This window comes from Carex rostrata, chromosome 23, assembly GCF_964058835.1.
Source record: "Carex rostrata chromosome 23, lpCarRost1.2, whole genome shotgun sequence".
In the NCBI taxonomy this organism is placed as follows: domain Eukaryota; kingdom Viridiplantae; phylum Streptophyta; class Magnoliopsida; order Poales; family Cyperaceae; genus Carex; species Carex rostrata.
Window position 1 is genome coordinate 6,709,611 of NC_135940.1, and position 121,166 is coordinate 6,830,776.

Below are 121,166 nucleotides of genomic sequence, written 5' to 3' on the forward strand. Positions count from 1 at the left end.
TTATTTATAAAAAAAGGTTGAAGAAGACCATAGGAAATCTCATGTCTTAAAAAAACAAAGAAGTAAATGTTGTACTTTATATCGCATATACGTACTAATGGTGCGACATACTGTTATATATGTTCGAATATGTTTGTCGGCATTTTGGACTAAAAAAAATACGGTATTGGCCTTTTTATTCAAACACAAAACACTCATAAATGGAGGAGACAAAATTATTACTTCAATCAAATAAATATAAGAATAAATGGCTTAATTCAAAGATATATATTGGATGAAAATTTACCATTGTTGTTGGATAGTTAAATTGCTAAGTGTTCACAACTAACATAAAAAAGATATAATATAGGGCTAGGCTACTATGACATTGGTGTTATTTGAAATTAAATAACACCAACTTTTAAACCCTTAAATCTGCCTTGAGATTCGTACAAAATAAAGTGCTTGAACAGTAAAAGCGGATATTACGAATCTCAAGGCAGATCTAAGGATTTAAAAGTTGGTGTTATTTAATTTCAAATAACACCAATGTCATAGTAGCCTAACTCTATAATATATATGCAACACAGCGTATGCAAGTACACTTATAATGACTTTTTTAGAATGCATGAAAATAATATTTTATGTACACGCGTCTATGAATGGAAGGTAATAATATTTAATATACAATAAAAAGATTATGGTTTTCTCGAAGTAGTTGTCAAAATATTGGAACTCAAAGTAAACATTAGTTTGTAATTTGCTCACTATTTTTCGAAGAAGATCATAAATGTATAGGTTTTTAATAAAAGATCAACACACAAATCTGGGCAATTAATATTTCTGGTAAAAATAACATATGTCATTCTTGTCACTAACAATGATAAGTGTAAATTCTATTAATAAATTCTTTTGTCACAAATTGGTCGCTTGTGATTTGTTTCTTTGTAGCCATTAAACTTTTCATTTGTTTTAATCAAATCATTTTGTTACTTTTTTTCGTCCAAAATACTAACAAAATATGCTCATTTATCTTCATCTCCGTGTCTTCTTTTTTTTATAAAGTCTTGTACGCTTTCATCCACATGTCATTTTATATTTTGGATGAAAAATGTAGTACAGTGCCTTAATTATAATAAATACAAAATTCAATAGCTACATAAGAACAAATTAAACTTAAATGAGAAATTCACAACAAAGAAAAAAAATACAGTGACATTCGGCAAAATTTACTCTGATAACAGCCATTCATAATATTTATATAATATTATTTAGCAATTACAAGGGCAAGGAAAATTCCGACAGGTAAAATGCGATCGGTATATTATACATGAAATTTTATGCAAATTTTTTCATTCATCACATGACGTGAATTTTACAGTGATCTGTATTAGCAACATATACCGAAACATCATATAATATTTAATAGGATAAATAACACACAAATACACAATCAATCCACGAAAAAAGCAACATCTCTAATTTTTTTTATTTATTAGATTATATTTTGACATGATTTGAGAAAATTGTTGTCAAAATTATACAGATAAGCCCCTACTATTAAATGATTCCCATCCATATATTATTTGTTTTAACATTATCTCGATACTTGTGTTGAACACGTCATCATGTATTTTAAAGATCATATCGTGAGGTACAAATTGTTCTTTCTAATTGGCCAACGGTGAGCAGCCCAAAAGTGTAAAAGAATTCAAGCGGTTACGTTTGCAGTGTTGCGGTGTATTCCGATGATATACTCCGAGTGTAAACTAAAATGTGTGTTCGTTTGGGAAAGGTTCGAGAGAGGCAGATGTGGGGATGAGTTGGACACCGGGATCCGCGCGCTGATTTGGATAACACGATATAATGGCTACACCTGGAGTGGAGACGTGCTCGAGTTGAATGAGATCCCAGTTAAAGGAATTAGGATTAATTGCAACGAATATGGATAATTTTAACCTACAGCGAGTTATGACATGGAACAAAGTCGACGTGTTTTAGTAACCTCTTACACCATTTTGAGACCTGGAGAGTTCATAGAAAATCTGAGAACAGTTTCGTCCGACAACGAGGATAAATCATCTGGTCTATCGTACGGACGTAAACCATCTGCAACCAATGATCTCTGCTCTCCAGGAAGTGGAGATAAATAGATAATGCAAGTTTTTTTTTTTTTTTTTTTATCTCGGTTAAAATTGGAAAAAATTTAGTGAGCCAATAAAAGGATGCTTTGGCGGGCGAGGGGCGACTGCGTCTGATTTCGCCCCGTCAGAATTTTTTTATTTTTTGGATTTTATTTTGTATGGAGATGATCATATAAGAAGTGGCTTTATAAATCACTACCTAAATGATCAGGGTGTTAATTTATTAATTTTATATATCTCTTGTCATAATAAAATTACATTTTATAAAGTAATGATAGGAAATTTTTGAAAATTCAGTGAGGTCAATTAATTTCACTGACTTTGTCATTGATTATAACTTTATATAACGAGCGAGGTTATCATGCATATTATGGATCAAGAGTTCAGCCAAAATATTTCACTGACTCTGTTGAAGTACTTACCTTGGTAGCTACTACCAAGTTTTCAAAAAAAGACTCTGTTGAAATACTTACGGATTAAATTTTAAAATTTTATATTTGAGATATCGTCTAATAAGTATCTTAATAAATTAGTTAAATAATAAATTTGTAGAATATTAATTTTTATTATTTAAAAAAATATTTTTTTTATGATATCTGAAAATTGATCTTCTTTGGACCTAAACATAAAAGAAAAGCACTTATATTTTAGAACACCATCAACCAAAAATAATAAAAAATAGTAAAAGAAATTAAAAAAAGTAAAAATCGGTACCATATAAGTTTATTTTATAACCAATTTATCGAGCCATTTAGGTCAACATTTCGAATATGAAATTTGACATGTAAGAACGTCAACCAAAGTGCTACTAGAAGAATTTTAGCAAGGTTCTAAATAGCGTTTATCGCGTCACAGCGGAAAGCCTACAAAAAAAGTTATAGCGAATAGCATCGCTGTAGCGAAAGTTGTGATGCATAGCGTTTTCTTATTTTTATAAAAATTATATCATATATTTGTACTAAATATCAACATTATCTAAGTCTCATAGAACAATAAATAATATCAAATTGATTAAAAAATTATAATATTCATATTGAACCAATACAAAGTCCAAATTGCGACTCAAAATATCCATAGTAATACTAATATCATAAACTATCAATATTTTTCTATTCAAAATATATTCAGCATCATGACATAATATATTTTTTTTCTATCTAAATTTCAAAATAACCTAAACATCATGGCATAATTAACTATCTTAATATATTCAAAATATTCAAACTATTGTATAGTAAATAATATTTTGTTACTTCGAGAAATATCTTAATATATTCAATCTAAGCCTTTATTTAAAACCCATATAAATTGAAAAAAAAAAATTCATGTTGCATAGCGCGTTATAGCTTCTTTATTTTGATTTCATTTGATGGATCTCTCATTAAATATTTAATAGTTTAATAGTTTAATATAAAGCTTAGTACGTCAATTGCAAACAAAAAATTACGGTTAAAATCCAATCTGAGCCTTTATTTAAAGCTCATATAAATTGAAAAAAAAACAGCAAATGTTGCATAGCGGGCGCTATTTGCGCTACACGCTATGCGCTATAGCGGACCGCTATTACCGCTATAGCGTCCGTAACTCAAACAGCGCGTTATTATGCCATAGCTTAGCGTTTAGGGTCCAAAAACGCTATAGCGCGCTATTTAGAACACTGCATTTTAGTCACTCTACGAATTGCCTCACGTTATGGACCTATATTCCTATATAAATTTTCAAAAGTCGATCCGAAACATCAAACATGACCTTCATATGAAGATATACTTGACGATCAAATTTTATATATTTTTTTAAACTTTTTTTTTTCATAGGTAGAAAATAACAACTTCTGAATGGTTAATAATATTAAAAAAAAGTGGTAATCTTCCTACTTAAAAATTATTAAAATTATAAAGCTATAATATTTGGTTTGCTAGTGCATTTTCATATAAAGATCATGTTGAATAGTTTAGATCGACAATTTCAACTTACAAAACAAAAGTATGACAATTTCAATTTGAATATGCAAATTATCATAGCCTCACTTTTATATAATTACTAGTATCATGCTCATGCGTTGCAAATGGGACATATTATACGAGAGAAAAAAATCTCATACAAAATGACATAGTTTCATAAAAAATTTAAACAAATGACAAGTAATATCTCTTATATGACATATTAAAGAATAATTATATTCATCCCACATTCCTATTCGGCCATCCCCCTCTATCTCCACAACTATAATTTAGAAAGGTTGTATTGTGATCCCCACTAAGTATTTAAACACTTCTAAAATTAGAGTCCACGTTAGATAAGAAAGGTGATAATTATTTAAAGGCTGTACTATGGTCTCCACTAATTATTTAAACACTTCTAAAATTAAAGGGTCCACTTCTAAAATTAGAGGTTGCACTATGGTCCCCACTAATTAATTATCCTTACAAAAAAATATTTATCACGATAAACATATACGAGGTGATTATTTATGAATACTCTAGTGTATAGGTATAAATACTTATAATACTTGATATTAGTACTGAGTCTGGCTAGTATGACATTGGTATGACATTAACTTCAAAATTGATTGAATATACTTCAAACGATTAATCCAAACAATTCAAACCGATTTACTTTATGAGTGATGCGTTTATATGCAAAAAAAAAAAATGTTCGAGTTATTTTAGTATCAAATCATGCGGTAAAAATGTTAAAAAATGAATGTATTAAAATTAACTTAAAAACCCGTTCATTTGACCGCTTGACTTGATACTAAATAAATTCAAAAATTTATAAATTTGCATGTAAACTCACAACTAATAAAGTAGATCAGTTTGAACGGTTTAGATTTACTGTTTAAAATCAATTTAATAGATTTTAAAGTTGGTGTTATATAAGCTTAAATGACACTCATGTTATACTAGTTGGACTCATTAATGCTTTCATATGTCAGTCAGTCTTGTATATAATAAATACTTGCACGACAAGGTATAAATACTTGTGTGACGATGAGTCCGAAAGTATGTCATCACCAATCTCATTTGAAAGAGAAAATTTCGTAGAAGACATTTGTGATTTTAGATTTGTAAAATTCCTCATAGATCGTCAGAAATGTGGACGAGATTGAATGAAAAAAAAATTACCTCTAAAAATACAATTATTTATGTATAAATACTTATTTATGTATAAATTATTCACCTTATAGGTATAAATACTTCCGTTTTTAGATATAAATATTTTTGTGCATGGAGATTAATACTTTAGAAAAAAAAATTAGTGCTGGAACTTTTGTGGTCCTCAAGGCAGTTATAGAAGTTAAATGCGGGGATAAATGAGAGGATAGAGGTGCGGGGACAATTATCATATTCCATATTAAATAACATATTAAATGACATAATTTTATAAAAAAAACTTCAAACAGAATGTCATATTAAATGACAAATAATATTCTTTCAATGATATAAAAAAAATGAAGATATAACTAATCAATTCAAAAATTTATAAAAATGACATTTAAAAATAGAAAGAAATCAAAACCAATGAATATATATAAAATTAAAAAATATTTGATTGAAAAAATAATATTCAATTCGAAAAGGACTTAAAAGAAACAATACCAAAGGACAAATATGGTACTTGATGTTCATAACTAAAAAAATGTCCCGCGTGTGATTATCCAAAATACAGAGGTTTCGCGGCCATTTTTATTAATATCCCTGAAAAAAAAGAAAATTTTAAAAATAACCCTGTTCCTCATTTTTTTTTAAATATGCCCTGACCGCCTGGACCAGGGGCGGCCCAAAACACCAAGTGAGGCGCCCTAGGGCCCGGCGGCCCATACCCCAAGTGAGGCGCCACCCCCTGGGGCGCCCCATTAGTAATTTGGTTTTTTTTTTTTTTTTTTTGAGAAATCTTAGTATTTTGATTTGAATAATTTTGTTGAAAAAAGTGTTGGGTTTATGTATATGTGTATGTCAAAAAATAAAATATTATGTATATGTGTATGTGTATGCCAAAAAATATAATATTTGATATATTTACGAAGTGATGTCGTAAATTTTTATAACTTTAATTTTTATTTTTATTTCTTTGGTGAACTATATGTATAATATACACACATACACATACACACATGCACATACACATACACATACACATATACACATACATATATACACATACACATACAAAAAAACTCACACATACACATACACATACACATACACATACACATACACATACACATACACATACACATACACATACACATACATATACATATACATACACACATACACATACACATACACATATACCAAATAAATCAATTCGCATAAGCAAAATAGCAAGTTTATCTGCCACCACGTCTGAATAAACCTAACAAACGACTAGTTCTTCTGGTACCAGTGGCAGGTGCGGCATTACTTGTAGAGGCTTGGCTACTAGATGATTGGCTTACAGGAGGAGGGGGTTGTGTTCTACCGGTTGCTTCAGCGACAACTCTGGCATTTTCTCTTTCGTTGTGTTCGTTTATTGCATCTAAATGTAACAATGCAATTCAGTTAGTAATATAATTAAAGCATAAATAAATTTTGTACAATTCTACGTACCTGCCCTGCGCCTGTCGGAAACAGAACGGCGAGCCCGATTTCCCGACGGTCGCCTACCACCCATCTCGTCCATGGTCATTACAATACGCTTGTGTCTCCTCCTTCCCTTTCTTATCCATCCTTCTGAAGGTAATATTCTATCTCCGACATATGTAGGCCACTCATGCTGATCAGGATAAGAATGGAAAGATCCACCCCAAGTGGAAGCAAGGTAATCGGTACGGTACATGTCAGCAACATAGTGATCCTCACAGTAGTTCCTCACTCGGCATACCGCCATCACGTGACTGCAGGGTATGTGACTTAGCTGGGGTCCTTGGCATGTACAGGTTACCGCCCTGGCATCTCCGAATTTAACCACGTACTTGCAAGCCCTCTTGACAAACGCCATAGTGCCGTCTGGTTTACGGGTGGTAGGAACGTACTCATTTGGATTTTGCACTTCGAATTCTGTTCCATCGTTACCCATCGGGATCACGGTCATGGTTGCACCTTTGTCTCTGTGTCGTCTTAGTTTCTCCTCCACCCTTGTTGAAAATGACTGGTTCATCCTTATTAATTCTGCGGCCTTAGCACGCCGTTCCTGAAACCAGGCATTTAACTTGTAGAATGTGTCCTCTACAACTGCAGCCACAGGCAACATCCGGCTCTGCTTGAATACTGCATTCAGCGACTCGGATCCGTTGGTGGTCATAATTCCCCAACGCCAACCTCCATCCCGGGATTGATATATTTTCTCGTATGCTGGATCTTCGTTGACATCTCGGGGATTATTTTTCCCCACCTTCATTAAGTAGAGATTTGCCTTTGGCATGTACTACATAGAAAATAAGGAAATAGAATAATGTAAGTAAACAATTGTAGTAAAAAAAAATTGTTTTCTTAAAGTACAATAATATATGTAAACAATTGAAATGCATGTACCCTTGCAAAACTGCTAGTCATCTCTACCACCCTTCTCGGCTTTTTCTTTCTGCAATTCCATCTAAATGTATCAGTAACCCACGTGTCGCCTCCGGTTGCCTTGGAAAGGTTCTCCGCAACGTGTTGCATACACAACCTGTGCACACACTGGCCAGTACGTGTTGACCAACCGTAATCTTCACGATCAAAAACATATTTTATTCCTTTGTGCTGGTCTGATATCACACAGAAAAACTTCCCTTCCCCAATCACCCGTCTTCTTAAAAACTGCATAAAGAATCCCCAGTTCTCGCCGTCCTCTTTACGAACAATTGCAAACGCCAAAGGCAACAGCTGGTTCTCAGCATCATATGCGCATGCTATGAGTAGTCTCCCCTCGTAACGGCCAGACATGAAGCATGCATCAATGCTGATAACAGGTCTGATGTATGGCACAGCCTGGATACAAGGACCAAAAGCCCATGCTATGCCCTTGAATTGTTTAGCTCCCTCTATTAGTACACCGTCTTTATCAAAAAAAGGGCCATGCCATCGCTCATATACGGTGCCGACATTTGTACTTGCCATGGCCTGGAGCAATGGTGCCAGATAGCCATATGAGTCCTTCCAACTACCAAATATCCTGCAAATCGCAAGTTCACGACCTCTCCACAGCCTGTTGTATTTTGGGATTACATATTTGTATTTGTGTCTGACGGTCATAGCCACCGCCTTGATGCTCATCGATGGATCCAACTTAATGTCCTCCTCAATTGCATCGGCAATTAGTGATGCTGTCAGATTTGAATGGTCTGTCCTTGTGGACGCAGACTTGCATGTATGAGGTGGTTCGCACTTCTTAATCATCCATGCTTCCCCTGAACCCGCAGGGGTTGCAAAAAGGCGGAACTCGCAGTGCGGGTGAGTTGAACAAAGCACAACTAACCTTGTTCGGTCCCTTTTGTGTATTATACATTCCCAGTTGCCGTGAACATGAGTCTCATATATTTTCTTTACAAGCTCGTCTACGCTGGTATAAACTTGCCCTGCGGCAAGTTCTTTGTTGTATACAACACGAGGACCAAAGAAACTAATGTCTGCCTCTTCGAAAGCTGTGGTGTCGTTGAATGTGGCAACCGGATGCTTATTCCCCCGACCTCTAATCGGGAATTTTTCTGCCCTGGACAACCCTGCTACATTTGCATCACCATCTGATAAGTCATCATCTTCCCAAACCCCTTGGTATTCATCCCCCGTTTCCATTTCTCTTTCTGGTACGGCATCAATAGCATCAACATCAACATCAACATCATTTCGATTAACGGGTACCGGTCCTGACTCTGGCATAGTTGGAAATCTAGGGATTATGGGTGTCTGTCTGGGTGGTAGTGGTAACTCTTCAGTATTTTCTGGGGAGTTGTGGTACCCCTGGTTGTCATTACCGGGGCTGTGATACTCCTGGTGGTACCCCTGGTTGTCATAAGGGGATTGCTGGTGGTACTCCTGGTGGTCATAAGGGGAGTGCTGATGGTACCCCTGGTTGTCATAACCTGAAGGTCCAGCCCCAGCCGAACTTGAAGGTCCAGCCCTCGTGCGGGGAACCCTCTTCGAATATATGTCCATTACCGGGACCCCACAAGCTACAAATTGAGTATACACAACTCTCCACAAATTGGCATCTGTTATTGGAAACTTAACAAAGTAAGGTCTACCCCCCCCCCCCACGTGAGTTGTCAATCCGTGTAGCCAACTCTATTTCATACCTGTTGGGGTTTACAGATGTCTTTTCGTATATTAGCTGCTTCAGTTCCTCAAATGTGGTATTTTCATTAATCTCGAAGCCAAATGCGACTTCTTTCGTGTAATGCACGCCATCTTCATCCCTTTCTAGCTTGCCGCCGACGTACAGTGCAACTAACATCTCTTCTTTAACAAACTACATTTTAAAAAAAAAATTTACAAGTATTACATGACATAATAATGGGTACATTAATAAATGACTAATTGAAAAATAAATAAACAAAATTAAAAAAAATTACAATTTTTCTACAGTAGGTGTACAGCAATTGCTACAGTAATTGTACAGTACGCTGCAGTAAATACCAACAATAATGTACAGTACGATACAGTACAGGTCAACAGTAAATGTACAGTACGCTACAGTAAATGTCAACAGTAATGTACAGTACGCTACAGTAAGTGCAACAGTAAATTTGGAACAGTAATTACTAATTATTATAATTATAATTACTAATTATTATAATTATAATTACTAATTATTATAATTAAGAAAACATACCTATTTTCCCCAGTTATCGCCTCCAGAGAAGGTCTGAGATCGGGAAGTGACAGAGGCAGAAAATGCGTTTAAATCACAGGACTAGTGGGGCGCCCCAGGGGGTGGCGCCTCACTTAAGGTATGGGCCGCCGGGCCCTGGGGCGCCTCACTAGCTGTTTTGGGCCGCCCCAGGCCCAGGCGGTCAGGGCATGTATGAAAAAAAATTAGAGAGAGGGGCATTTTTAAAATTTTCTATTTTTTTAAGAATATTAATAAAAATGGCCGGAGGTTTCGTATGTAGACATAGATCCTTCAAAAAATCACTATAGAGTTTAGATAGACAGTTACAACTGAAAAAAAAATGTCTTACCGTCACTATCCAAAATGGATAGCTGTCATCGATATACGAACCCCCCAAAATTGAACGACAGTTACAATTGATTAACAATCTGGTACTTTCTAGTAACGCGATTAATTAACTGGGGTCAAGTGAATAAACCAGTGAGGTCACCAAGACGCGATCCCGTCGTGTTTGCAACTACCGTAGAACGGTGAAAAGTAAATGCGACCGGTATCGGATCTTCTGGTGCAAAAAACTTCAAAACAGAATCGGTCATAGGTTACTGCACGGTGGGTCCCACATGTTCTTTTCAGCTGGTTCCACACTTCCACGTGGTTGACCCACCCGTCAGTCGATTAAAACAAATTCTTTGAAGGGAATCTCGAAACGGGAATTTCAATTTTGGATTTTACCCCGGAGAGGAGTGCATATCCTCTGAGATATCTCAACTTTTGCATGACCGACGTGTCCGGTTCTTATTCGGGGCTGATGTGGGGGTCAGTATTATGTATGCTTTGAGATTCGTGCAGAACGTATTTAAACCGTTCGGATTTTCCATAAAGTCACGCAAAGTTTGAGATATCTCAGAGGACACGAATTCCTTCCACAGTTGCACTTGTCTAACCCCACGATCCCACGCATGACGCACCATCGCATAATCCCATTCCCAATTCCTTCTCTGAGATGCTATCTCCAAACCGTCAAAGTCAAAATGGGGAGATGAGGTGAGACCTAAGAGCGAGAGCTAGCGATAGATACCTCGCACCTGCTCCATTACACCAGGGACACCATATGAGGCAGAGGCCTCGCCATCCCTCTCCTTCGCTTTCCACTTATCCTGCCAAGATGAAGTGAGCTTCTCTCTCTCTGTCCCTCTCACTAATTCTTTTTTACCAGTCGCTGTAGATTTCATTTGTGTAGCTAAAGCGCACGAATGGTTAAATTTTAAAGAGTGGTGCTTTGAATAGTAAGCTTCTGTTGTTCGCTAGTCACCCCTTGGCGCCTTTTCGTTATTTCCCTGTATGAATAAATAATTTCCTTTTAGCTGTAGTTGGACACTTCGTTTGGATTGGGAGATGATGAGGATCTCAACAATAGGATACTCGATGCTAAAGATTTGAAGGAGTCATTAATTTTTGGGAAAAAAAGGATGATTAGGGGAATTGCAAATTTAATTTTTTACCTTGTTAATTAGCTCATGGCTTGCAAGGTTCTATTTGATTGTTTGTGTGTAATAGATGAACATTTGGAGGAAGAAAAAACTGAAATTATTTTTGATAGCTATGGTTGAACCGATGGGATTTGATGAAAGTGTTCTTTTTCCATTTTAGACATGTACTCAGTGATGATCGAATTAATCTTTTTGGAGGCTATAAGAAAGATAAAACAAAGAAACTAATTATGCTGGTGGGCCAAAAAAAAAAATTGCATAATTTAATCCTGTAGTTGCCGGCACATAATGGAGCAATTTCATGAAAAAAATTGAAAATATCCTTATTTGTAAAAGGGATTGAAGCAGTAAAAATACCCATATGCACATTAAAATAGTTCCTTTCAACCACAGTAGAACTCCAAATTAAATTGAAAATTTTAGAAAAATGAAAATAATAAATGATGAATAGCTTTATTAAAAGATAGTAATATATAAATAATGGACAAATGCAAATGGAACCAGGTACAAGTTACTAGATATCTATCTTTGGCACATAAGCATTAATTTTGTTCTTAATTTTAAGTTTTCACCATGTGGTAGCTGTTAGTAGTAGACTAGTAGTTTTGATTCAATTTCAATTTTATGGAATACAAAAAATTCTTTATCTTAAATTTTTTCTTACAGAGCGAGGACGATATTCGGCTTTTCGATCTCTCTGATTCTAATAAACATGGCATCTATTTTGGAGAAAGCAGATGAGAATCTCCTTCCAGCAGTTTACAAAGAAGTTAGTGAGGCATTTAATGCGGGCCCAACTGAGCTTGGTTACCTCACTTTTATAATGAACTTTGTGCAATCGGCATCTTCTCCCCTTGCTGGTACAATGTCAAATTTGAGTCTGGTCTGGTTTTTAGTACGACAGCTATTTGATTAGCCAAATCTTTTTTTTTTTTTTGAAAGCTTCTCAGCGGCCGACAAGTTTGATTAGCCAAATCTAAAAACGATTAATGTAAATAATTAGAGAATTACTACTCTTTTGAACTATGCCTGGTGCTTTGCCTTACTTTTAATAATTGTCATAAGCAGCACTGTAGTTAATTAAAGCTAACACCTAACCTTTTTTTGGGCTAGATGCAAGCAAAGCTAAACAATTAAACAGGGTTAAATAAGCAAAATGACTGCCATTACCTATATTGACTTTACCAGGTGCGGAGTCACACTTTCAAGTTATGAGATCAAGGGATTACTTTCACAAAAAATATGGGGGTCAATTTTATAGTACCCATAGAATTTTTCTCTAAATTATATAACAAAATTAACTACTTTCGGAAAAGAATGGGGTCAATTGACCCCATTTCTTCTTATTATATGCACCCCTGGACTTTACCAAATATCTCAATATAAAGTTAAGACAATGTTTGAGGAAGTTGTACTTGAGGGAATTTCTTTTGTTGCATTTAGGGGAAAATTCATCCTCTGCACACGTAAATATTCTGATGTTGTTTGCAAAAGCCTCCAATAAATTTGGTTCAAGTGGCATAATCTGAGGAATTTAGGGTGTTAACTGCAACAACCCCCCCTTTTTTTAAATAATAAAAATAGAACCCATTAATTAATCATGTTCTGTTATTCATAAATTAAATATCTCCCAAGTTCTAATCAGATTAATCATTATAAAAAAAACAGGTTGATCCATTTTGACATATTTCAGTTTAGCTGCATTAATTTTTTTGTAGGTATTCTTTCACTCCACTATGACCGCCCGACAGTCCTTTCAATGGGGACTGTGTGTTGGGCCATCTCAACTGCTGCAGTCGGGGTGAGTCAGCATTTTCGACAGTTGGCATTCTGGAGAGCGATAAATGGGTTTGGACTCGCCATCGTCATCCCAGCACTTCAGTCTTTCATTGCCGACAGTTACAAGGATGGGTCCCGTGGCACGGGCTTCGGGATATTGAGCCTTGTTGGTGCGATAGGTGGAATAGGTGGAGGTATATTGGCAACTGTTATGGCCGGACAGGAGTTCTTTGGCATGCCAGGCTGGCGGTTTGCATTTCTCATGATGGCATCTGTTAGTTTAATTATTGGCCTTCTTGTGTACTTGTTTGTTGATGATCCAAAAAAAACCTCTCCAATGCATCTAGGGACTGATGTGGACTCTAACAAGTACAATTCTAACCTCAATAATAATTTTTTTTCAAAAATAAATTCTGTTTTTTTCAAAAAGAAGGAAAAATGTTCTTTTTTTGATGTCTACATTATTTAAAATTGATGTTTCGTTGTTAGTAAGCTCGAAATAAATTATTTGTAAATATGATGTTTTCTAGAGCTAGGTTGTACTGATTAAATGGCTGTGCTTAACTCTAGGTTTTACCAGCTAGGAGGGAAAGCAGGCCTACCTCAAATTTCTCTCTGGCGCGACTCATTTGTAGCAATGAAATCTGTGGTGAAAGTGAAAACATTTCAGATTATTGTGTTGCAAGGAATAATTGGATCTCTACCATGGACCGCCATTGTTTTCTTTACAATGTGGTTTCAACTGATTGGTATGTAAGTTCAAATTTGTTAAATTCAAAGCTACTGAGTACTGTAATGTGAACTCTAATATCGAACAATTTCTCTTACAGGTTTTGATCACAAGAGTTCAGCTGCTTTGAACAGCCTCTTTTCTATTGGATGTGCCACTGGTTCATTCATGGGTGGGTTCATAGCGGATCGATTGTCACGGGTTTACCCGGATTCAGCCCGTGTCATGTGTGCCCAATTCAGCGCCTTCATGGGCATTCCCTTTTCACTAATCCTCCTTACTGTGATACCGCAATCTGTAGATTACTGGTTCGCATATGCTGCAACACTTCTCTTGATGGGTTTGACCATCAGTTGGTGCGCCTCATGTGCAAACAACCCCATGTTTGCTGTGGTGGTGCCACGTAAGCACCGCACCATGATCTACGCCTTTGACCGTGCATTTGAAGGGTCATTTTCCTCCTTGGCTGCCCCGACCGTCGGCTTGGTCACCGAGAGGATTTATGGGTACGACTCGAAATCCATTAGTCTAGCAAATGGGTCTCCGCAAGGGGCATTGGCACTCTCAAGGGGGCTTCTGACGATGATGGTAATTCCCTTTGGTGTTTGTGTTTTGTTCTATAGTCCCTTGTACATTGTTTTTAAGAAGGACCGAGAAAATGCTAAGATGGCAAGTAGTAAGGAGCAGGATCTCGAGCTTACCTAACACCTGAATGGACAAATGGTGGCTTGGGGTACAGTATATTGATTCACTTGGTATTTTAGAAGTTTTGTTATTCTTTGTTTCTTTCTTTTCCAAATTTTTGCTTATTAGTTTCTTATAGGGAGTTTATTTTTTCTTTAAATTCGGTTTTGTTTAACACCTTCATTCTAGGCCATAGGTGCAGATACGATTTTGAGGGATTATTTATTTGATATTCAAGTTTTTTATATACAGTGGAACCGGGGTGTTCTTAAGCTCAAACGTATCAAATTGACTTTAAACAATGAATTTAAATTGTTGAAACCAATCTAGTTCACGAGAGGTGTGTTTATATGCAAAATTTACAAGTTTTCAAATTAGATTAGTAATTAAGCAGTAAAAATAGAAGAAGAACGTTTCATGCATTCATTTTTTTTAATCATATTTTGACTGGTTAACTTTATATTAAGTTAATTCAAAATTTATAAAATTTATATGTAAATGCATAATTTGTGAAAAAAAATCATTTTTAACAGTTTAGATTCGTCATTTGAAATACGATAAGATTTCATTTTTAACAGTTTATAGAATTTATGATTTTTTTATTGTAATTTTAAATATTTGCATGTTAATATATTATTTGTACTATAAAAATGTATTATTTCTGATTTGCATCATAGTCCGGAGTTTACATACCTAGATTATTCCTAAATGCAAGTTTGTTACTATTCCAAATACGTACACAAAGTGTGACATTTGCAAAACAAGCAGAAAAAAAACATAAAAAGGGTGAAATGTTTTTTTTTTTAAATAAAGAAAGGCAGAAACAGTACATCTATTTCTAGAAATGGCATAAGAAAATAATAATAATAAATAAACATAGGGTCCTTTTGAGAAATGTGCATATATGCTGATCCGGAGGACACCAACTCTGACCTGAATCTATGGCTAATCTTCATAGCCATTGAATTTGGATTTTTAGCTACTTAAAGGGACTGATTTCATGAATAAAATCAAAGTGTGAGGATTATGTGTAAAATTGTGAGAAGGCGGCATCAAAATAAGGTTAACATCCTGATTCATAAATAAATGTATTTGTGTCATGACCCTCTGACGAAAAATTCTGACTTGGACTCAAATCTGAATTCAAACTTGAATTTGAGTTCGGACTCACTCTGAGAAGCATGCTGCTGCTATTAAAGAGGAACCAACTTTAAGAATTGACCATTTGCCTTTCCTAGAAATATTAATAGAGTTTACATTTTCTAAACTAATATTTATGTTTTGTTTCTTTCTATATTTACATTTCTTAAGTAGCCATTTATATTTTGTTTATTTATATGTGCAAATTAATCCCTCCTTATGGTCTATAAAAGAGGTGCTCATGTAAGAAGAAAAAGACAATAACTTTTGATAATATATTTTTTTCTTGAGAGAGATTTAATCTCGCATTTACTATTTAGCATTTTCGTTGTTTCTAATTCCACTAAACCGAGTTCAAGACCTGTCACTAGCGGAGTCGAGATCCGAGACCGAGATTGAGTTTAAGTGGTATTAGAGTAAGTTCTTCTTTTATTGTTCAATATCTCACTAAACCAAACTCATCAAAATTTTGAGTCGCACAAGAAAACTTCTTTTATTTCAGTTGCACATGATGATCTCTTTTGATACTTTTCTTGTCAAAATTTAGAAATTCCGCTGTCTTAAGTACCATAGAACATCCAACAATAACAATCACACATTTTGTCATGTATGATAACCCCTGCTTGTATATTTCCACAAATTTCAACTTTCTTTGAACTTAGCATTACTTCAATATCACTGGAATACCATCTCTAAAACATGGCATGCTTAAGTAATATTCCATGCTTAAGTAAACATGGCACGCTTTATTCACAACTGCATATGCCTTAGCTAACTCATATTTCACATCTAATACCCATGATCTCCCATACTTCCTTCCAATACACCAGTGTCTACAGCACAATTATTGTAACTCATCGGCTATCTTCAACACTTTCACTCTCATCATCAACCATGAGTAAAAAACTCCCAACTTCTTTCTTCTACTTCGTGAGATGCATTTCGACATCATTACCCTGTATTCTTGTCATTTCTTTACTTCTTAGACCACACCAAAATATTACTCTCAAAATTGAACACCTTTACATAGTACAACACATTCATCTAGCTAATTACTACAGATATACCACAGATTGTCCCATACTACGGATCAATATGATCTTCATATTAAAGAACGTGCTTGGAGACCAAATTTTATATTTTATGAAAAATTTTACAATTTTTTTATAGATAGAAAATCACTGTTTTTTAGAAGATTCTGGATCATCCAAAAACAATAATTTTGTATAGATTTACCATTATAGAATTCACAGTGCGTTTGGATTGTCAAAAAAATAGGGGTTTAGGGTTTGTGGTGATTGGATGCTCTCAATTTATACATATTCTATAGGAGCTCCTAGTATGGATTCAATTTTAATTCACATAAAAAATCCACTAATAAATATCATCATTACAACATAGGCAACTCTAATGAAATCCAATATAAACATATTCCAATCAATATTACTAGAGTGTTGCAAACAATGCATTTAATACCAAAGTTATCTACAGTGCAACAATTGTAATTCTCATTTATTTACAACTGCTTCATTTTTCAGGAGAGACATTCCACAATATAAATAAGCCATTGAAGTCATAAAATCCCAACTGAACCATAAGGCCCATCAATTCAAGGTAAGCTCTAATAAGTCATCTCATTTTATTAGATAATACAAAATTTACAATACATTTCTCCAACTCCCCTTCTATCAGGCACTTGTCCCATTCAAAAATTACAAGTGCCACTTGTCAGCTTCATCACTCTAAGAACAAACATATGCCCCCCTACTCCACTATCTCCATCCACTACACCATCTAGTACAATAATTCCTTTCTCAATGTATCCCCCCTTACACCTATATAACTGAAAGCAATCTTAACGATATTCTAAAAACCTCCAACTATTCACCACTACATATAGAACATTCTCTTTGACATATATGTACACAAACCCTCCATCTCCAAACCAACAACAACAAAAATAACGTTAATGCCCTTAACATCCCGTCAATTGCTCACCAAACTTACCATAGACATGAAGATGTACCTCCCAACCTACCGACATGAAACCAACCTGCGAGGGGTTACCACTGTAATGGTCATTATACACGTCAGCCGTTCAAATAAATCAACCCTAGAAAAAACCTTCGCTCTATGCCGGAGGACAACTGCATTATTGCGGAAGATATCACGTCAAGAATGGTATTACGCTTTATCCAAGCATACTACATAGAAGAATCGTGTCTCTATCTATCTCAACTCTTACGTTTTCATCCAAACAAAACAAGCATGGAAGCGGCTGCTGACAGCTTGGCCCACCAACTCGATGTAGCAAGAGACACAATCAGACACCTCCATGACCAATTATACTCAACCATACTTAATTACAGTAACTTGTCGGAGAAAATGAACCACACCACATGTTAGAGACCCTACAAACAAACTCTCATATACAAGAATTGTATGACGAGACTGCCAAGCAACGATGTCAAATCATAATGCTAGAAAATCATGTACGTTATTTAGAAACACGAACACTCTGCTCTACACAAACCACCATAGCTTGCTCCAGCTACTAAGGTCGCAGGAGACACCGGCATCGATGAGCAACGTTCATGCCACAATCCATGGTAACACAGCAAAAAATGTTGCCCCCCTTGCTACTTCCTGCGCCAACCTTACTGGACTATGAAATGTTGACCATACAACTACCCTCTTGTATAAATACTATATATATTGTTAACTTTTCCTGCAAGTATACCCACCGATTTTATAATAATATTTTGTAACGAACTTTTGTAAACTGTACTATGTACAATGGGATATTAATATAAGGAAAAATTTCCAGTGTACCCATCTAAACTTTTGAAATAGCCAATTTACCCATGAAATCACCATAATAGCCAATATCCCCATCAAAATTTAATTTTCTTTCTTCTATCCCCTTTTATTTATTTTACTTTTTATTTAATTATTTTTAAATTCGTATTGACCATTATACCCCTTTATTTTTAAACAGAGATGTCCATTACTTTTTAAGTTTTAACCTTTTCTTCTAGTTACGTTCTTCGTATACTAGCGAGGCAGCGATCTCAGATTCTCAGTTTCACTCCCTACCGCAAATAACCAAAAGTGATGCGGATGAGTTCACATATTCCCACTGAATATTTGTGATTTGCGATTTATGAGTACAATTGCAAGTAATTGAATAGATTTTGAGTTACGTTAAGGCCTAAACTTTATGTTTTCTTGTAACGGGATTTTTCTTTAGAACTGGAACGTTGTACCAGTATTTTTCTATTCAATTGGAACTTTGTAATATTACTTGATATTATCAATTAAATGCCGGACAGGTTCTTCAAATGAATTAATTTTGATAGCAATAAAAAATAGCAAAAAAAGTAGAGCAGTGAATTATCTTGCTTCCCCTCATGGATATCTTTCTTGTCATTGTGCAGTAAACTATTATCCTTCTCCTTTTGCTAGGCGAAAACACCATTGTACATAAAAAAATATTGTTATTTTTCTTAAAGTCAAAAAGAATTTTCAATTCAAAACACAAAAGAGAATTGATAAAATAAAAAAGCTACATATTTTCTTCTTGAAATATGCTAGGTGGACACACTCTCTTCTTCGATCTTGTATTACCTTTACTTATAATCCTACAAAAGGCCACAAATTAGAGCAATTAAATAATATCAATGAAAGCTAATTCATTATGCTATGGTACAAGTAATGCTATTGTGTGACTCGAGCTCGAGTTATGGTTGATCCATTAAGTAGCAGTTACCTTCAACTTCTTTTTTGTTTTTAATTAGTCGCCTATTAACCGAGCTCCTGGGGAGATTTGCTGATCAACTAGTGTTAGTTTAAAGCAAATATTGGGAAGATCATATTGCATTTTCTTTTTCTCAAAAAATAAAAATATCAATGAAAACAAAATTTAAATACATGCAACTTAAACAGTATAGTTTACTGATGCAATTACATATCCTACATCTCCTTCTACATCCAAGTAAAATTTCATAATTCAAATTATATATTATTAAGGATCTTGATGGATTTCAACCATCACCTCCCTGAAAATTTAGGGACTCTGTCCAAGTGTTTGAGCTAAAGATCCATTTCACAAGACAAACAAAATTTGTACATGAGATACACATCGAAAAATATAGAAAACAAATGTCACAACTAAGTACTAAAGTCCAGTATTAACGTACCTGATTTTTTCATTGAATGAACTGAAATTATCCTTTTGCTTTGAGGGGTTCACGGTTCAACCTATAATTATCTAGTAACAGTTCACCAGCAGGCCAATTGACTCTGCTACCGAATTGGTATCAACATTTGGCACTGCATTATTAACCAATAGTGATGTTCATTGAGTGTTTATCAAATCATGTATATCTTTTAATTCCTTCTCATACATACAAAACAAGTACCCCCAAAAACAGGTAGATGCTCGTGGAAAAACTCAAATCATGTCCAATTTTCAAAAACAAATGTTGTACTGTAAAGTTTAACCAGCAATTATAATAACAATACCCTATGATTAGGAACTTCAATTTTACGACAGGTATCCAATGAACCATTTCCAGTTTCAGTTTTGCCAGTGGTAAAATCATCTTTCTGTATCTCCCTATTTGCTCCAAGTTATTATTAATATCATACTCTATATTCTGTCCCTCGAGGTTTCTTTTCAAGTGCTTCTCCACAATTCGCAATTTGATCTTATTCTCTAGCTTATTAGAGGATATTCGAATTCATTTCATATTAAGTCAAGTAGTTAAAAATCATGGACTGAGGAGTCCCTAAAATCAGGTATATTCAGTTGTAGCATTTGAAACCAGTCCCTAAAATCAGGTATCATGGACTGAGGAGTCCCTTCTCTTCACTTTCAAATTTATTCAGTCGCGGCATTTGAAGAAACTTGGAGTCCCCTTCATGCCGATCTTGTCATTTGAAGTTTTCCTTCATGCCAGCGTTGGAATTCATATTGGAATTATAAAATAAACAGAGCGTGGACCTGGCCGATCTTGTCATTTCATATAGAGAAGGAACTTGGAGTCCCCTTCATGCTACGACTTGAAGAAATCATTTTCTTCTTTGGTCCACTTGCACTCCCTGTGTGGTTTCCATGTACCAATGGAATCATGTATAGATAAGTTTCACGGTAAAGGAAGAAGATTAGAAGTAAGGGCAAATTTGTCAATTTAATTTTTAAAATAATTAAATAAAAGGTTAAATAAATAAATGGGGGTAGAGGAAAGAATGTCAAATTTTCATGGGGATATTGGATATTATGTGGTTTCTATGGGTAAATTGGCTATTTCAAAAATTTGTATGGGTACACTAGAAATTTTCCCTTAATATAACTTATTTTCTCCAGCATTGCTCTCATAAAATACAACATTCCAATAGTTACAACGCATACATCTTACTTCTACTTACAATTTTCAATTAACAATTCCTGCTATTGTACTTTCAAAAGTTCTTGATTTTCACTCAATTTTATATTTTCACAGTTTACATTTTTCTTCAATTATCTTATACACTCATTTATATTCCACTATTACATTCTTACTACCTTATGTACCTATTTATGTTAGAATTCTTCTTCTTCTTCTAATATATTAAAATAAAAAAAGAATTACTGACTTAACAAAAAGGTAAAAGACAATCATATACTCAATCAGTCAGTAAATGTTTGCCATAATGCATTCTGTCATATCAGAAATTTGTCACTTGTTACTTTACTTAGTATTCTATTTTAAGTATGTACAATAAATATACTAACTTAGAAACACACAACTCAGTAAAAATAAAATTACTCGCCGTTAATTGTACCAGTAAATGTATAGACTTCCACAAGTTGTACCTCAAACAGAACGAAATGAAATCCACCCATTTCAATCTACCTAGCCCCGGAACGTCACTACAATATTTCTATAATTCGTCAGACATTTCATATATTATTTATTGTATTTCCTCAGTATGTAAATTGACTTTTCTTTTATAGTTTTCTACATGTGCATCCGGAGGAAGTGAAAATCAACAATCAAACAACAAACTCTCCACCAAAAGAAATGACCTTAAATCTTACTGCCATTTTATTTTACATATTTTCTCCTAGATTTCTATAATTTCATACTATTATTTGGTATCAATCTTTACAAAATAAATTTACATAAATATATTTCATTCATATTTAAATACAAATTGAACCTTTATATTACAAAGGAAAACAACTTCAACAAAACTAATTTCTACATGTCAATAGGAAAATATAAAACAAGCAAGTTACTCAGATAAAAAAAAAATTTCCCCTTCTCAGTTTGCCAACATTTATCGGCCCTTTTCATTTTGTTGTATTGCGATTATGGACTATATCCTCTAGACGAAGAATGTTATATTATTCACTTTTATTAAGGTACATTTCTCCCTTTAACATATGTGTAAATTTAATCAAAATTTAACTGACACATAACCAGTATTGTACTACATCTGTGGCTATTCTGTTAACTGCGTGGTAGTTAGAGTGAAAAGAGTTGGATTTGATCTCCAGTTTGAAGATGAAAGGCTTTTGAAAATTTCCAAATTATCCTTCATCAAACAATACAGATGAAATCACACGAGAAATCATCCAAATGATGACCGATTGATTAAAAACATCCCAACAAAAAATTATCCTACAAAATAAAAATTTTCTTTAGTTTTGTTTAAAGAGCTGAAATGCTTTTCTTATTTTAATTATTTATTTGCTCATAATGCAGGTTTACCGTATGCACTGTCCAAGATTTCAAGGTCTCCCCTTCTCCAATTCTTTTGAGTACATTCAACTTTGTATTAGTCTTCACCTTCCAATTTTCCTTAGCGTTGTATAAACAGTCAACGAAAATTGAATCCATCAACATAAGCTGTCTGATAACCGAAAGAAAATACAGAGCTCAGTTGCTGCATGAACATTAGTAATTTAGTTAAATACCTTCGATATTTTTCCTATTATTCTTTGGGTTCTCTCATGCTACTGAAGCGTCAGTGATCTTTCCAAACATCAATAAGCTTGTAGTACAGTATCAAAAGGTTAATCAACACTATTCCACAATTCTTAAAGTCATATTTACTGGGATTGATCATCCCCTCCAAAAATGATATTATGACCTCACCCTCAATTCAGTTATATCATCTTTTTTATCATTTTTTTTATCTAATATAGTAATAGTATGGAGAATGAACATGATAATGCTCACAGAGGCTCCAGCGTGCTCACATCAAAAGGATCACCAGCGTCACTCGTCCTCGAGATGGCACCCAAATTCTTGCCACCTCTACCGATACTACCGGTATATGCTCATACAATTATTTCAAAGTACAGTACCTTACTCGTACGACGCATAATTTGTTCCAACAAGGTGAAATGCAACTTTCTTCATATCTTCATCTTAATGAATATTCTTTCCAGAAGAACAACTCCAGAACCACGACACCAAGGCAGATACAATGTTTTGATTGTTAAAGGTTATGAACCTTCATTGTTCTTATTTGTTTTCCCTTTTACTTAAAAAAAATAGAGGAATAATGTTTTGATTTTCTACCCAGGGATTAAAGAATATTTCGATGATTTCTAATTTTTGTGAGAATTTGGTTTTGTTTTGTCGAGTTTTGTGTCTTAGTGGGTAAGTTAGGCAATTATTCTCTAATCAAAATAAAATTGATGGTTTAAAATTATTTATGGATTCCATACAACCTCTTACATCCTGGGCTAAAAGTTCTATATAGAATATTCTTTGCTAATTTGTCTTCAGCACATTGCTAATTACAAAATTAGGAGATATTGATATGTTATTTGACTTTCTGGCCTTAGGCGCCACTTTAATAACGTCAAACTTTAATAATGTTGATAGACATATCGGTGGTACTTATCAGAGAATGTTTGTTTCACATGAAGCATTATTTGGTGCCAACAAAGTTTCATGAGCAGGCATCTCGAGAAGTTTGTACATTGTAATCTTCGTCTCATTGAGCTAATTCAACAATCCATTATTAGCTTCAACAAGTCTTTCTCTGAACACAAGCCCTTTTTTTTTTCAAAGAGGAGACAAATTCAACTCAATGTCCTTTAAATCATCCTTGCTTTCATCAAGCATCAACATTGTAAATTTTTTCCCCAATAACATCTATCGTGTACTTCATTGTAGTCAAACATATTTCACTCAATACATTTGGAACTAGCAAAAAAATATCCTCAATGTACACCAACATACCAAAGAAAAAAACGATTGCGACTACAGTTGTAGTGTAGCCGTAATGCACACACACCTAATTAACTACATATTCTTAGTAAGAAAACGTGAAATGATTGATTTGGGAGTTAGGAGAATATTTTGACTAGAAGAGCATTTAAGAAAAAGGCTTATCCGGATTTTAAGGTGTAAAACAGAGCCTTGTTTATTTATGTGGGTCCGGATCCCCTAAAGTAACTCAATTTTTGAGTTTTGGATTGGGACCGTCCGATTCGAATCTGTTGCTCAAGATATGTGCGCTTCACTTGGAGATGGATTGTCAAAATTCAAAAATTGAGTTACTTTAGTGGATCTGAATTTTGTTTCTGTGACGATCCATATGAAATGTAGGTTGTCGAATTTGATCCATTTACATGCAAAATTTATAACTTTTTGAATTTATTTAGTATTAAGTCAAGCGGTCAAATATGTGAATTTTTAAATTAATTCTAATACATTAATTTTTCAATATTTTTGCCGCTTAATTTGATACTAAAGTAACTCGAAAATATAAAAAATTTGTATGTAAACACATCACTCATAATGTAAATCGGTTTGAATTAGTCGTTCGAAGTCGATTTGATAGGTTTTAGAGTTGGTGTTATATAGACTAAAATGACACTAATGTTATATTAGCCAAACTCAAGATTATGTGCTTATGCTACTAAATCAAAATCAAAGGCTAATTTTTAAAAATAATTTATAGTTATGAAGTTCGAATTTACAATGCAATCATAATATATCTATATGGTACACATAAAAATATACATGTTATCGTTTATCAAATAACAACATGTCCATAATTTTTTATAAATTAAATTAAATATGAGTTAGGCTGGGGTGCTATGGATAACATAGTGGCCTCTATGCTACGGCTCAATATTTGAGTTTTCAAAATTCAAATGGTCGATCTGAACCGTTCATCTTATTCTCCATATTAATATCTGCTTGGAGACCAAATTTTATAATTTTCTGAATTTTTTTACTATTTATTAAGCCACTTTGAAAATCGCTAATCCAACGGTTTTACTGTTTTGTGCAGCCACCGTTGGATCAACAATTTTGTAAAATACTTAATAAATAGTAAAAAAATTCAGAAAAATGTAAAATTTGGTCTCCAAGCAGATATTAATATGGATAATAAGATGAACGGTTCGGATCGACCGTTTGAATTTTGAAAACTCGAATATTGAGCCGTAGCATAGAGACCACTATGCTATCCATAGCACCCAGCCTAACTCATTAAATATATATCATTAAAATGTCCAAGTATTGACTTTACTCAAGTTCTCTACAGTTTACGCAGAAGTGTATATCTTCTGAGCCGCTGTACGAGGCTGCACATACCCACCGTCTGATATGACGAGAGATTCGAGATGATTGAACAAAAGTTGTTCTCAAACGGATAAATCCGAAACATTAAACTACCCTGCACTGCACGCAAAGCTCCAAGCCAATAAAATATGTACAATTGGAGAGTACAATCCTGCCTGGAATTCAGATCCCTGAGATAACATAACTTTTGTGTTTGGATCTGGACCGTCCGATCTGAATCCGCACGATTTAAAGGGTACCGTGAATTTTAACCTGAGTCGGATTGACCCGATTCTGATCGAATTTTGAGTTATCTTAGAGGGTCCGGAGTCCGGACCCGTGGCGCCCAGGGCAGCAGAAATAAACATGAAGAATATTCCTAGCAACGTGATCGCGCGTGCATCCCGATTTTTCCTGTTTATTCTTCTATAAATCTCAACCGTTCATTTGTTACAAGATCCATGCAAAAGCGGATCCGAACACAGACAAAAAGCTCGATTTTCTCGGATACGTATTCTCCCAGGTACCTGATTGAGAAAAATTATCTCTGATTAAACATCAGCCGAGCGATTGAAATTCAGTGCCTATTTAAACATGGGATCTGTTTTAAGATTCGTGTGAAATTAATACTGACGACTTAGATCTAAAAGTACTCAGTCAGGTATTGCACTGGATACGAATCCGATTCCTCGGAGGTTGTCGCAGGTTAGTTTATAAACTCTGCAATCTTCCTCTGCACTTCCTTCCCGTCCGCAGGCGCAGCTCTCATCCCAAAAACTGATCCAATGAGAGCTCATTTTAAAAGTCAAGAGGGAAGATGAGAACATCATGCGAGAGAAATAAGTACTCACTATTCAGAGATCTGCGACTATATATGTGGCAGAGCGCTTGCCATTCATTCAATTTGTCTTTCGAGTTGCAATTCATCGAGTCAAAATGAGGTAAGCTTCTCTTTTCACCCTCGTCCCGTCTCCTCTCTTCTCTCTACAAATCGGGGAAGTTTTAATTTTATGGTTTTGTGGTTACGCTGATGTCATCTTGAGTTCAGATCTTCTACAGCGCTGCACATGTAGTCGTGTTCGGGTTTCTAGGATTTAAAGAAATTGCATTTATTTTAACCTTAGCAATCCTATGGTTATGTTCATTTGAAATAGAGTTATATTGTTGAAGACTCAGTTCTTTGGTTTTATTTAATAGACGTGGTAAGTGCTTTGAATTGATAAGTTTTGCTAACAAGGATTCCCTTTCACTTTTCAGATATGTACTAGTAAAGCAATACCACTATTGCAAAATCAGTTACAGTTGAACACTTTCAATCATCTGACTCAGTAGATAAATGAATGTGTAGATTAGTTTTGCATAGTCAAAGAATGCCAATAGCTTAATTCAATCCTGGTGGTTTAAAGCATTATATAAGATTATATGAATCCACTGAAGCACCTGATGCGTATGTAATTGCAGTAACCAGTTGACTGCAGTATATAAAATATCCATACTTGCTAGAAAAAAAAATATGATATAAGAGTGGACTAAAGTTTTTGGCACCTAAATTGAGCTAGAAAAATTTAAATGCAAGTAGAAAAATCATACCGGTGTAGAATTAGACAATTTAGCCAATGCTTTTGTCTAATGTGTTGTCAAATTTGGAAGGTATCTTATGCTTGATATTCTTTTTACAGAGGAAAGAAACTATGGGGCTTCTCAATTTCTCTTATACTAATCAACTTGGCATCTATACTGGAGAAAGCTGATGAGGCTCTTCTTCCTTCGGTTTACAAAGAAGTCAGTGAAGAATTCCATGCGGGCCCAACTGATCTTGGATACCTTACTTTCATAATGAATTTTGTGCAAGCTGTATTTTCTCCAATCGCAGGTGGGGCCATCATATGTGTCGAGTTGGGTTTGGTTTTAGTTTATTCAACTAAAAATGATCAAGCTTTTTTAATATGAATTAGACCTAAATTGACTATTGAGCAATAAACTTTTCTTGGGCTATCTGAAACTTACTTTGAATAAAATGCAAATGACCAATTTGCCCCTAACCTTTTATGTTGACATGACCTGATGTCCTGACATTCTGTTCTTATAAACTTTTATAACAAACATCTAAGCTCCCTGGAATAACCAAGCACAAATAAAATACTAGAATAAACCCAAATTGGAATATGAGTTAGAATATTAGAATATGAATTAATAAATCATCTTTGACAACTTGGCATAATCAAATCCAAATTGGATAATGAATGCAATGATCCAGTTCCAACCAATAAATTAATTTTTATTGTTATTCATAGGTGTACTTGCACTTCAGTACGACCGTCCAACGGTTCTCGCATCGGGTACCGCATTTTGGGCCATCTCAACAGCTGCAGTCGGCTTGAGCCAGCACTTCCAACAGGTTGCATTTTGGCGAGCAATAAATGGTTTGGGGCTTGCCATTGTAATCCCGGTGCTTCAATCACTCATTGCAGATAGTTATGCTGCAGGGTCCCGTGGTGCCGGTTTTGGCCTGTTTGGCCTTGTTGGTGCAATTGGTAGAGTAGGTGGTGGTACCCTGGCAACAATTATGGCTGGACATGACTACTGGGGGATGCCAGGTTGGCGGTTTGCATTTCTCAATATGGCATCGGTTAGTTTGCTTATCGGGGTTCTTGTGTACTTGTATGTGGTTGATCCGAGAAATTCCTCTCCAGTGCACATTGCTTCGGAAGTAGATTCTGAGAGGTATATATTGTTTCTTTTTATTATAAAAGAAAATTTTTATAAGCTTCTAGGATCATAGAAAATATACAGCAGGCTACTATACCAAGTTTATAAGAGGCTTTGGTAATAAAAAAAAAAAAAAACTGTTCTTTGTGTTGAAATTACTCTTCTATGTACCTCCTATGATTCTAGTTCTGCACACCGATACAAAGAAAGATTTAAATTTATTGTCTGGCTTTATATTTTGTAAGCTGGAACATATAAGCAGGGTTTTGACTTTGTTTTCCTATTTTGTAAAAAAAATGATAGCAAGTCTGATAATAGCTATGCTGAACTTCAGGTTGCATCTAGTAGGAGGAAAAGATAACCTACTTCCACCGTCACTTTGGCGTGATTCATGGATTGCAATGAGATCTGTTATGAAAGTGCGAACATTTCAGGTCATTGTTTTGCAAGGAATTGTGGGCTCTATACCTTGGACTGCCCTTGTTTTCTTTACTATGTGGTTTGAATTGATTGGTACGCAAAGTTCAATATAGTATCCTTTCCAGACTACTTAAAAATATGAAATCTCACAATATATTGAACCAATATTACATTTGTGTATGGTGTACATGATGGTCAAACAAATTAAACACCTTCAAAGGTAATTAGTTCAGCAGCAGTAAAAGACATTATTGAGAAACACATTTAAGAGATAAAAAAATAGCAAGGAACTCCCATGTAGAGAAGAAGGCTTATGTATTGTTATGAGGTACTTCATTTTTTTGCTTATAAGTGGTCACACAATGATTTATTAACATAATGTTTGGTTTTTTTCCGTGCCAGGTTTTGATAACAAAAGCTCAGCTGTTCTGAACAGCATATTTACGATTGGATGCTCTTGTGGGTCTCTTATCGGTGGCCTCATAGGCGATCGTTTTTCACGGTACTACCCAGATTCAGCCCGAATAATGTGTGCTCAATTTAGCACCTTAATGGCAATCCCATACACTATAATCCTACTAACAGTAATACCACAATCCGTAAACTACTTCTTCACATATGCCACGATTCTCTTGTTAATGGGTTTGACCGTAAGTTGGAACAACGCATGTGCAAACAGCCCAATGTTTGCAGAGGTGGTGCCACTTAAGCATCGGACCATGATTTATGCATTTGATCGTGCATTCGAAGGGTCATTCTCATCTTTTGCTGCCCCAGCTGTTGGAATGATCAGCGAGAGGATTTTTGGGTACGACTGGAAAGCTGTTAGTCTAGAGAATGGGTCTGCTCAAGGGGCACGTGCTCTCTCAAAGGGACTTTTGACGATGACTATTATTCCTTGGGGACTGTGTTGTTTGTTCTATAGCCCCTTGTATTTTGTTTTCAAAAGAGACCGGGAAAATGCGAGAATGGCAAACAGTAAAGAAGAGGAGCTTGAGCTTAACTGAGAATTCATATTGAGTTAGGTATGAAATGTAGATTGGTAAATTTCTTTGGAAATCATCAAATTATACCCCAATTTAAGGATTTTACACTCAAGTTTGATTTGATTCCGGGGATCCACTGAACTATCATTTTCTCTCCACTCTGTTTTCTTTTCCCTTCATACTTCTCTATTTATAAATGAACATGACTCTTATTTATAAATGGAGATCAGTGGAGTTGATCAGAGACCTAATTGGGATAAAAGTTCAGCGACTTCTCAGTGAAACTAAAGTTGAGAAACAGATTTTTGACTTGGGTTAGATCTTAGTGATGGCCATTAGGATTACCATGTGTACTTTTATTTGATCCATGTAGAACTTTTTATTTGAAAAAAGTAGAGATTTTTGTTTGATATAGCTTTAAAATAGAGAGAGACATGTCTGTATTATGTAAGAATATACCAGTTTATCAGATCCCAATTCATATTTCTTTTTGTTATCACTTTTGAGCAAAACTAGGATGTGATGTGCTCACCGAGAGAGATCGGTGAGCACACCTCCAAAAGACTATCGGTTTGACTTTGAATTACGAATCAAAACCATTAAAATCCATATACTTAGTGAGTGATGCATGTACATGCAAAAATTTTAAAGTTTCAAATTTATTTAACATATAGTCGAGTAGTCAAAACAATGAACATTTTATAAGTCATTTTTTAAATTGTTTTATGTATTCATTTTTTATCTTTTTTGACAAGCTTAACCATGTACTAAATGAATTCGAAACTTTAAAATTTTTGCATGTAAATGCAACATTCACAAAGTACATGAATTTCAACGATTTGAATTTGTGGTTCGTAGTCAATCTAATAGCCTTTTGAATATCATTTTTTGTTCATCACTTTTCAGTATCGTTGATGTTTTATTTTATTTTTCGGTTTAAGTATTAAATCTCATTTTAGAAAAACCCCCGATTTTTTTTATGGTAATTAAAAAATAGAAAGAATCTTGAGACCAGCCATGAAAAAAAAGAAAAACCACAAAACTGAAAATTACGCTAAATAGTATGGCGTCCTCTGGACGCTTACGAAAAGACGGCCTTTGGACGCCAAAATATCCAGCAACCCCTGGACAGTTGCTAATTGGGTGCTGAGCCCTGTATCTTTATGATAACTAAAAGGATGGAAATTGGTTTGGAAACCTCGTAAATAGTTCGTTTTATTTAAGTTCGAATTGAAAATGAGCTGGTTTGTTTTGGCTCAATCTTTTATATGGTGAGTTTGAACTTGGTTTAGCTCTACTCGTTCTAGCTCAGTACGTTAACGAGATAATTTAGATCATTGATTGTACTTTGATTTAATTTGAATATTTGATAAGTTAGATTGAAAGATCATTCCTTCTCAGTTACATTAGTTTATCATTTTCAATATTAGCACTGCAATATTATTATTTCTCCTTTTTTGCACTATTAAAATCTTCAGTTTTTTAATAGTAGAATAATACTATTCTATTACTCTTTCATGAGTAAAACTAGAGTGTTCTTAAGTTCACCAAGGTGTTTGATGAGCTTAACTTTCAAAATCTATTATATCGGTTTTAAACGACAAATCTAAGCCGTTGAAATCCATCTGCTTCACAAGTGATGAATTTACATGCAAAAATTTTAAGTTTTTGAATTATTTTAGTATAAAGTTAAGCGGTCAAAATTAGAAGGTTTATAAATTAATTTTAGTGCATTCATTTTTTTAACACTTTTTGACCATTTGACTTTATACAAAATTAAGTCAAAATTCTAAAAGTACATTTAATGAATAAATGATCAATGGATTTGTGTTCAGAACAAAAATGACAAGTTTGGTCTCCAACTCACTCTTTCAATGTAAGATTATCTTTGGTCAGAATTGTGTTATGGGATACTAACTACATAAAAAAAATTATTTTTGGTGGAACCGGTAATTTTCACCCGAACATTGATTCTTTAGGTTTAATTCCCCCAAAATTAAGAAGTGTGTAAATGGAGTGTGTTGAAAACTTCCTTGAAGCCTTCCATTTTCATTTAATGTAATCATGTGAAAGAGTGAAAGAAGTTGTGCTGATGATATGTAGTAGAGCTGTTCATTCTTAATAATCTATTCCTACTAATTCTATCCTAAATCTAACTACCTGTCCTTGTGAGTGGATGACATTAGCTAGCAAAACATCCTTGTTACTACATTTGGTGTAAAATATGTAAATTTTATAGCTAATGTACAATTTTGGCACCATTGATCAGTCCAGGATTTGAGTGGTGTATTTACACCTGGTGTGTATGAAACACTCATGTCACCTATGTGATTGACTTTCACTAAAGCAGACCAGAATGAGGAAAATACAATTGAATTGTGAGTAATATATTTATACACCACTAAGGTTTTTTAAGAACTATAATACTTATTATTCTTTAATTTCTACCATCATTTAAGTAAAAGAGAAATATTCATTTGTCTAAAGTTAAGTATGTCTAATCCTCCAAAAATTTTGGCTAAACAAGAGGTGTAGCAATATATGAGAATATATTTTTTTTTCTTTTTAGAATTATCTTGTCAGAGAAACCGTCTTCTAATTTTATCTATTTGTTTGACTACTGTAATTGACATTCTATAAACTGAGAGGGAGTATAAAGGAATGAAAGTAAGAACTGAATTTAAGAGAGTTAATCTACCTCCTATTCAATAGTATAGACCCTTTCCAATATTTTAGTCTACTTTCTATTTTATCTATTAGAAATGTTCAATCTGCCACTAATAATTTTTTATAATGAAGAGATAGTACTAAATATTTTATTGGTAATTGTCTTCTCTGGCATCTAAAAATTTGTTGTAACTCTATAGCCCTATGTGCGTCTACATGAATGGAGTAAAGTTAAGCTTTGTGAATTTAAATGACCTCAAATTACCGTTCCAAATTTTTTTAACAACAATGTTCTGGATCATCTGAGCTAACTCAAATTTGGAGTTTGGGTTCATACCGTCCGATCAGAATATGGACCAATCTGGTCCCCACTTGTAATGCACTGGACTCTTTAATATTCGTACGAATTTTAATCGGACAGTTCAGATTTAAAATCAAAATTTGAGTTAACTCAGAGCATACTAATTCCTGTATTCCGCCCATCATCTAGGTCAACATTTTAAGGTGACTATTGTATTTTTCCTGCATTCCTTTGTCAGAGAAGGACAAGAAAAAGGACATAGTTGACATGGAACTGTTACGGGTGACTATTGTATTCTCACTTGTACAATTTTGGATAAAATAATATATTGTATGTTCTTAATCTATTGTTAATTGTTGGATTCGACTTTGTATTTTCATTGTCAATTTCTTAAATGAGACTACAAGGTCTAAGTATTTTCTTCATACAGACTACAAGGTCTAAGTATTATCATTGTTAATTGTTAATTGTTGGATTCTCACTTTCATTCTTCATACAGACTACAAGGTCTAAGTATTTTCATTGTCAATTTCTTAAATGAGATTATATTTTTTTTGTTTGTTCTTCTTTGCTTTCAGATATCTTGATCAGAGCATAGTGGGCTTTCATTAAGGTACCAGTTCGATATAATGATATTTTACCACTGGTACCAGTTCGGTACCAGCCGGTTTGTCATATGGTAAGGTGACCAGTATCAGTTTTTGTCTTCAGTCATCTGTTACAAGCCACCAGTAAAGCAAAGTGCATACCAATACTGGTACACACTCGGTGTTGCATAAGGTAGACTCGATCTTTGATTTACTCATGAAGGTTGAATTCAGTTCCAGACCAGATGTGATCCTTGATGTAATATAGACAGATGTGCTTGATGTATATAATTGACCACCTTCTGATCCAGATGTAGTGCTTCTTAAAGAAATATGTATCTTTTTACTTCTTTCATATATCCATCTTTTAGTGATTCAACTATTGAATAGCCTTTTGGCAATAAAAAGTATTCTTCTTTGCTTGAGCAGTTAAGATACCGATGGCTGCTCATGACAGTACTGGAGGTATGGAAGCTAAAATTATAGAGGCTACTATAACTGCAAAGCTTGGATTTGATGTCTATATTACAAAGGCATGTATGCCCTTTTTTGCTTTAGTACATTCATTGCTATTTTAAGGAATAGTACAGAGAAAACATTGTATAGGTTAACTTGACAAAAATACCCCTATTTAGCAGTGAGTGTACAATTGTGCCAAAAATTTACAGTATCTAATAGTAACGAGTCCGGCTAGTATGACATCAGTTTCATATGACACAAACTCTCTAACTTATTGGATAGACTTCAAACGACTAATCTAAACCGTTCAAACTGATTTACTTACTGGATAGACTTCAAACTTCTATTTGGTTTGTCGATTTTATATGTTAAGTATAATTTCTGTGTTTAAATAGTGCCTGAACAGATTGCAATCTGCACCTCATAACTGGCAATTTGTACTCATTAATGCAACAATACATTTTTTATTCAGGTAGGTGATAATCAGTTAGGTGATAATATGCAGGCAGGTGATAGTATGTAGTATTTACAAAGAATAGTTAAACATTTTTTATTCTTTTCTCTATGTTGTGTTTCCTTTTTTATCTAGTTATATAATATGTACTATTTTTTTTATAGATTTTGGCTCTTCTATATTTTGTATGGGAGTTTTGGATGTTGTAAATTTAGCAACTTTTAGGGGGTTTCTGTAAAATTGGAAGTAATTTGCTCCAGCCACGTTGTCAGGCAGCTTCAATGGGTTTCTCTGGTACTGCTGTAAAAAACATACATAGGGTTGGTGTTAAATTTGTTAATTTTGGTTGTTATTTTTTTTAATAACCATTGAAGACTCTTGACTTGTCAAATTGAAAATTGAGTAATTTGTACTCTCAATGTGTATTTACTAGTACCGGGGATACAATTAGAGATTGGGATAGGAGTGGATTAGCGAATGTATTTACTGGTACTGGATGAACAAATTGGTACTTAAGTGTCACTTTGTTCTTTTAATATTTGTTAATTATATGTCTTAAGGGCATGAAAGTCATTTTTATTCGAATGAAATCATTTCTCTTTTATCATGTATATATTTCAATCAAAAAAAGAAAAGAATTGAATTCTTCTCTATTTTTATTCCGATCAACAAAGTTCAATTAGAAATCATTTCTATTGAACTCTATTGAATTGAAATCAATTAAACATGATTTTTCTGTTGGTAATTGCCAGTAGTAGTTAATTCCAATTTAATTGCACTGGTAGTTGCTTTTGTTATCGCAGCCACCATTAGAGAAGATATAACATCATTTCAGTACTTTCTAAGGACAGATCTAAGTTAGAAACTGATTTATTAACATCTCTTAATTTTTCTCAGGTTATTAATAGAGGTGGATGATGGCACAATGCATCTGGTCATGGAACTACACAAGATGACTTTGGATTATGAGAGATTATACAAAATTTGCTATTTATTAGATGTGACTGTATTATGGTAGTGTGAATCTCGACAACAAGGATTAGATCGTTGTGCAATTGTTCTATCATTGACCGAAATTCTCGTGTTGTTTTGCTTCTCTTTTTGTACAATTTGTTTTCTTCTTGTACTGATAAATAAATAAAATTTTGCTATGTTTCGTTTTTTTTTCCTATTATTTGTTTGATTTTTTCCTTAATTTGATTATCCAACTTTCCATATATGCTAAGTCTCAACTTAATAACACCGTGTTTTACAGATTATTAATTAAAATTTAAAGTATAAAATCTAAAATTTATTGAAATAAGGAAAAATATGCTATGTTTCATTTATTTTATTATTAATTTTTATTTTTCTATTCAATTAATTTTGTTATTATCTCTTTATTAATGTTGTGCTAGAGAAAGCATGCTACACCATAACCTAGATCCAATTTATGAAATATGATTTTTTTTTTTTTCATTTGAAGAAACATTTTATAGAAAAAGAAAATTGTAGAACAGTGGTACTAGACAGTGGTATCGAAAAAGAGATGAGTCTGAGGCATGGTTCTCAGTGTTGGTTTGATAGGTGTGAGTTTATTGGTATTGTTACTGGTATAAGACATATGGTGTAATATTAATTTTCTTGTATTGAGTTTTTATCGTAATATATTTGAATTGCTCTTTAAGGTGTAAAGGACAGTTTAGAGAATGCATAAAACTGAGTAAACTGAGTACACTTCATCACCATTGGTTTTATTGTTACATATTGTAAAGGACAGCGAGCTACTGGTGTAATATTGTTTCCGAGACCCAAGAAGCAACATAAGCACAAACATGGATCCCATGTGGGACTTGCTTCGGTCTCTCCCTCAAACCTCTTCCTCAATGCTCCTGCAAAAGTTAATTTATATCTTAGTAATGCTACCTTGCAATTGGTAAATTAAAATTTTAATCTTCTCAAATTTATACGATTGAAATGACAAACTTTCTAATTGTCAAGATATTTGATAAAATTTCAATCTAATAAGACTCTTTAACTAACAAATAAAAAAAGGCTAATTTAGAAGACTAAAATAGCAATATTTCTAATTGTAAGCAATAAACAAGGGCATATCGGTCAATTTCCCTTAACAGTAAACATAGCAAAATTTCATAGTAGACTGATAGTTAAGAATTGATCTGTTCATGGTTTAATTAGCTTGACTATAGCTTTTTAGATACCCATATCACATAGGGCCAATATGGTCATGTCTCATGTGAAAGTGTGAAAATTAGATGTATAGATGATCATTTGGATGTTAAAGAAAGAAATTACAAGGAATAACATCTATTCTTCCTGACACAACCACAAAAAAGGCATCAACAGAAAGACTTAGGGATTGGTAGGAAAATGCCAACAGTCACTTAGATTTGTTTGACGTGACATTATTTTGTGGGTGTTGTTTGCGGATAACAAAAAAAGATGCTAGCTAAACATTGGATACATGCAAACTGGCAGTGAGCATGGAAAAACAATTGGATCATTTCAAAAATCCCATTTTAAGTAAAACAAATAACAAAACAAGCATTATAACAGATCAATAATAATAAAAACTTTTGGAGGTATATTTATGTAGTTCGTGGAGTTAGCAAAAATTGCATAAATGAGAGAAACCTTATTTCAATAACTGAGAAGACATGGATTCATTTTGGAACAATCATGTTTGTGTGCGTCATTCTACAACTCCTTTTTGTTAGCAATCCCTGTATTTTTTGTTTAAAAATTTATGCTGGTTGGTGTGGCTTCTTTCTGAAAACTTTAACTTGCAATGGATAGGGATGAGCCCGCTCTATTTAGATAACATATGCTTTGACTTGTGTAATTTCAGTTGAGTTCATGGAGCAAGATTGAACGGGATAATGGAAATGTGTTCATGTTTGATCTATTTTTGTTTTTCTTATTTCGTGAATCTATAAAGTGGAAGATTTTCATGTAAATTGTCAGTCCAATTTATTATACAGATATTCAAGGTTCTAATTAGAAAAAAAAAACGTTGAATGCAAAAAAGAACAATGAAAAAAGTTTAGCACAAAAATCTTGTTTCCTATATTTATTTTTGCCTCGAATATCAAGTCAGCATGTAGTCAGTTTTGCACGTTTTTAGCGAAAATTCTTTTATTCAAGAGAAACTTTCTACTTCCATCAAGTCTGGTCCAAACAAGCCTCTTACTCATTTTATCTGGCCAAGTAAAAAACTCCTTTCAGACAAGGGTAAAGATATTGACAGAGCTACTTATGGCTCAGGTGCACGGCCAATAGAGACAAAAATGAAAAATGTATCACAGATGCGCTGCATGAAGCTAAAATAGCTCCGTCAAGATCTTTACCCTAATTACAAAGCTTAGACCTAATTACAGTTTCATAACATAACCCAGTGACATATCAAGAAGAAGCGTGATTTCAAGATCAGAATATGATCATGATCAGCTAGACCTAGATGCAAATCTACACCTTATTTCCTACAATCTCACAAGCAACTGGAGTGGCTTAGGCTCCTTACCATGAAGAACAAGGCACAAAAAGCTTGATGATATGCTGATGCCAATACCAAACCTTGAAATACCAGAATCAGCTGAACTGCTTTATTTTATGATGAAATTAAGACAATGCATGAATATACTGGTTACCAGAACAAGAAGATATTTATGAAAAATATTATTAAGAAAACTACACAGAACAATCTCGTATCATTGTATCATACTCAATTCAGAGTCCATGGTAAATTATCAGAGATCCATGGTTTGGTGGATATCAAAACAGAAACTACAATCATTATGACACTCCACAGGAACCACAAAACAAGGCAAATTAACATAGTAATGATTGTCAAACACTAAAACTGTTGCTTCAAACCCAGAGAAAAAATCAGTTACCTGCTTTGGCCTCCCTCTGATGAGGAATTCAGATCCAGTGAAGTAACTCAATCTTTGGGTTTTAAATTAGGACCGTCCAATTCGAATCCGTGATAAACCGAAGTAGAGCGCACACATTTTGACAGATGAATTCGAATCGTGAAGCAATCTCGAGCATCGGATTGGAATCGGACGGCCCCGATTCAAAACCCAAAGATTGAGTTACTTTAGGGGATCCGGACCCTCTGATGAGAGGGTCTTGTGTGTGCGTGAGAGAGAGACCGGCGAGAGGATACAAAGCGACAGGAGAGAACGAGGGAGTGGGAGTGGGAGATACGGAGCAAAGGGAGAAAGGGCGACCGACGGGAGGAGGAGATACGGAGCAAAGGAGATGGCGACCGACAGAAGGGAGAGATATCTATGCGATTCGGCCAAGGGAGAGAGCGATCCATGAGAGGAAAGAGACGACGGGAGGGAGAGATCGATGCGAATTCGCCGAGGAGAGGGAGACGGGAGCGTTTGGAAGATACACAAAAACACGTCAAAAGAAATAAACGGAAAGCTAACGGGAGCGTTTAGAAGAGACGGAAGCGTTAAAAACGAATTAAAGGAAAACTAACGGAGAAATTGATGCAAAATATAATACCGATTTTACCCTTCAAAGAATGAACGGCTATGATTCGTCCGTGCAAATTGAGCGCTGTATTTTTTGGTCCACGACTGACTCACTCTAATATTTAATCGTGAGTATTGACCATCCCAATGAAATGAAGTCAAACGAAAGATATTTCTCACCTGCTCGCAGAGATTTAGTACTCCACATGAGGCAGAGGGATTTCCATTCAACACCTTCCCCTTCGCCTTACTCTAGCAAGATGAAGTGAGCTTTATCTTCCCTTTTGCTCTACTTTTCCCCTCTTCTTTTTTACCGTTCGAACTGCTTTTCATTGTTTGAATTTAGAGGAAATGTCTTTCTTTGGATTCGATTTTAAAGTCTGGTGCTGTTCAGGTTTAGAGAACATATGCTTTGGCCTTATTAGTCTCGTGGTTTTCATTTTGATAATAATTTGGACCTCAATCCCTTTTACGACAGTGAGAAATGTTTTATTGAAATTTGAATTATTTTCTATGATCTAAGCAATTGATTTCGAGGGTCAAGGTATAGGAAGTGCTGTTCTGGCCTAAGAGTTTCCAGCATTAATTACAGTATAAAATGTAGTCGACATGCTGCCAAAAAATGAAGCTAAAAGAGCTTAAATATGTACCAATTTGGAACCTAAGTTGATGTCACAAAAATTGAAATTGAAATTATACTAATTATATGATCAGAAGATAACCATAATCAAGTACTTCTTTCCTACTTCATAGTTCATACCATTAGCAGAGAAATAATTAATATGTTTACCTTAACATAGGATAGCATAAGGATCCCATAATTTATTAATTTGCTTTTCTCAGAGCCAAGAAGATATTCGGCTTCTCAATTTCTCTTGTGCTAATAAACTTAGCATCGATACTGGAGCGAGCAGATGAGACTCTCCTTCCGGCTGTTTACAAAGAAGTTAGCGAGGAATTTAATGCCGGCCCAACTGAGCTTGGCTACCTCACTTTTGTAATGAGCTTTGTGCAATCTATTTCTTCTCCGATAGCAGGTACGAAAATTAGAAGTTACAAGGCAGGTTGGATTGATTTGTGTCACTTTGTTAACCAGACCAGATCATAGTTTGAAAACAGTTCAAATTAATTAAGGTTTTTGTGTAAAGCAACACAAATATTTTGCTGCAAAATGCTGTCAGGCTCTCAGCATTTATCTAATTTGGTGGAAGCATTTAAAATTTTGAAGTATTTCTTTTGGTTGTTTGTAATAAAGGACATATTCTCCAGACCCTATGTCAAATCAAGTAAAAATGGCAAGCCTTATGGTGTTATTTGCAAAACACATGAATTAACCAGCGGTCAAGTTTATAAGGTTCATCGGACACAATTATGAACTCAGTGTGTTGACAATTTGACATGACCCGAAACTTCACCTAAAAACCAGTTTGATCCATTTTGACCAATCTAAACCACTTTGTTTTCCGTAATTTTCTCCTTGTTTCAGGTGTGCTTGCTCTTCAATACGACCGTTCAACGGTGCTTGCAGTGGGTACCGCATCCTGGGCTGTCTCAACTGCAGCAGTCGGGATTAGCCAACATATCCAACAAATCGCATTCTGGCGAGCGGTAAATGGATTTGGCCTTGCTATTGTTATTCCGGTTCTGCAGTCATTCATTGCTGATAGCTACGGAGATGGGTCCCGCGGTGCTGGTTTTGGACTATTCAGCTTTGTTAGCATGATAGGTAGAATAGGTGGTGGCCCACTAGCAACAATTATGGCCGGAAAGGACTACTGGGGGATACCGGGGTGGCGGTTTGCATTTCTTATGATGGCGTCAATTAGTTTGCTTATTGCACTTCTTGTGCATTTATTTGTTGTTGATCCGAGAAAAAATTCACCCGTCTATCTTGGTTCTGATGTTGAGGCAGAAAGGTACATACTTGGTAAACAATGTTTTTTGGGTTATCATTTTTATCCTGTGAATATCATTTATTAATTGGTAGTTGATATCATTTTGATCTCTACTGATTAAGAGCATACATTTTTATCTAATTTGTTTTATTTATACAGTGAGGCTACGATACTTTGCAAAGTACGAAATGGTCCGTGCTATGGATCAATATCTTTGTTTACAAAGTTCAAACAATCAATCAGAACAGGTCAATAATGTACTTAGAGACCAAATTTTACATTTTTTAGAATTTTTTTACTGTTTTTTAAGATAGTAAAAAATTACCTGATCTAATGATTTTGATCCATCCAAAAGTAATGATTTTCTACCTATTTAAATAAAAATAATAAAAATATTCTAAAAAATGTAAAATTTGGTCTCCAAATATATTTTCATATGGAGATCATGTTGAGTGGTTTGGATCGACTGTTTGGACTTTGTAAATGGAGATATAGATCCATAGTATGGACCAATCCGTGCTATGCATAGTACCATAGCCTTGTAGTTGATATCATTTTGATCTCCTCTGATGAGGTACATTTTTATTTATAACTACCCGTCTGCATTCGGCAGGTCATCTCTGATTGGAGGAGGGAAAGATAGTCTATTGCCACCTTCTCTCTGGGGTGATTCATGGATAGCAATTAGATCAGTCGCGAAGGTGAAAACATTTCAGATCATTGTCTTGCAAGGAATAGTTGGCTCTCTACCTTGGGCATCCATTGTTTTCTTTACGATGTGGTTTGAACTGATAGGTACACAAGTTCGACTTAGATTAATTCACAACTTTCTTTACGGTGAAGTATTTATTGTCCTCATTTTTTCTTTATGGTGAAGATTTTTTTTTTTATTTAGAAATAAAATATTATTTTCTGCTGGAAAGTAGTCGGGTAGGTTTTCGCAAAATAGGTAACACCAGAAAATACATGGGCATATTGCATGCACCGTAGAATTTCTACGTTGCAACCAATATGCCCATGTTTACACCAAAAATAGGGTTTAATGTTGTGTGGTTAGGTGTGAAAAATTCCTTGCACCATGAGATTTTTTCTACGGTGTAACTGTGCGAGCATTATGCCCATGTTTACACCGTAACAATTTTCCGGTGTTACCTTTTTTCGAAAACCTACCCGACTACTTCTCTTTCCAGCAGAAAATAATTTCTATTTTCTAAATAAAAAGAAAAAAATTGGGACTCTAAACTGATACCCGACTGTACAATTTTAACAGTACTTAATTGCATAGTAGCCCAACACTGCAGTTCTGTTTCGCCTAACTACCAAAAATTCATACACCTTATTCCATATATTAATATTTTGCATTTTTGTCTCTCTTCTAGGTTTTGATCACAAGAGCGCAGCTGGCTTGATCAGCCTGTTTGCCATTGGATGTGCATTCGGGTCATTTGGCGGTGGGCTAATAGCGGATTGGCTATCACGATACTACCCTGATTCAGCCCGTGTAATGTGTGCTCAGTTCAGTGCCTTCATGGGCATTCCCTCCTCACTAATCCTTTTTGTAGTGATTCCGCAATCGGTAGACTACTGGTACACGTATGCCACAACTCTTTTTTTCATGGGTCTGACAATCAGTTGGTGTGGGACAAGTGCAAACCAACCCATGTTTGCCGTGGTGGTACCACTGAAGCACCGCACTATGATTTATGCTTTTGACCGTGCGCTCGAAGGGTCATTTGCGTCTTTTGCTACCCCAGCTGTTGGTATGGTTGCAGAGAGAATTTATGGGTACAACTCAAAATCTATTAATCTGGCAAATGGGTCAGTCCAAGGCGCACTGGCCCTCTCGAGAGGACTTCTGACAATGACAGTTGTTCCCTTTGGTATGTGCAGTCTGTTCTATAGCCCCTTGTATTTTGTTTTCAAGCGGGACCGAGACAGTGCTAGGATAGCTAGTAGTAAGGAACAGGAGCTGGAGTTTACCTAATTGGCCTTAGTGAGCTGTGTGATCACTGGATAGTATAGAAGCGATGAGGAATTTTTCTAAGATCCTCTTTTTCAGGTTCTTGATTTTTTGTTGCAAAGGGATCAGCTGCATTATTTTTTTTTTTCACTGCTGCTGCTTCGCAATGGGATGTTACTACCGAGTGATGCAAAATGGCATGTTATTTTTGCTTTGTTAAATTATCCTAGAATATATGTATTATTTGTAGATTTCTTTATTTCGTTTGTTCATGCTGTTGTTGTTTTAGTATTTATTTTGAAAAATGTAACTATCTGACAAGTTGGAAAACTCAACGAATGATGCTATTGATTTCAAGAAATTACTCTAAAATACTTTCGAGAGGAAAAGCTGTAGGCCAAAATTACTGTTTCCTAAGTTTGGAAATATATTAATCGCTGATATTAATTTTGTGACCTTTTTGGTGACCTCAATTATTCCTTTATATGTTGCTTTGTTCTTTGTTCCATTATCCACATATGCATATGATTCATATACAATTAACCTTCTTTTTTAACTGCCTTTTGCAGTGCAATCTAGTTTATGCTTTCTTGGTGAGATTTCGACTTCATCTGTAATAAAATATTGATCGTTTCAACAACACAAAATTGCCTCTCATGCATTTTTGTAGAGGGTAAGGTAGTCTAGCAGCGCAATTACAGGTAGACGTATCTATGATTTTTTTTGTTTTTTTGGTTAAATTCCATAGGCACTTCATTAACTCCAACAAGTAGCTTACAGGGTTTTTACAGAATTGCACCTATAATATATAAAAAAAAAAACACCTATAAGACCTGTTACAAGAGTGTCCTTAACAGCTGCTATATTCAGAGAATGGAGGGAGGGTGAAACCAGTATAAATGAACTGTTCAACGGGCGCTCTATAAGCCAGTAAGTGAGCCTTTGTGTTCTCTTCTCTTGGTATTAATCTGCAGCAAAAATTGGAGTGTGCTTTCAAAATTAAGGCGATCTTGCTCAACTCTGTGTAGCATCTCCAGTCCAGCACTTGTATTTCTTGCCACCTTCTTGTAGGGTCAAAAGTAACCACCAGCAGTTTTGAGTCAGTGAAGAACTGACTTTGTTCAATTTTTAGAGTGACCACTTGTTCCATTGCCATCAACAATGCTGTGACCTCCATTTGGAATGGTGAAATGGTGAGTGAGCATTTTGAAGACCTTGCACTTCATACACTACGAGTTGCCGATTGAGTTGGATCACATATGCCGCTCATCCTTTTCCTGACGCATCAAAGGAACCATCCGACCACACACAGTACCCCTCCTGACACTGAGACAGTTGTATTTCTATTGACGAGGGACCAGCAGTTCGGTCAGTTGTTGCACCCGCAGACTGATTGGGTTGATCACATGCCACCAAGGTTGTAGCAATGATGGTTGCTGGCACGGAAACTACATCTTGGAAAACCTGTTTGCACCTGGCTTTCCAGATATTCCAAGCTAGTGTCATGAAGAATGCAATCTGCCCTTCGGTCAGACAGTTCCAGAGCATGGCAAGGATTTGAAGCAAGTGTTCTTGAGGTAATTCCGTTGTTCTCAAGCCTAGAGGGGACATGAACCAAGATGCTCTTGAATGGGGGCAGTGAAGCATTGCATGAGCAGCATCCTCTGTTTGGAATTGGCACAATTTGCAGTGTGGTGGGATAGTGCGTATTCTTTTTGAAAGTGTACCAGCTGATGGCAGAGCACCACTTTTAGTTTCAAAATTTGTCTATTTTTTAAAACGGATGCGTTCACAACAACATTTAACATGTTTATGACTTTTAATCCCTCAAATATCTTTAATTTACTTTAGTTAGAAACTGAATATTTCTATGTATTTGTGTTATCTGAGAATTGGAATTTTTGCTCATGTGAGTTTGTACTCGTGTGTTCAGATATTTTCTATGAATAGACAAGGATCAAATTTTTTATTCTTACATATTTTCTATGAATGCATGTGTTCCACATCCTTCAATTGTGAACATGTGCATTTTAATTTTGTTGTAAATGTGTGTGCTCATAAGTATATATAGACATATAGTCATATAGAGTTGCCAACTATTTAAAACCGAAGATGATGATGATGATAATGATAATAATGATAATGATAATGATAATAATAATAACAATAATAATAATAATAAAAAATAACATTTGAACAAATTATATATTTTTTTCTAGTCCGGTTTTTAAATAATAATAATAATAATAATAATAATAATAATAATAATATTATTATTATTATTAATATTATTATTATTATTATTATTATTATTATTATTATTATTATTATTATTATTATTATTATTATTATTATTTAAAAACCGGACTAGGAAAAAAAATATAATTTGTTCAAATGTTATTTATATTTAGGGAAAATTTCTAGTGTACCCATATAAACTTTTGAAATATTCAATTTCTCCATCAAAACATCATAATATTCAAAATCTCTACAAAAACTTAACGTTCTTTCTTTCTATCCCCTTTTATTTTAATCTCTTATTTAATTATTTTTAAATTTGAATCGACAAATACGTCCTTTGATTTTAAATGGTGGTGTCCTTTACTTCTAATTGTCTTCTTCTTCCCCTATACTTCACTCATGATATTTCCTCCCCTATACTTCACAGATTAAAATTGATATAAGCCTTATAAGTTTTATTTAATGATGGATTCAGCCTTATAAGGTAGTTATATAATCTGGTTCGTATGATTTTATTTACTCAGTAGTTCAAGCCTTCAAGGTCTTACATGAACCTGTTGTTTGATAATGAATCGTGAGTATTATATTTTGAAAATGATATAAGATTAAACCGTATACTTTTTGAGTCGTCCATTTAAACTTTTTCGGATTTATAGGATTGACATACAATCTAGTTTACATTTTAACCTGATTCTGATACAATAAAGTCTTATATGATTTTGTTATTTAGTAACGAGTCGAAAACACTCCAGTTTCCCCTTTTTTTAATTTAATCTCTGTTATTTGTATGTTATGAAGATTAGATAAAGTCTTATATGTTAAATAATGATTCCTTAATCAAGACAACGGTAGAACACTTAACTTCATCTTTGTATAAAATGGGAATTACCAGGGTCTGTTTTGAAAGTTTTTCTTGGGTATCTTGTCAGTACCCCCTTTGCATATTGTAAGGTTCGAAACTGATTGAACTTTGCCTTTCACTTTTCTGAATTATTTTTGAAAGTACAGTTATGCATCTTGTTGAACAAATTAACTAAAAGAAGGTCAAGGTATAAGGATTGCTCGACATGAATTGCGTGCCAGGATGAGTTGGCAATAAACGAAATATAGCATCAAAGAAATATTCATGACCGGTACCAAAGGGTCTGGCTTGGACCAGATTGGATCTGACTGCGTTGTTAACTGAGATATCAATTGTTGGAAGGGAAGAGGAAAATATCACGTGTATAAGTATTGAGGAAGAAGATATTTTAGAAGTAAATCAGTAAATGAAACCTCCATTTAAAATTAAAAGATATATATGTCAATGTAAATTTTAAAATAATTCAATAAGAGGTTAAATAATTAAAAAGAGATGGAAGAAAGAATGTTAAGATTTTGTTAAAATTTTGGATATTATGGTATTTTGTCAGAGAAATTAGTTATTTCAAAAGTTTATAAGGGTGCCTTAGAAAATTTTCATATATATGTATACTATTTTATCGGGCCAGTTGTCAAAAAAATTAAAAGAGTTATTAACCCTTCAAAAATTCTTTGATTTCTTATTTACCCTTCAAATTTTCATTATATCTTATTAACCTCCAACTCTCACAATTATTTCCTATTTGCCTCCTGAGTTGTTTAGATTAAAATCAAACAATAAATAATTTGTTATTTCCGACTATGCCTCTCTGTCTCCAACTGTGTACTCTAATGGCTTCTTGTTCATTTCCGACTATGCTTCTTGTTCATTTCTCTTTCAACTTCTAATATCAAAGGACTACTCATTTATTTCTCTATCTACTTTCTAATTCCTTAACTAAATCTTTCAAAATGGACAATCAAAACAGTCGGATCAAGACTCCATTCAAGCCAAACGAATATGATACCGAGTACCAAATCCTAGTTACTTTTGGGGTACTCTGATAAGTTCTAACTGAGCAGTTTCGTTGGATTGTGCAGATTTGATTTGATGCCATCACTGGGCTGGACAATTATATGCATATAATCTAGATACTGAGGCTTAAACTCCAATACTCTGTGATAGATTTTGTGTATTATTTGTATAGGGCCTATGGGCTTTTGAAGCGAAAAAAAAAGAAAAGAAAGAAAAGAAACTTTGATTACAACCAAAGAAAATTGAGTTATAGTGTAATATAAAATCTGTTACCTTCCAAGTTGTTGCACATAGCTATGGAAATTTTAATTTTGTATTTCATTTGTCGTTTAAATCTAGCTAATTTGAATGTCATGTTTAGAGTTACCAAATAAATTGATTAGCTCACAAGTAATCATATGAATTGAAATTTCAAATAAATTTTATCTAGGGAGGGAGACAAGACCTCTTTGAATGATGTAGTTAAATAATTACAAAACACTAAATGAGAAGTTCTTTAATATTAGAAGTTGAAAGAAAATTGAACGAGGAGCCATTAGAGTACAGTCTTGAATTAATTTTTAAATTTGAAAAGGAACATAGTTGGAAATAGAGGGGCACAGTTGAAAATAATAAATTATTCATTGCTTGATTTTAATCCAAATAACTGAAATGACAAATTAGAAAGGAGAGTTGGAGGTTAAATAAGATATAATGAAAACTTGAATGGTAAATAATAAATCAAAGAGTTTTTAAAAGTTATATAGAAAATTAACCCAAAATAATAAGAAGAAGAAGAAAAAGTGAAAAACAGATTTGTTTGACCGTGCTCTTGTTGACTTGTGCGACCACCTCTTTTCCCTCTTGCCTATACGCTATACATCTCTCTCGCCTATACGCTATACATCTCTCTCATGGAACTTGTCAGACGAATACTATTGGCAGCGCCTGCCAATATTTCAAAAGAGAGAGAGCGAGCGAGCGAGAGAGACGTCGGGGAAGAAAAATGGAGGCTGAAAGAAATCTGAGCCAAGGAGGAGAAGAGGAGGAGGAGGAGGAGGAGGAGGAGGAGGAGGAAGATGAAGAAGAAGAAGAAGAAGAAGAAGAAGAAGAAGAAGATGATGAGGAGGAGGAGGAGGAGGAGGAGGAGGAGGAGGAGGACGAGGACGAGGACGAGGACGAGGAGGAGGTGTTCGTCACACCTCAATCGAGCATAGTTTCCAGATATTCATCGCGTGCCGAGAAGGTTCTTCTTCTCTCAATCCTTCCCAAGTATCTTGGTAACGGCGCCTGGACTGTACCGGGTAGTACTGTTCGGTATTACTGGTACCGCTCTGGGCTGGTACCCACATATTTGTCTGGTGCAATTCTTGATTCGTTACTGAGTTCATAGTGCAGTCAATTGAGCAGCTGCACCTTTGCATTTAGTCAATTTTGGTGTAATTGTTTCTCCATTTTGTGTGCCCGTCATGTCTCCACTTTTTAATTTTCTATTAACAAAATTTCTAAAATCTGTATGCCAAAATAAAACTGTTTGATGTGATATATATTATTTTCTCTACTTGCACATTAAAAATTATCACTTTTCAATTTTGATTTTATATGAATCCATAAGATTAACAATTAATGTCCAGAATTTATCCATGTTGGTGTTTTTTTTTACAAGCTCTTGATATAAATCAAAACAAAATTGAATTGTCATGGTCTTTTGTGTGTGCATAGAGAAAACAATGTAGATCATATCTAATGGTTTTATTTTGACATTTAAGTTATTGTAGCTCTAAAAATGGAGGCATCTAAACCCTCCTCTTTTTTCAGATACTACAATGTTTTTATAAATGCCTATTTTGAGTGTAGTTGTTCAGATTTGAGATTTTGCTTCACATGTCTTTTTATAACAGGAGATGAGGGAAGTTTGTTCAGAGCTTCTGAATTTAAAAGAGGCGGCTGTATCTCAGCTTTATAATACCAGATCATGCTACCAAGCTTTTCAAAGGTAATATCAGATAGATTTTTAATTATTTAATTACTTCTCAGAAGTTTCTCAACATATGTGACACGATATGTTATCGATTCTACAATTTAAGATAATTGAGGATGTCATATGTGACTTATTTTTGCTAAATTTACGTGCTGTAAAATATTTTATTTGAACAAATTTGGGCGGATAGTACCTGCACATTAAATATTTAATCTTATATTAATGTAGATTTTCTCATGAGGCTAAAAGAGTGAATGAAGTCGTAGTTGAACTGAAGAGCAACTGTTCAGTGCACAAAAGCCTAGTTCAAGATCTATCGTGTGGCATCACTAGTGAACTAAATACATGGGAAAAAATTTACAGAGAAGAAATTGTTGACCTTGAAAATTCTGATTTAGAAAATCTCTTAAATCTCGATAGCGACAATCCTCAAGTAGTCTTTTTACAAAATTTAGATATGCTCATTGCAGAGCGCAGAACCGAAGAAGCGTTATCTAAGCTTTTGGATTCAGTTGCAGTAAGTGAGATCAATTCCTTTGAAATTAGTAAAAGAAAAGACATGCTAATCGAGCAACTAGTTGCCATTTTCAATCAGCCATGCATTATATATTCAGATTTAAAGAAAGCTTTAGAAGCATTAATTAAACTCGGCAGAGAAGCCTTAGCCCAAGAATTGTTTTTGAAGGTATTTGCTTTGCGTCTCCAGAGAAACATTGACCTTTTTCTCCCATCCTGTCCAGTTCTTCCCATTACATACACAGCCACTCTTTCGCAACTTGTTTTCTCAACAATTTCCAAGGCAGCAAACGAATTTAACATGTTATTTGGAGAAAAAGAACCTCGTTCAAGTCTTTTGGTCAAATGGGCTGAGTCGGAGATAGAGCATTTTGTAAATCATGTCAAAGAGAATGCTCCTTTGCTTGAAACCACAGCTGCACTTTGTTCGGCTTGCATTTGTATTCATGCCAGCCTTAGTTACTGTGCTATTTTGGAGAGTAAAGGTCTGAAATTGTCAGATTTAGCACTGTTTCTATTGAGACAGTACATTGAAGAGGTAATTGGCGATAATTTCAGAAGAGCAAAGAGAATGGTTCTTGATCTTTCGAGCGAAAGTGGTACCTTGGATCAGTCCTGGCCAATAGGATTGCATTTCTCTGCTGATGCACTCACAAATATTTTGCTGACAAATATTGTAAAGAAGTTTATGTCAATTATTAAAGTAAGTCTCCTTTATTTAATGGTTACTTTATCAGAAATGAACACCTTCTCTTCTATGAGTTTGGGCCAATCATTTTTCTATTTTGGGGGTTCATTCATTTAATTAGAGCATGAATAATCTACTGGTTTGATGTTAACTTCTGATTTTTTTGTCATTTTTGTTTTTGTTTACACAACTGTAGGATTGCTAAAATGCAGTATTGCAATTCTGGATCTGATAGTATTAATTGCTTCTTTTGTTGGTCCAACTAAGCAAATATCAATGTTCAATGCAATTTTGTTTCATTGTTCCAGGATATTCTGGACCAGCTAACTCCGATGGCCATATTGCATTTTAGACCAATTATCATGAGAAAAATACACCAATTATTTGATAAGTATGTGAATGTAATGATCAAATCGATTCCGATTTTCTCTGAAGATGGCACCATCATTTACCCAAAAGAACCGATACATTTCAAGGCTGAAACTGAAAGGCAGCAACTAGCACTGTTGAGTTCTATTTCAGCAATTGCCGATGATCTCCTGCCTATGGCCATTTCAAAAATGTTGTCATCTCAAGGGAAATTGAAAGAGCTAGAGGACGGGATGGAAAAATTTGCCTCTATTAGTAAAGAGTATAGAAACTGGAGGCGCCACGTCCATCATTCATTAGATAAGATTAGAGTTCATTTTTGCCGGCAGCATGTCTTGAGCTTGATTTATTTACGCAAAGGAAAAGCAGAGTTGAGTGCACATGCATACTTGAAATTAGAAGGTGATTATCTTATTGGAGACTTAGAGCCGCTTCCATCATTGCCATTTCAGGTCCTTTATTCTATATTGTTTCCTTTTTCTCTTTTTTTCTTCAAACTGAGTAGGGTTAAAATGCCACATTGTTTTTGTGCCCCAATCATGCCTATATTCTTATCTTTGTTTTCAAAGTCCAAACAGCTTAACACGATCTCCATATTAAAATGTTTGTAGACCAAATTTTATATTTTTTGGAATCTTTTACTTTTTTTTTTTTAGATAGTTACAAAATTATTGTTTTCATAATATCCAAAAACAGTGATTTTGTACCTATCTAAAAAAGTCGAAACAGTTGATCTGAACCACTCCTCCCGCTTTTTTTTAAAAAAACCCTAATCAGACTTTTCTCTCTTTTTGAATTATGAAGCCAAAGACCAACATATACAAATCACATTACGACTATGGTATGGCATTAGGTGTTCTTTTATATATTCATGTTATCCCTGGTATCTAATGCCCAAATAAAATAGGCCACTTTATCTGTTCGCTGTAACTCAATTCCCAGTTTTTATCATTTACTGGTTATCAGAACCTGCATCAGTAGAAAATTTTGGGCATTCAATCATAAAAATGAATTCAACATAAAAAAATTTACACTAGGCATAATTTCTTGATGCTTATCGGGCAACATAAAATTATATTCTTATTTTTGAATTGTAGGCACTATTTGCAAAGTTGCAAAATCTTGCAAGCATAGTCAATGAGGCGCTCATTGGGAGAGAAGAGGCACAGAAAGCACTACTCTCAGGAATAATTGAAGCCTTGTTGACATGGTTATCAAATGATCAGGAATTCTGGGAGTTGATGGAAAACAAATCTCTGCAATTCAATCAAGTAGGATTGCAACAGGTACCTTCTTCCATTTTTTTTTTTTTTTGAGTGAGGATATGGTAATATGTATATTACACAACGGCTCGTGCTATGAACTCATATCTCCGTTTTTTAAGTCCAAACAGACAACCTGAACCATTCAATATGATTTTCAAATGTAAATGTACTTGCAGACTCAATTTTACATTTTTAGAATTATTGTACTCTATTTGTTTAGAAAGGTAGAAAATCACTTGATTTGAAAATTCTGGACCATTCAAAGAAGTGATTTTCTACTATCTAAAAAAATTAGTAAAAAAGTTATAAGAGATGTCAAATTTGCTCTTCAAGTACTTTTTAATATGAAGATCATCTTTATCTGATCGATTATTTGAACTTTGAAAATAGAGATGTGAATCCATAGCATGAGCCGATCCGTAATATGCACAGTACCATAGCCTCACTCAAGTATCTATACAGTATTGCAAACACATCCGATGTTTATGGCTTTCTGAAGTACATGAGCATTGTGGACTTAATTTACAAGAAAGGGTACAAATAGGATTTTATTTTTCTAGACCACAAACAGCATCATAATATATAGCTTGTATTTGTTTGCCCTTTTTTTGTCTTGTGTCCTTGTAACTCTACATCTGGTAATTTCTTGAATGGGGAAAAATAAACATAATAGTTATTTCACCTAGGGATACAGGGAATTTTTTTGGTCCAATAATATAAAAATAAAATAATATTTCATTGTTTTATTCCCTGTTGTTAAGAAATTATCTCTTTCGAAAAAAAAAAAACTCATGGATGGTTGCTGTGACTGCAGATAAATAAGAAATTCTATATGCAAAAATACTGCTCTTTGAGTTCCAAATTTCTATCACAGTATCATTTCTGGGCCAAGTTTGTTTTTTCTGGAATATGTATATTGAACATTTCATAGTTATATTTATAATTTTTCAGGGATATAATTATTTGATTGTGCCCTTATTTCAGTTTATTCTTGATATGCACTTCGTCATTGAGATTGCAATGTTTGTGGGGTACTCTTCTAGAAAGATCCATCAGCTTGTGTCAGCCATTGTCACTAGAGCAATTGGAGCCTTTGCTTCTAGAGGTGTTGATCCACAAAGGTAAATGAAAAAAGAAAAGAAAAAGAACATCAGTTCTGAAATTTTGATAATCTTTTGCAATGACCAGTATTGTACTTGGGATTGGTCAATCATTCTTTAACTGGATTTGACATGTATCTAATACTATCATCATGTCACAAAAAAGCTTACTAAATCAGTTTAAGAAAAAAAAATTTATAGGGGGGGATTTCATGTATGCCCCTCAAAAACCTCAAAATTGCGTATTCCCCGCTCTAAGATTCATAACCGGCCAATTATTGTGGTTGTCAGTTCAGCTACATATATTCATAAGCTATGTATTTGCCCTGTCTAAACATTTCTCTAAAACAAGCTACATATTTTTTTTAATAAAGCGTAAACTAGATATTTTATAAATTTTAAATTAGTTTTAATATAAAAGGCTATAAATTAGTATATTTGTGTGTTTTTGAAATTTAGAGGGGTCAATATGATATTATGAATTTTGGAGGGGGAGATACGTCATTTCGAGGTTTTTGAGGCGTGTACATGAAATTCTCCCAACTTTATCAAGTTTACTGGTAGAGTCCCTGTAATTACCTTTGTTGAATAGTCTTCATTAAACAATAACTGATACCGTTAAATATTAAAGAGTGCTTCACGAAGATGAATGGTTTTCTCATGCCGCAAAATCGGCAATAAGGAGGCTGTTGCTGGTTGTACCAGTTTTAAGGAAGTCGTTTCGATCATACGATCGCAACATCAATTTGCATGACAAGGTTTCGGACTCTGGTTACATGTCATCAAGCTCGTCAGATTTGGAATCTAATTCTGTAGATTCTTTTGCCTCATTAAACAGCGCTGAAACCCCTAATTACTTTAGTAGCAACGAGTGTTGAACAGATTACATTTTTTTTTTTGTTCAATTTTTCGTTTATTTGTTATCTGATACATTGTTTCTATTTTTGTAAAAAGAAAAGTGTGTGTATACATCATCAAATTTGTAAAATTAATTAGATCGTTTCTGCTGTACCTCGGATGTGCTCATGTGCATAAAGAAAAGTTCTCTCTTCTGTTTTTAACACATCACGGGTAATACAAAAGTTTAGCTGAAATTTGGAAAATTGAGAATTATAGAAGAACTAAAGTAACATGAATTTTGCTGAAATATAGTTAGGTCGGTGATTCAGATTAATAAAATAATGTCTCAAAAGATTTATAATGTACCAAAACTATCAGGAGAGCGTTGCGAGTCCAAATTGAAGCACTATATTCTCAAGAAAGTACCCGTTGCATGGGAGCAAGTGTTGAATTGGTAGGGAGAAGAAAATCAAGGAACTTCAAATTCATAGAATCTCAAATTCAAAATTCATATATTGGGCCAACTTCCAAATAAGTGCGCATCATGCAATAATTAAGGGAATTGGATTTTGTCCAATTGGCTTTGGAGAAAATCACATCCAATGTTGGACCTAACCGTCTAATTTGTATTAAGATTCGTGCAAAATCTAAACTGTTGGACTAAAACTGTTGATGAAAATCTTAAATCAAATTGGACGGTTTAAGACTGCTTTTGAATGAGACTTTGTCCCATAATTAAGAATGTAATTTAAGAAAGCTTTGGCACTTGGAAATGAGGTTTGCTCCCGGGTACCCCGGGCCAGGCACGGGTAAACCCGTGGCGGACAACGGGTAGATTGGGTACAGGTATAATGGGTACTCGGGTAGAACGGGTACGGATAGACGGGTTTTTTTTTTTCAAAAACTCTACCCTACCTGTTTTATACCCATACCCGTCTTGGGTTCTGGGGCCGGGCAGGCCGGGTAGGGGCGGTCCGGTCCGGTTTTTTTTTCTTTATTTTTTTTTACAATGTCATACGAATATTATTACGTGTTTATAATTCGACTTTTAAAATCTGAATAGTTCAATATCAAATAGTGTATATATATACATAAAATTATCAAGTCACATCTTTATAATTCCTAAATAAATAAAATTTGTAACTTATATATAAAGATTATTCGTGCGAAAATTTGTATATTTATTCGGCTAAGTACAAATCTATTTATTTATTTCTTTACACGAGTCATTTTATTTTATTTTCAAATTCTCATTCTAATTATATAGTTTCATAATTTATTTATATCTCGAAATTTTTAGTTTATATTTTAAATTGATAATATATTTTCTAAACATTAATTTTAAATTAATAATATATTTTCTAAACGTTTATTTATTTTTAATAGGTTAAATAAAATATAAATAAAAAATATCTTAAATCAATTACTTTAAAACAAAAAAATATAAATAAAAAATTTATTAAATCAATTACTTTAAAAATAATTATGAATTATTTTAAAACAATAGATTAAATAAAAGTTACCCTCCTTTTTTTTGGGCTTAGAACCGGCTATGTAAAATAATATAGGCGGAGTTCTAACTTTTTTTTTGTTAGTAATTATTCTTTACAATGAATAATTTTTAAACTAATTGAAATGTTTAAAAATTATAATTTAAAAAATAACCATAAAGATTAAAAAAGGATAGAAATTTATACCGACACTACCTATCTAGAAGTTTGAATTCATATACCATTGTTTACTCTCTTCCACACCGTCTGAATCCGAATTAGCCCCGGGCCGCGGCACGGTACCGCTTTCTTCAGTGTCGACTCCGGATGATGATTCTCGTTGATCTCGATGTTGATTGTGCTCTTCAGCATCAATCCAATCTTTCAATCACACAAGTCTCTCAAAAAAAAATTGTGGATAATTAGGTGGTGGCATTTGGGAGGAACTATCAAGATAATTTTGTGAATAATTTTGTGGTGGCATTTCGGGGCCAAAAAGATCGGCTGACATTCTCGCGATGTCGTCTTGCACCGAATCGCGATGCGATGACATTTTTTATACCTATATAAAAAACTAAATGTAAATTACTTAACATATTTTAAAAAATATATAATCTTATTATTTAACCTATTAAAAATAAAACCAAAATTAAAAAAATAAAATCTAACATATTAAAAAATAAATCTAACATATTACATTTGAATTCGGATAAAATAGCTAATATGTATTACACAATAATTAAGTTTGCATTATGAAATAGCCAAATGTGTGTTTTGAAGGTTTGGATTATAAAGTTCGAAAAATTATGGCAGTTCTAAAAACATGTTTTAATTTGGTAAAAGATGTATAACAACTATCAATAGTTGCTTCATATATACTCTGCAAGTCTGCATTACGGAATAAGCAATGTGCAGTTAGCAATAGTCAAATAATGCACAATATTAATTTAAGCATGTATTTTGAGAAGTATGGAGAAGGAGAACTAAGGAAAGAATGTAAGGAGTGAAATAATGACGGCTTATCATGTCCTTTTTTTTTTATAACTCATCTAATCTAAATTAATTAAACAACTGATAAAATTTGAGTGAAGTTATCAGAAAAAAAAAAAAAAAAACACTCAGATATGAAATTGTAAAGAATATGATCGAAAAGGTATTCGAACTACTCTAATAATTTTTTTTTTTGGTTTGGGACTGTTATGGTTGATAGCATCATGTCCTTTGAATTATTTTTTGTGGTTATTTCTTATGTTCAAAAGAAATGAAGATAACAAAATGAATCTTCTGTGTAACTGTAAATGCATATATATATATTTTTTTTTTTCAAATACTGAAAAGCTATTCAGAAAAGTAGCTGAAGTTTCAAGTTCGGCCCACTGAAACCCAAATTTGCTCGGAGAAAAAGAGCAGCCCAGTTATGAATTCCAACTATGTGCAATTGTCTAAATTTCAGACAATCAAACTGCCTTCGGAGTCTCCCCTCTCTCTCAGCCTCTCGTCGTCCTCTTTGTTCTCACTTCCAGGATCGCGCCAGTTGAGATCCAAAGCCCAAAACCCTATCGAGCTGCGTCAATGGCGAAGCAACGACCATCCTTCCTCCTCCTCTTCGCATTGATCAACCTCATCCTCTCCCCGCTCCCTGCCTTCTCCTTTTCCGGCGAGAACCCCACCGCTCGTCGACTCCTCGTGCTGCTCGACGATCTAGCTCTGCGCTCTTCCCATTCAATTTTCTTCAACTCCCTGATCTCGCGTGGCTATCAGCTCGAGTTCAAACTTGCCGATGATTCCTCCCTTTCTCTCCAGCGTTATGGCCAATCCCTCTACGATGGCCTCATTCTATTCGCTCCTTCAGTTTCTCGTATGTTACTGATACCTCTATCTGTCTGGGACTCTATTCGATCTGATTTTAGTTCATTGTGAAAATCGATCCAGGATTTTGTTGCTGATCTAAATTTGGGTTTTGCAATTCTGTAGGATTTGGCGGATCGTTGGATCAGAATAAGGTTCTTGAATTTGTTGATGCGGGACATGACCTGATATTAGCGGTTGATTCATCTGCATCCGATTTGATCCGTGGAATTGCCACTGACTGCGGGGCTGATTTTGACGAGGTAATAAAGATTAAGTTTTTTCAATATCTTTTTGCTATGATTTTGTTGTGTTAAGTTGTTTCATCTCATGTCTTCCCTGTTTTATTTTTATGTATTGAGTTGATTTCTTTGCTTGTGGCAGGATTCTGAAGCTGTGGTAATAGACCATCTCAGCTATGCGGTCTCTGATACCGAAGGGGATCACACTCTCATTGCTAGTGATAACTTTATTAAGTCGAGTGTTATTTTTGGCGACAAAGCTATTGAGGTCAAATCTTTACTAAACAATATTTGTGCCCCTTTTATGGAGTTTACTTCTGTTATTATTTTTAATTATTATCAACATCATTTTTTTTTAAATTCTACTGAGATCTTTTCACATTATGGGCAGAGATCATCCAATGTTTGTTGTTTGCAATTAAACCTTTAGTGTGGGAACCTATTAGAAATAGCTTACCAGTATGTTAGAATCAGAGAGTTTGTTAGAATCAGAGGCTTACCAGTCGGTTAGCAATTAAGTATGCTAACTAATTGCTTTGACCAGTCAATAATTCCTATACAATATTGCCAACCAACTGGTAAGCCTCTGATTCTAACAAACTCTCTGAATCTAACATACTGGTAAGTTATCTCTAATAGAACCTATGGTGAATTTACCAAATGATAATTAAATTGGTTCCAATTATTTTATATACTTCTAAACTAGTTCATATAGACTTGAGACTTGATCTGACTGCATAATTCTCCTCTGCTGGAAGTTACTTAGGAAATAACAAAATTGATGAAGTTTTAATGAAAATTTGACAATGGTTATACTTACATGCACTAACCTGATAGCTAGGTGTCCTTTGGCCTTCACAAATATCTTATGTTAGTTGCAGAAGTATAAATGTTAAATATTACTCGCAGATTCAATAATTTGTCGGATTAATTCCAAAAAAGAACTCTTTTTGTGCGTTTTATGTCTGATGTTAATCAATCTAATTTGCAAAGATGAGATATCTGGTCGGACCTATATCATATCAGAGAATTTAATTTAATTTTATTTCATTTGAAATTTTTGTGTTTAGTAAGTTGCACAACATACCTTTTTCTGATTACTGGTCTTACAAAATCCACAGGCACCAATCCTCTTCCGAGGAATTGGACATTCAGTTAATCCTGCTAATACTCTGGTAAGACCTCTTTTGTTATAATTTCCCTCTTTATCAATTTCTTTCTATCGCTTCATTTCAGATGCACTCTTTTGACAGGTATTGAAAGCTCTCACTGCCTCCCCTTCAGCATACTCAGCCAATCCGAGGTCAAAGTTGTCAAGCCCTCCTCCTCTCACTGGCTCTGCTATCTCTCTTGTCTCTTTAATGCAGGTAATGAATCAATTATATTTTATTTGTCCCTACAATTGGGTCAGTTCCAAGGTGTACTACTACAGAACCGTTATAAGATGTATCCGTTGCCATTCTAACAGTTCAAATTGTTGAACCGTTATGAAATGCCCAATCTCTTGTAACGGTTCTGCTATTTGAACCATTAATGTATCTAGTTGAAGCTCTACTAAGTATTTTTTTTTTCCTTAGGAACTGTTAGAAATTAGTTCGACTTATTTACCAATATGACACAAAGGATATGCACCAACTGTTTTTTATAAAAAAAAACGTCTAAAACTGTTACGGAATGGGTGTGGTTATGTGTTGTTTTGTAGTAGTTATGCTTATAGACTTTGTTGGGTTAGGCAGGCCTAAAAGTACCTCAGACAAATGGAGAGGGCTAAATTAATGAAAAGCAATCTTAAAAAGGAAGCAAAATAGAAAAAAGATGATGAAAATGTGCATGGTACAATTACCATTATATCTTATAGCTTATACCTGAGACTGGTGTGTATAATGTGTCAATTCTATAATTCTACCATTTTTTGGCATTGAAGTTTCTCTTGTTGTTATGTGTCCATACTAAGCTTAAGATTTTATTGTTGGAGTTATTTATCATGTTTGAGTTTTATATGCTTGGTTCGCTGTTCTTCATGTGATGGAAACATGAATTAACTAGATTTTTCCTTCCATATAGGCTAGGAATCATGCACGTGTGCTGATATCTGGATCACTAGAAATGTTTAGCAACAGGTGTATTATAATGTTTTACGTTGAATATTGATTCTTATCTTTTGTTTACTTTTATAGGATTCATGTTTATTATTGACTTTCTAATGATGAATCTCTTCTTTGCTTATTTCCCCTATTCCCTGAACCAGATTTTTAAGATCAAGTGTACAGAAGGCTGGAAGCGACAATTTGTAAGCATAGTCCATTTTAATTATTTAAATACCTTTACTTGGCTGTCTAACTAGTCTGATTAAACTTGGTATGTCCTATATTTTGCATCTGAAGTTTTTTATGGCGAAATACAACAGGTATGAAAAATCTGGCAACGAGCAATTTGTGACTGAAGTGGCGAAATGGGTTTTCCATGAAAGGGGTCATCTAAAGGTGAATTGATTAAAAACTATAATTATATTATTTGACATTGTTGTTACCCAACCCATTGTTTCTTGGTGCAAATTCTGTTATTATTTAAATGATAGCATAAGAGCTAAATTTTCTATAAAAACGATAATTAGAGAGAGACTGGGGCCATAAAGTTTTCTCTGTCGTTTTATTTTGAAGCTTACACATTTCATATCCAAGTTGCGGTGCTTATAATGATTATATGCTGTATGATCCAGGCCATTAATGTCAAGCACAACAAAGTAGGAGAAACGACTGAACCTGGCATGTACCGCGTAAATGATGACTTGGTAACTACCTAGCTTCTCTTAGGCTTCAAAGTAACAAACCTGATATTGAGGCTATTGTTTATTTGATTCATTCAATGGTTATGTTTCATTTAAGGAATACTCTGTTGAAATCTATGAATGGTCTGGAAAAAGTTGGGAGCCGTATGTAGCAGATGATGTTCAACTTCAATTCTTTATGATGAGCCCTTATGTGTTGAAGACCATGTCAACTAACAAAAAGGTCTGCTTTTATCTTAACTTTACCATTGTAATAAAGAAAAAAAAGAGCTGCTTGTGCTAACTTATATCTTGATAACGCATCGGAATCTTTACTGAGCAGGGTTCAAATGCCTCATGTCTTTCATACTCATTCATGCCTCACATCCTTATCCGTTTTCAAAGTCAAAACAGTCGATCCGAACCACTCAACATGATCTCCACATTAAAATGTGCTTAGGGACCAAATTTTATATTTTTTTAAGATAGGTACAAAATCATTTTTTCAAAGTCAATGACTTTTTACCTATCTAAAAAAAATAGTAAAAAAAAAAAAATACAAATTTGTCTTCAAGCATGTGTTAATATGGAGATAATGTTTGTTCGGATATACTGTTTGCTCATTGAAAATGGAGATAAGGATGTGAGGCACGATTGAGGCATGAAAGACAAGGTGTTTGAACTCCACTCGTATTTACTCGACGCGCTCAAACTGACTTTCATCTTGATGACAAATCATAGGGTCTTTACTCAACATCCTTCAAGGTTCCGGATGTATATGGGGTGTTTCAATTCAAGGTCGAATATGAGAGACTTGGATATACTAGCGTCTCTCTTGCAAAGCAGGTTTAAACTTGTACCTTTTAAGTTGGCTGGGTATTTTGATTGATTTTCTTTCATATCACATGGGACAAACTTTCTAATCTTGCGTTTTAATATTGCAGATTCCAGTGCGGCCATTCAAACACAATGAGTATGAGAGGTTCATACCTGCTGCCTTCCCGTATTATACAGCATCTTTCTCAACGGTGAGTCTACTCGTTCTGTTTTTATCTTTTGCCTATGGGGAAATTTATTTTTTGTTGTTTTATATGAACATTATGAAGCAATACTATACTATAAGCGGTTATTGACTATGAAATTACTATTTGGATTGCAGATGGCAGCATTCTTTATATTCTCCATAGTGTATTTGTATCACAAGTAATGCTCTACTGGTTTGAGTGGGGCTCTACTCTACAGTTCAAGATTATAAGCTGTGCTTCAATTTTGTTTTCGGACCCTTAGGTCTATGAAATGACATTTATAGAACTCTCATGGTTCATTTTTCTTTCCTTTTCTTAATTTAAGCAGAATTTTTGTGCCACCAAGCCTAATATTTCTATATTTGACGATGTGGTTCTGGTGTAGTTAGTTAGGAAGACTTTGCTCCCTTTTAGAACAAACCATTTGTTGAAGTTTATAGAAATTCCTTAGTGAGCAGGGATTATATTATGGAGTAATTTATCAATTCATAAGAGATCAGTCAGAGTACTATTTGTTTTCTCTATTTGATATTTTGGTATGTATGGGGTGAAGATTTTGACAGGATAGAGTTAAAACAGCGCTGCACACTCTTTTGCTAGAATCTATGGATAATTTGGATAGAAAATAAGAAATATCTTCCACAAATGATTGAATAATGATGAAACAGAGAATTGAGTGACATCGAACATGTTTCACTTGTTAGAAAAAGAGTTAAATTCCGCAATTCTATTCTCTCATAAGCATATTCCATCTATAATAAATGAGAAAAGGTTTTCATCCACCAGATTTTGTCCACCATCTGTTCACTGCCTTATCCAATACCGGGTTCAACTGTCTTTTAACTTCCGACGGTCCCCACTTTCTAACGGACCTATTTAAACAGGTCATCGTGCGATCCGTATCTTCCTTTTTTTGAATTTCATTTCCGATTCTGTCATTTTCGACTAAAAGCTCATTCTCTCACTACACTTTACCGACTAGTCCCATTAGTCTTTCTATCTTCTCTCTCTCTCTTTCTCTCTCTCGCCGATCGAACCTAGGTTTTCAAAATCCTCGCTATTTCTTCTCCGTTTTTCGACGAAATAGCTTTTTCTCAGCGATCGACTAATATCCACGCCGTTGTTTCACTGTTTCTCGCCGAACTACTTATCTCTACGCCATTGTTTTATCGGGCAACCGTTTCATCGCTCAATCGGTGGATCAACTGAGTGTGATTTCGAATCCTTTTGAAGAAAAATGAAGAAAATTACTCAAGGTTACTCTTATTCTCCTTATTTTCAACACATTTGGGATATTTTGAACAATTTCTTTCTGAAATGTTACGATTTTGTGAGTTTTCAGTTTAGATTTGCTATTTTGATCTTTTAATTTGTCAGATTTAGTGCATATACTGATAGGTTACCAATTTGTCACTCAAATTTGAGAGTTTGTGATTTCTAAGTTATTTATGAAGAATTGATGAAGTAATTTATTCAAATGAGTGTTGTTGTTGTTTACAAGTTTCGATTTGATTTTTATAGTTTTAAATAGTCAGATTTACTTAATGCAGTAATTTTTTATCAGTTAGTTACTGTAATATTTGATTTTGTTATTTTAAAGAGTTTATATGTTATATTTACAGTATTTAATTTACTAATTTATTCTTATTGTTTAGTTGATGAAAGTGATTTTGTTCTAATGTTTTGATGTAATTTTGTTTCTCAGATTCAAAGACTATAGCAACTCGCGCATCACCAGATTTGCAGAAATTGTATTAAAATTCATACATTTGTTATTTTTTAACACTAATTTTTTTTTCTCAGGTGATTTGAAGAAAAATGAGAAAGGAAAGGGTAAATCTGCAAAAAATGTCAGTCAAGATGTGGAAGTTCCAGAAGGTTATTATTATTCATTTTTTTTTGAAGTTTTATAATAACATTTTACTATAATGAGTTAGATATTTTACAGTATTGTATGAAATTACTTTTCAGAAGAAGTTAAAAGGAGGAGGAAAGGAAAGGGTAAGGTTCAAGAGGGTGATAGTGATTCTGATAAACAAGAAGGAAAGGGTAAATTTATTTGTTATTTAAGATTATTAAATGTTTTTTATATCATTCAATAGTAATTTCACAGTATTGATAAACTTGTTTTGAAAGTACTTATTTTTTTATTTTTTGACACTTGTTTTAATAATTGCATTAGCAATTTGACAGTATACATGTGTATGTTTCACAGTATATGTTTGATGTTGTTTCATAATGTATTATACAAATTTATTTCATAGCAATTACTTCGGAGCCAATTTTACTTCATTCATTATTTATTTTTACATCATTCATTTCTTTTTTTATATGTTAATTATTTGACACTTGTTTTAATAAATACATTAGTAATTTGACAGTATACATGTTTATGTTTCACAGTGTCAATTTGATAATTTTTTCATACATTTTCTTTTACAAAATTATTGCATTGAAATTAATTTAGAGCCAATGTTAATGCATGTATAACTGATTTTGCATCATTCATCAATAATTTCACAGTATTCAATTGAATTGTTTAACAGTATTAACAAACTTGCTAACCACTTATTTGATGTTTTGTTTTGCAGCAACTGGAAAGAATAAGAAAAATTATGAGAACAAATATGACATGGTCACGAACAAATGTGTTGTTGACCGTGCTATGAATTTTATTCATGGCATAATTTTTCACCTTCTGAACCGAGAATTATGTATGGTTGTTAGTTTGAAGGATCTAGCTGAACGATGGCTAACCTGTCTCTTAAAATTTTTTCAGATCTCTTCATGATCACAGGAGAAATGTGATTGAGAGAATTATTGGTTTACCGAGTGACTGGATCCGAGTACCTGATAAGGCAGAGGTACTGAAAGTTCCAGTGGGCCATTGTTGGGTTGAAGGTGATAACTTAGGTGTCAGCTTGGATTCACAATCTTATGGCCCGGTACATCTTTGTTTCATGTTCTCCATTTCTCTTCTCGGGTACTTGAAAATAGTGAGACATAATAAGTTTAGTTTTAAATGTAGTTAATTTGCTACAAAAGTCAAGCTGCGGTAGTGCTGACCTTAAGTGGTACTTGTATACCTCATTGGTTCAGGTACCAGTATGTACTGGTACAACTCTTGTACAGATGACAGTACATCCTAATACTAAAGTATCAGCCTGCTACCAGTTCATTCTAGTACAATACTAGAATTTTGTTTTTCCTGGACACCTGTAATGCATCCCTATCAGAACAGGACCCAACGAGTGCTGCTATTAGCATAGATATGACTGAATTATCCTCCCCAAACCCAAACTGGTGGTGCTATGTAGCACTTAAATGTGCCTCAATTAAACCAAGTAAATGCATTGGTAAGAGAAAACCCATACAAAAGGCCGAAAAGGAAATACTTTTAATCTTTTCCTCAAAAAAACAAAATGAAGAACCCTATAAATATCTAGTACACTATGATACCAGTATTGCATATTGATGCATAAAATAGACCAAACAATTGCAAGCATGAAATTATGTTTGCAGATTCCTTTGGGTCTGATACGAGGAAGGGTAACTCATGTAATTTGGCCGCCTCGTAGAATTTGACAAGTTGAGAGAAAGGTACCAGAAGGGCAAGTTTCACTACTTGATTAACATTTTTTCCAATGTCAATTTTGCCACATCTCGTCATTTTTTACCCTTGTGACTCAAAAAATCAGTAAGTTATTTCTATTGAATTTGTTGTTTTCGTTGTATGCAGTAACAGATCTAGCATTTCAAATAAAATCTGGAGGAAAGAGATGACAGAGATGCGATATGGAGTATTGATCTGTTAATTTTACTGTATTCATCTTGTAGAAATCTGGAGGAAATAGATGATAGAGAGGCGATATGAAGTATTGATCTGTTAATTTTACAATATTGCCTTGTTAATTTTACAGTATTCATCTTGTCATTTTTCAGTATTCATCTTGTGAAAATTTGGAAGAAAAAGATGATTTGTTAATTTCACAGTATTTATCTTGTAATTTTACAGTATTCATCTTGTAATTGAAAATTCTACTGTATACAAGATTTAATTTTTATAGTATACAAGATTCAATTGAAAATTTTACTGTATACAAGATTCAATTTTACAGTATACAAGATTCAATTTTACAGTATACAAGATTCAATTGAAAATTTTACTGTATACAAGATTCAATTTTACAGTATACAAGATTCCATTTTACAGTATACAAGATTCAATTTTACAGTATACAAGATTCAACCCAGTGCGGACGCTAATAATTAACTGTAACTGCCAATAACCGCTAATAACCGTTAATAACTAACTCTAACTGCCAATAACTTCCTATAACTGTAATTTTCGAAAGTACAGTTTGAAAGTACATTTATTTTGTCCTGTTGTGCAAGTTGCAATCTTTTTCTAACTATCATGGGACTACTTCAAATAGTTGCTGGATGTTTTGTAATTAACTGATATTTTTTATGTGATATATTGTATAATTATACAACATGTAGAAGTAATTTTACAGTATTCGCGCAAGTCAAAGCTGTGGACAATTAGACGCTTCCATAATAAATACTTCAACTGTAAAAGTTCGACCTCAATTTGAACTTTCAATTCAATTCCACAATGATTTAAAATTGTTCTCCCGAACAGGCCCGTGCTCCTAAGTGTAACAAAAAAAAAATGAAAAATCGGATAAACCATGATGCATGCAGCAAATCTCAACAGGATATTTTATGATTGTTCTCATGTTAATACGTAAAAGAGCACTATTTTCATTTTATTGGGTTTACAGAATTACAGTCCACAGACAAGAGGACCCAATTTCAAGAGCATAGCTAGGGTGTGATGTGCTCACTAAGAGATTTTAGTGAGCACAACTCAAAAATTATGTCGAATCGGTTTCAAACAACGAATTTAAACTATTGAAATCATTAATGATGTATGTACATGAAACTTTTTGAAAGTTTCAAATTTATCTGCTACAAAGTCAAGCGATTAAAAAAATAATGAGAAAATGAATATATAAAACAACTTATAAAATTGGAGTGTTGTATTAGGGTTGTGAATGTCTTATTATCTTGCTATACAGAGTCACTACTAGAGTACTCCAAACACCTTTAATTGGAGTGTTGTTTTAGAGTTGTAAATGCTTTATCATCTTGCTATATAGAGTCACTACTAGATTTCTCCAAACACCTTCAATAGGACTGTTGTATTAGGGTTGTAAATGCCATATTATTTTGCCATATAGAGCCACTTATAGAGTGCTCTAAACACCTTTAGTTGGAGTGTTGTATTAGGGTAAAATATGCTCTATTATCTTACCATATAGAGACACTTCTAGAGTGTTCCAAACACCTTCAATTGGAGTGTTGTATTAGTGTTGTAAATACCGTTGGAGTGTTGTACTAGGGTAAAATATGCTCTATTATCTTACCATATAGAGACACTTCTAGAGTGTTCCAAACACCTTCAATTGGAGTGTTGTATTTAGTGTTGTAAATACCCTATTATTTTGCCATCTGGAGACACTAGGGTGCTCCAAACACCTTCAATTGGAGTGCTGTATTAGGGTTGTAAATGCCCTATTATCTTGCTATATAGAGTCACTACTAGAGTGCTCCAAACACCTTCAATTGGAGTGTTAAATTAAGGTTGTAAATGCCCTATTATCTTGCCATCTGGAGACACTACTAGAGTGCTCCAAACACCTTCAATTGGAGTGTTGTATTAGGGTTGTAAGTTCCCCATTATCTTGTTATACGGAGAACTACTATAGTGCTCCAAGCACCTTCAATAGGAGTGTTGTATTAGGGATGTAAATGTCTTATTATATTGCTATATAGAGTCACTACTAGAGTGCTCCAAACACCTTCAATTGGAGCGTTGTTTTAGGGTTGTAAATGCCATATTATCTTGCCATATAAAAACTCTTCTAGAGTGATCCAAGCATCTTCAATTAGAGTGTTGTATTTGGGTTTGTCAATTCCCAATTATCTTGCCATCTTGAGACACTACTAGAATGTTCCAAACACCTTTAATTAGAGTGTTGTATTAGGGTTGTAAATGCTATATTATCTTGCCATCTGGAGACATTACTAGAGTGCTCCAAAAACCTTCAGTTGGAGTGTTGTATTAGGGTTGTAAATACTCTATTATGTTGTCATATGAAGACACTACTAGAGTGCTCCAAACACTCTCAATTGGAGTGTTGTATTAGAGTTGTAATTGCCCTATTATCTTGTTATATAGAGTCACTATTAGAGTGCTCGAAACACCTTCAATTGGAGTGTTTTATTAGGGTTGTAAATGACCTATTATCTTGTCACATGGAGACACTAGTAGAGTTCCCCAAACATTCTCAATTTGAGTGTTGTATTAGGATTGTAACTGCGCTATTATCTTGCTATATAGAGTCACTACTAGAGTGCTCCAAAACCTTCAATTGAAGTGTTTTATTAGGGTTGTATATGCTTTATTATCTTGTCATATGGAGACACTACTAGAGTACTCCAAACACCTTCAATTGGAGTGTTTTATTAGGGTTGTAAATGCCTTATTATCTAGTCATATGGAGACACTACTATAGTGCTCCAAGCACCGTCAATTGGAGTATGGTATTAGGGTTGTAAATGTGCTATTATCTTGCTATACAGTCACTACTAGAGTGCTCCAAACACCTTCAATTGAAGTATTGTTTTAGGGTCGTAAATGCCCTATTATCTTGCTATATAGAGTTACTTCTAGAGTGCTCCCAACACCTTCAATTGGAGTGTTGTTTTAGGGTTTTAAATGCCCTTTTATGTTGCCATATGGAGACATTACTAGAGTGCTCCAAACACGTTCAATTGGAGTGTTGTATTATGGTTGTAAATGCACTATTATCTTGTTATGTGGAGAACTACTATAGTGCTCCAAGCACCTTCAATTAAAGTGTTGTTTGTAAATGCCTTATTATCTTGCTATATAGTGTCACTACTAGTACCCTAAACACTTTCAATTCGAGTATTGTTTTAGGGTTGTAAATGCCCTGTTATCTTGCTATATGGAGTCACTACTAGAGTGCTCCCAACACCTTAAATTGGAGCGTTGTATTAGTGTTGTAAATGCTCTCTTATCTTTCCATAAAGAGACACTTCTAGAGTGCCCTAGACACCTTCAATTGGAATGTTGTTTTAGCCCGTAAATGCCCTATTATCTTGTCATGTGGAGACATTTCTAGAGTGCTGCAAACATCTTAAATTGGAGTGTTGTATTAGGTTGTAAATGCTCTATCATTTTGCTATTCATTCATAGAGTGCTCCAAACAACTTCAATTGGAGTGTAGTATTAGAGTTGTAAATGCCCTATTATCTTGCCATGTAGATACACTTCTAGAGTGCTCCAAATACCTTCAATTGGAGTGTTGTATTAGGGTTGTAAATGCCCTATTATGTTGCCATCTTGAGACACTACTAGACTGCTCCAAACATCTTCAATTGGAGTGTTGTTTTAGTGTTGTAAATACCCTATTATCTTGCTATCTGGTGGAGACATTACTAGAGTCCTCCAAACACCTTCAATTGGAGTGTTGTATTAGGGTTGTAAATGTCCTATTATCTTGCAATATAGAGACACTTCTAGAGTGCTCCAAACACCTTCAATTGGAGTGTTGTTTTAGGGTTGTAAATGCCCTATTATCCAACTATATAGAGTCACTATTAGAGTGCTCCCAACACATTCAATTGGAGTGTTGTTTTAGGGTTGTAAATGCTCTTTGATGTTGCCACATGGAGACATTACTAGAGCGGTCCAAACGCCTTCAATTGGAATGTTGTATTGGGGTTGTAAATGCTCTATTATCTTGCTATACAAGAGTCACTACTAGAGTGCCCCAAACACCTTCAATTGGAGTGGTATATTAGGATTGTAAATGCTCTATTATCTTGCTATACAAGAGTCACTACTAGAGTGTTCCAAACACCTTCAATTGGAGTTTTAAATTAGGGTTATAAATGCTCTATTATCTTGCTATCTTGAGACACTACTAGAGTGCTCCAAACACCTTCAATTGGAGAGTTGTATTAGGGTTGTAAATGCCCTATTATATTGCCATCTGGAGACATTACTAGAGTGCTCAAACACCTTCATTTGGAGTCTTGTATTAGGGTTGTATATGCTCTTTTATCTTGCTAGATAGAATCACTACTAAAGTGCTCCAAACACCTTCCATTGGAGTGTTGTTTTAGGTTGTAAATGCCCCATTATCTTTCAATATAGAGACACTTCTAGAGTGCTCCAAACACCTTCAATTGGAGTGTTTTTTTCAGGTTGTAAATGCCCTATTGTCATGCTATATAGAGTCACTACTAGAGTGCTACAAACACCTTCAATTGTAGTGTTGTATTAGGGTTGAGAATGCCCTATTATCTTGCCATAAAGATGCACTTCTATAGTGCTCCAAACACCTTAAATTGGAGTGTTGTATTAGGGTTTTCAAAGCCCTATTATCTTGCCATCTTGAGACACTATTAGAGTGCTCCAAACACCTTTAGTTGGAGTGTTGTATTAGGGTAAAAAATGCTCTATTATCTTGCCATATAGAGACACTTCTAGAGTGTTCCAAACACCTTCAATTGGAGTGTTGTATTAGTGTTGTAAATACCCTATTATTTTAACATCTGGAGACCCTACTAGGGTGCTCCAAACACCTTCAATTGGAGTGTTGTATTAGGGTTGTAAATGCCCTATTATCTTGCCTTCTGAAAACACAGCTGGTGTGCGCCAAACATCTTCAATTGACGTGTTTTATTTGGGTTATAAATGCCCTATTATCTTGCCATTTAGAGACACTACAAGAGTGCTCCAAACAACTTCAATTGGAGGATTCAATTTGGGTTGTAAATGCTCTATTATCTTGCTATACAAGAGTCACTACTAGAGTGCTCCAAACACCTTCAATGGGAGTGTTGTTTTAGGGTTGTAAATGCCCTATTATCGTGCCATATATATGCATTTCGAGAGTGCTCCAAACACCTTCCATTAGAGTGTTGTGTTAGGGTTGTAAATGCTCTATTATATTGCCAACAAGAGACACTACTAGAGAGCTCCCAACACCATCAATTGGAGTTTTGTTTTAGGGTTGTAAATGCCTTATTATCTAGCCATATGGAGACATTACTGGAGTGCTTCAAAGACCTTCAATTGGAGTGTTGTATTCGGGTTGTAACTGCTCTATTATCTTGCTATATAAATTCATTACTAGAGTCCTTCAAACACCTTCAATTGGAGTGTTGTATTAGGGTTGTAAATGCCCAATTATCTTGCAATATAGAGACACTTCTAGAGTGCTCCAAACACCTTCAATTGGAGTGTTGTTTTAGGGTTGTAAATGCCCTATTATCCAACTATATAGAGTCACTATTAGAGTGCTCCCAATACATTCAATTGGAGTGTTGTTTTAGGGTTGTAAATGCTCTTTGATGTTGCCACATGGAGACATTACTAGAGTGCTCCAAATGCCTTCAATTGGAATGTTGTATTGGGGTTGTAAATGCTCTATTATCTTGCTATACAAGAGTCACTACTAGAGTGCCCCAAACACCTTCAATTGGAGTGGTATATTAGGATTGTAAATGCTCTATTATCTTGCTATACAAGAGTCACTACTAGAGTGTTCCAAACACCTTCAATTGGAGTTTTAAATTAGGGTTGTAAATGCTCTATTATCTTGCCATCTTGAGACACTACTAGAGTGCTCCAAACACCTTCAATTGGAGAGTTGTATTAGGGTTGTAAATGCCCTATTATATTGCCATCTGGAGACATTACTAGAGTGCTCAAACACCTTCATTTGGAGTCTTGTATTAGGGTTGTATATGCTCTTTTATCTTGCTAGATAGAATCACTACTAAACTGCTCCAAACACCTTCAATTGGAGTGTTGTTTTAGGTTGTAAATGCCCTATTATCTTGCAATATAGAGACACTTCTAGAGTGCTCCAAACACCTTCAATTGGAGTGTTTTTTTCATGTTGTAAATGCCCTATTATCCTGCTATATAGAGTCACTACTTGAGTCCTCCAAACACCTTCAATTGGAGTGTTGTTTTAAGGTTGTAAATGTATCTTGCCATCTGAAAACACTGCTGGAGTGCGCCAAACATCTTCAATTGAAGTGTTTTATTTGGGTTATAAATGCCCTATTATCTTGTCATTTAGAGACACTACAAGAGTGCTCCAAACACCTTCAATTGGAGTGTTGTTTTAGGGTTGAAAATGCCCTATTATCTTGCTGTACAATTGTCACTACTAGAGTGCTCTGAACACTTTCAATTGGAGTGTTTTATTAGGGTTGTAAATGACCTATTATCTTGCCATATAGATACACTTATAGAGTGCTCCAAACACCTTCAATTGGAGTGTTGTTTTAGGATTGTAAATAGCCTATTATCTAGCCATCTGGAGACATTACAAGAGCACTCAAACACCTTCAATTGGAGTGTTGTATTACTGTTGTATATACTCTATTATCTTGCCATTTAGAGACACTACTAGAATGCTCCAAACACCTTCAATTGAAGTGTTGTATTAGGGCGGTAAATCCCCTATTCTCTTGCTATATAGAGTCACTACTAGAGTGCTCCAAACACCTTCAATTGGAGTGTTATATTAGGGTTGTAAATGCTCTATTATCTTGCTATACATGTGTCACTACTAGAGTGTTCCAAACACCTTCAATTGGTCTTTTAAATTAGGGTTGTAAATGCCTTATTATCTTGTCATCTTGAGACAAAGCTAGAGTGCTCCAAACACCTTCAATTGGAGTGTTGTGTTAAGGTCGTACATGTGCTATTATCTTGCTATATAGAGATAGTTCCAGAGTGCTCCAAACACCTTCAATTGGAGTGTTGTTTTAGGGTTGTAAATTCCCTATTATCCTGCTATATAGAGTCACTACTAGAGTGCTCCAAACACCTTCAATTCCAGTGTTGTTTTAAGGTTGTAAATGCCCTATTATCTTGCCATCTGAAGACACTGCTGGAGTAAGCCAAACATCTTCAGTTGAAGTGTTTTATTTGGGTTATAAATGCCCTATTCTCTTGCCATTTAGAGACACTACAAGAGTGCTCCAAACACCTTCAATTGGAGTGTTGTTTTAGGGTTGTAAATGCCCTATTATCTTGCTATACAATTGTCACTACTAGAGTGCTCTAAACACTTTCAATTGGAGTGTTTTATTAGGGTTGTTTATGCCCTATTATCTTGCCATATAGATACACGTATAGAGTGCTCCAAACACATTCAATTGAAGTGTTGTTTTAGGGTTGTAAATAGCCTATTATCTAGCCATCTGGGGACATTACTAGAGGGCTTAAACACCTTCAATTGGAGTGTTGTATTACGGTTGTATATGCTATATTATCTTGCCATTTAGAGACACTACTAGAGTGCTCCAAACACCTTCAATTGAAGTGTTGTATTAGGGCGGTAAATCCCCTATTATCTTGCTATATAGAGTCACTACTAGAGTGCTTCAAACACCTTCAATTGGAGTGTCATATTAGGGTTGTAAATGCTCTATTATCTTACTATACAAGAGCTACTACCAGAGTGTTCCAAACACCTTCAATTGGAGTATTAAATTAGGGTTGTAAATGCTCTATTATCTTGCCATCTTAAGACACTACTAGAGTGTTCCAAACACCTTCAATGGGAGTGTTATTTTATGGTTGTAAATGCCCTATTATCTTGCCATATATATGCATTTCGATAGTGCTCCAAACACCTTCAATTAGAGTGTTGTGTTAGGGTTGTAAATGCCTTATTATCCTGTTATATAGAGTCACTACTAGAGTGCTCCAAACACCTCAATTGAAGTGTTGTTTTAGGGTTGTAAATGGCCTATTATCTTGCCATATAGATGCACTTCTAGAGTGCTCCAAACGTCTTCAATTGCAGTGTTGTTTTAGGGTTGTAAATAGCCTATTATCTTGCCATCTGGAGACATTACTAGGGGGCTCAAAATCTTCAATTGGAGTGTTGTATTAGGGTTGTATATGCTCTATTATCTTTCCATTTAGAGACACTACTAGAGTGCTCCAAACACCTTCAATTGAAGTGTTGTATTAGGGTTGTAAATCCCCTATTATCTTGCTATACAAGAGTCACTACTAGAGTGCTCAAAACACCGTCAATTCGAGTGTTATATTAGGGTTGTAAATGCCCAATTATCTTGCTATACATGAGTCACTACTAGAGTGTTCCAAACACCTTCAATTGGAGTTTTAAATTAGGGTTGTAAATGCTCTATTATTTAGCCATCTTGAGACACTTCTAGAGTGCTCCAAACACCTTCAACGTGAGTGTTGATTTATGGTTGTAAATGCCCTATTATCTTTCCATCTTGAGACAAAGCTAGAGTGCTCCAAACACCTTCAATTGGAGTGTTGTTTTAAGGTTGTAAATGGCCGGCCTATTATCTTGCCATCTGAAGACACTGCTGGAGTGCGCCAAACATCTTCAATTGAAGTGTTTTATTTGGGTTATAAATGCCCTATTATCTTGTCATTTAGAGACACTACAAGAGTGCTCCAAACACCTTCAATTGGAGTGTTGTTTTAGGTTTGTAAATGCCCTATTATGTTGCTATACAATTGTCACTACTAGAGTGCTCCAAACACCTCAATTGAAGTGTTGTTTTAGGGTTGTAAATGGCCTATTATCTTGCCATATAGATGCACTTCTAGAGTGCTCCAAATGCCTTCAATTGCAGTGTTGTTTTAGGGTTGTAAATAGCCTATTATCTTGCCATCTGGAGACATTACTAGAGGGCTCAAAATCTTCAATTAGAGTGTTGTATTAGGGTTGTATATGCTCTATTATCTTGCCATTTAGAGACACTACTAGAGTGCTCCAAACACCTTCAATTGAAATGTTGTATTAGGGCGGTAAATCCCCATTATCTTGCTATATAGAGTTACTACTAGAGTGCTCCAAACACCGTCAATTCGAGTGTTATATTAGGGTTGTAAATGCCCTATTATCTTGCTATACATGAGTCACTACTAGAGTGTTCCAAACACCTTCAATTGGAGTTTTAAATTAGGGTTGTAAATGCTCTATTATTTAGCCATCTTGAGACAATTCTAGAGTGCTCCAAACACCTTCAACGTGAGTGTTGATTTAGGGTTGTAAATGCCATATTATCTTGCCATCTTGAGACAAAGCTAGAGTGCTCCAAACACCTTCAATTGGAGTGTTGTTTTAAGGTTGTAAATGGCCGGCCTATTATCTTGCCATCTGAAGACACTGCTGGAGTGCGCCAAACATCTTCAATTGAAGTGTTTTATTTGGGTTATAAATGCCCTATTATCTTGCCATTTAGAGACACTACAAGAGTGCTCCAAACACCTCAATTGAAGTGTTGTTTTAGGGTTGTAAATGACCTATTATCTTGCCATGTAGATGCACTTCTAGAGTGCTCCAAACGCCTTCAATTGGAGTGTTGTTTTAGGGTTGTAAACAGCCTATTATCTTGCCATCTGGAGACATTACTAGAGGGCTCAAAATCTTCAATTGGAGTGTTGTATTAGGGTTGTATATGCTCTATTATCTTGCCATTTAGAGACACTACTAGAGTGCTCCAAACACCTTCAATTGAAGTGTTGTATTAGGGCGGTAAATCCCCTATTATCTTGCTATATAGAGTTACTACTAGAGTGCTCCAAACACCGTCAATTCGAGTGTTATATTAGGGTTGTAAATGCCCTATTATCTTGCTATACATGAGTCACTACTAGAGTGTTCCAAACACCTTCAATTGGTGTTTTAAATTAGGGTTGTAAATGCTCCATTATTTAGCCATCTTGAGACACTTCTAGAGTGCTCCAAACACCTTCAACGTGAGTGTTGATTTAGGGTTGTAAATGCCCTATTATCTTGCCATCTTGAGACAAAGCTAGAGTGCTCCAAACACCTTCAATTGGAGTGTTGTTTTAAGGTTGTAAATGGCCTATTATCTTGCCATCTGAAAACACTGCTGGAGTGCGCCAAACATCTTCAATTGAAGTGTTTTATTTGGGTTATAAATGCCCTATTATCTTGCCATTTGGAGACACTACAAGAGTGCTCCAAACACCTTCAATTGGAGTGTTGTTTTAGGTTTGTAAATGCCCTATTATGTTGCTATACAATTGTCACTACTAGAGTGCTCTAAACACTTTCAATTGGAGTGTTTTATTAGGGTTGTAAAAGCCCTATTATCTTGCCACATAGATACACTTCTAAGTGCTCCAAATGCCTTCAATTGGAGTGTTGTTTTAGGGTTGTAAATAGCCTATTATCTAGCCATCTGGAGACATTACTAGAGGGCTCAAACACCTTCAATTGGTGTGCTGTATTACGGTTGTATATGCTCTATTATCTTAGCATCTTGAGACAAAGCTAGAGTGCTCCAAACACCTTCAATTGGAGTGTTGTTTTAAGGTTGTAAATGGCCGGCCTATTATCTTGCCATCTGAAGACACTGCTGGAGTGCGCCAAACATCTTCAATTGAAGTGTTTTATTTGGGTTATAAATGCCCTATTATCTTGCCATTTAGAGACACTACAAGAGTGCTCCAAACACCTCAATTGAAGTGTTGTTTTAGGGTTGTAAATGGCCTATTATCTTGCCATATAGATGCACTTCTAGAGTGCTCCAAACGTCTTCAATTGCAGTGTTGTTTTAGGGTTGTAAATAGCCTATTATCTTGCCATCTGGAGACATTACTAGGGGGCTCAAAATCTTCAATTGGAGTGTCGTATTAGGGTTGTATATGCTCTATTATCTTGCCATTTAGAGACACTACTAGAGTGCTCCAAACACCTTCAATTGAAGTGTTGTATCAAGGCGGTAAATCCCCTATTATCTTGCTATATAGAGTCACTACTAGAGTGCTCCAAACACCTTCAATTCGAGTGTTATATTAGAGTTGTAAATGCCCTACTATCTTGCCATACATGAGTCACTACTAGAGTGTTCCAAACACCTTCAATTGGAGTGTTGTATTAGGGTTGTATATGCCCTATTATCTAGCCATCTGGAGACATTACTAGAGGGCTGAAACATCTTCAATTGGAGTGTTGTATTTGGGTTGTATATGCTCTATTATATTTCCATTTATAGACACTACAAGAGTGCTCCAAACACCTTCAATTGAAGTGTTGTTTTAGGGTTGTAAATGCCCTATTATCTTGCTATACAATTGTCACTACTAGAGTGGCCTAAACACTTTCAATTGGAGTGTTTTATTAGGGTTGTAAATGCTATATTATCTTGCCATATAGATACTCTTCTATAGTGCTCCAAACACCTTCAATTGGAGTGTTATATTAGGGTTGTAAATGCTCTATTATCTTGCTATACAAGAGTTACTACTAGAGTGTTCCAAACACCTTCAATTGGAGTTTTAAATTAGGGTTGTAAATGTTCTATTATCTTGCCATCTTGAGACACTATTAGAGTGCTCCAAACACCTTCAATGGAAGTGTTGTTTTAGGGTTGTAAATGCCCTATTATCTTGCCATATATATGCATTTCGAGAGTGCTCCAAACATCTTCAATTAGAGTGTTGTATTAGGGTTGTAAATCCTCTATTATATTGCCAACAAGAGACACTACCAGAGAACTCCCAACATCATCAATTGGAGTTTTGTGTTAGGGTTATAAATGCCTTATTATCTTGCCATAGGGAGACACTACTAGAGAGCTCCCAACACCATCAATTGGAGTTTTGTGTTAGGGTTGTAAATGCCTTATTATCTTGCCATAGGGAGACACTTCTAGAGTGCTCGAAACACCTTCAATTGGAGTGTTGTTTTAGGGTTGTAAATGCCCTATTATCCTGCTATATAGAGTCACTACTAGAGTGCTCCAAACACCTTCAATTGGAGTGTTGTTTTAGGGTTGTAAATGGCCTATTATCTTGCCATATAGATGCACTTCTAGAGTGCTCCAAACACCTTCAATTGGAGTGTTTTTTTCGGGTTGTAAATGCCCTGTTATCCTGCTATATAGAGTCACTACTAGAGTGCTCCAAACACCTTCAATTGGGGTTTTGTTTTAAGGTTGTAAATACCCTATTATCTTGCCATCTGAAAACATTGCTGGAGTGCGCCTAACATCTTCAATTGAAGTGTTTTATTTGGGTTATAAATGCCCATCTTGACATTTAGAGACACTACAAGAGTGCTCCAAACACCTGCAATTGGAGTGTTGTTTTAGGGTTGTAAATGCCCTATTATCTTACTATACAATTGTCACTACTAGAGTGCTCTAAACACTTTCAATTGGAGTGTTTTATTAGGGTTGTAAATGCCCTATTATCTTGCCATATAGATACACTTCTAGAGTGCTCCAAACGACTTCAATTGGAGTGTTATTTTAGGGTTGTAAATAGCCTATTATCTTGCCATCTTGAGACATTACTAGAGGGTTCAAACACCTTCAATTGGAGTGTTGTATTAGGGTTGTATATGCTCTATTATCTTGCCATTTAGAGACACTACTAGAGTGCTCCAAACACCTTCAATTGAAGTGTTGTAGTAGGGCAGTAAATCCCCTATTATCTTGCTATATAGAGTCACTACTAGAGTGCTTCAAACACCTTCAATTGGAGTGTTATATTAGGGTTGTAAATGCTCTATTATCTTACTATACAAGAGCTACTACTAGAGTGTTCCAAACACTTTCAATTGAAGTTTTAAATTAGGGTTGTAAATGCTCTATTATCTTGCCATCTTGAAACACTACTAGAGTGTTCCAAACACCTTCAATAGGAGTGTTATTTTATGGTTGTAAATGCCCTATTATCTTGTCATATATATGCATTTCGATAGTGCTCCAAACATCTTCAATTAGAGTGTTGTGTTAGGGTTGTAAATGCCCTATTATCCTGCTATATAGAGTCACTACTAGAGTGCTCTAAACACCTTCAATTATAGTGTTGTATTAGGGTTGTAAATGCCCTATTATCTTGCCATATATATGCATTTCTATAGTGCTCCAAACATCTTCAATTAGAGTGTTGTGTTAGGGTTGTAAATGCTCTATTATACTGCCAACACGAGACACTACTAGAGAGCTCCCAATACCATCAATTGGAGTTTTGTTTTAGGGTTGGAAATGCCTTATTATCTTGCCATATGGAGACATTACTGGTGTGCTTCAAACACCTTCAATTGGAGTGTTGTATTAGGTTGTAAATGCTCTATTATCTTGCTATATAGAGTCATTACTAGAGTCCTCCAAACACCTTCAATTGGAGTGTTGTATTAGGGATTTTAAAGCCCTATTATCTTGCCATCTTCAGATACTACTAGAGTGCTCCAAACACCTTCAATTGGAGTGTTGTTTTAGGATTCTAAATGCCCTACAATCTTGCAATACACAATCACTACTAAAGTGCCTCCAAACACCATCAATTAGAGTGTTGTATTAGTGTTGTACAGGCTCTGTTATCTTGCTATACAAGAGTCACTACTAGAGTGCTCCAAATTCCTTGCATTGGAGTGTTGTATTTGGGTTGTAAATGCTCTATTATCTTGCTAGAGAAAGTCACTACTAGAGTGCTCTAAACACCTTGAATTGGAGTGTTGTATTTGGGTTGTAAATGCCCTATTATCATGTGATATAGATGCACTTCTACAGTGCTCCAAACACCGTCAATTGGAGTGTTTTATTAGGGTTGTAAATGCCCTAATTAGGCTTGGGGAAACACATAATCCTTCATTCAATTTGTGCTTAACACCACAAGTTGAATCTTTGTAGAGAGAAGTTAGGGAAGAAAGTAATAAACAAGTGATAATAGTAAGCCCAAATCCCTACAAAGAGATAGTCATATCCCTAGATACTTCAAAAGCAATAAACGAGGTCCCCCACCAGCCCATAGGAAGGTATTTCCAAGGAATCAAAAGAAGTTGAGAGCAGGCCCTAAAGAAGGCGAACAAGTGACAATGGTCAGTTCACAAGAGAAACCAGTGGCAAAAAAGAAAGGACCCGTCTACAAACGAAGAGTACACAAACAAAGACATCAACCAAAGAGGAATATTCTTGGTAAAAATGCTTTTGTTGAGCAACCTTTCATCTCTAATGCTATAATGCAAGGATTTTTAATTCCATTCTCTGAATTTATTGGAAGTTAACTTGATCAGCATGGGGCTGATGAGATTGATGATGTTCCTTTCAAATATTATGAGGACAATGTTAGTTGGAATTATTATAATGATAGTTCTTTTATTGATCTTGGTTCTCTTCCATTAACTGAGAAAAGGCCATGGCAAATAAGAATTGGGTTTATGAGAATAGGGATAACGTTAGTGATCTTGTAAACAATATCCTTGATGCATGGATTACAAAGTATTTCCAATACCAAATTGGTGATGAAGAATATGTATTTAGAAATCATGTTGCAGATCTAATCATGGGAGTGCATTGATTTCGAGATTTGTTTTATTGTGAAAATGATCTTGGCCCAGAGGTATGAAATTTATTTTTAATTTTATTAACTGGTTAGAAAGTAAGTAGTTATACTTAAACTCATAGAGATGAATACCTGATGATAAAGAATAATACATGAATTTTGTTGTTGTTAGAAAGACAATGATAATTAAATCGACAGGATGTATAGGCCTGAATACCTGAACAGATAGAAATAATACTTATAAAATCATCTAACGGACAGTTGAAATTGTAACATTAATTTTCCTGTTTTACTTGCAATTTTTTGAAACATAGATATGAATACTTGAATTAATACAAACAATACTTTATATATTTATTGTTCAGATAATTGAAATTGCCACTTTCATTATGCAAAGGGATACACCCGTCAATTATTATCATGAATGGTTTGTCATGCAGACCAAAACACAAGTAATGTTAAACTTTCATTTTCTATATTTACTTTAAAAGACATTTGCAAGATTTTTTATTAATTTTGTTTCTTTTTAGGATATGGGTGTTAACAATCCTTTTATCAACATCTTTGCTTGTGAACCATATTTTTTTTCAAGACAATTCGAAACTGTCAGATGACTTTTTCTTCCTCTATGTGGTTACAACCATTGGATCCTGGCTGCTGTTGAACTAAAAACAAAAGAAATTCAAATGTACAACTCTATAGATGGCGAAGGGGCTGATGATCACTATTTTGAACCACACAAAAATACAATGCATTAGGTTAAATTTTTCCTTGCTTTGAGGCTTGGTAAGTATATTTATCACAATTGATAGTTAAAAATACTAGATTTATTAGTAATTACCACAATTGTTGTTTAGGTGATCAATCGTGGAGAGATGTTGAATACAAGTGGATGGATTGTCCCAAGCAGGCAAAAGGATCAAAAGATTGTGCTATTTTCGTCATTCGGTTTATCGTTTGTCTCAACAGAGATATCCCTCTTGACTTCAATCAGGTTATTATTTATTGAATATACTTCATATTCATTAATAGTTATTTTAGTACTGCAATCTTTTTTTGTTAACTAATCATTTACGTTTTAAAAATATAGGAAATGATAAGCAAGGAGTGCCTTCTTCTTGCGTATCGATTTCTTATTGATGATAGGAATGAGTATAAATTCATTACCTAAGGTGTCATAAACTTTAAGTCTGTGATTTTGTGAGATTTTGTTGATCGTCTGATGTTATGTGATGTTACTAGTAATATTTGTGGTTTGTCTGATTTTGGATATTTTTAACTTTTCTTGAATTATGATATGTGGAAGACATTAGGGTTGATATTTTGTGAACTAGTAATAGTTTGTGAAATTTTAATTTGTGATATAGTTTGATGATAATGATTTGTGTTTAATATTGTAATTAGTATGTAAGTAAATATATGATAACACACTCAAAATAATTTTTGTGTATACATATGAATACTTTCTAGTGTACTAGATATCAACAATTGTATTTCTAAAATATATACATTTATTTGTTTAGCTTTATATAGTTGCTTACAAACTTTAATTGTCATGTATAGGGATGAATACTTATAAGAGCAAGTATTTATTCTTACTTTTCAAGTACTATTTTTAATGTTACAAACTCTTATTGTAATGTATCTCATTGAATTTATATGCTTGAATATTTGTTTGTATAAGTGTGAATACTTCATACATGTTACATTCTGAAATTTTAAAACATGATTAAAATTCTTAATCAATCATTTGGTTTAAATAAAAAGTTTAATTAATTTAAACGATCGTTCAGAAAACTTCTGACCGACTAAAACGAAACTAAAATTTCGAAATATAAAGGAAGTATGAAATTATGTATATTAAAAGTTAGAGTTAAACATAAAATAAAATATAGCACTATAGATAAATTGTGACTATTCGGTAAATTCATAACTTAGAAAAATTTGTTACGAGTTCATGGAATTTTAGAAAAGGAAATAAATTGACTCGTTAAGTAATTGACCTAGTTGAACTCTAGATTTAAAATATAACAATACGAATTATTTGTACACATAAATTATGAAATTTATAAATCTTGTTTATTAATGAATTATAGGAGTTTAATCAAATAAATATATATATATAAATAGAGATGTACAATTAATACCAAATGATTTGAATATTAGAATAGAGAAATAAAAGTACAAAATATTCATACGAAATTAATTGCAAAATTTTACGAAACTTCGATTCGAATTTATAAAAGAAACAAACTTTAAAACCAATATAAAGAAACAATGTTAAATTCTGAATTGTTTAGACCATTTGATTCATCTAGCACGGATCTTAAATGCTACAAATTAAGTGTTGGAATTTTATTAGCCACCCATCCCACCTAGCACGAATCTTAAAGCAACCCATTTAATATCCCACCCTCTCCCTTCTCTCCTTCTCTCTTTCTCTCCTCTCCCTCCCAACCCGTGACAGACCCAGCCCCCCCTCCCCACCCGTCCCCTTCCCTCCCTGTTACGCCAAAGGAAAGGAAAAAAAAGAGAGGGGCTCCGCCCCCTCCGCCCCATCCCGTCGCCGGCGAGCCGCCCACGCCCACGCCCACGCCCACGCCCACGCCCCCCCCTCTCCTCTCTCTCTCCTTCTCGGTTTGGGAAACCCCAAACCCCACTCCCTCCCCTCTCTTCTACACCGAAAACAGGGGCTGGCCCCCTCCCTTCCGCCGCTGCCACGGCCAGCAGCGCCGCCGCCGCCACAGCCTCATCTCTCCCTTTCCTTCCCGGTCCGACCCGCCAGACCCGCCAGACCCGTCAGACCCGCCTAGGATCCGAAACCCTAGAAATTAGGGTTCGGTTTGGTGCTGCACGGGTGCTTGATTGGTGCTGCCTCGGTGTTGCTTGGTGCCGTTCTGGTGTTCGATTTTTCTGACAACCGTTCTATTGCCCTTTTCTTTGTGCTTGCCCTAATTGGGTAAATTATCGATTCTCTTGTTCAATTGGTTGTATTTTGTAAAATGAATTGTTGTTAATTTCACCTTTGCTCGGGTTGTTGATTTTCCCGGCAAAGGTGCTGACTTGTGGCTTGTGCCTTGCTACTGACTTGTTGATGCCTTGTTTGATGTATTGTTGAGTTAGTGGTGTTGTGCTAATTACCTGAAATTGGTACTGTCTGGTTTTACATGTTTACCAGAATATTGGATTGACAGGGACCAAAGTTTAAAACTTATGCTATTTGGGGCTGTCATGGGAAATTGTAGGTCATACGTGAATTGTAGAAATTATAAGGGCCTAAGTGAAAGAATGTAAATTTTAATAAGATGGCCAGCCATATACGTGATTTGAATAAAATGGGCCATGAGTGAATTGGGCTTGTATTTTATAAGCCTTGAAAATAAATTAATTGGGCTCTGATTTTTGTTGGGCCTATGTCTAATTTATTAATGAATTAGAACAAGGCTTGGGCCTTGGTACTAATAGGCTTGCCAGATTTTTTAAAAAGGATAAAAAGAATTATTACGGTACCTGAAATTTTTCTAGAAGGCATAATTTGTCGGATAAAACACGGCTTTAAAATTTAGGTTTTTATAATGTAAGTGAAGGGGGCCAAATTGTAAATGTGGTGAAATTTATGTATAAGACCGGCCATATGTATGCATTGGACTAAATTAAATAAGTAGGCCATTGGATTAAAATGTATGACATGCATGAGAATTTTATACATGGGCCTTGAAAGTGAAAATAGTTATAATGGACTTGAAATGAATTGTGAACTGTTAATTAGAGGCTTAAACCTTTGCTAAATTATGGGCCTTTAATTAAATTGAATTGAAATATAACATAGTTCAAAAATGAATTATGCATCTCAAAATTTAGATTAGAGTTGGACTGTTTTAATTTAAAATGATCTGGACTGTACATATATGGATTGTCAGAGTGAATATGAATTGGAGTGGATTTATTGGACGTGATTTTAGACTATTAGATTAAAATAAATATAAAGGAAACAAATAAAATAATAACTGATAAACCGTGTTCTTATTTATAATGATGTATTGTTATTAAATTAAATCCAGATTGAGGGTGATTATAGGTGTGACATATTATATGCATGGCTTGATATTAGGAAGTCTTATATGGCTCTGAAATGTAAATAAATTAAATTGAGGGTTGTTTTGTGCAAAATACAAGCCTTGGGATATACTTGAATCGAATTGAAATGATTGATTGTTTTGGACCTTATTAAATTGGACTTGAATTAAAATAATTATAAATGAGTCGAAAGGTATAAAAGAATTGACGAATTGAAAGACGGCTTTTGGAATTTAAGTTTTGAGAATGTAACCGAACTAAACCAAGTAATCGTATAATATAGGTGTAGGCTCAATCGAGCCAGATTTCGCGAGGCAATTCGAGACGCCTGATCTTTAAATTAAGCGGTACGCTCGTCATAATAAGGTGCGGGATTCTTGGACTTGTTTGATACTTTATTTTCAGGAATTAAACTGTGTTTTCGTTTGTCATGTTGAATATCATTGATTGCATCACTGAATTGCGTAGAGCATTTGCATAGCCCAATCAAATTAAACTCGAATTGATCTGAATTGAATGATTTGCATACTGGTATGGTTATAGGTTATGTCGATCTATTGTGATCTGATTTTGATTTAAAGTCACCACGAGTGGAATTGATATGTGTGTGAATGGATTTACGAAGTTAAGCACTTGGATCCAATGAATTTGCCAAGTCGGGCTGTATGCTGACTTGGATTCCCAGGATCCTAAATGGCCTTAGGTGAACGGCCCTCGATATTCCCAGTACCGGTTGGGACGAGGGAGGGTGATTATGTTATGAGATGTGTGATTGGAAATCGTGGGTGACATGTGTAACGTCTATGGCTCGGTGGCATTTTCCTACGTGTTAATGCATTTGAAAGGTCAATTGAATATTACGACTATTGGAATGATTCCAAAGTGGATTTTCTTTATATGATTCGAACCAGACCTTAATAAACTGTTAAGCCAAGCGATTGCAGATGGGTGTCAGATAAAGGGTCCAGCGGTTGGCCATCTGTAGGTGTCAGTAACCCTACAGATGTGGGTTTGATAAAGGTTCAGCTCGAAAGAACATCTGTAATTGCTACAAGTCCTAATGAACTGAGTTATGAATCGAGTTAAGCCAAAATATATGTTGTGTTTGAAATTCATCTTGGAAATTCCGTAAACTGTGTTGCAGGTTGATTTAACTGTTGTCGTGCATTGGCATTCTGTCTGTTATGTTTATGATTATATGTATCTGTTTGCATTGTTTATTGTTTGGGTTTCATTTTTGAATATAGAGTTTGATTGCAAGTCCAATAGTCTAAACTGTGGCAAAATTCGCACTGAGAATTTATTCTCACCCCCACCCTCCCGATTATTTTCAGGTTTGTTACTCGGACGCAGCGAGTGAGGATATTGGCAATGCATATAAAAGATCCACTGCCTTGCGTGTATATGTGACCCCTGATAGATACACGCGGCAGGCTGTCAGACCCGGTGGATTTGGGGTGTGACAATACACCAGAAGTTAATTGTTTGTTTACAACGTGTCTTATAAACTGTTTTGTGAAGTTGTAAATATTGTTCATACATACGAGGGTGAATTGATATGCATGAATATTCTTGTTTGTAAAGGTAATTTCTTTGTTTTATGGAAATGAATACTTTGTTTACTTGCAATGATTTATTTTGCACTGGTTCCTTAGGTAGGCAGTTATCATGTCGTTTGCTGCCACCCCAATTAGGTAGTGGTCCCCCAGATAGTTATTTCGCAATAAACTAGTCTGTATATATCGCAAAAATCATTTTGAAATGTAACTATGAATACTTTGTGTATGATTATGAATGATTAGCAAAGCTTATTTACCTCTTTTGCGGTCCCCTCTAGTTAGTTATTGGCCTCCATTGACAGTTAAATGTGTTTTCTAACAGTTATTGAGCGGTCCCCCCGATAAAATTTCCTGTATATACCGCTATAATATTATAGCATTCATAAAATCATTTTGCAATGTAACTATGAATACTTTGTGTATGGTTATGAATGATTAGCAAGGCTTATCTTGTTCTTTTGCAGTCCCCTCCAGTTAGTTATTGATCCCCATCGATAGTTAAATGTGTTTTTGTTTCCGTTAAATGCATTTTCTTTCAATTAATTAGTGGCCCCCCACTTTATGCGTGCTCTCCCCCCCCCCCCCCCCCCCCCCCCCCGATAAAATTTCATGTTAACACATTTTCTTTTGTTTTTTTTATGCTGGTCCCTGTCAGTTTATCGCGACTTAACCCGTAGTCCCCACAACCGGGGGATAAATGGGGAATTTTAGTCGGGGATAGTTAGTCGATCCCTAGAAAAAATGTTAAAAAGCTAAATAACCTTGGTGATTGTTAAACTAAGTTAAATCAAGAGATGTTGTTTTGCTATTAATTGTTCAATAGGCAGGAGCTTTTAATATGCTGGAAACATAGATGTTCCATAAATTGAGACAAAAGATGTTAAAAAATAAAACTGAAATATTTCTTAATAGTTAATACGTACCCGAATTAAAGATTTTGAATCCAATGCAACAAGTATATATTGTACATACTTTTTTTCTTGTGTCTTATTTAAAGATCTTGAATCCAATTATCTGAACCACACTAAATTTTATATTTTATATTTTTTTAGATAGGTAAAAAAACATTACTTTTAAATGGTCTATAATCTTTAGATCTGTTAGTACTTGGTACTTCCTCGTACTTTTTTTTTTTTTTTGAAGCAGCAGGCCTTAATTCCTTTCACTCTCTTTTTGTCATAATAGAACCATGTTTGGTTGTAGAGTTAGAGATGAAGTAAATAGAAGTAAGAGATGAGTTAATTAGGAATAAATTATTCCACCTCTTATATCAATTAATCTACTCCATACTTACTCCGCCTCTACGGTCTACTGATATAGGTAAAGTTTATTTTCTAACATCTTACTCCATGCAAATTAATTTAAGCCATGATATCAAATGAGATGTAAAATATGAGATGTAGTAAGTAATTTAATCTCAATTTTAGTGTACAATCTGAGAAAGGGGAGATAACACAATTGACTAGGAATAAGTCTTAGAGTTGTTGTACTCAAAGGTTGAGAGTTTGATTCCCCTCACGACTTCACAGCTTCTGCGAAGATTTTCAAAAAAAAAAAAAAAATTAGTGTACAATCATACATAAACATTTGAGTACGCTGGAATATTTAAATAGATGCAGATACAATATCCTCTCTACTTTATTTCATTGATACAAGTAGCCGCATTTATTCATCAATTATCAGATCTATCAATACATTAAATTTCTAAAAAGTCGATGCTTTCCCAAATTAATAATTCTTGACATATCATCTCACAAAAGCAATGTTATCAGAACCGGACCGGACATCAACTCGGTAAAACTCCGGGTTAACGGTTCACTGGTTAGACCGGTGGATCAATCGGTTCAACCGCTGATTTTTTAAAACAGTTATAGTTCATCATCTAAAAATCTTAACTGATTATTTATTTTTGTGTCTAAACCTAAACAGAAACATAGTATTAATACAATAAATCTTTGTAATTAACATGGAAGAAAGGTACTAAAAATACAATGAAAGAGACCCAAAACAAAGCTTGTGCACATATTATTATTTATTATAATCCAATATCGACTTCCATTTGTGATAATAACACATGCATTTCATATTTTCATCTACAGTTTTCAACTATAAGCAAGAAGCTCTGCTTCCAACCTTAAAAAAAAGGGTAAATTTTGTGAGAGGTCACTAAACTTTGCTCTTTGTAACGAATTGGTCACTCAACTTTATTTTGTCCCTCACAAGCCACTAAATTTTATATTTGTTCAAATCAAGTCACCCACTTACATTTTCCATCCAAATAACTAACAAAGTATGACATGATTCCAGCTCATCATATTTGATAACTTGTGTACATTTTTTTTGGGTCATGAACTATTTCTTCTCCATCAACCCTTCTTTCTTTCCCAGCGTCTCTTCATTTCTTCACTTCCATTCCTTTTTTTTTTCTTCCATTCCTTTTTTTTTTCTTTCATTCCCTCTTCATTTTCCTGTTTCTCCTAAAGCATCGAACTGTGGTGCCATGGAGAATGGCACGGCTCTCATTGGAGAGGGGATGCATATAGCTAATTTTATACCGATTATGGTTAAAGCATACTTGTGAAAATCTCGTCTTCAAACTCTCAAATCATGGTTTGGAAAATATAACTTCTGAGAAAATCAAATGAATTTTTCCGTCTTGTCTGAAATATATATTTTTTCAAATAAACAATACAACCCAATGAGATTTCATATATCCGGTTATTTCCTATTAGAACTTTTGTGCTTTTAAGCTCAATCGTGGAATTAGAAATTTAAATAATCGAAAACCCAAATCTCTGTAAATTAGATTCAAAGAAGAGAAGATACCTCATGCAGCAAAAACAGTTATCAAAATGGAATAAGAAACAGTTTATGTCCCAAAAAATGTACACAAGTTATCAAATATGATGAGTTGGAATCCATGTCATACTCCATTAGTTATTTGAATAGAAAATGTGATTGAGTGACTTGATTGGAACAAATACAAAGTTTAGTGACTAGTGAGGGACAAATTAAAGTTGAGTGACCAATTTGTTACAAAGAGCAAAGTTTAGTGACCTTCCAAGAAATTTTCCCTAAAAAAAACTATAAGCAAGGAGCTCATCCTTGTTCATGGAAAAACAATATTATAATTTATAACTTATTTTACTCGGTGGAATCAAATTAACTATAAGCAAGCTCTGTTTCTAACCTTAAAAAAAACTATAAGCAAGAAGCTCATCCTTATTCATGAAAAAAAGATATTCTAATTTATGACTTATTTTACTCGGTGGAATCAATCAAGCCATGGTACTCAATTTAATCAAGAGCTTAAACTATTATAACACATATGTAAGTCAGTTAGTAACACCTATTAATTTATTGTCAATTAGACTAAAAGAAGCTCAATTAAGAGTTTAGTCTCAATTTATTGTTAATTTATTGTCAATGGCAATTTCATTTAACTAAAGTTCAATTTTTTATATTAACGATGACTGAAAAATGAAAGAAAAATTATCATTGATTCTCAACACTAATTCCCTCTTAATCTATTTGCCATTGCCCTTAAATTAACGAAACTAGCACAATTCTTAACCTGAAAGTACATCAAATCCTCCTTCATCTTTTGTTTCTTCCTGAAAGGAGCACCTTCTCCAATCAAAACAGCATCGTAATCTTCCCGATCGGTTTTTCTACAACATTGATACCTGGAGCAGGGGTGTTAGCAGCATTTTGCTCAGAAGGTTGAGGAGGGTGGTAGGAGCACTGGGATAGGGTTGAGGTGGGCAATAGTTGAGGCGTTGGTGGTAGGAGCAGTAGGAGAGGTGGGGAAGAAAAGGGTTGAGGTCGGTGGTAGTTGAGGCGGTGGTGGTAGGAGCAGTAGGAGAGAGAGGTTGGGAACGACGAAAAGGGTTGAGGTCGGGAATGACAGGAAAGATCTCCCAAAAGAAATATGGTCTGTGAATAAATCTGTTTTGAACCGGTTATTTGTCGGTTTGCTTTGTTGGTTTTTCAATAAAACCCGATCGGTTAAACCGATTTAGACCGATCCGATAACATATCCGATCCTTGTGAGGAACCGAACCGGACAGACCACCGGGTCCGGTTTTTTCCGATTAAACCACCGGTCCGGTCCGGTTCTGATAACACTGCACAAAAGTGGAACTTATTCCTCGAATGCACAGGGGCGGAACTAGAAAATGTAAATAGGGGGACTAATCTATAAAATGTAATATATGAAAAAAAATAAAAAAAATGTGGCTAGTGAGAATTGAACCCATGACCTCATACATAACAACTAGAACTCAAACCACTAGACTACTGACAAACATTTGTTATTTCATGAGAGGTGCTAAACTATATAAAAGTTCAAAAAACTCAAAAATTTAACTAAAATTTAATATACATAATTAAGAATTTTAAAATCATAAATCTGCCCCTGCGGATGCACACGCTTCCAATCTGCCTTATGATAATATCATTGATTGCACTTCACAAATTAATCACATCACACCAGGATCTCTAGAGTCCACTTGTACATCTCCTTCTCTGGTACTGGTATTTCAACAGTCATCAGCCCGGTGTTTGAGTCATAATCAAACATCACTTCTGATGCATCCAAGGTGCATTTGATTGGCTTCTGAGAAGAATAAGCCCCGAAACGGCCACAGCCTCTCAGCTTGATTGCCAAAGTTGCAGTCGCTTTGGGGTCATTGTTAGCATCGTCTGTAATGGAAGAGGAGGTGATAACATCAAATTGCTGCACGGCTCCACCGGAGTTGAACATGTTGAGCAGGCCAATCGGTGCAAAGGAAATATTCGGAGCAATGACCTATGTTAAATAGATGGTCAGAATTGGGGATATGCAACTAATTTGGTTTTCGGTGAGATTTGTAGTATGGCTGATTTGCTTGGGAAAATAAAATATTTGAGTATTGAGATTTTAGTCTTTTTTGAATTATAACATTTAATTGTAATTTTTGAATTATAACCGTGATACTTTTTCTAAATTAGAACCCATGAGTTCGATTTATTATTTTTAACTAACCTATTGTTTAAGTAGCACATGACCTATTATCCTCACTCTTAGTCTTTTATCAATTTTCACAACAAAAAATAAGCAGGTGCAATGAGCTTAAATGATTTTATTTGTATCGCTTTCATTATCAGAAGGAATAGTAAGATGTACAAACCTTCATAGGACAAACATGGAAGAGCTCAAATTCAAGAACTTTCAGTGTCACTGACAAGGTGGCATCTTTGGGTAGCTTAATTAATTCTCCTGGAAAAAAAATAAACAAGAACAAAACATATCAGATCATGTCCAAATGTTAATCCTTGTTGGTAAAACAAATGAAAACCCAAAATACAAAACCTGAAAGTTAAGTACTTTAATGCAGGCAAAATAGTTCTCTTAAACAAATTATCATAACTATGTAAATTATATAAAATAAATTTCTGTTCAATGAGCAAACCTGATTTAAAGGCATAGATGATGGCTTCACCATTCCAGCCTGGGCCAGCAAGCTGCGCAATAGAATCAACATCTTCAATTCGCACTGATCCAGTGATAGTTGCTGGAGCCGAATCATGGATGCGCGTCTTTTTAATGACGCGACACCACCCGGCTCCTTGGCAATTGAACACACCCACAACTCCGGAGCACTTGTTCACATTCCAAATCTTTAGCAAGCTGTGATGTTGTCAGAAAATAAATTGTCAATGAACCAGAATATTAATTTGAGTTCAAAACCAGAATATTAAATAAAATATGTTGTGTTCATTGTACAACGAGTTAATAGCAGAGTAAATTCATCGGTTTTATAAACAATTTTTTCGATTATATAAATTGATCATCTTACTCTCATAATTATAATTCAACAAAAGAGAAACAAAGAGGTGGGAAGGTGCTGATTCTAGTTACCTTTTTCCATCCCGGGCTGGATCAGAGAAGAGGCTGTCTCGTGTGGGGCGTCCAGGAAGCTGCGCGCGAAGCACAGACCCATCTGATAGCACCAGTTTCTTTAGGAGATCAAAATTGTGTTGGCCTGGCTTGTCACTGCATCAAATTTTGCCAGAATATTTTTAATATTAGGCCTCATAAGTTATAATGTCATAACTGCAAAAGAGCTACTACTTGGCAATTGGCACATTAATTATGAATTTATGCAGTTGTAACTTGTAAGAGACGAAGTTGGACAATTGTTTTTTGGGTATTTACTGGCATAGACTCTTCATGTTTTTCAGAAGAATAATCTGGAAGCTAATATATTTTTTTAATTTAATATATTTTTATTTTATTATTTTCCTTTTCGGAAAATTAATTAGTAGCCAAAAGACAGCAAGCTACTACTGTTCAAACTACCAACAAAGTGCATGGAATGCAAGGTCATATAGTCCCTTATAAAAACAAGGCCAACATTCAAACAATCATTTATACAAATTTTGTCCGTCTCGCATGGAAAATGGTAACAAACAAAATTTAAAGAGGCCAAGGCACGCGTATCTGAGTCATTGAACAGTACATCCACAATTGATTGACATGTCAATTTTGACACAAGAAAAGAACCAAATAGATAGATTGGATTTGTTTTAGCTGCTTCTATAATTATCTTTCTTTTTCATGTCTTGTGTTTCTTTGAAAAAGATGGTTCTGATTAATTAGATAGATATTTACCTGACATAGATAGCACCACCGCCTATTGCCCGAGCAGCGCCGTGGTACTCCGCCGCTGGATGAAGACTCTGTACACAATAAATGATTAAAATTTATCAGCATCCAATTCATTAAATGAGCAACACCAATTATAAGCACATAATTCATTAAATGACGAACAATTATTGGTCTATTTGCATTAGATGATCAACATTTAGCACATAATTCATTAAATGACGAACAATCAGTGGATATAATTCATTAAACGACCAACTATTATTAGCACATAATTCATGACATTTTCTCATCATGTCACATCTACTATTTGGAGCGTCAAGATCAACTGCCTATTATGTAAAAGGAATGATTTCAATATTTGATTTCAATATGGATTGGCAATAATTTCTTTGATCTAATATAAAACACAACTAAACACACAACATACACAAAAATTCAAAACACAACTCTGTACCAAACTGGTACAGGTCCAGTGGTACCGAACAGGGTATGACCTATTAACCTGAATAATCTAGTGCTTCATTTAAGCATGGAAGGATTAAAGAGATCTTACATGAAACATGTCCCAATCAGGCTGCATAAACTCCCCTAAAAACAAGGTGTTATATGCCACTGATGATATATGAATTGTATGTGATGCAGGGTCCTTGGGATAGAAATCATCTGATGCTCTCACCACCGCAGTTTGTTTTGAACTGAAAAAAATCGAAACACCAAACCAACAAACTCGTTAGATTTATATGTCGAAATACAATCCATATCATAGTTTAATTTACTTTTTTTTTTTTTTGTCTGGTTTAGTCTGTACTGGTACTTGTTAGATGATATTTTAAATTTTTAATTGGTAATAGGTGCTGATATATTGATTGGTATGTATTTGGACAAAGCATTGCCCCTCACCTGTATAGCATGTCAGTGTTATGGCACATGCAAGATATGCAACCATTATCTGGGAAGTTACGGGAAACAGATGCCTCAAGCGCCTGGTTATACGCACGTGTAATCAAGACACGGCCGCCATGTCCAGCACCTAGGGTTTCAAGGATGTTTTGGACATCCACCTTCACACCATCAATTCCACACGAAGCGAGGTACGAGTGCAGCTCATTGTAGAAGTTGTACACCTTCTTCGGGTGTACCAGGCCCAGCCCGAGTATCGATAGACTGTCCATAACTACGTCTGGTTGGTTTCCCATCACCCCTGGCGATTGTACCGGGTATGTGAGTGAACTGTCATAGTGCTCCATGCCAACAGCAGTTGGTTTCACACCTCCCCAGTAACCTGCCATCGCATGCCATACGTAAACATACCTGAAATGTGGCACCATTAGCATGTGCTTGTTACAAAGTTTAACAAATGATGTCAAATTCTTAATTTCCAAGCAGCAATATACAAAAATCTTTTGTAAATCTAAGTACATATACAATGCATAAGAGTAAGGTACTCACTTGACATTGTTTTGCTGCTTGACTTCATGAACAAGCTGTTTAAGGCCTGGGGTTTGTTCATTCTCCCCCTTTTTGTTTTTGAATTTGGAGTTCTCTTTTATTCCAGTAAGCCTATTGGCAAACCTGAGAAAAAGGTCAAAAAAAAAAAAAATTGAGTACCAATTACAGAATCAAACATTGAGGTACCTATCATAGAGCAATCAGCAGTTTATCAATTTATTTTTGTAAAATATAACATACTGAGCTCCCTCTTGTATGCTGACATTGGAGGCGGAGGCATCCTTCAACTCGTCGCCTATCTGTTGCCATCCATCGTCTATAATCAGAAAGCGCGGTGGTGTACCTCCTTCCGACAAGCTGTTAAAAAGTAAAACTTGAGTTTGTTGCCTTAATAATTTGAAAATTAAGAAAAAAAATAGAGCAATATATGATCAACTTCACCTTGTAAGGCCTTCTTGAACACCCTCAGAAGTGACGTCGGTGTAGAATGCATCCCAGGTGCACCAACCGAACCAATCGAGAATCGAAGGCAGCTGTGTATCAAATTACATGACAATTAAGTACATCATTTATGAAAATGTACAGAAGAAAACATCAAATAATTGTAGCAATTGTTATTCATGTAGGATTGCATGTCAATTACCTTTTTCCTTTCCCTGTGATGGAATGTTTGCATCTGCTTCTCCACAGCTCTGTTTCAAAAGAAAACAAATTAGTTAGAGAAACTTTTGTAGTTTATTAGATAGTTCGGTCCCACCAGAGGCGGACGCAGGATTTTTGTCAGGACGGGACAATAATCGGATGCAAATAGCTTATCGGATTCAAACCCAATAACTTATCAGATACAATTCAACATAACAAAAAAAACACCAATCAATATAATAAAAATCCTAAATTACTTGAAAAAAAATCAACAATTCAACATTTATAGGGAATTTGAAATCAACATTTTGGTTCAACTTGGTAGCCTCTGCCTTTTAATTCAAAAAAAATAAAAAATAAATAAAAATATTTTGGTTCAGCTAATTTTCGCTATTTGGGATCAGCGCCTATTTGGGCTCCGCTAATTTGTTTCGCTCATAGTTTATATGGGCTCCGTTCCATCTATTAGAATTCCAGAATGGACTACAGGGGGGCAATTTGAATTCCAGGGAGGGGCAGAGATCCGAAAAGCAGATTTTTAGCACTATTTTTGAAAATCCAGCGGGGGGCAGCTGACCCCCCCCCCCCCCCCCTATGCTACAGTGGATCCGCCCCTGGGTCCCACTAGATAGTATTTGTGTAATTTTAGTTTATTTTAGAGAGCAAAGTTTAATTGTTCCTGTTTAAACACACACAGTGTTTTAGACAAGTAAAATCTTCCAAGGAAAGATTTTAAAACTAGTATAATTTTTTGTACCAAAGCCCAATAAAAGTATAGCAATTGTGAATCAGTACTATCAGACGATACACAAAGTATATAATATAAACATGATAATTTAAAAAATTAAAATTAAATAAAGTGATAACATACTTGACTGCCTGGTTAATAACATCAAACGGGTTGGTACCGCAATGTATGTACATCATGTGCATTGCCTGGCTGGTCTGAACCGCCTTGTCACCTAAACAACACAAACGACAAAATTTTCATATTTTTATCTGACAAAAACAAAAGAACCAAAAATATATTCCTCAATAAAAGAAACCAAAAATACAAAATTAACTTAATTAATTACCACTCTCAAAGCAAATCTGTAGTTCATCATGCTCGTTCCCTTGCAGAGCTGTTCGGAACTGCCCCTCGAGCAGTGGCAAAAACACGACATAAACAGAAGCTGGTGCATCGGTCTCTGTTCCGTCATTTGGGCACTCGAGCAGCATGAATTGGGTCTCTAGAGGCACGTCACGACCGTTGGTGCCCATTCTCTGTGTCATCCACCACAGCTTGAACCGGAAGCAGCACACGAACCGCAGGTCCCTGCTCACATTTACATTAGTGACAATGAAGGCATGCATTACAACTTACAAGTTCACTTCAACAAAAAAATTGGTTTATGGTCAGGTTTTCGGGTGCGGAACAAAATTGCAGGATTTGATAACTTCGTTTGTTTGGAGACGGGTCCCCCGATTTGCCAGCGCAATCACCATTGCTCGGAAACCTCTAATAAGTCAAAAACAAAGTATAATATGGATCAAAAATTGATGGTAAATTGGTGATAATACTTGCCAATTTGGGGTCTTTGTGTATAGGACACACAAAACAATATTTAAGTAATGAAAATATATTCAACTTATACGATATAAAATCCCCGAAAAAATTGGAAAAAAAAGAAAGATAAATGATATGTTATAAAAATTAATTACCTGAGGGTACCAAAGGGGAAGACATGAATGTTTTTGGGCTCCTCTGCAGTTGCCCCGACAAAGGCACCGTCGACAAGTTCGGCTCCGGAGACATGAGTGAGCTCGATGTTTTTGGGCACCCCGGTGAGGATCGTCTTTCCATGCACCACCAGATTTCCACCGCTCACTTGAATTTTCGATAAAATCGTCATTTTTTACTTCCTTTCCCTGTGAATCTATTATCAAATTAACCACATTTTCTGATATATGAATCAGAGAAGCCAAATGCAAAATAAAGATACAATTCTGAGAATTTCACCTTACCTTTAGATAATTATGTGCTGAGACGAAGAGAAGAGAGGAAAAGAAGAAGACTAAACAAGGAAAGCACCACTCTTTTTTTTTTTTGAGATAGTACCCAACAGAGATGCGCCTTCCAAGGAAAGCACGTTACTCTGTTTTTATAAGAGAGAGAACTGGATGCAGAGGAAATTTAGCGACTCTGTTATGATGATGGGAAGAAGAGAGCAGTTTATATAGTGCACTTAAATGCCGCCACTAATTGATTTTGACTGACACGTGGCGGTAAAATTAAGAGAATTTTGATGCATCTAGTCATCTACCGGTTTCTGGAGAAGATTAAGTTTATTACTTACAGAAATCAATTGACGGTTCAGAGATGGAGAGTATAAATTCCATGATAAACTATAGAAAATTCGCAATTTTTTAGTGCAGATATTGCCTTATAAGTTGCTTGTATTATTAATTGAGAATTAAAGTCTGATAAAAATTATTGTATATTCTTCAAACCTTTTTCTTCCTTTTATTTTCTCTGTTTTTTTTCTTTTTTACTTCTTGCATTTTTCTTTCTTTTAATAATTTTTTATGTGATGTCTCATCACACAGAGAACCCAACGGGTTCTCAAACCTTGTAACAGACTATGGTTAATAGAAAACAGGGAACTAAACCTTGTTCTTACTCAAAAAAAAAGTTACTCGATATTCCACCTATAGAAAGTTGACACTTGTATGGATGAGAATAAACAGAAAGCTGTCTGATTAGGAAATGACGTGGATGGCTAAGGTTATTTGTAAACAATTAAAGTAGATACTTCATTAGCAAACATGATAAGAACAGTAAAACAAATGGGATACTTTTTAGGTCAATTTTACTTTTGCAAAAAAAGTAAGAATAACATGTGATATTTTTCAGATAAATTTATTTTTGCGAAAGATAAAGATCTATTGTGCTATGGATGCATATATTTATTTTTAAAATTCAAATAGTTAACCTGAACTATTAAATATAACTTTCATGTGAAAAATGTATTTAGAGATCAAATTAATTTTTTTTAGAAGATCTAAAAATTTTAGATCAAGTATTTTTTTACCAATCTAAAAAAAATTGTATAGAAGTTTTAAAAAGATGTAAAACTTAGTCTTTTAGTATAGTTTTATATGAAGATCATGGTTAATAATTTAGATCCGAGCTTTGAAAATAAAAATATAAATCTATAATATAAGTCTATTTGTAATATACATATAACCATAGCTTCACTCTTCCCAAAAAAAAAAAAGTTGCGGTCAATAAAAACGTGTTGCGTCTCACTAGATGAAAGAAAGAAAAAAAATAAAATAAAAAATACATACGATTTTCATTAATCATAGCGCATGGTTAACATATATTTGACTAAATGATAAAAATGTGGTACGCTTCCAGGCTTTTGAGGTGAAGTATATTTCAAGAAAACATGATAACAAGTCAAACGCTTCCTTCACGGTTCACCTGATTTTGATGACAATTAAATGTTGATTTTGCTTTGCAATACACGTTTTTGGTTCCTTGGTTAATGGTTGATATTTCCAGAATTCCGGTTCAAACTAAGAAAAAGTTAAAGTTTCTTTCAAAACCACTTCAGTCGTGCAACTAAATTTGACTGTTTTTATACATCTCAGAAATTGAAAAATTGAAACAAAAGTTAAAGTTAGAATAAAAAAAATTGAAACAAAAGTTAAATTTGACTGCAATAATTTCTAAATTAATAAAATTAGAATAAAAAAAATTGAAACAAAAGTTAAAGTTTCTTTCAAAACCACTTCAGTCGTGCAACTAAATTTGACTGTTTTTATACATCTCAGAAATTGAAAATATTTTAGATAGATGAACGAATATAAATTAATATTTTCGTCAACATAACATTTTAAAAATAAATTCATTAAAAAATCTTTTTATAATAAAATTTTCATATATTCTGAAATCAAAAATAAAATTGCTCGTAAAATTGAAGTGAATTATCAATGTAAATGCTTAAAAACCCATAAGGCCATAACAAGTGATTCATAGGTACATGAAACAGGGTCCGGATTCCCTAAGGTAATCCAGATTTTGAGTTTTGATATGGATCGAAGTAATACACAGCCCTTTTATATTTGTCAGAACAGATCGGACGATTTGGATCCAAACTCAAAATCTGGGTTACTTTAGGAAATCGGAATTCACATGAAACATGGATTTCCTTTCAAATCACCGACTTTGTACACATAACTCCTGTTTGTGACAAAGATATGAGTTGCTTTGAAATTTGCGGCTTTGCGCAACGCTATTTGTATTGGCACCAACGACAGAGCCACAGAGGATCCAACAGCAAGAATCCAACATACTTTTTGTGATTCCGTAAAGTAACGGCCGAGAAGTTTCTGGACCAAATTAATCACCGACCTACTTTTGTTTGAGAGTCCATGCCCCCATGTGCACTGAATTCGTATCCTCTGAGATATCTCAAACTTTGCCTGACTTTTTGGAAAATCTCAACCGTTTAAATACGTTCTGCACGAATCTCAAAGCACCATAATACTGACCCCCTACATCACCCCCGAATAGGCACCGGACACGTCGGTCACGCAAAAGTTGAGATATCTCAGAGGAAACGCACTCTGTGCACTCGCGCCAATTTTTATGTCTGTTCTCGATTTGTTTAGAATAAAGTCCGTATCTGTCAAAATGTATTATTGGGTAAGGCTAAGTTGCTATCGATTGCGTAGAGATCTGTATTATTACGGCTCAATATTTGAATATTCAACTGATTCAACTCACTTATTAATTAGGATGGCAACCAGCTGGTTCTAACTCGGTGATTGGTTTCTACGGTAATTAATAAGTGAGCTGAATGAATTGAGATTTAGAAGCTGAGGTAAGCTGAAATCTTACCTCATAATTATTACTAGCTAAAAGTGAGTTAAGCCGAACTAACTCGTCAATTCACTGAGCTTTATTAAGCTACTATCATACAGATTCTAAGATAAATAAATAATAAAGTCAATCAAATCAAATATTTACATAATACAAGCCATTAGGTATAATAAAAAATAACAGAATTTCATTTCACATGTTTAACCTTAACGGGTTTAAATCCGAATTAAAATTTGTGCAAAATGCTCCACAATTGGTTCATGATTCTTTACTTCACAGTCATGACATGACTACACTAACTAAAAGCGAACTTAATTAGTCAACAATAGGGCTGTACAAAATTGCTCGAATTCGCAACTCGCTCGTTAATGGTTCACTTTAACTCCCTCATTTACAACTCGAGTTGGCTGACTCGTTTAATAAATAAGCTGAGTTTGAGCTGAGCACAACTTATTCATTTATAACTCGAGTTACATAACTCGCTCATTTATAACTCAACTTATGTACTAAGTTGTATGAAAAATGGTTGGATTCTAAGTTGTTGTTTGCTTTGAGTTGATATTTTATCTTTGTGTTAGATTATTTGTATTTAGATAAACTATTACTAGGCCATTTCAATTGTTTGTGTATAGATAAACACATATTAATGTATAACAATACCTAAGAACTTGACTGGTTAAACGGGTTATAAACGAGTTGCGAGTCAACTCGAGTTGATAATGAGCTGAGTTCGAGTTGGCTCTACAGCTCGTTATTACTATCTCAACTCGACTTAACTTGCTCGTTTATTAAATGAGCTGAGTTCGAGTTGGAGATAACTCGCTTAAACTCGGCTCATTTACAGTCTTAGTCAACAATGTCAGTGCTGGATCTGCCAGAAAAAAAAAAGATGAGAAACAAAAAAATAATAAAGAGAGAGGAAGAAGAAACTAGAAAGGGTCTAAATGATGTCTTGTTTAATGAGCTCTCATCTCCTTTCATCAGAAGTTGATTAAATGATCCATATTGAATCCAAGTTTATAATAAAAGTCAATATACCGTAAATTAATTTGTGAGAGCTATGAAATTATTTTCATAGCAAATATTTATTTCTAACCGAAAATTTGTTCTATTTTTATGCTTATTAAAATTGTTGTTTAATTTTTTTTACGTACTTCATGTGATCACGAGGATTAATCAAGCGATTTAATTTAATTTTTGAATTTATCTTTCTAAAGTTGTTCAATCAATTTTTTTTTATTAGCGATGCTATTTCAAATGTGATACAATCAGACAGAATTTGCACTTAAGCAACTTGTTGCCATTGGCTAGTTAAACATAAAATCAGAATAATATAATTATCACTCTCTCTAACATTATTTTAATCATATAAAAACAACATCTGCATAATTTGAATTAGCATAAATCAATATACCTACGACATCGTTAAAATTAACATTACATTACATTTTTTAATTCATTAATTCATGTTACACCTTTTTTTTTTCTTTCTAAATATCTAATAAAATCATCCTTTATGTGAACAACACGAGAATAAAAGATGAACGAAAGCAGCCAAAACATTCCAATCATGTTTTGTATGTATGCGCTGTGCAATGACTCACATACGCGTATTTATTTGAAAATTTTGATTTGTTCACCCATTTCGGCATTTCCATTCAAAGGCGACAAAATTCGTATCAAATGGTTGTTTGATGTTTGCTCCTTGGTTTTTGGCTGGCAGCTACCTATTGATATGATAATTATGCATAACTGACCTGGCATTCCACTTGATTGGTACAAGTCCACATCACACTAGGTAACAAAATATTTCTATTTAGATCCGGATCTGAATTGAAACCTCAAAATGTATGGATCATTTTAATATTCACGTGGATTTTAATCGGACGGTTCAAATCTAAACAAAAATATTTTCTTACCTTAGGTGATATTAGAGGACAAGCCTCGCTTTGCTTCGGCAGTGATTTACAAAATACGGTACCAAAACAAAATATTTATAAAATTCGGTACAAATACAGTACATATGTATCTTGTAAGTAATATTGAAAAAAATGTATCTTGTAAGTACTATTGAAAAAATAGCTCTCTAAGAAGTAATAGCTTATACATGGAATACGTGGATCATTAGTGTCGACATGTCATCCTTATATATGTTGGAGTATGCCATCTACATCTGGATCATTAGTGCCGATAAAACCTTATTCACAGTACTTCAATAATAATTGTAAGATAGCAATAACATAGTAATTAATGATGTTGAGCGAAACTTGTAAGCAAAGTTCCAAAAAATTAAATTCTATTAAAATATTGGATAATGGATAATTATAATTTCTCCCACCTATTCATCCCCCATTTCATCCCCCAACTAACTTTCTATTTTAACTATAACTATCATTTCTAACAACATTTATTTCTTTCATTTTTCTTCATTTCTCTTCCACCTCCATCTTCTTCTGTCACCTTTCTCTCCCTCTCCCTCTCCCTCTCCCACCTCCGCCTCCCTCTCCCTCTCCCTCTCCCACCTCCGCCTCTCCCATCTCTCTCTCCCATCTCCCTCTCCCACCTTCGCCTCCCACCTCTCTCTCCCACCTCCGTCTCTCCCACCTTCGCCTCCCACCTCCGCCTCCCACACCTCACCTCACCTCCGCCTCTATCTCCCTCTCTCACCTCAGCATCCCACCTCCTCCTCCGCCTCCGTTTTTCCATCGATAAGCTCCCTCCCTCTTACACTTTCGCCTCAGTTTTTTTCGTCTATGCTTACTGCTCCCGCTCTAGCGAACGTTCTATCGGAGATCATCCATCACTCCATCCCAATCAAGCACGCCTCTGCCGGGAATGAATACTTCAACGTGTATGAATGAATACTAGAGCACATCTCTACCGAATCAGATCCATCACTGTCGATCGTATCAAAATAATTTTGTATATGTGGATGCAATTAATCTCTTTCGTGTCTATGTTCCCCTTTCTCATGAAGTAGCTAGTTTTGCAAAGAACAAAGCTTTATTAATGGTGAATTAGGTCACTGTGTACTAAGTAAATGACATAAAAAAAATTTGAAAAAAAAATAGAGGTATATGAATGAATATTTTATGTCTTAGTTATGAATAATTCAACGTGTATGAATGAATACTTGATATCTTATGATGAATACTTGCGTGACAAGATATTAATACTTGTACAATGGACAACTCGAAAGTATGTCATCATAGATCTCATTTGAAAGATAAAATTGTGTAGAAAACATTCGTGGTTTTAAATTTGCAAAATTTCTCACAGATTGTCAGAAATATTAGTTAGATTGAACAGAGAAAAAAAATACACCTCTAAAAATGTGTAAAAGATGGATGAGTGATGTGTCCGGCTTTTATATTTGAACTTGCACGACGAGAATGAATACTTTCTCGATAAATGATGAATACTTGTGCAACGGACAACTCGAAAGTATGTCATCATGGATCTCATTTGAAAGATAAAATTGTGTAGAAAATGTTCGTGGTTTTAGATTTGCAAAATTCCTCACAAATCGTCAGAAATATTGGTTAGATTGAATGGAGAAAAAAACCACCTCTAAAAACATGTACAAGATGAATGAGTGATGTGTCCAGTTTTTATATTTGCACTTGCACGACGATGATGAATACTTTCTCGATAAGGATGAATACCTGTGCAACGGACAACTCGAAAGTATGTCATCATGGATCTCATTTTAAAGATAAAATTATGTATAAAATATTCATGATTTTAGATTTGCAAAATTATTCACCGATCATCAGAAATATTGATTAGATTGAACGGAGAAAAAAAAATCTACCTCTAAAAACGTGTCCAGTTTTTTATTTTTAAATACTTGATGTATTAGGTATGAATACTTGAGGTGTCAGAGATGAATACTTGATGCATTATAGATGAATACTTGCGCGCGTCAGTTGTAAAATCTTTCAAATATTAAGTGGTCTCTAAATAGTAAGTGGTCCCCCTAGGTAGTTAATAGTTATTGAAGTAGTTAATGATTGGGGGATGAAATGGGAGATTGTTACGGGGGGATAGCTAGGTGCTCCCTAAAATATTAAGGCATCTCTTTGTCAACTAAAATGAAATCGTATGAATATTTTGTTTGATATATCAGGTTATAAGATGTCCAAAACTGGAAAGTTTTTCATACTTTGTTTTATCTATTGAGTTATAAAATATGCAAAACTGAAAAGTTCTCCACATAATTGTTGATCGGTACATATCGACATTAAATGATGCCAGTGGGATTAATATCTTTTGCGCAACCATCTGCAAATTTATGGAAATGTGATAAAGGTAAGTATAAATCATGTTTTATAGTGTTATGTAATAAGGAAATAGGTTTGAATGAAGAAGAAAGTTGCAGACAATTCTCTCATTTTACAATTGAATTACTGACGAAGTTTTTGTTGTTTTTGACTTGCTTCGCTCGAAATTAATATGTAATAACTATTTATACTTACTTTGAGTATTAAATAAGCCTCATCACAATATTTTATTTGACTTAAATTGTTATTTGAAACTATTAGTAAAAAATTCATACATTTTGAACTTAGTATTTTCATGAAATTCTCATTAGAAAAGGATTTTTTTGTAGAAATTTTTCATTCTGTATCTACAAATGATACTTGTCTTAGACCTTTGTGATGGAGACTATGTTGCATGGATACAGATACGGATATCGTATCGGATACGATACGGATACGGCGATACGGCAATTTTCAAAAAGCTCGGATACGATCGTCTATTATATATATTATTTTTTATTATTTTAATTATAATATTTAGATTAATCATAACTTAAATCAAATTTGTAAAAAAAAAAACTAAAGGTTTAATTCAAATATACAATAAAGAATATAATTACTAGACTTAACAACAAGATATTGTCTATTGCAGTGGTTAGAGTTTTGACGTCCAATTAAGATGGCATGGGTTCGAAGAAATTTTTTTATAAACCATAAATAGAAAAACAATTTTTAGAGAACCAGTATGATTGTTTTTTTTTTTTGAAAAACCACAAAGACCGAGTGGAGCATTCGGTCTCCACTTTTTTTTTCTCTAGACCGAATGCTCCACTCGGTCTCACTCTTTTTTCAACTTTTTTCAACTTTTCCGTGCGGCAAACGGTTTGCATATGTTTTATGTATATGTATAGAGTGACTTGAAATTTTAAAATCCAAAAAGTCGATCCGAACCGTTCATCTTGTTTTCCATATTAATATGTGCTTGGAGATCAAATTTTACATTTTTCTGAATTTTTTTACTATTTATTAAGCCACTTTGAAAATTGTTGATCCAACGGTGGCTGCTAATTTTACTGTTTTGTTAAGCCACCGTTGGATCAACAATTTTCGAAGTGACTTAATAAATAGTAAAAAAATTCAGAAAAATGTAAAATTTGGTCTCCAAACACATATTAATATGGAAAACAAGATGAACGGTTCGGATTGACTTTTTGAATTTTAAAATTTCAAGTCACTCTCTATACATATACATAAAATGATTATTCGGATCTTATGTGGCCAAATCTGTGAAAAATTGAAAAAAAATGGCGAGACCGAGTGGAGCATTCGGTCTGGAGAAAAAAAAAAGTGGAGACCGAATGCTCCACTCGGTCTTTGTGGTTTTTCAAAAAAAAAAAAACAATCATGCTGGTTCCTTAAAAATTATTTTTCTATTTATGGTTTATAAAAAAATTCCGGGTTCGAATCACGGGGACAAACAAAATTATCAATTATTTCAAAAGGTAAAACAAGAATAAAAAAATATAATCTTTGGGCCCTCTTGGTGGGCCAGAGACACTGTATCCGTCCAAAACCAAAAAATTATATATGCTGGGTATCGGACAGGGAAGCCAGACAGAGCGGAGAAAATAATTGGAAGCGTCTAATTGTCCACCATTTGTCCACAGCTTTGACTTGCGCGAATACTGTAAAATTACTTCTACATGCTGTATAATTATACAATATATCACATAAAATATATCAGTTAATCACAAAACATCCAGCCACTATTCAAAGTGGTCCCATGATAGTTAGAAATAGATGGCAACTTGCACAACAAGAGAAAAAAAATGTACTTTCAAACTGTACTTTCGGAAATTGCAGTTATAGGAAGTTATTGGCAGTTAGAGTTAGTTATTAGCGGTTATTGGCAGTTAGAGTTAGTTATTAGCGTCCACACTGGGTTGAATCTTGTATACTGTAAAATTGACTCTTGTATAGTGTAAAATTGAATCTTGAATACAATAAAATTTTCAATTGAATCTTGCATACTGTAAAATTAAATCTTGTATACTGTAAAATTGAATCTTGTATACTGTAAAATTTCAAAATATAAACCATAAAATAATACCATGTATATTGTAAAATTTGAATAATGTAAAAAACTATAACAAAACATACAACCTACAAACAATCAATACTGTAAAATTTGTAAATCTAAACTATAACTCAATTCCATGTATACTGTAAAATTTTTAAATCTAAACATACATCCATCATTTGTTCAACAAAACTATAATATTCACCACACACACAGCATCTGTTCAACACAAACAAATATATTCACCACAAAATAGCAAACCTAATTATATCATTCCACATTCAGAATAGCATAAAAAAAACTATGGAAAAATAACTTTTACATTAAAAACCTCTTATATTCATTGTTGGGATGAGTAAGAAGCCTCATCACAAGAACCACACGTTCTTTTGATATATCATCCTGCATAAAAATAAAATAAATAATGAAACAAATTGGATATCTAATAAATGAAATTGACAATTATATCATACAGAAATAACATATCAAAGCCATGCAAATCCAACTGCAAAATCAAACGATCAAAATCATTCAAATCAATTCACTGGTGTATCCTGTAAAATTACTTCATATATCCAATAATGTTAATTAATGTGTTCTATGAAGATGACAAAAAATAATCATGTAAAAATAATATATCTAATAAATGAAATTGACAACTCTATCCTACAGGAATAACATATCAAAGCCATGCAAATCTAACTGCAAAATCAAATGATCAAAATCATTCAAATCAATTCACTGGTGTATCCTGTAAAATTACTTCATATATCCAATAATGTTAATTAATGTGTTCTATGAAGATGACAAAAAACAATCCTGTAAAATAGTATATCTAATAAATGAAATTGACAACTCTATCCTACAGAAATAACATATCAAAGCCATGCAAATCCAACTGCAAAATCAAACGATCAAAATCATTCAAATCAATTCACTGATGTATCTTGTAAAATTACTTCATATATCCAATAAATGACAAAATTCGATCTCAGATCTAAAAGCATTTACCTTGTCAAAAGCCAGATCACTAGAATCGAAGGCCAAAAACAACTTAAATAATTGGAATGGAAACCTTTTCTCAGATGGAGGAGGGAGAATAGTGCGAACTGTAAAGCAGCGGATAGGATTTTGTATCGCTCCATTCTCTTCGTTTTCTAGTTGCCTCTTCTACACTTCCCCATCGCCTGATCGATCTCCTCGCTTGAGTTCCTCACGGCAGTGTTGAAACGTCTTTCCTCGCTGCCGTCGCGACCGTCGTTGCCGTCGCTACCGTTGCTGTCGTCGCTGGCGTCGCTACCATCGCGGCCGTCGCTGCCGGAGCAAAAGAGAAGAGAGAGAGAGAGAGAAGCATTTTAGCAGCTTCTGCCAAATTTTCAAAAAAACGAGATCTGCCAAATTTTCAAAAAAAAACGAGAGAGAGAAGCTCCTAAAGAAAAAAAAGTAGAGAGAGGCGAAGGATTGGGAGAAAGAGATCTGATTTATAAAAGGAAGGTAGAGTCCGTTAAAATCAGTTAAACGGAGAGTGGATAAGGCTGTTGACAGATAGTGGACAAAAACCTTTTCTCAAAATAATTAATGTATCGGCCGCACGTATCGTTGTACACACAGCCGTATCAGGACAATATTAATCCGTATCAGAGAAGTATCGGGTATCAACAGATACGCCACGTAAGCCGATACAGATATGTATCGGAGCCGTATCGGATGCGTATCCGTATCGGATACGGGTACGGGACCCTAAGTGAAGTATCGGAGTAACATAGGATGGAGAACATGTATTACATTAAATATTTACAATTGTGCCCAATAAGTCCTTTGTTCATATATAGCTGAAATAAAACAAAATGTTGGGTTTATTGTGCCCAATATTAGTTACTTTGATTTTTGATTGTTTTTGAGAAATTACAGTAGCTTAAGGTGCTGTGATACTATACTAAAATACAAAATTATGGATTGAAAAGTAACTCTAATATATATGATATATACTAAGAAGGTAAGTTATCGTAAGAAGCCCCCAATTTTAGGTGTACAACCTGATATAGTAATGGTAAAATTGTACCTCAATCTCTTAGTGGCATGTACCAAAGCAAAAGGTTCACCAGCAATCTTACCTTTCAAGATGTACAAATAAGAAAAACATTACGTATACGATGTAAATATGGAAGGCAAAGAATTATTTTTTTTTTTAATTTAGTGTAATTGGATATGATACACTATGACCATTTGGTATTTAATGTACAAATATATTATGCTCATTTGTAATAAGAAAATTCTTAAATATATTGTTTTAATCTTAAGATATTACAACTCTTGCAAGGGATCCCTCGCATCAACAACCACTAAAATCTATAAAAAAAAAAATCACACAATAGAAATATAGCATGAGTTGACACCTTCATTAAAGGTGTTCTAAAATAAAGATGAACAATTCCCATGATGAGATGATGTGATTTTGGACAGCTTAACAATTTAATCTCTAACCCTAATACAATTCGGTCACAAGCGCATGACCTTATCGCTTAGTAATTTGGGTATCGAACCACAGAGAGGTATTGTAAGTACTAGTTTTCCGGTTTTCAGTAATCTAGACAAGCAAATATTGAGTGGTTTTCTTTTAAACTAAATTATAAAAATGCTGGGTGAATTAACTAAATGCAGAATGAATTATAAACTAATGCAGACTAAATTCCAGAACCTCAGCCTGAATTCCAGACAGAATGCAGGATGAATTATCTGAATGCAACTTAAATTAACAGAATGCATAATGAATTCCAGAAACAGAAAATGATGAGAAAAATCAAAGAGAATGGATATCTAGGGTTATGGTTTCACTATGATACTTTTAATTATGTATTTCTAATTGTTTTTATAATATTTTGGTTGCAATTATTGAGGGGGTGTTATCCTAAGGTAGATGTTTATCCACTTTCGTGGCTTCGCACCGTATCTAGATTAAATAGGTCTCCTACGTTCGTGGCTTACCAGTTTTAATCTAAACCCATTAAGCTATTTGATAACCCGTGTTTTTCCCCAAAAGCCTTTTGGACTACTTTCGTAGCTCCATGTACTTAAGTTTGTTTATGTTGTTCTAGCAATTTAATTTTTCCTTTCGGTCCATCACCAAATTCACCTAATATTATTTGTATAACTATGACTATTTTAAAAAGTACTTCTAATATAAATTTCTCCTTTCGGTCTCAATTTATTATTAGCGGATCCCTTAATAAAATAAGAAATAATTAAACAAACCAAGCAAGCGTTCACAAACAAATCAATATCACAACCACAAATAAAATTCAAACAATTAAATTAACATAACTAAAGTATCAAGTTACTCCCACATCCCTAGATAAAATGTTTAGCCAAGCATAATTTCAACACAAACACAAGTCATATTTGCTTCCATTGAAATCAGAAAAATAATAGAAAAAGAAAATAAAAACTCCCTTAAATCCAGTACAATTCCTTTGCTTCGATTTGCCTCTGGCCGACTTCTCTTCTTCAAATTCTTGTCTCTGGCCGATCTCTCCCAGAAACCAAGTAACGAAAAGAAATCAAAAGAATGCTAAAAAGTCAAGATGCCCCCCATTTTCCCCCAGCGCCCAATATATCAGATATGCGCCAATTGAATTTTTGGTAATCCAATTTATCAGGATCCCCTTCCCTTTTTCGTCCAGGGGCTAGTGCCTTACTCCAATAAAATTTCGGTAATAAATCAAATCAGCTCCATCAGCCAGCCATGCACCTCAATTAATATTTGGAAACCAAAAATGCGCCAGGTGAAATCAGCCAAATGAAAGGATTTAATTTCGGTAGAAAAGATTGTTTCCTCCATTTGTTTCTCCATTCGGCTTGGATCTTTTGTGCACATGCAAATCGTACGGTTTCATGCTCCAATTCTGCAATAATTAACAACTTGCGCAGTATCTTTTGTCTTGACTAACATTAACTAAAATAAAACTAGAGTATTGCCCCAAAAACGATTGCGTATTTTCATTAATTTTGGCGACAAGGGAGGAGCGATGAGAGACCAAGGCGATTCAGAGGCGATTTTGAAGGACAAGAGAGCACAGTCGGAAACCACCCAAAACAAGAACTTTCTGTCTAATCGATCGGCCACCCCCATCCCGATTATTTTACAAAGAATCCAAAAACCTAGATCCAACAAGCCACCGAGTGAAGCCATCTTGGGGACTCGTGCTAAAGAAGACAATAGGAGGAAGAGTACAGGAGGAGGACCAGAAGACAATGGAGTTCAAGCAGTGGAGATTCCTTTACCCTCAGTGCAGATCGAAGGAATGAAAGAAAGCAGTATACTCTTGATAGGAGAACATCCGGTTCTTCACGTTGTACAAAGGGACAACAGAAGGATTTCAGAAAATAAGGGGGAAAACATTAATTCATCAGTGGAAAACTTCAATCAAACCAAAATTGCTATTCCCAACAGTAATCGGAGCCAAGTTCCAATCACAAGGGAGAATCTTAAGTGCCCAACTCTTGGAAATCCAATTGATACTGGTGACTCTGAAGGATGGACTTTGGTTACCAGGAAAAGAAAAAGATTTAAATTCTCAACCAAAACAGCCTAGGGGAAACCAACAGACACCTCTTCAATTGCATGCAAAGAAATTAAGGCAGCAACAGAGATGCTTCAGGTGCCTAATGAAGGGTCACATACAGCTGGTTTGCAAAAATCAAAGAAGGTGCCTTCATTGCAACACGGCAGGGCACATTATTCGACAATGTCCAGAGTTATTATCAACAAATACGAAGAGGTTTCAAGATCAAAGGCCTGGCTATAAAAAGGAAGCTAATACAAGACAGAGGAATACAGTGACTCGACCCAAAGCTCCTCCAACACAAAATTTTCCTCCTCCTCAACAGAACTTGCAAACTTCTGCACTAGTTCAAAGCACTGACATGGAAATCCCTAGAGATTGGCTAACAGCGCCAATGAATGCGCCTAATGAAGTTTGGCATAGGAGACCCAATTCCTTGAATGTGTACATAGCTCCAAGGGAGGAACTCAACCCGACAAACCAATTTCTTCTCCGATCAGCATTCATATTTGCAGGGCCAGGAGCGGCTGATCCTCACTTCAAGCAAAGGGTGGCTAATTGCATGGCTAGACAATTTCACAGAGACCCACTCGACTTTGGTATCTTTGTGATCGATGAGGATTTTGGAGATGTGATTCTTATCTTCCCTAATGAGGACATGGCAGAGGCAGCAATAGATCGGGCCATCTTCTACATTGGTAACGGTATTAACATTGAACTTCACCCTTATTCTCCCCAATTAAAAATGGCTTTCGATCCGTTAAGTGCAAGAGCACGCATAAAAGTTTATGGGGCTCCATTGCAACATTGGAACAAGGCAGATATAAATCAGTTGCTGTCAGGTTTTGGCTATCCATTAAGGACTGCTCCTTACTTCTCAAATGGCAACTATGAATATTTGACCATTTTGGTGGCTACTAAAGATGCTGGTCATGTACCTTTCAACTTAAACCTTAGTGTTAATCCTTATCAAAAGGATATTAGAGTCGAATTAGATGGGTGGCTGACTCGTGACAATCCTCCGCCTCCACACCATGGAGGGGGAGGAGGAAGGGGTAGGGGAAGACAAGGCGGAAGGAGGGCCACAAATCAGATAGAACGTCCACCGGGCAATGGCCGGAATAGAGGACACGAAGAAAATAGAGGAAATGGAGAAGGAAGGGCTCTCTCCAGTGCCAGCTCAAACTGGACAAGGCCAGTTCAGGACTGGATTGCAAATCTTTAGAATGCATTAACTCAAGCAGGAGCATTGATTGGAGAAGGATCAAAAATGGACAAACCAGAGATAATTTTGCAAACAGTTGTCAGCAATAAGATAATTCTTGCAAAACCAGAAAAGTGTGAGTTGTTGGAAGGTGGCGCAAAGATTAGCAACCAATCAGGAGTAAGTGTTTTCAAATTTTCTTTTTGGAAACCAACGATGCAATCAATACAAGGTACCGTTTTCTCTAGGATTAAGATATTCTCTGGAAGAATAGCTTTTACTTTCTATGAAAAGTTTCAAATGTTGCGCTGGGATCAAGGTGATATTAACTCTAAAATCATCTTTGTGGAGGTTCTCAATAACAATAATAACAGGCCAAGAAAAAATCTGGAAATTGGAAATTGGGCCTTGATGGACCCAAGGGAAGAAAAGAACTTACAAGGGCCTCAAGACCAAGGAGGGGAATTTTTTCACGGCCCAGGACAGGTTTTCTATCCTGGCCAAGCAGAGGAATTTTCTCAAAGCCCCCCACCAGGTTATGAAAATCCCATTTATAACTGGGCTGACAATACTCAGATGAATGACTCGGTGGCTCAGGTTATTGTTTCAAAAAATGCCACAACTTGTCGAAGTGCAAGGCTCATGGAAAAATACCCACAGGAAAGGGTACGCTATGACTCGGGAAAGAAGCAGTACAATAAGAGGGCTAATAAACCAAAGAAGGCAAGGCTGGAATATCAGCAATCGCTGAACCCGTTGGATATGCAGCAGGCCGAGTTACTGGTACAGCTAGCAGGGGTTGAGTTACATGGTAAGATCGATGAGGAGGTTGCTAAGGTCGTCATGGGCTGATGTCAAGAAGATCAAGCAGTAGTTATGGTTATTGGAAAAAGAAGTTGTTGTGTTTTAATGTTAAGTTTAAGCAATTTTTATTTTCTAGTTTTTTATGCTGCTATCATGTTGAAAGAGCAGTATTGTGTTGAGCTGGCTTTGGAAAGTCTAGGGATAAAGAAGCTATTGGAATTTTTGGTTAGTATTGGGAAGATGAGTCTTTTGCTCGTAAGGGATGTTGGTTTCCTGTGTCCTTTTATTAAAGAGATGATTTTGAGTTTTTATGGATTACGTCTCTAAAATTAAAATGTTATCCTGGAATGTCAGGGGATTGAATGAAAGGGAGAAAAGATTGGCCGTAAGGCAAACGGTATTACTTGAAAAGCCATATGTTTTGTGTTTTCAAGAAACAAAATTGAGTAGTGTGAATAATACAATTATTTCGCAAACATGTGGAAGGAGATTCAAAGAAATTGCATGTCTGGAGGCACAGGGTACAAGGGGCGGGATAATGGTTGCATGGACCTCTAAGTACAAGCTAATTCAATATTCTAAGGGCACGTATACTGTCACAGTAACACTGGAACACAATGGGGATCGTTTTCAGCTAACTTCGGTCTATGGCCCTACAACAGTTACATTGAGAAGGGCTTTCTTTCAAGAACTTATGGAAATTAAACCATCTGATGAGGTCCCTTGGCTGCTATGTGGTGACTTCAATGTCACCCTTTTGCAAGATGAAAGGACAAATTTGAATAGCAGTAATTGGAGAGAGTCAGCTAAATTCGCAGATTTATTAATGGAGATGGATCTTATCAGTTTGCCTCTAAGTGGAAAGAACTACACTTGGTCAAACTCCAGAGATCAACCAACAATGGCCCGGTTGGACAGATTCTTAATGTCAGTAAGTTGCAGTGCTTTATTTCCGAACTCAAAACAGCAAGCAGTGGCAAATACCTCCTCAGACCACACACCATTAATCTATACTGCCAATACACACTTTAGAAGGTCAGTATTTTTCAGATTCGAAAATGCTTGGTTGAAATTTGGGTCTTTCAAGGATTTTGTCAGAAAAAGTTGGCAGGAAGTGGAGCTGGCATCCTCACCTGTACAGTTGCAGAAAAAACTCTGTAACTTACAATCTCAGATAAAGGAGTGGACAAGGGATAAGATTGGAAATGTAAAAGAACAATTACTCGTCTGTAGAACCTTCATGGATTGGATTGGAAAAGTGCAGGAGGTGAGAAGAATTACACAATTGGAAAAATGGGTTCACTTAACACTTAAAAGAAGGTATGTTGAATTGTCAGTATTAGAATAAGACATTTGGAGGCAGAGAGCGAAGGTCAAGTGGGAAATCAATGGAGATCGTAACACGAGATATTTCCATTCTTTGGCAACATCTTCCAAAAGAACAAACATGATACAAGTAATTGAGCATGAGGGTCAAATACATAGAACACAAGCAATGAAGGCACAGATTTTTTGGGACTTTTATGTCAAATTAATGGGGAGCAATTCTGATATGATGCCACCAATAAATTGGGGAAATTTGTACAATTCAAGGCTCAACTTACAAGACTTAATAGGACCTGTAACATTGGAAGAAGTTGAGGCTGTCATCAAAGAATGGCCTTCAAACAAGAGTCCCGGTCCAGACGGCTTTACCGGTGAATTTTACAAGGAATTTAAACACGTGCTGATTCCAGACATACACAACACGATCAAGGAAACTTTGGACAAAGGGTGGAGTTTGGATTCTCTTAACACATCATATATAGTGCTAATTCCAAAGAAAGAGGAAGCTAAAAAGCCGCAAGACTTTAGACCTATCAGCTTGTTACATGGGATACAGAAGATAGTATCTAAAATATTAGCCAATAGACTTCAACCTCACATAAGTCAATTGGTTAGTGACAATCAGACGGGCTTTGTAAAAGGGAGGCAGATCACAGAAGGATTTTTATACGCACAACAGGTTCTACAAATTGCAAAAGAAAGTAAAATTCCAATTGCCCTGTTCAAGGATGATATCCATAAGGCCTTTGATACGATAAATTGGAATTTCTTAGTCAAAGTTTTGGAGGGACTTGGATTTCCATCAAAATGGATCCATTGGATGATGAACTGCGTATTGAGAGGAAGTTCACAAATAATTATCAATGGATTGGTAGGCAAGAAGATCCAATTAAAAAGAGGAGTTCGTCAAGGAGATCCCTTATCTCCTCTTTTGTTTATATTGGCAATGGATTTCATCCCGAGATGGTTAGCAAAATTGGTGCAAAGTGGAGATTGGCAATTACCTTTTCGACAAATGCGACCTTGTCTGTTGTATGCGGACGATTCCTTATTTTTCATGAAACCCGAAGTGAGACAGGCACAAGCTATGAAGATATTATTCACGGTTTTCAGAAATATTTCGGGCTTGGCAGTGAGCATGGAGAAATCAGAACTACTATTGTCTTTGGATGATAATCAGCTCGTGCAACAATTGACTGATGTGTTGGGATGTAAAAGAGGAATTTTTCCATTATGTTATCTTGGATTACCTTTATCTGACAAAGCACTTCCTAAAACAGCTTACATTCCCCTGCTGCAAAAAATAAACAACAAACTCCAAGGTTGGGCTGCAAGGCAATTGTCAATTGCAGGGAGACTGGTTTTGATTAATGCAGTCCTGTCTGCCATTCCAACCTATTTTATGTCGGTTTTCAAGATGCCGGTTTGGGTCATACAAGAGATTGACAAGACAAGAAGAAAATTTCTTTGGAAGAGAAATTCAAGTGATGAAAGAGGGATATCATTGGCAAATTGGGATCTCGTGTGTACGCCAAAAAGGTTAGGAGGTTTGGGTGTAATTGACCTAAAGGTATTCAACGAGGCGTTACTTGCAAAATGGTATTGGTATTGGATAAAATCTGAAGAAAGGCTTTGGAAATCACTATTCTTGACCTTTTTTCATATGGACAGACCAAGCGACTTGCCGGATTGCAAGTTCTTTAAGCAAATCCTCAAATCAGTACAAAGTTCTTGCGAGTGTTCTATGAGAAGAGTAGTGGGGGACGGTACAAAGATAAAATTCTGGGAACATGATTGGGGACATGGTTTTCTTAATAGAGAACTTCCAATATTATATGAAGAAGCCACAGACAAGAATGTGACAGTACAACAAGCATTTCGACAAAACTTCTCAGATCTTTTGGCAATAGTTGAACCGGTACAGCAATCACTGGTACTTACACAGTACCAACAGCTACAAAACATAATGGCAAATCAACCTCCATTAACAGCAGTACAAGATGACGTTAAATGGATTTTGACAAGTACACAACAATTCTGAGTTAAGTCCATGTATCAAAAACTGAAAGAGGAATCTAGAAATACAGTGATAATTCGAAAGGTTTGGAATATGAAGGTGCCTCCAAGAATTAAAATATTTGGGTGGTTAACATATCACGAGAAGATCCTGACGGCTGAAAATTTACAAAAGAGAGGGTGGAATTTAGCGAGTATGTGTGTGCTATGCAAAGCAAATGTTGAGTCAATTAGACATTTGTTTTCTGAATGTCCATTCTCATTGGAAGTCTACGAAACTTTTACTGGTGCATTTCAATTACCGAGTAGAAACTGGAGAAGGAAATTGCAACAGGAGGGAGCACATAAGTGGACTGTGCAAAACGAAGGGGACAGTAAATCGAAGGAGGTACTACTGCTGGCTATGTTCATTTGCTGGAGAGAGCGCTGCACTCGCATTTTCAGAGAGCAGAACAAGGGAATACAAGAACTTGTTGCGGAAGTCCAAGAACAGTGGAATTTTCTCCACTGACAAGAAGAGTTTTACACTTTTGTCTTTTAAACCCTGGAATTTGGCAATTTTCTGTTCACACTTTCGTTTTGACTTTTTAAATTTTTTTTTTTTTTTTTTCATATTCAACTTGGTTGAATAACATTCTGTTTTTGTATTAGGTTTCATATGGAAACCTTTTTATGATTCAATAAAACAAATAAGGACTAGATCCTTATTTTTACTCAAAAAAAACTAAAATAAAACTAAATGATAAACAAAATAAAATAAAACAAGGTAATTAGGACTAATTTTGGGCTTAATCATATGTCAATTAATGCGTTAAATTATGGTTCATCATGAGAGGCACACAAACAGCAAATAAGCCTTAATCTTTTTTAATTACACTTCAAATTAAGTTTTTTTCATTAACTGTCCTCAATGTTAATTCAAAGCCAAAATGGGCTCCCTTTAATCCTTAATAAGTTCCCCTAAACACCGGTCTAACAATATAATAAAAAGACATTGTCATGTTGTACAGCTCAGTACTGACAATCCAAAATAATACTAAAATATGACATCAATAGGAGAAATTTACTGGAGGGCACTGGTAAACTGAAGGTGCCTTGGGCAGGAAAGTTAAGCATAAATATGGTCATATATTATAAAAACTGGAAAAAGAGAAGAAGATCAACGAGCTGTCAGAACTTGAAAATTTTGAATAAAGGCTAAGTCCTTAATTAGTGTTATATTTAAACTTGTGATATCCAACTGACAAATAAAATCAAAGTTCACCAAAAAAAAAAAATCAAAGTTATAAAGAGTTACGACACCACTTCATAAATATATCAAATGTCTTATTTTTTGGCATACACTCTAAACAAGAAAACTTTTTCTTCACGAAATTATTTAAATCAAAATATTAAGATCTCTAAAAAAAATAAAAAGAGGACCTCCTGTCCCACGGGCGGTCCGCTAGTGCTGTGACCCGCCCGTGAGGGGGGCGGTCTGGTGGTATTTTTGGGCCGCCCATGGGCCTGGCGGTTGGGTCATTTTAAAAAAAAAATGCAGGGTTATTTTTAAAGTTAAGTTTTTTTAGGGTATTAATAAAAATGACCGAATCATATCTATAGGATTATTTCTCGAAGGATTTCGGACCACCCACATCAAATTGGATTTTTTTTGTTTTTTTGATAGAAATTAATTAATAAAATAGTAGAGAGAGAAACATAAAGAGTATGGGTACTTTAATATTAATAGAAAGAACAGTACAAATTTTATCGATCTAAACAACCAAAAGAATTTAGATAAGAATTCTACCTATCTAAACTCCAAAAAAACAAAAAACACACTTTAGATCGGTAAGAGTTATACCGTTCTAAAATCCAACGATCTTTTATAAAATAGAAAAAATGTATGTTAAGACCGGTGAAATTCTTACCTATCTAAACTATTTTGAATTTTAGGATCGATAAAATTTGTACCGATCTTTCTATCAATATTAAAACCTCTGTACTCTTTATGTTTCTCTCTATCTTTTTATTAATTTCTACCCAAAAAAAATTTCCCGTCAAATTTCAAGTCTCTTATATTATAAATTTGTATTTTTTTTATTAGATTGAAGAATCCGCATAATACCATAACATTATAAAAAAAATATATTATTTGATCATTTTTTTAATCTATGTATCTGTATTAAAATTCACATATGCGGTATGCCACTACTTTGTACATGCATTAACAAAATTGTATTTTAAAATATTGTTTATTACAAAAGGTTTATCAATTTGAATTTTGAATATGTGATCTCACATTCAGATAGCATTATCTTTTGCTACTAGATGAAAGATTGAATATTGATACTTGAGATTTAAAACACTAGTTTGACTATGACGACCATTTTGGTGTGAAGTGGCGGTCTTGTCATCATATCAAATTTGGTCTCATTTTCGATCAGAGTTATCTCATACACACTTGATCTTAAAGTTATTTGCATGAAACTTGATGCGGATCGAACCCGGGTTTAAATTGTACTTTAAAGTATGTTCAAGTAAGTAGTTAATTAATGATTACATGACTATTAATAAGTTGGGGGACTAGCTCGGGGATTAGTAATTACAACTACTCCTAACAGACTGTCCACGAAATTAAAACGCAAGACAAAACCGTGCAAAGCTAACATTTAAAGCAATCAATGTAAAATAGAAATGCGTTAAAATATCGATGCGTTAATTAATGGCAAATTAATAAATTTTCGTTATTAGCGGACAGTTAAACCCAGTTAAACCAGTTCGGGAACGAACTCGGATTTGATAGCTCGGGGTACCAGAACATTTCTCTTTTACAAAATACACATCCTTTAAGAATTAAAGATCAAATAAAATATCCCAAACTAAATTTTTTAACAAAATACCCTTATGGAACCCAAAGTTACATTTCCTTCCTCTCCCCTCTCTCCATATTACTCCCTCTCCACGTTAATTGCTGTGCCTTTTAATTGGGAAACTTTTCTTTTTTGGAAAGTATCAAATGAAGAAGACTGAAGGCGCCATATTTGTTATTTTTTCATACCACATTTAATTTCTTAGATATCATGCATTTTTAATAACTTCAAATATTTACTTCAAATATTTGCATTTGACTTACTGATATGTTGTGTTTCGTTTTATTTTTAAGTTATGTTTAGATTTTAGTTTATTTGAATTTCTGTCTTTTTTTCTTTGACTGACGACTCTTGGTTCAATGATCCATCGTAATCTAGACTGTTTCAAATATCATCTAATATCTCATGTACAGATTTGTAAAATTTTATATATTTAGTATAAAAATATCATCTTAACGTTGTACTATAGTATTAATTTCTATAAAATATTTTGGATTGACATATGAATCTTTATAATATAGACATTTTACATATAGTTTATTCAGTACAAAAAGAATAACATATGAATATGTTAAATATATACATTCTGCATTCAGTAGAAAAAAATCATAATGTGGCTTACACAATTATAAAAAGTATATCACATCACATACTAGGAACAATTAAGTGAGATACTCATACTTCAACAAACGTACTAATCATGTACATTTTTCTTAAAAATTTATAGTTCATTCAACTTTGTCTTTCACATATATAAAATCCAAAACAATTACTAATACCAACAATACGAAAGAGTACAATAAAATAAAACAAAATATTGCTAGAAATGGTAAATCATAAATATATACTACTGCCTCAACCTTATGTTCTTGTATCAAACTTGCAAACTTCCTACAATAAAAAAAAATTAAGTTATAATATAAAGTGAACAACTTCATATTAAAATGATCAAGTAGTAATTAATAAACTCTAAATAATAAAAAAAGCACACATTAGATTAATGTTTAGCATACTTTAGTTGTCAGCAGTAGATGAATTCTCAAGCTGTGGCACCTGCATAATCATATAATTTTATTAGTAAAAAAAAATATTTGAAACAAATGCAATGAGAAAATGCTTATTACCTCTAGTTTGTTGAAGCTGCTGACAATTTTTTTTTATGACCAAGCTCATTGCAATGCCCGCATTTACGTTTTGTTGTACCAGTTGTTTCTCTCACATCCATTAAATTATGTATGCCAGTTGACTTAGGGCGACCCTTTTTTTTCCTAAGTGCATTTCTCTCAACAAATTAGTTTCATTCAACAATATCTTCTCACTAAACTCATATGTGATAGGTATAACAAGGCTTAAGAAGAGAAGAGAAAACCTACCGATGGTTGTGCTATATGCATAGGAGAGGTTCTGGAACAGAGGCAAATCAAAGGGAAGCAAAGCAAGTGCGGAGGAGAGCAATACGGCAGTGCGGAGGAAAGACTGTGGCCTAGTGCGGAGGAGAGCGTGATGGGGAAGAGAGACGAAGAGTTTGAGAAAATGAACAGAGTATTGGGGAGGCGAACATACGGAAAGGCTATTTTTTTTAAGATTCTACGGAATGCAGTTTGGAAATAGTGAAAGTAAACAGAGGGGAGGGAACAAATTTACATTAGTGGGTCCTACAAGGACATTTTGACAAAGAATTTAAAAGGAGGCTATTTTGTTTGATTGTTTTTATAGGAATGGCAGTTTGTAAATTTCCCCCAATAATCACATCTAGTTTACTAAAAAAAAGGAAGCGTCTAATTGTCCACAGCCTTTTGTCCACCATTTGTCCACAACTTTGACTTGCGCGAATATTGTAAAATTACTTCTACATGCTGCATAATTATACAATATATCACATAAAATATATCAGTTAATCACAAAACATCCAGCAACTATTTGAAGTGGTCCCATGATAGTTAGAAAAAGATTGCAACTTGCACAACAGGACAAAATAAATGTACTTTCAAACTGTACTTTCAGAAATTACAGTTATAAGAAGTTATTGGCAGTTAGTTATTAGCGGTTATTGGCAGTTAGAGTTAATTACGTCCGCACTGGGTTGAATCTTGTATACTGTAAAATTGAATCTTGTATACTGTAAAATTGAATCTTATATACAGTAAAATTTTCAATTGAATCTTGTATACTGTACAATTGAATATTGTATACTGTAAAATTGAATCTTCTACACAGTAAAATTTATAATTGAATCAGCAGAACTGTAAAATTGAATATTGTATACAGTAGAATTTTCAATTATATCTTGTATACTGTAAAATATATAATGTAAAATTGAATCTTGTATACTGTAAAATTTTCAAATAATACTGTAAATTTTCAATTGAATCTTGTATACTGTAAAATTTTCACATAATACTGTAAATTTTCAATTGAATCTTGTATACTGTAAAATTTCTAAAACTAAACCATAAAATAATATCATCTATACTATAAGATAAGAATGTAACAAATGCTACATTTCAGTTTAAACTACAACCTACAAAGAATCATGTATACTGTAAAATTTCAAAATATAAACCATAAAATAATACCATGTATACTCTAAAATTGCTAAATCTATACATACATCCATCATCACACAAAAAATATGTTCATCACAAAACACACATATGTTCACCACAAACAACATCTGTTCAACACAAGATAAAAATATTCACCGCAACATTCAGAATAGCATAATAGCAACAAAAAACTATGGACAAATAACTTTTACATTAGAAACCTCTTGTGTTCATTGTTAGGATGAGTAAGAAGCCTCTCTATCATCTATTTCCTTCATATTTTCACAAGATGAATACTGTAAAATTACAAGATAAATCCTGTAAAATTAACAAATCATTTCTTTCTTTCAGATTTCCACAAGATGAATACTGTAAAATTAACAAGGCAATACTATAAAATTAACAGATTAATACTCCATATCGCCTCTCTATCATCTATTTCCTCCAGATTACCACAAGATGAATACTATAAAATGACTGGATGAATACTGTAAAATTAACGGGACAATACAGTAAAATTAACAGATCAATACTCCATATCGCCTCTCTATCATCTTTTTCCTCCAGATTTCATTTGAAATGCTAGATCTGTTACTGCATACAACGAAAATAACAAATTCAACAGAAATAACTTACTAGATTTGAATTTTGCCGTGCTCTTCAACAAAAATAACTTCTATTCGATCACGCTACATGATTGAAGGTTCCATTGCGATTATGTATAAAAAATGAGATCGAGTCAGTAATCTCAATTAAAATCGACATTGCAAAGGAAAAATGAATCAGAAATGTACAATATTTCTTACCAAAGCTTGAAACAATGCATTCACTGTTCGGACTAGCGAGCCGAAATCGAACCAGTACTTGATTGAAGCAAATGAAGGACAGAGACAAATGAAGAGCGAAGGGCTTGCTTGAAGCAAATCGAACCAGGTTAATCGAAGCCCTTGTGACCCTGATCGGAGATACTTGATTGAAGCAAATCGAACCAGCTCACTATTAGTGAATATCTCCTCGGTTCCTGCGACTGAGACACGCGAACGAAACAAAAATGAGATTCGCGATCGGGAATTTCATTTGGATTTGAATAGGCGATTCGCGAACGAAACAAAAAGCTCCTCGGCTTAACTTTTTTGAATTTCATTTGGGTTATCGACTAGCTCCGTAGAAATCGCGATCGGGAAGACGGTTTGAGAAATGAGATTCAAAAAAAAGGTAACCCATGATCTGATCGGGAAGGTTTAAATAGGCGAAGGATTTGAATATCCGTTGAAGGTGGGGACCATCGCTATTAAAGCTTGTAGACAGATGGTGGACAGAAACCTTTTCTCAAAAAAAAAATGCAATTTAAAGGAAGCA

The 121,166-nt window shown here is 34.6% G+C and overlaps 7 protein-coding genes and 1 long non-coding RNA gene across 13 annotated transcripts; 6 read left to right on the forward strand and 2 right to left on the reverse strand.

The window, feature by feature from the left end:
- Positions 1-6,456: 6,456 nt before the first annotated feature.
- Positions 6,457-9,411, reverse strand: LOC144574632 (uncharacterized). Its single transcript, XM_078324646.1, has 3 exons — positions 7,640-9,411; positions 6,716-7,532; positions 6,457-6,644 (listed from the first exon to the last, which is right to left on the reverse strand). The coding sequence occupies exons 1-3, from the start codon at positions 9,239-9,241 to the stop codon at positions 6,457-6,459; spliced, it is 2,607 nt and encodes an 868-aa protein (XP_078180772.1). The 5' UTR covers positions 9,242-9,411.
- Positions 9,412-10,886: 1,475 nt separating this feature from the next.
- On the forward strand, positions 10,887-14,851 carry LOC144574833 (uncharacterized). 2 transcript variants are annotated; one of them, XM_078324911.1, is made up of 5 exons: positions 10,887-11,087; positions 12,074-12,267; positions 13,126-13,555; positions 13,757-13,935; positions 14,017-14,851. In XM_078324911.1, the coding sequence occupies exons 1-5, from the start codon at positions 11,029-11,031 to the stop codon at positions 14,619-14,621; spliced, it is 1,467 nt and encodes a 488-aa protein (XP_078181037.1). In that variant the 5' UTR covers positions 10,887-11,028; the 3' UTR covers positions 14,622-14,851. The 2 variants fall into 2 exon arrangements, with proteins under 2 accessions (XP_078181037.1, XP_078181038.1); XM_078324912.1 differs by having other exon boundaries at positions 11,077-11,203.
- An 11,215-nt stretch (positions 14,852-26,066) lies between these two features.
- On the forward strand, positions 26,067-29,917 carry LOC144574814 (uncharacterized). The gene is made up of 5 exons (XM_078324889.1): positions 26,067-26,256; positions 26,995-27,188; positions 27,610-28,039; positions 28,359-28,537; positions 28,847-29,917. The coding sequence occupies exons 1-5, from the start codon at positions 26,252-26,254 to the stop codon at positions 29,449-29,451; spliced, it is 1,413 nt and encodes a 470-aa protein (XP_078181015.1). The 5' UTR covers positions 26,067-26,251; the 3' UTR covers positions 29,452-29,917.
- Positions 29,918-32,606: 2,689 nt separating this feature from the next.
- LOC144574628 (uncharacterized) lies at positions 32,607-35,045 on the forward strand. Of its 3 annotated transcripts, none has more exons than XR_013518269.1 (4): positions 32,607-32,680; positions 32,977-33,320; positions 33,415-33,518; positions 34,796-35,045. It is a non-coding gene; the product is annotated as an uncharacterized LOC144574628 (long non-coding RNA). The 3 variants fall into 3 exon arrangements; XR_013518270.1 differs by having other exon boundaries at positions 32,613-33,017; positions 33,220-33,320; XR_013518268.1 differs by having other exon boundaries at positions 32,613-33,320.
- On the reverse strand, positions 33,837-95,495 carry LOC144574619 (putative galactinol--sucrose galactosyltransferase 2). Of its 3 annotated transcripts, XM_078324625.1 has the most exons (16): positions 95,290-95,494; positions 94,987-95,193; positions 94,359-94,600; positions 94,154-94,244; positions 93,284-93,332; positions 93,082-93,173; positions 92,881-92,997; positions 92,641-92,763; positions 92,092-92,502; positions 91,745-91,886; positions 91,195-91,262; positions 90,442-90,576; positions 89,993-90,210; positions 89,711-89,799; positions 89,009-89,349; positions 33,837-33,864 (listed from the first exon to the last, which is right to left on the reverse strand). In XM_078324625.1, exons 2-15 carry the CDS (start codon positions 95,175-95,177, stop codon positions 89,026-89,028), a joined length of 2,292 nt encoding a protein of 763 aa, XP_078180751.1. In that variant the 5' UTR covers positions 95,178-95,193; positions 95,290-95,494; the 3' UTR covers positions 33,837-33,864; positions 89,009-89,025. The 3 variants fall into 3 exon arrangements, with proteins under 3 accessions (XP_078180751.1, XP_078180750.1, XP_078180752.1); XM_078324624.1 differs by lacking the exon at positions 33,837-33,864 and having other exon boundaries at positions 88,960-89,349; positions 95,290-95,495; XM_078324626.1 differs by lacking the exon at positions 33,837-33,864 and having other exon boundaries at positions 88,960-89,349; positions 94,359-94,781; positions 95,290-95,467.
- Positions 38,522-42,715, forward strand: LOC144574621 (uncharacterized). The gene is made up of 5 exons (XM_078324630.1): positions 38,522-38,650; positions 39,229-39,422; positions 39,872-40,301; positions 40,894-41,075; positions 41,660-42,715. The coding sequence occupies exons 1-5, from the start codon at positions 38,538-38,540 to the stop codon at positions 42,262-42,264; spliced, it is 1,524 nt and encodes a 507-aa protein (XP_078180756.1). The 5' UTR covers positions 38,522-38,537; the 3' UTR covers positions 42,265-42,715.
- On the forward strand, positions 47,239-53,266 carry LOC144574962 (exocyst complex component EXO84C-like). The gene is made up of 7 exons (XM_078325075.1): positions 47,239-47,582; positions 48,238-48,332; positions 48,546-49,536; positions 49,830-50,342; positions 50,988-51,176; positions 52,140-52,276; positions 52,887-53,266. The coding sequence occupies exons 1-7, from the start codon at positions 47,343-47,345 to the stop codon at positions 53,131-53,133; spliced, it is 2,412 nt and encodes an 803-aa protein (XP_078181201.1). The 5' UTR covers positions 47,239-47,342; the 3' UTR covers positions 53,134-53,266.
- Positions 55,985-60,991, forward strand: DGL1 (dolichyl-diphosphooligosaccharide-protein glycosyltransferase 48kDa subunit family protein). Its single transcript, XM_078324633.1, has 13 exons — positions 55,985-56,443; positions 56,560-56,696; positions 56,818-56,943; positions 57,797-57,850; positions 57,929-58,042; positions 58,740-58,795; positions 58,924-58,965; positions 59,083-59,158; positions 59,395-59,466; positions 59,561-59,686; positions 60,184-60,288; positions 60,387-60,470; positions 60,602-60,991. Exons 1-13 carry the CDS (start codon positions 56,158-56,160, stop codon positions 60,647-60,649), a joined length of 1,326 nt encoding a protein of 441 aa, XP_078180759.1. The 5' UTR covers positions 55,985-56,157; the 3' UTR covers positions 60,650-60,991.
- Positions 95,496-121,166: the final 25,671 nt, after the last annotated feature.

Excerpts from the sequence above, each read along its gene's own strand:
- DGL1 (XM_078324633.1), top strand. The coding sequence starts at position 56,158 with ATGGCGAAGCAACGACCATCCTTCCTCCTCCTCTTCGCATTGATCAAC. Across the intron at positions 56,697-56,817 it reads GCGGGGCTGATTTTGACGAG|GATTCTGAAGCTGTGGTAAT; the intron begins GTAATAAAGATT and ends TGCTTGTGGCAG. Across the intron at positions 59,159-59,394 it reads ATGAAAGGGGTCATCTAAAG|GCCATTAATGTCAAGCACAA; the intron begins GTGAATTGATTA and ends TGTATGATCCAG.
- LOC144574619 (XM_078324625.1), bottom strand. The coding sequence starts at position 95,177 with ATGACGATTTTATCGAAAATTCAAGTGAGCGGTGGAAATCTGGTGGTG. Across the intron at positions 94,601-94,986 it reads TTCCCCTTTGGTACCCTCAG|GGACCTGCGGTTCGTGTGCT; the intron begins GTAATTAATTTT and ends AAATGTGAGCAG. Across the intron at positions 92,998-93,081 it reads GTTCAAGAAGGCCTTACAAG|CTTGTCGGAAGGAGGTACAC; the intron begins GTGAAGTTGATC and ends ACTTTTTAACAG.
- LOC144574632 (XM_078324646.1), bottom strand. The coding sequence starts at position 9,241 with ATGGACATATATTCGAAGAGGGTTCCCCGCACGAGGGCTGGACCTTCA. Across the intron at positions 7,533-7,639 it reads TGACTAGCAGTTTTGCAAGG|TACATGCCAAAGGCAAATCT; the intron begins GTACATGCATTT and ends TTTTCTATGTAG. Across the intron at positions 6,645-6,715 it reads TTCCGACAGGCGCAGGGCAG|ATGCAATAAACGAACACAAC; the intron begins GTACGTAGAATT and ends TGTTACATTTAG.
- LOC144574962 (XM_078325075.1), top strand. The coding sequence starts at position 47,343 with ATGGAGGCTGAAAGAAATCTGAGCCAAGGAGGAGAAGAGGAGGAGGAG. Across the intron at positions 47,583-48,237 it reads ATTCATCGCGTGCCGAGAAG|GAGATGAGGGAAGTTTGTTC; the intron begins GTTCTTCTTCTC and ends TTTTTATAACAG. Across the intron at positions 52,277-52,886 it reads AGAGGTGTTGATCCACAAAG|AGTGCTTCACGAAGATGAAT; the intron begins GTAAATGAAAAA and ends TAAATATTAAAG.
- LOC144574814 (XM_078324889.1), top strand. Across the intron at positions 27,189-27,609 it reads TGTATTTTCTCCAATCGCAG|GTGTACTTGCACTTCAGTAC; the intron begins GTGGGGCCATCA and ends TGTTATTCATAG. Across the intron at positions 28,040-28,358 it reads TCGGAAGTAGATTCTGAGAG|GTTGCATCTAGTAGGAGGAA; the intron begins GTATATATTGTT and ends GCTGAACTTCAG.
- LOC144574833 (XM_078324911.1), top strand. The coding sequence starts at position 11,029 with ATGAGGCAGAGGCCTCGCCATCCCTCTCCTTCGCTTTCCACTTATCCT. Across the intron at positions 12,268-13,125 it reads GGCATCTTCTCCCCTTGCTG|GTATTCTTTCACTCCACTAT; the intron begins GTACAATGTCAA and ends ATTTTTTTGTAG. Across the intron at positions 13,936-14,016 it reads AATGTGGTTTCAACTGATTG|GTTTTGATCACAAGAGTTCA; the intron begins GTATGTAAGTTC and ends TTTCTCTTACAG.
- LOC144574621 (XM_078324630.1), top strand. The coding sequence starts at position 38,538 with ATGAAGTCAAACGAAAGATATTTCTCACCTGCTCGCAGAGATTTAGTA. Across the intron at positions 39,423-39,871 it reads TATTTCTTCTCCGATAGCAG|GTGTGCTTGCTCTTCAATAC; the intron begins GTACGAAAATTA and ends TCCTTGTTTCAG. Across the intron at positions 40,302-40,893 it reads TCTGATGTTGAGGCAGAAAG|GTCATCTCTGATTGGAGGAG; the intron begins GTACATACTTGG and ends TGCATTCGGCAG.